The 141,792-nt window shown below is 47.0% G+C and overlaps 2 protein-coding genes across 3 annotated transcripts; both read left to right on the forward strand.

Annotated features, from left to right (window-relative positions):
- The first annotated feature begins 717 nt into the window (after nt 1-717).
- On the forward strand, nt 718-63,977 carry POC1A (POC1 centriolar protein A). Of its 2 annotated transcripts, XM_082487838.1 has the most exons (12): nt 718-734; nt 1,874-1,941; nt 2,297-2,381; nt 7,582-7,753; nt 11,211-11,390; nt 12,527-12,634; nt 14,005-14,120; nt 19,424-19,557; nt 30,487-30,555; nt 33,641-33,739; nt 51,692-51,832; nt 63,692-63,977. In XM_082487838.1, exons 4-12 carry the CDS (start codon nt 7,593-7,595, stop codon nt 63,788-63,790), a joined length of 1,107 nt encoding a protein of 368 aa, XP_082343964.1. In that variant the 5' UTR covers nt 718-734; nt 1,874-1,941; nt 2,297-2,381; nt 7,582-7,592; the 3' UTR covers nt 63,791-63,977. The 2 variants fall into 2 exon arrangements, with proteins under 2 accessions (XP_082343964.1, XP_082343963.1); XM_082487837.1 differs by lacking the exons at nt 718-734; nt 1,874-1,941; nt 2,297-2,381; nt 7,582-7,753 and adding exons at nt 7,808-7,904; nt 10,271-10,336.
- Nucleotides 63,978-118,460: 54,483 nt separating this feature from the next.
- Nucleotides 118,461-126,793, forward strand: DUSP7 (dual specificity phosphatase 7). The gene is made up of 3 exons (XM_082487802.1): nt 118,461-119,079; nt 121,457-121,885; nt 124,400-126,793. The coding sequence occupies exons 1-3, from the start codon at nt 118,668-118,670 to the stop codon at nt 124,705-124,707; spliced, it is 1,149 nt and encodes a 382-aa protein (XP_082343928.1). The 5' UTR covers nt 118,461-118,667; the 3' UTR covers nt 124,708-126,793.
- The last annotated feature ends 14,999 nt before the right edge of the window (nt 126,794-141,792 follow it).

Raw genomic sequence — 141,792 nt, forward strand, 5'->3', positions numbered from 1 at the left:
TCCAGCCCTCGGATCCTCCTCGTGCCTCTCCTCTGGACACACTCCAGCAGGTCCATGTCCCTCTTCTGTTGGGGACTCCAGAGCTGGATGCAGTGTGTTATAAGAATTTGCAACTGGCCTGTGCTGACTGAGGAAAGAGACCAGGACAAAAAGTCTCGAGTTACAAGGATAAATAGTTATTCAGGTGCATGAGGTGTCCCAGCCAAATCAGGGCACCCCAAATGTGGTTTTACAGCAGGATTTTACACCCCTCAAGTGTTTTGGTACAACACAACTCAACTCATCGCTTAATCATAGGAAAACTTTGCAAAGCAGTTCTATCTCTGCAGCATTCTGGCTGCTTGTCTGTTGATCCAGACCTCCCTGGAGTCGGTCTTGCTGGAGTTACTTGTGTAAGATGCTGGGAGGGTTTCAGAGCCGTGGCAGAGGGACTGGGACAACAGTGTTCTCTCGGTTGTCCCGAGGCCTCCTTTACCCCTCGCAGCCAGCTCTAAGCTTCTACACAGCACAGACCTTACGCCGCGGGCCTGGCTCTCCTTTACCTTATTTTAGGGGCCTGTAATGGCGGCCCCCTCAGCGGTCAGGCCCCGCCCACGGCCGGAAGTTGTCCCTCCCGCCCCTTCCGGTCCGGCGCAGCGGCCCCTTGAAGGGCGGAACCGTTGCTGCGGACGCGCAGGAGGCGCGGGAACTGAGTTGTGTTGCGCGCGGGGGGTGTCATGGCTGCCGGCTGCCTGGTAAGGGGGCGGCCGAGCCGGGGCTTGCGGCAGCCTGGGCGTTCGGTACCGCCGGGGCTGGGCTGAGAGGGCGAAGGCCTAGGGGGGGCGGGGTGGGTCGGGGTCTGTTGCGGCTCGGGGGTTTAGCGCCGCTGAGAGGGGGAGGGCCTGGGAGGCCGCTGAGGCCGGGTCGGGGAGAGCGCTGCAGCGGGGGCTGCGGGCTCTGGGGCTGGGGGGAGTGTTGGGGGGCCCTGGCGGTTGTGTGTGGTGGCGGTACCTGGGGGCCCTGCTCTCGGGGTTTGATGGGGGGTGGCCCTTGGAGGGGTGCCGGACGGTCACGGTGCAGGGCTAGGGAAAGTGTGTGTGGGGTGTCCCTGGTGCTTTGGGGGAGGGAGGGAAGGAGGCCTGGTACTGCTGGGGCTGGGCCCTCCAGGGAAAGGCCTGGGGGGAGCTGGGGTGATGGTAGGGCAGCTCTGGGGTCAGGGGAGGCTTAGTGTTGGGCTGTGCAGCAGGGGCTGACCTGGGCTCTGGCTGTGGGGTGGCCTCATGCAGTTGAGGTTGGGGGGGAACTGGGGGCAGAATTGGGCTTGGAGGGGCTTAATGCTGCTTCGGTGGGCAGCTCGAGGTTTTGGGGTGTTGTGACAGCTGGGACTGGATTGTGGTTTTATTGGGGGGGGGCTGGTGTAGGTGGGGAGAGGGCTGGTGCTGGGTGTTGTGGGGGGAGGTCAACTCCAGCTGGGTGCTTGTTTGAACATGTTTGGCTTGTGTTCGGGCCCTGAAGGGGAGCAGGCTGCAGCCTGGGGGGAGTGTTGTGGTCATCTGGGAGACAGAGGAGCTGGCTGATGCTTGTGGGGGGAGCAGGTAGGCTAGGCTGTGGTGGGAGTTGCCAGGAGGCAGAGACTGTGTGTGAGAGAAGGGATTGAAAGCTAATCAGCTTCTTCTGAAGTCTGGACAATTTTCAAGTGTTACAACTGCTTGTAATGGTCCTCTCAGTGTTTTGGGTTTTTTTTCTGTGTTGTGTTCCCCCCCGACTTCAGGCTTTGTTTTCCCTTTGCAGCAAGGTGCTGTGTAGGGATGTGCTGTGCTCCCCAGCTGTAGGGGAAGGGTAGTGGGTCAGTCTGTTTTGCTGCAGTTCTGATTGCACCTGTCTGTTTTAACAGGTGTGTTAGGCCTTGCAAATTTGTTCCTTCTGTGCAAACAGTGGCCTCTTGGCTACCCCTGGGCTGAGGTGAGCAGCTGTCAGCAAAAAGTTGAGCTTGATGGCCTGCTCAGGTGGTCACTGATGTGGCTGGTCTATCCCAGAGTCAGCTTTGGGAAGTCTGCACTAGCAGCATGTTGTTAAAATGCATAAATTATTTGTGCAAGCCAACTAAGATCCAGAGTGATTATCAGCCTGGATAATTTGCCTCTCAAAGTTTGTTGATACATGTGAAACTTGCATTTTGTGTTGCATGATGTCTGTATGTCTACCTAGCTTTTCTGGGATAAATATGTGGCTTGGTTCATTTGTTGTAGAAATAAAATGGCTGTATTGTGCAAAGATGGTTCTTAATCTATTGTGTCTAAACATTATTGTGTTTTAGGAAGATCCGTCCCTGGAGAGACACTTCAAAGGCCACAGAGATGCCGTCACTAGTGTGGACTTCAGTCTCAATAAGAAACAATTGGGTAAATCGTCTCTCTGTGTTTTGATGGCCAGATGATAAAGAAAGAGCTTCTCTCCTTTAGTTAAATGGAGGGAGTAGTGGAGGTACTGAGCTGTACAAGAACAAATAACTTATTTTCATGAAGACATTTTGGAGAATTTCAGGATGAACATTTCCATGTGCTTTGAAAAAAACCATCCTGTTGTTGAACCATAGGGGCATTAGATTGTGTGCGTCCTGCTAGAGCCTTAGGGATATCTACTGTCATGTGCTTTGGTTTACTATGCAGTCAACTTAGGGTAAAACCTTACTTTTTCTTCATCTTCCATTTCTCCCCTTTAGACAGTTGCATGTGTTTATGCCAAGGCACGTATCGTAGTTGCTATTCAGTAATCCACTGTGTGTGCATTGAGTAGGAAACAGGAGAGTTTTTGGCTCTTAGTGAAGTTGCTGTTCAGTCTGTGTAGCATGGTCGACGTTGCTTTGGCTTGCAGAAATGATAGTTTGGGGGAATGTTCCTGGAGGCAGTGGATGCAGTAGGCATGAATAAATAGAAATGCAGCAGTCTATAGAAATGCATCCTGTTCTGGATTTTGCAGTCTACATGGTGCTTTGGAAGCTGCAAGGAAATAAAAATGAATCAAACTGTCTTGGACCCACTCCCTCTGTTGTGAATGTTAATTTAGGATCCTACACAACTTTCGGGTAGCAGCAATTTAAGATTTAACACAGGATTAGGTTCTATGATTTTTAACAATCATCAGCCAGTTATCAGAGCGATTTAACAGAATTTGCTATGATCAACACAGCGACTTAGTTAAAGATTTGAAAATGGCAGGGTTCACCTGAGACTTGTGACAGTTTCCTCAATCAAATAACACACACACACAAACCTGAGACTTGTGACAGTTTCCTCAATCAAATAACACACACACACAAACCTGAGACTTGTGACAGTTTCCTCAATCAAATAACACACACACACAAACCTGAGACTTGTGACAGTTTCCTCAATCAAATAACACACACACACAAACCTGAGACTTGTGACAGTTTCCTCAATCAAATAACACACACACACAAACCTGAGACTTGTGACAGTTTCCTCAATCAAATAACACACACACACACACACAAACCTGAGACTTGTGACAGTTTCCTCAATCAAATAACACACACACACACACACAAACCTGAGACTTGTGACAGTTTACTCAATCAAATAACACACACACACACACACACAAACCTGAGACTTGTGACAGTTTACTCAATCAAATAACACACACACACACACACAAACCTGAGACTTGTGACAGTTTACTCAATCAAATAACACACACACACACACAAACCTGAGACTTGTGACAGTTTACTCAATCAAATAACACACACACACACACACAAACCTGAGACTTGTGACAGTTTCCTCAATCAAATAACACACACACACACACACACACAAACCTGAGACTTGTGACAGTTTCCTCAATCAAATAACACACACACACACACACAAACCTGAGACTTGTGACAGTTTACTCAATCAAATAACACACACACACACACAAACCTGAGACTTGTGACAGTTTCCTCAATCAAATAACACACACACACACACACAAACCTGAGACTTGTGACAGTTTCCTCAATCAAATAACACACACACACACACACAAACCTGAGACTTGTGACAGTTTCCTCAATCAAATAACACACACACACAAACCTGAGACTTGTGACAGTTTCCTCAATCAAATAACACACACACACAAACCTGAGACTTGTGACAGTTTCCTCAATCAAATAACACACACACAAACCTGAGACTTGTGACAGTTTCCTCAATCAAATAACACACACACACACACAAACCTGAGACTTGTGACAGTTTCCTCAATCAAATAACACACACACACACACAAACCTGAGACTTGTGACAGTTTCCTCAATCAAATAACACACACACACACACACAAACCTGAGACTTGTGACAGTTTCCTCAATCAAATAACACACACACACACACACACAAACCTGAGACTTGTGACAGTTTCCTCAATCAAATAACACACACACACACACACACAAACCTGAGACTTGTGACAGTTTCCTCAATCAAATAACACACACACACACACACAAACCTGAGACTTGTGACAGTTTCCTCAATCAAATAACACACACACACACACACAAACCTGAGACTTGTGACAGTTTCCTCAATCAAATAACACACACACACACACAGACAGATATAGAGGTTAACCTATGGTTAAGATGTTTCCTCTTCTGCAGATTATAGTAAATTTTGCTACCCAATGATGGAAATCGAACTATACTCACTCTCTTCCCTTTGTTGGCTTCTGTCAGTAGATGGTTTGAAACTCCTAACCCTTTGTCTGCATTTGTCAGTGGACAGTCTGAATCATGTTGTGAAATACGGGGTAGCAGCCTGCTGCTCCAAAGGGCCTCGCTTTAGGATCCATATTTATAGGGTCACAAGATGTTTGACTTGGTCAGTACTTTTCCATTGTGGCCTCAGTTCTTATCTGGTCCTCATGTTGCCACACTTTCAGAGCGTGCTTGTGCTGTGGGCAGGAGTTGTCTCGGGTACGTTTTGCAGGCAACAGGAGTTCCAGGTGCGGTTAGGGAGGGCCTCATTGCCCCAACCCATGTTACTTGCACCAGGACAAGAAGATACCGGGTTGTCTCCAGTCGCCCCAGTAGGCAAAGACAGAAAGTGCTGGATTGTCCCAGCTCGCTGCACTTGAAATTGAAACAAAAACAGCACTGTGCCCACTGCCCTTGTAACTAAAGCAAGAACATGTTGGCTGGTGTTGACATAGCAATGCGGGCTGGGGGTCTGCACCACCAACTGCTCCCTGCTGCTGTTTTTATTGCTGTCTGGTATCTTTTCTTTTCCAATTTTTACATCTTTGATCGCAGAGAAAGCGTTCACTCTGCTCTGTGTTGGTAATTCTGATTGTGTATCCCTAAAACTTTATCCAGTCAGTGCAGATCTCTGTTTGGCAAGGGTGCTCTGAATGTAATTTAGCGTTGCTTTTGATTAGTCTTTCAGAAGTAGTACGGGGGCCTTTACTGCCTCCATCTAGATCATGAAATAGTTGCTCTTGATATTTTTACTACATAAGATCAGGTCGGAAAGGGAATGACTTCTAAGAATTTTTTCTTTTTTACATACTGTTGAGTCAGTCATGTGTATTTGACTGTTATGAGATTTTTTAAAGTTCTTTTTTCCCATTTGTGCTCCAAAAATAAAACAACAAAACCTAGAGAACTTGGTCTTTTTTTTCCCCCATTAGATTGCTTGCTTGATCCAGTAAGGATAATAATTATTGCCAACAAGTCGCATATAAGTACTGTCATTCTGAAGTGCTTTACTGAGATGTCAGAGCATTATTTTCCTTAATTTTTTTAACATCAGTCCTGGGTAAGCTGTGATATGGCAATTTCTTTGCCAGGCAATGACTTACTGTAGTTATGACTGACGTTCAAATATCTTTATGCTAGGCTGTTTGCTCAATCTATTTTACACAGTTATCTCCCTTTAAATTTTAATATCCCTAAGGAAAATTGTTGCCTGTATGAAGTACAAAACCAACAATTCAAATAGTAAATATGTAAGGTTTTTTGTTTCCCCTTAGGGGACATGCATAACGAATGATCCTGTTTGAAATAGGCATATATTAATCCCAAATCAATAGCAGGAAAAGAGATGACTATTATTTTTTGTGTTAAAATGACTGTGTAGTAGTAGAACACTTTCAGTAAAATCTATTTAGTATTTTGCCTAATAATTATATTGTCATGTCAGAACCTACCATCAAACAGATCTCTTCCCCCCCAGGAACATCTTAAGATCTCCCTGGAGATATGTCCCACTTGGCACTCGGGTAGAGAGATACAGATGCAGCTTGGGTTTGTTGGCAGGCTAAGATGTGTATCTTCTGTATTTTCCTGTGGAAAATCTACAAAGTTTTCTGTTATTTAGGCATTAAAGTTGATTTGAAGGGGTATTTTTACTGTCATTGTTTGAGACTAAGTTGCCACGGACATATGTTTGCTTTTTTGCAAATCCGTAGGGTCCCACTGCTACAGACTTCACGCAGTATGCCTGGCTATAGGGGATGAGTGTTCACTTCAGCGTTCACTGCGCAGAGGCTGTGATGGGACCCAAGCAGGGGAGTTTTAGACTGATGTGGAATTTACCCTTGCATTTGGGAAACCTGTTGCCTGGTATTCTTGGCAGGGACTGATATGGCTTCTTTGAGATAGAGGGATGTAGCTTGTATGAAATTCAGTGTCATGGTGATGAGCTGTCAGTTGTGCTTGCGATGGACGTAGCATGTGCACCTGAATTCTGCCTTCTACCAAAGTGACTCTTTCTTCTTGCTGCTGAGGGAGATCTTGAAAAAGCAGCATCTGTCCTGGGGGATAGCTGCCTTCCTGTTAGTAGAGTCTTTGTCCTCTGGGGTCTCCCTCCAGCCCTTTCTCTTCTTTCTTGTCTTTAGAGCATGTCTTTGCCCTCTTCCACACCTTTCTTAGAAGCTAAAGAGTAAAGGCAAGTTGTGGTGGGTGGTTGTTTTTCATTCCTGCAGGACAGGATAGAAGTAGGCATGAGTGAAAGAGTGGGGGTGAGTAGATGGAGGTGACCCCATCTCCATCCGTATTTCCTTAAATCTCTGACTACCATCAAGTCCTGCTGATGACACTTACTAATAGCAAATTGAACACTGCTCTAATTGTATTGCAAACTTGGATTTTTTGTGTATTGGTCTTAAAACTGCTAAGCTGGCTTTGATGAACATTTTGTAACAAGGGATAGGTGTTGGAGGGAGATGTAGGTGGGTTGTCTTTAAGTGTTTTTGTCTTTTATGCGTTTCTTAGTGTGTATTTATTTGGAAGAAGTTTTGCAACATGTGTGGCTTTAGCCTCTGTAGCTGTTTCATGAACTGACCCTTGGAAGTGGAATTGTCAGTCCAAACCAATGCATGACTTTGATTTGTTTGAATTACTAATGAAATACAAGTATGCAATACATTGGTGAAGTTTAAATGACAATGTGCTTGAGACTGCTGGAAGCTGTGATGGTGACTTGGGTGTGAAATGTGGTTTCAATGTAACTGGAGGAGAATCAATGCAAGTTTGTTCTTGTTTTGGGTTTTTTTTTTTTTTGTTTTTTTTTTTTTTTATTTCAGCAAGTGGCTCGATGGATTCATGCCTGATGATCTGGAGTATGAGACCTCAGATGAGAGCCTATCGCTTTGTGGGCCACAAAGATGCGGTGATGTGTGTTCAGTTTTCACCTTCTGGTCACCTGGTGGCTTCAGGCTCTAGAGACAAAACGGTCCGTTTATGGGTTCCCAGTGTGTAAGTATCTATTCCCTCCTGTCTCTCTTCTTGTTTTAACTATGGATTGGGATTTCCTTTTGCTTCTTGATAGCAGTTCTCCAGCTACAGAACTAGGATCTGTTTGAAGGAAAGAAGAACCATTTTATTTGTCAGCCCTGAGAGAGGAGAGGTAATTTGCTTTTGAAATTGCATTGGAAACAAAACTAAAATCCTTTGCAAAGCTTATAGTCAGAATTAACTTCCTATGCTAATATAACAAGTCACTAATGTAACTCATCAGTGGTGCGTTGCTGGATTTTTCTCCCGCTTCCTCCTCTACTTTCCTCCTAGAAAACTGATCCTTTGCTTCTCTGCAAGTGTTAAACAAGATGCTGAAACAGAAGTTGGGGTTTAGTGATGGAGATATCTGTTCTGTGAGCAGGGTGGAGGTTACTAGCTTGCACGCTTGCTGTAGTTCACAAAACCATTAGGTGCTTTTAATCTTTATTTCTTGGTCTAAACCTAGTAACTCTGTGTTACACTGATAGTAAACGATGACATATTACTAAGACAAGACTAGTCTGGAATGTGTATTGACTTTTTTGTGAGCTTGCAAATAATTAACAAGAATTTACTTCTGCCCTTTCAGTACCTTAGCCATCTTAATGTATAATTATGAAGTTTCCATTTTTGAGTAGAAGGTTTAATTGCCTTAACTCATTAATGCTTGTTAACTCCTTGGCAATCATTGGCCGACAGACTTCATAACTTCTATTGTTTCACTCTGCGATGCATTGTTTTAAGTGGTATGCCTTCAGCAAGGAACACTCAGTTGAAATACAACACAAACGGGAGAGAGCTGCAGAACTGTTTGAAAACTTGCTGCAAGTAATGAGAAGCTTTTTGCAGCCGAGATGCAGAAAAGCAGCGGTCAGCATTTCCTCTGGTTTCTTAGTTCCCATGCTAAACAGTGGGATTGTTTTTTCCCAATGGGCAGGCATATGTAAAGGTATTTGAGGTTCCTTTCCTTGTGAGGTTGTAAATTGCTTCTGTCAAAGACTAAAGGATTGTGTCCAGAAGCAGACCTGATGATTGTGGTGGCAAATGAAAGGGATTTAAAAAAACAACCAAACAAACCCAACCAGACAAAACTGTACAAAAAACCATACCCAACTCAAGATAAACATGTCACTTCAGGAACCTGGGAAGGCATTTCTAGTTGTTTATTTTTGAGTTATTCTGTTTATGATTACATATTGGAGGCTTTATTTGATCTATTAAACCACAGGTAATCTCTGCCATGGAACTGATAGGTTCTGAAAGTGACTTTTAAGTATCTATGATAATATTTGCTGGAGTAATACCCTGCTCCAAGTTAAACTAGATTGGTGTCCCCATTTTCCCCTAGCTATTAATCGTCATGACACTCACCTGACACTATGAGAATGCCTGAACTTCTGTCGATGTAAATTCCTAGCACTCATTTTGTATTCAGTTCAAGTTATGCATCTGGGGCAGATATGCTGTTAGTCATATGTGACAACAGTATAGGACCTGCTTTTTGAGCAAATTCCAATTTATCCTTTAGCTACAGAACTGTCTCAGTGTTTTCATAACAGTGGTGTGACTAAACAGTAAATATGGTAGAAATCGCATGAAGTTAAAACTTAATTTATGGTGAAATAAAACTAAAATATGCAGCTTGTAACTTCAATTATAGTTAATTTCAGTTTAGTTAAACTTTCCTGGAAGAAATTATCACAGTGACGTGTCAGCGTATATATTATTAAAAGGCATAAGGTGGGTTATGATTAAAACTTAACCTTGCTGCTCATTAATCTCCTGTAAAGAGACTGTGTCATTTTGCTATCTCCAGAGCTGCACTACTAACACAGGATGTTGAAAATAAATTACAGTGTAAACTTGTTAGATTTCTCAGAAGCTAAAGTATACATTTTAAGAAAGGACCGGGACGTGATGGGAAAATTGAACTTAGAATTACCTAACACACCATTTATCTTGGTTGCTTAGGGGTGGGAGCTCCGTGGTCTAAACTACAGTTACTCTTGTCATGTCAGGAAAGGGTGAGCGTGGAAAGGGTGTTATTGTTATGCTGGTTGAGAATACCTGGCTGCATGGCATTTTTAATCTGTGTTTGGTTATTATTCTTTGTCAATTTACCTTCTCTAGATAGAACAAAATAAAAGCACTGGGATTAAATCAGGTTTGAGACCTTTAGCTTGCTAGTTTTGCACTGTCATTAAAAGGGAAGGGAGAAGCTGCCCCATAGTCTATTTGTGGGCCAGGACTTTATTTCCAAAGAAAACTTGCAGTCCCTTTCAAGAGTGAGATGTTACTGAAGAAGTTAATGCTATACTGGTGTATGGATTTTTGTCTTTGGGATTTGTTTTTTATAAGTCATGCTGACAGAATTTTGTAGTTTCATGTTTCTGTGTGAGTTTTTATCAGACTTGAGGATGTTCTGTGATTTTGGACAGAAAGAAAACTCCTGAGAAGTAACCTTTACTGTTTTTACTGTTCCTTGCCTTCTGGCAGCTAAAGGATTAAACAAAACTGGGCAGCTCTGACCTTTTCTGAGGAGGGAGGGAATATTGCTGGAAGGTATATATTATTTTGGTTTTTTTGGCCTTTACAGTTGTAGTAGTCCTTAGCCTTAGTATAAAGCCTGTTAAATCCAAATGGAGAAGGGAGTAAACCACGGTGTCTTCCTGTTGTTCTCTTCTGTCTGTGAATATGGAGCTCCTGGTAGTACAGTATATGCTGGAGATGTATTTTGTTGGATTTCTAAATATGTTGTGCTTCGGATCTCTAAATACACCTTGTGTTTATTTGCCAGAAGACTGCCTTTTGCATTTATTTGGAAATGATGGGTAAAGAAGAATAGTAATACCTTGTCTTTTGTCTTGCCTGGCTAAGTTAATGGTAGCTTGCTCAAAGTTGTGCAACATCAGGCATGCGGAATTCAGTTGTTGTTTCTTGTGTGATAGCGCATTGAAAGCATTCAGCTGGAGTATGGGCCATTACAGGAATAGCTGGGAGGTAGTTGCTGCCTTGGCTCTGTCTAGATGAACAGTGAAAACACTTACCTCCCTCCTCACCTGCCTTGCAGCAAAGGACCTGGTAACACTACAGAATCTCTGCATCTTCTTTTATATTGATGTTTCCATAAGCGTTGTTTTTAAATGGTTGCACTAATTTAACAATAGCATTTTTGCCCTTTTATAGGAAAAATGGGTTGTTTCCTGTAGGATTGGGCTCTGGTATTGAACTGGAACAACTGGATTTAGCTATGTATTCTGTATAGCTCATGAAGAATGAGTTTGTTTAGGGATGATCAACGGTTTCTTCCTAATGTAAGCACATGCAGGTCCCATAGAAATGCTGGTTAATAGCACTGCTCAGCATACAAGAGCTTTGTGTTTTCAGGTGCGTAATGTCTTTGTGCAGTTCTAAAGTATTCTTTCCTTCTGTATAGCAAAGGAGAATCTATGGTCTTCAAGGCTCATACAGGAACTGTGAGAAGCGTTCATTTCTCCAGCGATGGGCAGTCCTTAGTTACGGCTTCTGATGACAAAACAGTCAAAGTGTGGACGGTTCACAGGCAGAAGTTTCTGTTCTCACTTAGTCAACACATAAACTGGGTTCGCTGTGCCAGGTAAGTACGGCTTTCTGATATGTAGAGATGGGGATTTAGCCCTCAAAGCAGAGACTGAGTATCATGGTCTTGTGTAATACATTTCTAATCAGGATGATTCAAATGTGTCTAGTGACTGAAACGTATTGCTAACCTGTGGAGAGATCCCTTCAGGATAACAGTTGTGCACCCACTGTGTGTTTCTTCAGTGATCTTTGTCAAGCAGAGACTTTCCTGCTTAGTGACTTGTTGTGTTTTGCTTCTACCTGGTGTGGAGACTTCCTCATCTTGAGGTTGCTAACAGAAGTAAAATGAGAGATTTATATGATAATTGTTATTTCAGCTTAGTTACTTTTAGACTTGTCATGTTTCCAGTTATAAATGATCAACTGTGCTCCTTTGAAAATGCTGGAAGTGCTGCCATAATAAAAACAGTATTTCCTGATAAGTGTCTCAGATTTCGTTTTCAGTTGTCCTGAGGAGTTTTTATTTATATAACTATCTAGGATAAAGCCACAGTTTCTCTGTAGGTGAAAAGCTGAATCGTTATAGTTCGTGAATATGGTGGTGGCAGTGGCTATATATACTATAGATGTCCACAGTAGAGTAGAAAGAATTTTTCCAGTATGTGTGGTGATGTTCTCTAGTTAGGGACTCAAGTCCTGATCCTGTGAAATGTATGCCTCTGGAGAGCGATATTGATCTGTCTTGTATATGAAATTTTGAGATAGGAGCTTAATACATTCTTCTAAGGCACTCAAATGATGAAGTTTCTCCTGCTGCTGCTGGTATCTTGGGAGTAATTATGTTACTCTGAATGCTTGTGGCAAAGGTAGGAATTGTTTAGAATTGGGGTCTAGAAACAACTTGAGATACACTTAAATTGAAACAAGTAGGACAGGAGTCTTAAGTCAGACTCAAGACTTCCTTGAGGGTTATTTTATGAACTTTTGGAATCGGGAATAGTTTGAGGGCTTATGGCTTGCTTTTTCCCCCCCCTTCAACTTATAGCATTTGGATTTTTAGGCTCGCTGATGGCAGTGTGCCTTCTTGAAGAGCGAGGCGTGTTTACCAACATACTTTGACAGCTGGCCAAATCCAGTTGACCCTGTACGCCTTTTGGGGGCATTTCTTAATTGGTATAACTCTTGTCTTAGATTCTCTCCTGATGGACGATTGATAGTGTCAGCCAGTGATGATAAAACTGTCAAACTGTGGGATAAAACCAGCAGAGAATGCATACACTCCTTCTGTGAGCATGGTGGGTAAGTACCTGGCAGTGCAGGAGGACGAGCCTTCTTGTGATTTCTGAAATGGGGATGCCTGGTGAATGTACGCCTGGCTTTGTGACTGCAGTCAGAGGTTCTTGTCCTGGCAATTGTTTCTACCTCCTAGAAAATCATTAGCACCTATTACAAAAGCAGCCAGCAGAGGATGAGATGCAAAAAGAGCTTCCAGAATGGCTTTGAGCTTTTTATGACTTTTTCAGATTGGAACCTTGAGAATTATATTTTATTACCTGTCCAATGCATCAAGCCTTAGTTTCTTTATGTTTATTCGTTTTTGGAGATGCCTAAGTTCTTTTCCTTCTTCTAGCTATGTTAAGCTTTTTTATTTTGCTGAGTTGAAGTAAATTAGAAGAGCAAAAGTGTACTGGCAGATTGGTACTTGGATGCTTTATTTCATCCTCAAATTTTTAAATAACAAAGTTATTCCAAAATCCACTTTGTATTTGGAAAAACAGCTGTTGAGTTGGGATTTTTTTCATGAAGAATATTGAGTCACAGCAAAAGTTAATCTGTCCAGAAACACAAAACAAATCTTTGGAGAACTGAGAGTGCAGCCTTCCTAGTTTCTTGCTGCATTGAATTTTTAAACACAAAGTTGTGTTCTTATCAGGTAATATACAATGATATTAAGACAAATTCGGACAGTGTTACTTTTTCCAGTGCTTTTAAGAATACAGCTTCTCCAAACACCCAATTGAAATATCTCAACTTCCTCAGCATTTGTTACAAGAATTCTCAAAGGATAATTTTATCCAATTTCTTGTGTAGTTTGGGTGAGGAGTTACAAGATGCTCTTCAGTAAAGCCTTCAGAAACTTCAGTGTACTTGTGTGTTCAAAATAAAAATTGCTTGCATACAGGTCCAGAAAGCCACTTGGTCTCAGACTCGCTACCTTCCAAGTGGCAACATATGATTTCAGGCACAAATTCAGTTAAGTTCTATCCTAAAATTAGTTAAGCGTAATAGAAGAAAAATATCTGTTTAGTCTTCTACACACCAGTCTAGAAATCGTGTTAATTTAATAGAAGACATATATTATGCAAACATTAAATGAACACTTGAAAATGTTGTTGTGACAGTCGGATCCATCAGATTTCAGCAGGCTTGTATCTACAGCTTCTACAGCTGTAATGCAAAGCGTTGGCGATGGTATGCTTAGATATAATCCTGCAGTCTGTGTGGGGTTGTAAGCAAGATTTTAAGAGAAATTTGGCAATATAAATTTTCATGTTTTTTCCTTTCCATAATTATCAATACATCATGATGTAGCTTCCCTTCTTGAAGAGACCTTTTTGATCTTTAGCAAGAGTTAAATGTAAACAGTTGGATTTAACTGCAATTTACAGGTTTGTGAATCATGTGGATTTTCATCCCAGTGGTACATGCATTGCTGCGGCTGGTACAGATAACACAGTGAAGGTGTGGGACGTTAGGATGAATAGACTTCTGCAACATTATCAAGGCAAGTTAAGATATCAGAAAAATCAGACCTTTCCACGTTTTGATATGAATTGCTCTGAAGTCCGAGGACTTGTTTCTCCATCTGTTGCTTTTCCAGAAAGGCACTGGATTAGATCTGCTGATGGAAGCCTTTTCTGCACCAAACATCATGCTTTGCTTTGTGTTAGCTCCAAGACTGATTCTCGCATATTGGTGAAAAACACCTCTGTTTTGATTTCTCCTCCTCTGCCCACCATCAAAAAGCAAAAAATGCTGGAACTGTGCCATGTTGCAGGGTGTGCACAGCTGTTATCTGCGATGCTGCTTGGCTCGTTTTCACTGTTATTGAGGAAATTATATGCAGTAAAAAGGATGTGGCCTCTGCCTCCAAGTAAGCCTATAGAAGGAATCAGATGCTTTCCAGCAAAGCAAGAGGTCAAGTTCTTCGTGGGAAAACTAGGAAGAGTTAACAAAAGAGGAAAACTAAAATCAACCAATTGCAATTCTGTACTGTGATCCATGTTTACAGCTCTTTTTCCAGTATCTCCTTTGGTTTTCAGCTTCCAGAATTAGCTTTGACCTTGTTACGACATGTCCAGGTTGGCTTGTCCTTGGAGTTGCTAGCTTTTATATTTAGAAGTCTACATCTTTCCCCCCCTCCTCTTACCTTCAAAATGGCATATCCTCTCATTACCTGTTCTTGTCAAACTGATTAGTGCTGTCATTTGGTAGAACTGGAGAGAAAAGGGTCCTTTCCCATCCTTGCAAGCCGCTTTCAGTTTTATTGTCCTGTTTTGTGCATATTAGTTGCTTGAGCCTAAATCTGGCTTTTCTTTCCTTTGCTATTAACAATTTTTAGGGCTGCTGTAGTATTTTGTAAATCCATACATTCTCAAGCCCTGTTTCCAGTACAGATAGCTTATTAAACTTGATTTTGTTAGCTTTTCATGAAGACTGCTTCCGGAGTGCTGTTAAAGCAGATCAGAGATAATGGGGCTGGAGGCCGGTGTAACGTTCTTTCTGCTATTGGCATCAGATGCTTTTAGTTCCTGCTGTGACAGCCTCACAGCTGAATGCCAGGCAGAAAAGGCAGAGTGGTAAAACAGCTTGCAGCTGGTTCCTGCTAATTTTGCAAGCTAACAGACAAAAATTGAGTTCCAAATTAAAGCTGTTGGTCCTCCTGGCTTTATGTAACTACAGTTGTTTTTTAAAGTGCTTTTGACTGTGTATCCTTTTACTCACAAGACAATGAAAGAATTTGCAGGCTGTCAGTAGAGGTTCTCTAGTTTCCTACAGAAAGGCAGAGAAAGTGTAGTGATGTTTAAGGAGCAGAGTTCTTCTGTTTGTCTGCCTTCACAGCAACCAGTGAAAGACTAGACCTCTTCTGATAGATAAGAGCTATGGGACTTGCTCATCTCAAAGCAAATGCAGATTGTCTGCAGAGAACCTAATAAGATGATAAAAGTCCTTTGGGTTCCATAAAAAAGTAAGTAAAAGCTCACCAGAAGGAGGTTGCTGTGGAGCAGAAACAGACTGTAAACTTCAGAATGCTGTTCTAATTCTGCTGTATATAAACTGCTGTTCTTTTGCTCTTTGCATATAGATGGATACACCGTTATGATAATCTGATCTGACTGTTAAGCATTGATAGTGACACCACCATCGCTGGAACAGGGCTTTTTCTTGGATAGAAAAAACCCTATTTTCGTTATTTTTAGCATCAGTTTCCTGCTCCTGGATTGTGTTTTATTCCTGGCTTCTACATGTGGGGTCCTCCTCAAGTGTATTCTCGCTGTGTAGTCAAGTCGAGCACTCATTGAACTCTTTTTCAACTGTAAACCTGCCTGAGCGCCTTGAACTCTCATGTAATATGACTTTTTTTTTTTTTCTTCAGTTATTCTTATGGACTCTCAATTGCTCCCAGTTCTCTGATAGTTAACAAAAAAATCTAACGCAAATCAAACCATTTGAGGACTTGTTCCAATTCATCTGTATGGAGCTGGTACAATTGCAACGATGAATACTGATGTGTGATTCTTTTTAATAAGTATTGTTAATTTGTGGTCCATATCAAAACTTGGAAATGTGTTTCTGAAGTCTTGTTGCTAAAATAGGTAGCATATTTAAATACTTCATCACTTTCAGATTGTCCTTTAACCTACTTTATCAACTTTTCAACAGTGGCAAGATCTGCAGTGTATGTTTCCAGCCACAGTGTAACTTGGCTCAAACATAATCTTCCCGCTTTCCGCTTACTGCTATTAAATTGTCTGAATCTGACGTCATTTAGCTTGGCTGCCACATTTATTTTTTTGTCTTGGAGTTATATATTTTCCTTGTATCCCACCCTTACTGAATGGCATTTAGTCTGGTACCCTTGCTGTTGATGTGATCTTTTGCTCTTATGAGTGTTATTTTTAACAGCTACTGTGTAAATCCTAATTGTGTATTTAACTTTGGACTAGAAAGAGTCATAAAAGCCAAAGAAACCTAAAATTGCAGCGGTAGCTGTATGCAGTCACTTCATGCACCTGTGGCTGCAAACTGATGCGTTTGTAACCTGTGTCTGGAGATGTGTTTGTACATCTTGCTTTTCCGAGGGTTTATACAGAACTTTTGGCTAAATTGGGTTTAGTTTTCTCTCCCCCATGTGAAGCTGCCATCTCAGTCCCACTAGAGGGCACCTCCTCCCTCAGTACGTGCTTATGCTGCCTGATTTCGAGAGAATCCATTTTAAAGATTGGGTTGTATTGAGGAGTTAATAGATAAGTAGCCCAGCCGCAGACTCCTGCATGTTAAAGTTGGGTTGCTTTCAAAAACTGGGAAGTCTTTTAGCAGTTCTTGTTCCCAGGATTTGTTCCAGCTGTGACTTTTATAAATGAAAGTTGGAAGTAGAGAGCAAACTGCAAAACCTTTTGTATGATGTGGTGTGATTTTTTTTTTTTTTTATTTTATTTTTTTTTTTTTTAAGCTGAGTAAAGCATCCTCTGGTCACGTTTACTGTACAGGAGAGCAGACAGGTGCTTTATTCACTCCTCTGCTTGGCACTAACTCTTCTTGTACAGCAGATCAGCCCCTTACAAAAAAGGGCAATGTTTATTGTATGACATTTTTTCCCTGTGCAGAGGTGGGGAGGGGACTTCTATTGCAGGTCTATGGAAACAGCTCTAACCTTTTTTTCTTTAATTGATGTTTAAAAAGAGCAATTGGTATTTTTATACAGTTCAGACAGATGGATAGTGGTTATCTGTTCACTGAGGACTATGGCTGTGCCGAGTCCATCCTAATTTATCTTTTCACTGGTGGTTACTATGTTATTGCATTCACTGATTACATAAAATTAGTATTGTCAGACTTGGGACAGTTATGTTCAGTCACTGTAGGCTGGCATGATTCCAATTTAGTCATTAACTGCCCAGTTTAAGTCCTTCAACTGGGTGTTTTTCTGGGGCTTGGCTGGCAGAAGGGTAGGCTTGTGGCAACAAGTCACTGGGAGATGCCACTTTGTGCTGCACCAGTTTTATTGTTTACAACGTGAAATCAAGTGAGGTTGCAGGATGTGTTGGCAAGTCCTTGGAGAGGACTTGTTGTAAATGGTCCTGTGGGAGGTATTGAGCTGGTTTGGCAGAAGAGGGATGAAGTTTTCTCTGAGCTTATGACAGCCAAGAAGTCCTTGGGCACAGAAGCTGTGACTCCTTACATGGCCACAGTCTGTGTGATTTCTTTCCATTATGAAAAGGTTTTTTGGCGAAGCTGGAAATACATTATTTGCTATCTGGAATTTGAAGGATGTATCATTAACTTCATCTGTTTCTGGTGTGATTCTTTTCAGGACCAGCCTTAGTTGACAAAATAACATTTGCGATCTGAATGTAGACACTAATGGGGTGAAGAATATTACAAATCACTCGGAATAAAATTTTCAAAAAAGAAATCTGTTTAGCACTCTTTCAGGAGGAAAAACTCCACATAGGCTTTTTCTCCTTTAATATGTAGTGTAATACAGGGCTGGGGGGTAGAGGAAGATCTAGCCTCTAGATAGAGGCGGTATTCACTAACAAGAATACCTGTTTAGAAGTTATCTGTGTTGAGTTAAGGTTTTCCTCTGTGTTTTTCAGTAGTCCCGGTCAAGAGGTGAGGCATCTAGTGTTTCTGAGAGTTTAAAATGTAGATGCGTTCTGTTTTACAATTGAGCAAGGTTATTTCAGATTTCTGCTTCAAATTTGCAAAAAATATTTGGTTTTAGTGTATTTAAAAATTTGGTTCTAGTGTCTTTAAAATTGTATTTTGAGGGTCTTTTAACATGCAGTTTGGATTTGGAATGCACAGTAGACTCTCAAGGGAATATAAATTTAGTTGGGGATGGGATGTGTTAGTAGTAGTAGACTTGAGATACCAGAACATTTGGAGGGCACATAGTATAATTAAAAGTAATTGGATGGTTAAAACCCTCTTCAAGCATAGTCTTAATATTCTGTAATGTCACATATGCTCAGAAAGCTGTGCATATGTAAAGTACTGCGTGTTCTCATAAATAAATATGTTCAGTAGCCTGTTTTGTAAAAGTTTGGGGAGGGGAAAAAAGCCCTACATTAGGTAGATGTTTAATGTTACAGTGAACTTAAAAGTGTAGTTTGACTTTTTTCCTAGAGCATTTTCTTCAACTCTTTTCAAAATAACTCTTAGACTTCATTGTGATACAAGAAGGATTGCTTTATTGCAGTTTGATAGTTTGCCTGTTCATACTTAAATTTCTTGGGGTCAGTTGGATAGCTGAAGGAATAATGCTTATACTGGATCATTTTCAAGTTGGTGTCTTTTTTCCTAGTTTTATCTGAAATCCAGTTTTGGTTGGAGTTGGGTAGTAAACCAAAAGAACCTGTGCAATGCCAGCTTCGAGTATGTCTTTCATCATAGTGTACCAGCACATAGATTTTATTCTTGAATCACTTGGGAGTGAGAACAGGAGCTCCACAGTAGTAAAATATGTCACTGTCTAACTCTCTCCCAGACTCATATAGCTCACTTGTGCATATAGTTACTTTTTGGGGGCTACTCTAGAAGCTTAAGTCAATCTCCCAGAATAATTGGCAAAGCTTCCTTTTTTCCTTTCAATAAAGTAGAGCCTCTCTTTACAAGAATTGAATACTGCCCTTGTTCTCCAATGCTTTGAAGAGTTTTTGTGGAATGTTTCCCCCATGATAATTTTCCTGTTAAACTTTATAACAGAAAATTGGAATGTGCTTGTACTTTATTTTATTCTTTTGCCTTGAGCTTATGTAAACTGGTTTCAGTGACTATTCTGTACATTTTTTCCATCTTTAGTGCACAGTGCTGTGGTAAACAGTCTTTCCTTTCACCCCTCTGGAAACTATCTGGTTACTGCTTCCAATGATTCAACTCTTAAAATTCTGGACTTGCTAGAAGGAAGACTTCTGTATACTCTTCATGGTCACCAGGTGAGACAAAGCCTTTTATACAGTAACGTATAAACCCATAACAGACTACACAACTTTGCACTCAAGCTTTTCATTCTTCATGGCCAAAAAAATATTTTTAAAACTAAACTTCCTTGTATAAAGCAGTGATGACAATACTACTAATAATCTTTGAGATCATGACTCCCTTGAAGGGAGGGCCGACGGAGAGGGAAGGAGATGAGGCAGGAACGGAGAGGATGAGAAAACAAGGCAGAAAGGGAGCTCCAGTATTGAGGATGGAAGTCAGAGCGGCACCTCAGACTCTAATCCTGAATCTGTTGTGGACTCGCTGTAGCACAGCTCTGAATTCCCTCTTCAGAGTGGTACAAATAACACTTGGCCCCCTGACTTTATGAAGATAAATGCTGTTCACCTGACAGGAGACTTGGGGACAGTAGTGGTGAAATGGAGGAAATATATTTTGGGATGCGATTTGGGAACATGTTTCCATTTTGTTAATAGCCTGAATTAAATAATTGAAGGTGATAAATGCTGTTGGTTGGTTAAGTTTAACTGATTGGCCTATTAGTATTATGCTGCTGGATGTGTTGCTTGTAAGGTTAATGATATGAATGCTTGGAGCTCTCTCTTTAAATGTTAAATGAAAATAAATAGACTAATTTCATTGTCCATGGTGAGTGGGGCTTAAAGGCATGAAAAAGCAGACCTGCTTTAAAGGTTCTCTTTCCAAAGGGACAAAGAGAAGAGAAATTCTTAACCCACTTGTCTCTGTTAAAATGGACTCTGAGTCTTAAAGCATCAAAACTAGCTGGCGAAAAATCACAACCTGAAACTGTTGGGGTGGTGGGGGTGGTTCTGAGCAATAATGGTGACTGCATAAGTTGCAAAACTGAGAATTCTGGCTTCTTGTGGCTTTATGTTTAGTGACTAGCTTGTCTGATGTTGAAAAAGATTTTGTTCTGTAACTTCTCTTATACTATGTGTTGTTAAACCGTTCTCCTTTTTTGTAATATTGATGGAAAAATAGGACAGCCTCATACTTAAAGATTTTCATGGGAAGATCTGATTAAAATTGACCAAAGGGTTCAAATTCTTAAGACTGAGGGAAGTATAATAAATGCTGGCTATCCTAACACATAAACCTTGACTGCATAAAACTTTTTTTCTTACTTTGAAAACTGGACTAGGTGGATATACTGCTATCAGCTGCAAAGCTTTTAACTGCTGTCCTAATCTCATTTTCATATTTGTATTTTGTGTTAATTGGCCAAGTGAGCGTTTAGGAAGTAGTGTTCTGGAAAAGGGTAAGTGTGGAGGGACAGTGGGTCTTTGCGCCCCTCATCCTTGCCTCGGGAAGGGATGTGCCTGTTATTGTTCAGCAGGAGGCTGAACCTGCTTTCCTTTTTCCTCCCTTCTGAGCTGTAGGCTTCTCCTTGGGGAGTGCGGTGGCACAAAAAAAAAAGTTTTGCTTTGAATGAGAGTCCAAAACTGATTATGGTGATGGAGGTCTTGAGAATTAGACAACAGAAAGTCCCTTTAGGCTGATGCTGTACTTAACTCAGGGCTTCTATAAAACAGTTTGGAAACAAGTAGAAGTATAAAAGTGGCTGGTAGTGCTTTCTGATCTTCCTTAAGGGTATTGCACTGAGATGGCTGTGGAACCAGACCTGGCGTAGCCCTAGACAGGCATTCCCTCTGCTGGCATGTGCTATATTGCTGTGGGTTGGTGCTACTTAATAGTGAGGGCTGCTTTTTTTTTTTTTTTTTTCTCTTCCTCTCCAGCCTCACTGATTTCTACCAGTATCTTCAAGTGGCTAAAAATGAAGTAGGTGTGGATTTTTGGGTCATTAAGTAGATTTGCCTTTTTAAGTGAGGGCTATAGGCTAGTCACCAAATGAACAGCCTGTTCTGAAGACATTCTTGAGTTGTGACTTTGCGTGCGTGATGAATATGCTGGTTGAGACTTTGTTCTTACTCTAACAGCTGACTGCCGTTATGTTGTTCTGGGAAGGCTGTATGCAAGTGGACACTTGAAGGAAAAAAACGTAAGGTCCTTTAAACATACTTTGACGCAACTGCTGGAGTGCCAGGAATTTGTTAGCAGCTGATTAGCTGTAGTTTACGTAAGGGAGGATTGCCAAGTTTACATTGCTGTCTTTAATTGTGATGTAGCTGGCCTCCTTGTAGCAGAAGGATCGTTAGAGATGGGAGTTTGCAACTTGGAGCTGACATCTTGCAGCTGTGAAATATCATTCTGTATTGTGCTGCATATTTTAGTTCTGGAGTGCTTCAAGCTGTGAAGTACTCTTGCTTAATTCCATACGGATGAGACACTGTGTTGGTATGTAGGCCCACCTCTGGTAGGGAGTCTTCGTTGAGGAACAGAATGTTTTGGGTCCTGTAAGTCGCCTCCGCAGTTGCTAGAGGAGAGCAGGTATGTACACAGTGCCTGTCCGCCCTTTGGGGCGATTTGATTAGAGCGTTTCCAGACTGACTTCCTTTGTGGAATGGAAGTTCTCAGTAAATATTTAGAAAACATCTGTATGGTTATGTTTATAAATAGGAAGACAGAAAATGCGAAGTTGTATTTCTCCAAGCAGCCTTGACTTGAACCATGAAGTAGGTGCCTTCCACCTACCTGGGTGGCATAAGTGCTCTGTGCTTTGCTGGCTGGCTGGTGAGCAAGATCTAGGCAGGTGCACAAGAAACAAATGTGCTCCTTTACTGTTCTCTGCCAGCTCTACCTAGGTGGCATTAAACATCTGTGTAGACCTGGTCATCTTTGAAGGATGTGGGGACATTTCATGCTGCACAGAACTGGACCAGCAAAGGGAGGGAAAGGGTGTGTTGCAAACAACAAGCAATTCATTTTAGAGTAGCATTTCTGAGTATTAAAAGGAAATATGGGTGCTTTATTCTTCCTTTTATTTTTTTTAAACTGAAGCTTTGAGGAGTTAAAGCTACTGAAGATTCAATTATAAGGTGCCAGTATAAATCTCCCTGTTAGCTGTAGCCCTTACTGCCTGCTGAAGGAAAGTGCAGGCATGACAGTCTTGCTCTGCATAGTGATATGGGAGTTTTTCAACGCTCAGTGGACTGAGAATCCTCATGACTTTTTGTCAGAGGTATTGTGCATGAAAACATCCCTTGTTGCCATTGCCGTCTCTGTCCCCTGTTCTTTTCTCCTTGGTATCACAGAACCACAGAATAGTCAGGGTTGGAAGGGACCTCTGGAGATCATCTAGTCCAACCCCCCTGCCACAGCAGGGTCACCTACAACAGGTTGCACAGGACAGTGTCCAGGTGGGTTTTGAACGTCTCCAGAGTGGGAGACTCCACAACCTCTCTGGGCAGCCTGTTCCAGTGCTCCACTACCCTCAAAGTGAAGAAGTTCCTCCTCATGTTAAGATGGAACTTCCTATGTTCAAGCTTGTGCCCATTACTCCTTGTCCTATCAATGGGCACCACTGAAAAAAGACTCCTCCCATCCCTCTGGCATCCTCCCTTTAAGTATTTGAAAGCATTAATAAGATCCCCCCTCAGTCTTCTTTTCTCTAAAGAGACCCAAGTTCCTCAGCCTTTCCTCATATGAAAGATGTTTTAATCCCCTAATCATCACCCTCTCCAGCAGATCCCTGTCTTTCTTGAACTGGGGAGCCCAGAACTGGACGCAGTACTCCAGATGCGGCCTCACCAGGGCAGAGTAGAGGGGGAGGATGACCTCCCTCGACCTGCTGGCCACACTCTTTTTGATGCACCCCAGGATGCGATTGGCCCTCTTGGCCACCAGGGCACATTGCTGGCTCATGGTCATCCTGTTGTCCACCAGGACTCCCAGGTCCCTTTCCACAGAGCTGCTCTCCAGGAGGTCAACCCCCAACCTGTACTGATGCGTGGGGATATTCCTCCCCAGATGCAGTACCCTACATTTACCCTTGTTGAATTTCATTAGGTTCCTCCCTGCCCAACTCTCCAGCCTGCCCAGGTCATGCTGTAAAGCAGCACAGCTTTCTGGTGTGTCAGCCACTCCTCCCAGTTTAGTGTCATCAGCAAACTTGCTGATGGTACACTCTATCCCTTCATCCAGATCATCGATGAATATATTGAACAAGACTGGACCCAGTACTGACCCTTGAGGGACGCCACTTGTTACTGACCTCCAACTAGACTCTGCACCACACACTGGTTTTCTTCTACTCTCCCTCTTTCCTTTGTGTTATCACTCCCATTGTGTAGTTTCTAGGTATCTGCTCTTTTTATCTAAACACTTTTCTTGTCATTACCTTTAGAGATGTAGATTCTTTCCACAGCCCCTACTCCATCCCCACTTGAGGACAATACTCAGCTCTGTCCTGCACCTCTTGATTTGCCAGTGTACAACGCCTGTGCTGATACCTTTTCCCCTCTCCACATCGTCTTTAGAGTATGTGTTTTGTGTAAAAAAGACAACAAACATCCATGGCTTTCATAGCTCTCTTTTCTTTCCAGCTCTTGCCTCTTTTGAAGCCTTGGATTTTCCTGTCTGATGCTTCTTCTGCTGATTACGTGCTGTATCTTGTACCTGATTGTGAAACAAGTGTGTGTAACCGTCACCTGTCTTGCCCCTTGTATTTCTTCCTGCCTCTATCTTCTCTGAATTCAGATTTCTTCTCCTATTATGTATCCTGCTATTATCTTTCACCTTTTCTGAGGAGACTGAATAGATCTTCATAGCTGTGGGTTTCCTTGCTGCAAGGTTGTCATTGATCCCGAGTTACAGGCTCAGTGCTCCCGCCTTACCAGAAGGTCTGTTAATTTGAATTGCTCTTCACTGAACTCTTTGATGCATTATTTGTTGCTGAAACTGAGTGACAGGTGAAAGACATGTGACATCAGCATTTTATCTCTGGTCCTCTCTGTTCTTCAGCACTCAAATGCATTTACCAAGTTCCTTACCTGCTCTTGATGTTTATGTAATTGTCTTGATCACTTACTCTTTGTATCTTTTGCTTCTCTGCCCTCTGTCATTTCAATGTCCATCTGTCCAAGTGTGACTTGCCCTCCTCTCCATGAAGCAGTTGAAAGCACTGTGAACAGTGGCAATGACTGCTCTGTTTATTATTTCTTTTATGCCTTGGACTGATGATCCCATGCCTAGGATCCCAGCGTGTTTGTTGCTGCCTCTGATTTGCTTCTCAGACTGCATCACCACTTGTATCTCCTTTTTCTCTTTGCACTAGTTTATCTGTTCCAGGAGAGTGACTGAGTGTACTGACTCATATCTTCCCATTTCTACATCCACTTTTGCGGGCAGAGGATGCTCTCCTTTAATTCAAGTATTTGCATCCTCTAGATATGCCTTGTTCCAGCTCTTGGCACCTCCCTTACTCTCTTACCTGTCTTTGCTGCATGTTAATTTCTCCCGGGATAAAAAAAAAGGGGGGGGAGGAGGAGAAAATTCTACTGGCATCTTTGACCTCACTTGTCTCTCCAGCTACCTTCCTCTTTGTCTCTCCTTTCATTGTGCAGACTGTGCATCATTAAACTGCTCTCCTCTGGTTTATTCCTGGACCTTCTCCAGCCTGGCTCTTATTTCTTCTGTTATGCTGAAGCCAAAAATGTTAGCTCTTTTCCTAGCTGAAGCTCACAAGTCTGGCCTCTCTTGACTTGAATTGACTGTTGCTGTTGGCCCGGCTGTTACTGAAATCGTGTGCCTTCTGTCCTCCAGCAGTTCTATGGTGTTCAAGAAGGCTTTCTCTGTCATTTCCCGCTTATTATTTATAGATGGTACACATTCATCTGCTGTCTTCATGCAGGTAAGACTGTGTGCTCCAGGCATGTTTCCACTTCTCCAAACTAAACTCTTGGCCTTTCTCTTAAGTATTTATTTCAGACGTATCTATCTTTAGCTCCTCATTTGAAAGCTTTCTGTTCAGGGATGCTATTCCTGTTGTCTCTTGTCATCCCTGCTATTAGCGTCCTGCCAGTCGCTCATTCAGTGTCGTAATCTGTGTTCTGGCTTCGGATCTCATCTCTCTAGGCGATGAATGCATTCAAGCCATTCAGAATACTTCTGAACATCTTTTTCTAAAGATACACTTAGTGTTTTGTGTAAGCTGATCAACCTATGAATTGCTAGGGCAGTAAAGGCCTTGTGATCGTTAGCTTCGATCTATAGGAAGTGGGGAAAAAAGGAGAAGGTATAATCTCACTCTCTCAGGGGTAGTCTGCATATAAATTAGATTGTGACATGCTGTGCCTTGTCCTTCTTACCTACGCGTGCAGCTAGAAGTGGGATGTCGCCTGTTGTTTCAACTACCATGGCATGGTATGTGAACTTCCCCAGATCTTGTTCATTGGGAATGCTACTGCAAAGGAATGGGTTTGATCCTGTTATCACTCTTCTTCTGTATGGCTTCTTTTTTTTTTTGGTTCCATGTTCTTTGCTGCTTCCAGTGCATGAGCTATTTTTCCTTTTCCGAGGCTCTCTGGGGTTTCTTCCCACCCTGCATGGTACTCTTTCATGAGGAGAGATGAGTTGAATATTGATTAGTGGCAACATTCTTCCCACTCAGCATTTCCAGTGGATGACTTTTTAAGCTTTTCTGTACTTTCCCTCAAACTTTCTGCAGCTCTGTCCTGGTATTACCAAAACTATTATTATGATGTCAAACTTTGACATGCACAAGAGCTCAACAGTCCTCATGTTGGCCTACTGAGGACTAAACAGGAACATTCCGTACCACTTACCTGATTTATCTCATTGTCCAATCCCTTTTTGCAGCTTGCTGTTTAATCCAAGACAAGAAGCTCTAGGGAATTGGGGACTGGTGCTAGTAGCTTGTGTGTAGCACCTAGCACAATGAGGATGTAGAACTGGCACTTCTGAACCCTCAGGAAGTACTAATAGACAGAAATTTGTATCTTGCTACAGAAAGAGGAATGAAATGGTCCTTCAGAAGGTGGCTGCATCACACATGTTCTAGTTGCATGGGAACTAAGCTTAAAATTCTCCCTGCAGCTTGTATAGAAGAATATGCAACTGCTGCTTTTTAACACTTTTAATGCAAACAGTAAGTTTAAAGGGAAAAAAAATCTGAAGGAAGACTTGAATTTTTCAGTCTCCAACCATGTACCTATTGTCCAGGACTGCATCAGAAACCTGCTGAATCTCTGCGATGCTTACCTGGAACAAATGGGAGTTAGGCTGTATCTAATCACTGGCATGTGTAGCTCTTTGTGTTTTGTGTGTTTATATTAAATTGTGAACCTATTTGGGAAACTATTATTTGTATGTTGCTATAGCAAACTTGTTATATCCTGGAAGAGTGCTGTAAGTGTATGTAGCAGAAATACTCTTCTCTTCATTTATGGCAACAAATCTGTAGAGGATGTTGTGTCTATAGGCTTGTCTGTTCCCCTTCTTTCAGTTTATAAAGGCACACAGTCTTTGATATCAGTTTCTATTTTGGGAGGAATATGTTCTGTTAAACTTCTTCCTCCATCCCCCTCCCTCCAGAATGCCATGACTTTGGAGTCAGTTCACTGCCTGTCTTGATATGATTTGTATTGTGCTAAGCTTTGTCTAAATACACTGAAATATTTAGACTGATTAAAACCAGTTTTGTGAAACATTACTCCTCTCCAGTATTCCTCACTTGTGCTTGTTCCTGAACATTTTGTCTTAAGCAATGTCTTGAACTTTTGTTTTTGGACTTCCAAACCTGACTGGTTTATTACAGTCAGAGTGCAGCTTCTGTATCCTCAGCTCTGTTATCTTTGAGCAATATTCACCACTGTGCAGTTTTCTGGCTGTGTACTTGTTTCTGCTGTTTCTTACTGCTTATTTGTCTTCTACTTATGCATTTTTTTTAGAGTGTCTGTTCCCGACAGTGTGGTCAGAGAGCTGAACTGCTGAGGAAGGTGGGTGGGAGTAGAAGGCAGAAGCACACTTTGTCTTGGCTGGTTGATAGCAGTGTCTTTGGTTTGAAATATCTGCACTATTTAATGCTGTGTTAGTTGAACAAGCTTAGTCACGCTAATGACTGTGCATGCATTTTGAAATTGCTGCTACTAGATCTATTCTGGCAAGCTCTCTGGAGTGACATCTTGTTATTAGAAGGCCTCAAAACCTTTTGAAATCACTGCAGGTGAAATGATAATATGTACATACCGTAATGTGTTTTAAGGAAGCTCAAACTCTTCACACTGGGAGTGACCACATCAAGGCTCTAGTTTTGCTGGCATAATCTTGTGCCAGCGTATTTGAAACCACGCAGGAGTGGAACACAGGTTGCAGCGCGAGCTGGGTGTTTATCCCAAATGGAATCTTTGGGTATTTGTCTACCTTCAGGATTTATAACGGAGTTCACTTTTACACAGGAGAGAAAGAAGGGAAACCAGAAACAAACTGGATGTGAGATTTCCATGCAGTGCCATTGGGAAGATGTGAACTCTTAATAAAATAGTCTGTCCTTGCAACTTGATACAGGGCGAGGAGAAGCTTCTTACTTGGCTTCTGAGATACATGATCTTACTTGAAAGAGGATAACTCTACTTCTGTTGGGAGGTGTATGTTTGTGTGGTGGAGTTTTCTGGTGGTTGTGTTTTTTTCTGGTTGTGGCTTTTGGTTTTTCTTTTATTTTTTTAACCAGGCACTGGTTCAGCTTGCTTCCCTAGCAAACTTGGCCATAGGCAGCCTCTGCAAATGCTCGTTCCTGCCTCTGCCTGTTCCAGCATGGGCAGAAGCTCAGGCTTACTGCAGTCTGCAAAGTAACGCGTTCAGCAGCTGACATAAAACTTCACTACCTGGGTCCTCGGCTGTTTATTCTAAGTAGGACGGTTTGTCTGTGCCTTTGCTCGAACACACGTAATGATTTCCCAGCTCTGTTGAACTGCATCTCAGAGCGCCTGCCTCATCCTTCCCATGTGCGTCCCCCTGTGTGCTTTCTGAAAGGTTGAAAGCTTATTAAAATAGATGCATGGTGTGAAATGTGTGCTTTTACTCAAGCAGTGCTTTAGCATTTAAAGTCTCTCGGACCTGACTGTTTTGAGAGCAAAGCTTCTTCAAAATGCCAGTGCCTGTGCTGTATGAAGGTGATCCTGGGTGCATTAACTCTGGCATCTCCTCTTTAAGACTAAGAGAAAAGCAGTTTAAGCCAGCCTTCTATTCTTCCGTTAAAAACTTGGCAACACAAACTTTTATAGAAATTAGGCTGTAGCTTAAATGTCAGATGATGTTGCTTGCGTTCTCCTGTGCTGCTGCAGGTGCCTGTTTGGTTTGAAGCCTCTTTCATTGCTTGGCCATGTGCTCCACACATAACAGAATCACTGCTCTATATTCCCCTTTTGTTTCTGATGCCTTTGGATGTCCCACCTGTCACTTTGTCCTGCTAGTTGGTATCCAAAGAGAATAGCTGCCTCCTGCAAACCTCTAGATAGTACTACAGAATATTGTAAATAGAAGCTAATGTACAAATACAATATATTCTGCTGATGCTGCTCTGTCTGCCATTCAGTGACTGGTTCTTTTTACCAGTGCTCCTCAGATATCCTTGGATGCTTCTTCCTCCTGTGCTGAAAACGTTGTGGGTTTCTTGACTGCAAAGTCTTAAATAAAATGACTAATTGGATTCTGCTCTGAATACTGGATCTTACGCATTTGGTTATTCTGCTTCTACAGATTTCTTGACTTAAAATGCTTCTAACCTTGGCCAAATTAATTGATACAAATTGATTGCTGTGGTTGATAGCTGGTAAAGCATGTTCTGAAGTTATGTCATGGTGGAGTAAGCAAGAACTTTGTCTTGGGTCTTTTTGTGGTGAGCAGTTTTTATGGGATAGCCTAGAAATATATTGGAGACTGTTTAAAGAAAAGAAAACAACCCACAAACAAAACCCAAACAAAAACAACTCAACCAAAATGAGCCAACCCCCTCCCCCCAAAAAAAAAACAACCCAAGAAACAAACTCCAAACTTGTTCCCCCCTACCTCTTACTTAGCAGTGAAACTGATTCTTTCATTTCTTGCCTGTAGACCTACCTGTAGGCTATTTTTATCATGTTGTGTGTTTTATGCTGTCCTTTAGTGACAGTTATGTATTTTTCAATGAAAGGCTGTTGGGAAAGCACATGGAGGGAACGTACTATTTTCCATGGTGAATCTGGTGCACACTGTGGTCCGTGAAATTTGCTGTTTTGTGGTGTCAGTGTTGTGAAGATTCTGGGTAATGTTTGAAAATCTGTCCCCTGGAGTTCCATAACTCTGAAAATCTTGGCGTAGTGCATTTTCCTTTCATGGTTCTAGTATTGATGGTGTGAGGAGGAGCTTGGAAAATGTAGATTTTCAGGGCTTGGCAATTGAAGCCTGAAAGGTGGATTCATCACTCCTCAAATTTATTTTAAAAAACTCATATTTTATGGTACACGGTTTATGATTTGTGAATGCTTGGGATTGTCAGTAGTGGGGCTATTTTACATTTAAAAATCATCTTAATGTCTTTTGATTCCGCTTTGTGTGTATCTGTGTGCTAAACCTCCTTTTCTGCTTTAAACCTTTCCAACAGGCGGCTAACTGAAGGCTGCATTTAACAAAACTCAAGTTTCACTGCTTTTGATAAATGAACAGGAGTTTTAGAAATTTCTAATTCTAAAGGGTAGAGAGAATGATGGAGAAGGAGCAACGAAAATCCTGAGGCTGTAAAACTTAGTTTGTTCCTGTCTCTGTCTTAATGTCATGGATATGGTGTCTTAAACTGGGACCAAAAATGTGGGAAGTAGTAAGTGCCAGTGAGCTTAGCATGTTAAGTGTGGCCCACTTACCTGACAGGTAAGAGCTTTTCAAATTTTGCATTTAGATTGCTGATGTCAAATGAGAAATGCCTTGTAAAGCTGTAATGAATGGAGCTTTGTAACACTTTTGTTTTCTTTCACACTTTTTTTAAACCTGTCTTTTAAATCTGTTTGCAGGGGCCAGCTACCTGTGTAGCATTTTCAAGAGCTGGAGACTTATTTGCCTCTGGAGGTTCTGATGAACAGGTATCTGGCTAATTTAACTTGATAGTTTTGTGCCTCGTTGTTGCTGTTTTCTTGGCATCTTACCGCTTTCGAAGTGAAAACAAATATTAAAAATAGCAGAAGATATTAAACGTAGACTTTTCTCACCAAGGAAGCACTTCAGCTGGGTTATCTGGGATTGGGTATGTACAACAGAAGAAATATTACCCTATAAACAGCCCTTGTTATATGCCTTTCTGAGGCATCTGCTGCTGAGGAATAAGTTAGATGGGTGTACAAATGGCTGTGTTGAGAAACTTTGAATATCACAGGCTATGCTGATGGATCGACTCCTGATCTGCCACTGGCTAGTTGTGAGACACAAGCATAAGGACAAGGCAAGCAGGCAGGGATACTTCCCCTGAATACTCTTCCAGGCTCCACTGGTCTACAGTGCTCTGTGTTTCATATTCCTCAGCGCTCTCCTCCTCCCACAGATTTCTCCTCTCAGTCTTATTTGAGATGTTGTGGCTTGGCCATCTCTGGTGATTGAGACCCCGATGGTTTTGGGTCTGATTGGACATGAATATCGGCTGCAGGTCTCTTTATTAATGGGAGTCTGGTGCAAAGCTGTGCTAACACTGCGGTTGCTCAGCTTTTTGGGTCGGAGCTGGACTCTTCTCTGCCCACCTCGATGTGTGCACTAGGATTGAGAGCCTGGGTGTCCTGTACTGCTGCTCCGAGTGCTTCATCCACAAAACTCTTTTACCAGAAGGGGAAATATCTTCCTTTTATTTCTGGTTCTGAGTTACAGCCCAGATTCACATTTCTTTAAAAGCTGCTGGGTTGTGTTTTCTGTTGTCAATGGAGGAAGGCAAAAATGTATGCCGTATGCCTGGACCATGCTGAAATGACTTGCTGGATTCTCTACCAAATGTATGTTTTCAGTTGTATACTATTGAGGAGGAAACTGACCTTAGGGTTGTAGCTCATGACAGTTTCATGAGCTGCTGCATTTTAACTCTGTTCTATAGATTTACCTAAATATGTGGCATAGCTTGTCAGCCTGTCCCTTTAAGACCACTTTAAGGCTTTAAACAAACTGTTTTAAAGTGATCCCTCCTGCTTTTTGTCTTGCAAAATTATATTTGGGTCGCTATATTAAGGTTTACTCTTGAAATGCTTATCGTAACATATGAAATAAATATGCCTTTTTGCTGCTGTTTCTCTCTTGGGTAAAAGCCCTGATGTAGCTGAAAGTTACAATTATCTAGCAATTTATTATTACTTATTTTCAATAGAAAGCTTTAGAAATTTTATTTGTTGTCAGCTTCTTGGCTATGCCTAGGAACTGAAGTTTTATTTATTTCATTTTTAGCTTAAGAGGATGTGTTGCCTACATTTGTCCATTCTGTAAAGCACTTGAAAAGGCTTTTGTTCTATTACCTTCTGTCTTTCCTATGGTTGGGATTTCTTTAAAATAATGCTTATTGCAAAGTGTCACCTGGTATTGTTAAAGTGAAACACTGAATGGTAATGCCTCCCCAGAAAGGTGCTTTGATGTTTATGACATGGTCATATACTGACAGCTTTGGCAGCCCTTTCCGTCATAGCTGAAGGTTGCGTGTTTCTGACTTGTGTGTATTGGGAAGAGTGGTTCTTGGCTTTCCTGTTTTTAGCTCCCATGAAGGAATTGCCTGCCTCTCTCTTACGGTTGTATCTGGAAATGCCAGCAGTGCTTCCTTCTGTGCATGGAGAAAGAACTTTAACATACAATATATGTATGTATTAAAAACAGTGTTAGTCTTAGACTTCCAGTTGTGTATATACAAGAAGCTTTTTCAGTGGAATGGACTTTGAACGCTAGCTTTCTGGATCCAAGAGAAATAACAATTTTTATTTTTGTGGAGTAATTTAGACATGTAGCCTGTCAAAAAAAAAAAAAAAAAAAACAAACACAAAACAACAAAAAAACCCAACCAAAAAAAAAAAAAACCAAAAAACAAACCAAAAAAACCCATGTTTAATTACTGAACTGCAAGCAGGGCTGTTGTATGAGCCTGCCAGAATCAGGTGGTGTCATTTGCACCCTGTGCTGCTAATATATGCTGGTTTTAACATAGTGTGAGTTGCCCCACTGAAGATACGGACAGACTTCAGCCCAAAGTAGTGGTCTGAGTGAGTAGCCATTTTTCTGGCTTCGGTCTTCGCTGGGCTGTGTTGCATTGCTCTTAATCCCCAGGTTAGACTAGGTGGCAATGCCTGGCTTTGTTGTAACAGCGCCCTTGCTAGCTGTGAAGAGACAATCTGTACAATAACAGCATCATTTTTTGTCTGTTACATAATGGAATGGCCTCATTGGTTAACTGTGCAGCTACAGAAGAAAAATCCTTTTACTCAGGTGAAGCAGGGATAAGACTTTTTAAGTAAGGAATAAACATTGATGTTTCTGATAACCAAGATGAGCTGCCTGGATTCATAGATGTCTGTCAGACTTCTGAAATAGTTGATTGATTGCTCTTAAACTTTTTCAGACTTTTAGAGCCACTGCTAAGGATTTTGCTCTGTGGACCTGCTCTTGGTGTGTTGAAGTGGTTTATGTGTTAGAGACATCTTTTCTCTTCTAAAGTAAATACTGCATTATGGAGAGAAGCAGCCTATAAGTGGGGTTTAAGTTTGGTATTTAGCTGACAAACTAGCACAAGACTTCTAATGCTAGTCTTGAAGTAGAAACTTTCCTTTTCCTGTGAATGAATCTGACGATAAACCAGTGACTATTTGTTTGGGGTGGACTGCTATAATGCTAAGCATGGTATTTTAACATATTTGTGGTTTTAGTGGTATATTCTGCATGTTGCTTTGAAGTTCTCTTGGTAGCTCTAGTTTTATGATGTGCCTGACACAAAGAATGTTGGAAGACCTAGGTCACTTACTCATTGAGAACTCAGTTATGCTATGTGTGTATTCAGTAGCGTAGGTACAAATAACATCCTTAATTTAATTCATGCCAAAACCTTCTTAAGTAAGCTTTGGTGTGCATCTGCTGACTCTGTGTTGACAAAATTGACCTTAAAGCAAATGTAGATGGAAAATAGAGATAACTTAGTCACTTGCCTTTCTTCTGCAGGTGATGGTGTGGAAGACTAACTTTGACGCAGCAGATTATGGCGATGTACTGAAAACACAGAAGTCTGGTGCTAGTGTGGATGGGACCCATCACACTCTGGTAGGTCAGCATACAGAAATCACATAGAGTTCCTTTTCAGTACACTTTCTGCATCTTGAAAGCATGTTGCTCTTTCAGGCAGTTGAACTATAGAGCTATCTTTCCTTGGTATTTATTGGAACTGCAGGATATCTGTTTTAACTGACCTTGTATTGTTTGTTTTGTTTAACTGTACTTTATAAGAAAATTATATATAATGATTTTAAAAGGGAAATAAAATCGGTGAATGTATATAGGCATATTTTTTTATTAACAGCCTGTGTTTAAGAATGTGTGGTAGGTTTGGATGACAGTCCACAAAAAAAGCGCAGACATGAGTAACAGCTGAAGTCAGATTTGCTAGCTGATATGAATCCTTTTGGCAGGTGTCAGTCCTGAAAATAGATATTGTTCATGATATCTTTTCACTGACAGTCAGCAAAGACAAAAGAAATCTGTGCAGACTTCATATTTGAGAAATAGGTGACGTATTGCACTGGAGCTTCTTTCCTGAATACTTGGAGACATCAGTTTGTATCTGTTGCCTGAACCACGTGTTAAGAGACATCTGAGTTCTGACTGCATCTAACGGATAAATCCACCAACTGAGTAATTTGGTTTGCACTGATGTAAGTGTAGTACTAGTGTTGGATGTCATGGCTATTACGACAGTAACACTTTAAAGTTACTGCCCATATGAGTTATAATTTTTCACATGGTGATTCTTTGCTTAAAAATGATTTTGTCTTTGGATATTTTTGATAAACTTGAGTATACCTACAGGATTCTGAAATATGTTGTACCAAAACCAGTCATGGTAATATCTTGTTCAACACAAGCTGTAAGCTAAAAAGCAGTTTGTGAACCAGGGGGTTTATCCATATATGGCACTGCCTCAGTTGAAAGGTAAGCTTCTAGCCAACCTCTGTTGCTCTGTGGCACTGTCTTTAATATATTAGACTTAGATCAGGCTACTAAACTTATGCTCTCTTAAACATAGTAGTGTTTTTATTTAATAAAACTTCAGTCCATTGCTGGAGGTGTTGGAATAGCTGTAGTATTTTCCGATACAAAATTTGAGTCTGCAGCTCTAAACCTGAGGAGTGCTCTGTAAAGAAAGCAAACAAAACCAGAGGATGTTAGTGCTAGGTGGTTGGGAGAGGATGGTAGGAAGCAAACACAGAAGGAAGGAGGTGAAAGTGTTTATTGATCCTCGGCTGCTTTTGGCTAAAATTGACTTCTTCCTTTTCCTCCTGTGTTCTAACTCTGAAGTTATGCAGGCTATGAAACTAACAGTCCAATGACCTCTTTGTTAGCCTGTTGAACTGGACTGACTTTGAACTCTATCTGCTTTAACTTAAAATATTGTGTAGTATAATTCTGGGCTGAAGTACAGCAGAGACAGAGAAAGCCTTTGTGGGAAGAAATACCATTTTCAGTTTGTAACATTCCAAGGAATGGATTAAATAGTGTAGACAAGGTGTCTGCTAATAGGAGATCATGGTAAGTTTACCCCTGTCTGTACTGCTGTTATTACCAGGGTGTATTACCCAGTAGTAATTTAAGGAAAAGAAGGAAATGCCAGACCTTCTCTAAAACTTAGCTCTTCGTTATGGAACCTCTGTCAGCAGCTGGCCAGGTGTGCATTGAAGGTAGGTGCTGAACAAAACCCTTGAACAATGACTAACCACCCTGAACATCTGTCCCTCCAAAATTGCCCCTGTGTAAGAGTTTACCTGGCAACACCACTAACAGACGCTGCTGGGGCCAGTTGTTCGTGTACTACTGACAGTCAAATCCATGTCATGCAATGTTGTCTGACAAGGGGTTGCTCTGCTCTGAGCCTATGGGAAACGGTGCTGCAAATTCTTTGAGGTGCAATATATTGGTTTGGACCAGGTGCTGTGTTTTTACAGAGGGCAAACTGAATCCATGCGGAGTCATGTATAAGAGACATACACTTTGGTTTGGGGACCTAAATTACTTCAAAGGAGCGAGTCTTTTGAACTGCCACCCAAATGCAACCTTTGGCTTGGGTGTGCAGAATGGGAGCTGCTCATCCCAGCAGTACCGCCTGAATATAAGAAGTGTTATGTGCAACTTACTGAAGATCAAACTGAATGACAGTCAGTGGGATTCTTCCTTCCTATTTATTCCTTGGCCAAATATGGTGTTATCTTTTGGCCTGAATAGCACAAATGGTGCTTCCAGATTCTGCCAGATTAGCTATGAGCATGAATAGAAACTTGTAAATTAAACCTTTGACTGCCTTCAACAGTAAAATTATCCCTGGTTAAAAAGCAGGAGTGAAGGTAGTTGCAATGGAGAGCTTGGGTGCTAGCTGGCACAACTAAGACCAGTGTCTCAGTTGACTTAAGTCTGCAGTTCAACCATGCGGTGTCTCTTATGCAGTTAAGAACATAGTTCTGCCTTGAAAGTGTGATGCAGCTCTGTCCTGCTGTAAAGGATTGCAGTTTCAATTTTTGTCTCATGTCACACAGTCTGATTGGTGCTGCCAAAGCCAGTGTAGTCTAATTGTGGGGGGGTATCAGCTGTATCATAGCTGCCTGTTATGAGAACAATCATGTGGCATGCTAGACCTGGTCTCTACTAACAGCTCACTACACTTCATGAGATTGGAAATGCAAAATATAACTAGTACTCAATATCCTGGTGTATTAGGTTATTAGGAATGCAAAGCTTTAATATTAAAGGCAGTTGTAAATTCTAAAGTTAGAAGGGGAGGAATAAACAATGTGGTCTGAGAGCTTGTTTTGAATGCTATAGGTTAAATTTAAACGTTGAATTGATGTGAAATGTTCTTTGCTGTTAAAAAGAAGCTGATATCTTTGAAAATTGATTGGTTTGTTATTTTAAGGAGTAAGTACAACCTCAGCATGGAAATCTTGGCTCCATTAACTTGTCCATTCATGGCAATCCACTTTTTTTAAGTTAATTTCATGACTTTAAGCCCCCAGCATAATACATTTCTAAAAGATAGAGTACTGTCACTTCCACAACTTATTGCAAGACTTAAATTTCACTATATATTCAGTTCCTTCTTGTTTTGAGCAAAAAGTTTGCTTTTTATTAATGAAGTACTTATTTTGGTGGATTTTGTGTAGTTGAGATCAGTTATTTTTCCCATCAAAATCAGACATGAAACTGCCACCTGTGGCTCTTGATTTCATGCCAAGATCACCTTTGCCTGCAATAAAAAATGAAGCTGCTTTGTCTTTGCTATGTTAGTGTGCCAGGATTCTGCTTCTTGAATAATACCGAGGTTTTACAGACATTTTGGGATGTAACTACATTTGAAACAGGCGTATAGATGGTTATTTGGGTTCGGTGACACATGAGCACTATTCTTGACACATCTTGAATCTGGTTTTGCCCTTTACTTAAGTCAGAGAATGTTTTTCCAGGGAGAGCTTATGCTTATGTGTGTAGCTATGTAATTTTTTTCTTAAGAATTGTGAAAGCACAAATACTAATCAAAACAGTGGCTGTATAAAAACATTCAGTTTGGTATCTGGTTTCTCATGGGGAGAGTCAGACTAACATGCAAGTGCTAAGAAAGAATAACTGAACACAGACTTCAAAACTAGTTTGTCATCAAGATGAACAGGAAGAAAAAAGAATCCTAAATAGCCTGTGGGATAAGAAGCATTGAAACACTGTCAGGGTTGGTGAGCTTGAAAACAACCTTGTTTAAAACAATTTTCATTTCCATAGGCAGAGGGAGACTGGAGCCTTTAGAAGATGCTGGTTTCTCAGGCAGTTGGTTAAAGTTCATCGTGAATCAGGGTATTGGGCTTGTTTGCAGCAATAGGCATGAACTTCAAAGTTGCTCTGCCCACCTGCTTGTGTTTTCTGTAAATAGATGAGGTTTGGGAGATGCAGCTTGCTTTGAAAGTAAAACTGCTCCCTGCAAGGACTAATGCGAATGATAGAGAAGCTCATGATGAGCAGGAATTGCAGCCATGACTGTGGTGTAAGAGCATAGATGCAAAAGTGTGATAAAGAAAACACTAAAGCTGTCAGAATTGAATTATAAATATCTGTTAACGTAGATGTAAGGCTATAAATGTTAGATCAGAATTACAGTAGCTCTGAAATAAATGCTTACTCTTAAATTAAAGCTAACGATTGTTGCTATTAAGTGTTGCATAATTGCCTTGAAAACTGAAATTAAGGGCAAGCACTTGAGATGCATGCTGTATGAAGCTGGGAGAAATGAAGTCTTAGTCTTGTGTCTTGATCCTATAAGCATTTGTGTGTGTTTTAATCTAGAATCTAAAGGGTAAGAGTAAATTCGCGTGTTAAGCTGTAATATTGAGTGGTGAGGTCTAAAGGAAAGTTAGAATAAGAGGTATAGATTTTGCATGTGAGAGTCGTAGATGTCATCTACCTTGACTTTAGCAAGGCTTTTGACACTGTCTCCCATAACATCCTCGTTAGGAAGCTGAGGAAGTATGGGCTAGATGAGGTGACAGTAAGGTGAGTTGAGAGTTGGCTGCGGGACAGAACTCAGAGGGTTGTGATCAGTGGCACAGAGTCTAGTTGGAGGCCTGTAACCAGTGGTGTCCCCCAGGGGTCAATACTTGGTCCAATTTTGTTTAATATACTCATTAATGACCTGGATGAGGGGGCAGAGTGTATCCTCAGCAAGTTTGCTGATGATACCAAACTGGGTGGGGTGGCTGACACCCCAGAGGGCCGTGCTGCCATCCAGAGTGACCTGGACAGGCTGGAGAGCTGGGCAGAGAAGAACCTAATGAGGTTCAACAAAAGCAAGTGCAAGGTCCTGCACCTGGGGAGGAGGAATGCTAGGCACCAGTATAGGTTAGGGGTGGACCTGCTGGGAAGTATCTCGGAGGAGAAGGATCTGGGGGTTGTGGTAGACAGTAAATTATCCATGGCCCAGCAATGTGCCCTTGTTGCCAAAAAGGCCAATGGAATCCTGGGCTGCATAGGGAAGAGTGTGGCCAGTAGGTCGAAGGAGGTCATTCTCCCCCTCTACTCTGCACTGGTGAGGCCACAACTGGAATACTGTGTCCAGTTTTGGGCTCCCCAGTTCAAGAGGGACAGGGAACTGCTGGAGCAAGTCCAGCAAAGGGCAACTAAGATGATTAAGGGATTGGAGCATCTCCCTTATGAGGAAAGGCTGAGAGAGCTGGGACTCTTTAGCCTGGAGAAGAGAAGGCTGAGGGGAGACCTTATTATGGCATACAAGTATCTAAAGGGTGGGTTGAAGGAGGATGGAGCCAGGCTCTTTTCAATGGTTCCAAGTGACAGGACGAGGGGTAATGGGCACAAGTTAGAACACAGGAAGTTCCGTTCAAATACACGGAAAAACTTCTTTACGGTGAAGGTGACAGAGCACTGGAACAGGCTGCCCAGGGAGGATGTGGAGTCCCCTTCCCTGGAAATTTTCAAGACCCGCCTGGATGCAGTCCTGAGTAATGTGCTCTAGGCAATCCTGCTTTAGCAGGGGAGTTGGACTAGATGATCTCTAGAGGTCCCTTCCAACTCCGAAAATTCCATGCTTCCGTGACTTCATAAATATGGGCTCTTATGCTTGTCCTGGGGTCAGTAACCGTCAGCATGCATCTTCGGTATGAAGGGTTATGTAGACCAGATCAAAGGATATATTCATGGATCCAATATGTTGTGAAAACATTCATCATACAATTTGTTCTTTCCAGAGAAGGCAGATAACGTGTTTTATCTGGGGTGTTGGGGATTGTTTGTGTGGGTTTTTTTTCGTTTGTTTTTTTGTTTTTTTTCCAAATACAAGGAAAGCCTCATACATGAGTTACAGCTGGTGTGAGTGTACATGAACACTTGTTTCATTATGTGGTAAACTTGCTGCTAATCTTGACTAATTTCAAGAAGACTATGTATGGTCAAGTGTAGTGAGCAGATGATGTCACATGGACAATTAGAAAGTGCTTGGCTGTTTAGTTAGATAAACTTGTACACTGAAAGTAATGAATAAAAACATTGTAGTACAAGTTAAGTTTTTCATCCAATATTATGGAAAACGGGCTATATTGATACAGAGATTCTTTACTCAAGTTTAAACATAAACCTTCTCTAGACATATGTTGTAACTCTGTGCAGAATACTACTTTGCAAAGGAGGAGGCTGATGAGGAAACTTTAGTCGAAGCCGCTACGTACAGCTTTGTAAAGAAAAATACTTTAAAACGTGTTAGTGTTGCAGTACCTCAGAGACAAAGCTGTCTTGAAGAGGGGGAGTGGGAGCTTCAGGTGCCCAAAAGGCAGGGAAATGCACAGTCTGCAAGGGTTGCCTGTAGTCTGTTTATCTCAAACTAAGGGTATCCTGGTGAGAGAAGCAATAGGTACAGGAAACATAAGCTTACAGGTGATGGGGAAGTGTTTCTTGTGCCACTTCAGTTGTGAGTTCTGTAACTGTGTAACTTAAATATATGCAGCTCAGTTTTCAGCTCCTGGTAGGACTCCGAGAGACCTGCTCGTGGGTGTGCGGACAGACTCAAAAGCTGGGAATCCCTTGGTAGGGCAATTTGGGAGATATGGGCAGATGTGCAGTGTTGTCCTCTGTCACTCTCTTGCCAAGAAGTCTTTCTGCTCTTCTGAAATTCAGGAGCACAAATGTTTTAAATATCTTTAGCTCCTTTGAAGTCAAATGGTACTCAATTGTGGAGCTGCCAAACGTGAAAACTAAGTAGCAGACTTCACAAAGCAGCACTTCAGCGGAAAGGACTTTTAAACAACTAAGTAGCCTGTAACTCTTCACATGCATCTCTTGGTTAAGACAGGCCTCTTCCTGCACTACTGAGTTCAAAATTTTCTCCAGGCATTGGACTAGGCTTATGTCTTCAATGGCAATTTTTTCCAAAAACTTCTGTTGGATAGGAGAGTAATTCCAAAAAATGTGATCTGATCATAAAGTTGTCTGAGGCCTATAACTGAATGTCCAAAGCTGACTCCACCTCTCCTTTGCTGGTTCTGTTTTGTGACCTTGGGTGCTGCCTGTGCTCAGCCCGTGGTCTCCGTGCTGACTGCAGCAGTTCATTCTGTCAGCCATTTGTTCCTTGTGTAAATAAATTCCTCCTGAGTTACTCATAGGCCAGATGTGCCTTTTCTTTTTTTGACCTATTGGCTTCCAAATTGGTAACTATATCTAATTTTGGCATCCATTAATGCTTATGAATACTTTTGTACATTTTTTTTTTTTTTTTCTTGCTGTGAAATCCCCTCCTGGGAGGCAGTTTCATTGCACGGAGCTGCAACTCGTTGCAGTTGGATGTGAATGTATGTTGTCGTTTGCACTTCCTCCACCCCTTTCTATTTATTTATTTTTAAGAGTTGTAAGGGAGGAATCCTGTATTCAACAGCAGGGGATCCAACCTTCAGCCTTCAGGATAAATGTGGTCTGCAAAATGAGTATTTTTCCTGACCTGCTTGTCACCTTGTTTTTCTGAGAATGCATTCCCACTCCAAGAACCTTTAGTCTGGTACACGATTGTCTTCCTCTTGGAGTAAGTAGGTAGATTACTTGCTTAAAAGAACAAGTGTGGTGAGTGTTCAAGATGTTTCCACTGTTCCCTACCCAGCTTGGCTGTCTGAGCAGAAGCTTCATAGGGATGGGCAGGAGTCTTCCTATGACTGATCACAGGATACTCAGGAGCTCTTTCCCACATCCTTCACAAGCAGCACAGTTGCAGATGGTTACTTGTAGCTGCGTAACCTTTGCTCTTCTTCCATTGAAGTAAGCCCACTCATGTAAGCCTATTGCAAGGTGTGACCTTGTATTTTTTTTTTTTTTTTTTTTCCAAGGAGACAGAGGTTCAACAGGAGCAGAGGAGAAGGCTGCTTTCCTCTCTCTCCTTTGTGGTGTGGACAAAGCTGGGACTCTATCTTGGCCTGTCCCTGAAGAGGCTGTGCTTGTAAAGCTTGTGAGAGCCAGATGGATGTAATTTTCTTTCATTGATCATGTCCTTTTAGCAAGAACAGCTAATAGAATCGTAGAATGGTTTAGGTTGGAAAGGACCTTGAAGATCATAGAGTTCCAACCCCCCTGCCATAGACAGGGACACCTCCCACTAGACCAGGTTGCCCAAGGCCACGTCCAGCCTGGCCTTGGACACCTCCAGGGATGGGGCCTCAACAGCCTCGCTGGACAACAGTTCTTTCTGAGCAAGAAGTGTGCTCCCGTGGTGTCTTCCACTCATCTTGCTGGAAACCAGAGATTTAGAGTGGAATGAACTCTAATCCGCAAGAGGTACTGGACACTGAGTTGACTAAGGGAGCTGTCATGGTGAGCAAGCCTGTCTAGTTGAGAATGTTTGCTTGATCTCTTCCTGCCTGGTTCAGCATCCTCAGATTCTGGGAAAATAATCATTCTTCCCACAGTGGTAGTATGGTTAGTAGGAAGGATGGCTAACGTGAGTCAGAAAGAGCACGCTCCCCGTTCATTTATAAACACGCATTCTTGTTAACAAAAGAGGTACATAATGTAAGACTAAGTTTTTGTTTACAGGTCTGTCCGATCTCCTTCACCCTAGTACAGATAACCTGGTTCCAGCCCAGAACACCAGACAGGAAGGCATCAGTGTTGCATCATGTGTTTTGTAGGTAGCCCCTGAGGGAGTAACCCTTGGTTTCATCATTGAAAAGGCTGGATCCAACTGAGCGCTAGAGTCCAGCGCTCATTCACTGGAGAATAAAGTCTAGCAACAGCTCCACGTGTCTTCATATCAGGAAGCCTGAGTTTACCTGAGCAGAACTGGATAGCTGTATTGGTCGACTGTGCTCTTCGTGAAGCCTCACTGCAGTTCTCACCAATTTTCTGCATCTTAATTTGACCGTGAGCCTGCATCAGAGCGAAATAAATGGTTTTCTCTCACCCCACTAAATGACCGTCTACTTCACAAACATCTAACATCAGAGCTTCTTTCTGGAAGATATTCCAGAAAGCCTCTGTTAATGGCTAGCTTTCCAATACTCTATTCTGGCTTTTTTTGTTGTTGCTCTGTGAAATTGAATTTTCCAGAAGCTAGTGGGTTTTGCCCCTAAGTCGTTGCCCTTTCCCCTGAAACTTGGGTTTGCTTTTCTCTTGATCTGGTCAATGTAAGGAGTGAAGGGTGTGCATGACAAATGAAAGCTTATGTCATCTTTGATTTTGTGTGTTAACATTCCCCCCCCCCCCCCCCCCCCATTGTTACAGGCTGTTTATCAGAGTTTTCATATCTTATCTTGATGAGGGGCTTGGCAGAGGAAAAGGCAGGGTACAGGCACCTTCAGCTTGGCTTCCCAAGAGGCCCTGAATGACTGCAACACCTTTGCCTGTTGGTGGATGGGAGCAGCCAGGCTGCCACAGCTGTTTTCCCTTGTGTTCTGGTTTGACAAGATTTTTTTTTTTTTTTTTGTCAGAAATAAGAGATCAGCTTTTAATTTGTCATCTCACAGCAAACAGATTTGTTCTTTAAGGCTCTGGAACAATAAGGCAAGTCCTGACAAGTCATTATTGGTCAGAATAAAAATTGCCTTTTAAGTTCAGCATCTCAGGCTAATTAATGTAAATTCACCCACTTAGGTTGCAGCTGTATGTGGCTTGTTTTAATGCTTGAGTCATAATTCAAAGAGATGAGACAGAGGCAAGATTTATGTGTTTTTTTTCCCAAGCTGCTATTCTGTGTCAGCTTTGAGATGGATGAAAATGGCTCAAGCTTTAAAAGTTTCTAAGGTCTCAAACTTGTCTGCTAAAGTCCAAACTTCAAGCAAGAGTGATAACAAACAGGCATGTTATGTGTGTTTCTGCATATGCTTACATATGCGTGTATATGCATAACAGGCATTATTTATACATAAGTAACACATAGGCATGCACATGATATGTATGTTACACATCATATGCATATTTCATTAGAAAGAAGCAAATGATTCTGATTAAGAAAATGAGCTGGAAGCTGTTGTTCACACTTCAGGAGCTCGCTGTGTGTGTTTTGCTTCTTGCCTTGGAGACTGTTGCTTTTAGTATAAAAGAACCTGTAGCAGGATATCCCAAGGCTGAAGACAAACATTTTGTTTCGGTGTTTGGCTGCCTTTTCTTGGGAGTTTGTCCTAAGAGTGATCTTAAAAGGGGCCAGAAAACAGTAGCTCAATTATTGGTGAAACTTCAAACCGATGTTTCTCATATTTACGTTTCTGTTCCTATAATGGCGTGTTTCCACACAGGACTGCTCTGAGATTTTTTTGTAACCAAAATCTCCAGGAGCAGTGTTAGGGTAGCCCATTGAGTATCACCTGTACAGCAAAGCTTAATAATTCCATCCTAAATTCTGTAAGACTTCTTCATATCTCCTAACGAAACACTAGGACTGATGGGTGGGGAGAATTGGTTAAGGGCAGTAAAATGCCTAGAAAAGTATGAAAAAACAATGTTAAATGTTAAGAGTGTCTAAAATGTTGAAGGCTACCCGTAGCTTTTTCTTCTCATTAAGTACAGACCTGCTTTATTTTTTTTTTAAACAGCTGATAGTCATTTAAGTTTTACCTGTCCATGTACTGTTTCACTGGGCTCTCAATGTTTCGCATCACTTTCCCATTTTCACTCATCACAGAAATGCCGTTTGTGCTTTTGGAAATGTAATCCATGCAAAACTTTCCTATTGTTTTCAATGTTTGTAGAGGGGATTTTAGCTATTTAAAAAGTAATTCAAATGGGAAAGGAGCTGACTATGGAAAATTAGTTCCTATTATTTTAGTATTTTTCCTTAATAAGACTGTGAATTAATGGTGAATTGTACTAATTACTGGTCACTTGGAAACTCCAGCTTCTAGAGGTGTGTTCCTTGTGGGGTTTGGATTGTGGCAGTCCCTCTTTGTCAGAGTTTATCAGGAACTGTTAACTTCCATTTCTTCCAGTACCAGGTACACTCCTCCTTGGAAATCAGTGTGGGGATCTATTTTCTTTCAACTTTTTATAAGGATCTGATAGTAAAAAACCTCATGAGCCTGATCTCAGCTGGCATGCAACCAGTTGATGCCATGGTGTGTATATAGTGGTGCTCAGTACAAACCAACTATGAAGCATGGACAGCGTGTAGCTTGGATGCTTTTAGGAGTCTGCATAGATGCTTATTACCTGAAGTTACCTTGAAAACATGGTACTAATGTCTGTCTTGGTTTAAAAGTGACACTTAACATAGAGGTAAATTAAGTGTCCCAACAGACAGTGAACCAGAAGAGCAAGGTCACTGAAGACAAGGGAGGGGAACAGTTCTTCCCTTCTGGCAGGCAGGAGCAGGGTGAGGACCTGCTCTTGGCTGGAGATTGTCAAACAGCATCGCTTGCAGAGATAGGATCTGTAAGAGATATTTCTGTAGGCAGATACAAATTTCCGTCTGTGTGCAGTCTCCTATGTGTGGACGGGCCGTTTTCATGCATGTTTGAGCACTGTAGCTGGCCATTAGTTGTTACCCCTATTTCTTTTCTTCCTGGTCAGCAGGGCTGGATGGTATGGTGCTGCTTCACTTAAAATACACAAACCTCACTCCATCCGCCTGCCTCTGCCAGTGATTCACTTAGGCTTTGGCACAAGAGTGCTTTGGGATTTAAAGAGGTTTGAGATGTACCTATTAACGGTATTTCTTCTTGGGGTTATCACAAACTTAATATTTATTGGCCTATGGCAAAACATGGCCATTACTGTAGAGGTGCCAAGTCTTAATGTTGGTATTTTTAGTGGCACCAATTGGGAGAAGGGTTCTGTCTAAATCATTTATGGCTTCTTGCATATCTAACCCAACTTACTTTTTGGTGTGAAGCAGAAATGCAAACAAAAATAAAAGGCAAGTAATATTCTTTTCACTTCCCTTCCTCTTTTTTTTTTTTTTTTTTTTTTTTTCTTGCCCTCCCTCCCAAATCCCCTTCCACTATCAAAACTCAAATCCTGGAATAAGAGATAAGCAGGAATTGAATGGTCCTTTGAATTGTTTCACAAAAAACTAATTTCACTTGTATCCTATTTCTAGTTGTTACCCTATGCTGCTCTGGATAGTAAACGTGGAGTAATGCAAGTCTTGGAAGAATGTGATTGCTCCAGAAATTTCAGTGCTGCCTTGAAGAGGGGGATGCTTTTCCAGTCCAGAGAGATGTGTTTGTGCTTGGAGAGCTGTGTTCAGTCAATCACGTTTTGTATGTAGCAGGGAAAAATGAGGTTACCTCTCAGTTCTTAATGAGTTGTCCCATCTAGCATGGTGTACTACTCCATCTGACCTTCCTGTGAAGCTTACCTTTAAGCTAATGTGCTTCCACTGGATGTCACTGTTGCTCTCTGGGAACACATTTAAAATACCGCTTTACCTGTGGTGAGAATGACTCCTCGAAATAGAAGACTTTTAATGGTATTTCTCTGTCATTTCCATAAGTAGAATTTGGGTCTGAATAAACAGTGTACATAATTTCTGGGAGTTTTCTCCTCTCTCTCTGTTGTTCCTAGGGAATTTTTTTTTTCAGCTGAGATGGCAAATTTAATTGCATTTAGTGAATTTTAATAAATTGGATGTCTGTATTGAATACACCAGATGTATGTGTTGCTTAAAGGGAATGCCATCTTTCTAGATACTTGAAAATTAATTCTTATTAACATCATATTCTCTTTTAAAAAAAACAAACCAACCAACCCAAAACAGTAAATACACTGTGGACATTGATTTGAAGGGACTGAAAGGTAGAGCAGAACCTACCCTCTATGCACCACTCGGTTCTTCCCCTCTAATAAGGGGTGGTGAAGGGAAACGAAATATTTCCTCTGGACTGAATTATAAGGATCTTACTTTTTATTAGTAGATGTAAAATTCAGATAGGTGATTATCCTGTTAAGATATCTTCTAAATATCACCATTTAGAAAGCAAAATGGCATTTTCTTAATTGTCCCTTGCAGTTTTACTATGGGTATATATGTGCCTGTGTGGTTAACGCTTGCCCCCCACCCCAGATGAGCACTGTAATAGTTGGTCAGAATGCTGTTTAGCCAGAAGAATTTTCATAAGAGGCTCAGTAAGAGACCTCTGGAATGAATGCTGATTAATTTTCCCCTTCCCCCAAGTAGTTGCACTGTGCTGTCTTTAAGTGGTTGCTATAAATAAATCACTTCTGTTTTCCCTTTGTCACAGAGATGTATTGTATTCTGAAACTGCTCATCTATTCTTCCTTTAATGTTCAGCTGCTGCTTGCTATACTCCCAGTGCTTAATAAGCAGATGTTGTAATAAGATATTTAATGGCAAATACATTTGTTTGGTTGTGCAGAGTAAATTGTGCACTTGAACTCTGACTAAAATAAATTAAACCTCTGCAGCAGCGTCACTGTTTCTGGTGCCTGTCCCCAGGATTCAGCTGGCACTTTACCTTGCAGGTGAGTCAGATGGGAGCACAGGTGTCTGTCTCTGTACTCGTGATGCTCATCAGTACTGAGACTGTCACAAAGCCAATGCATACATCAGAGCTCTTTCTATAGTTTTGCAAAAATCTGTTAGAATTTAAATCACTAGTGGCTGGATCACCACATGATATAGATTGTGATTGTGAGAAGGGTGGCTTTAGTTCAGTTTGTGAGTTTTCTTCTTCATTCTTATGGACAGTAGCAGGGATGAATTTTAATCCTCTTTTATGAAATCTGGGGGCAATTAATTTCTCCCTCGCTTGGGTGCACATTTCATTTTAAATGTCCTGGCCATTAATTTAGTAGGAAGTACAAGTTGTAGTCTGTAGGGGAAGTTTTCAAACATTTCCCTCTTTTTAAAAATGTAAAGGGCAAAGTTTCCCCTGATGGACCCCGCAGTGATGCTTACCACTGTCAAATTTGGAAGCTGTCCTAACGATTCAGTAGAGGCGGCCTTATTGCCTTTGTAATGCATCTTCAACTGATGTCACTGCTGTATTTCAACTATAACAGAAGTGCAGGTGAGTGCTTATGGCAGACAACCTGTCCCTTTGAGCATTGCACTCTTTCCAGTTTTTTAAAAGAGGAATGTGTTTGAGCTCATTAAAAGTTTTGGCAGCTTTCTAAAATTAACGTCCCCTGGATTGGGAAATTCTGGATGTCCATTCGGATTCAGGATACTTGTAAAACACCCCAGCATCTGCCCTGTGAAGTCCCAGTTGTGCTTTCTTAGTAGCCAAAGCTTTCCTTGACTGTAGTTGAGTCTTTGGCATGAAGGATTAAAAAAAAACAAAACAAAAAAAAAACCCCACCCACCCAAAACCCAACAACAAAAAAAAAACGAAACAAAACCCCCTGGTTTTTTTTCTTGAGGCCATGGTATCACTTTTCCCCTCTGTTTGCAAGGCTTCTGTTAGCTGGGAGCAGAGGGACATGCTTTGCACAATGTCAGTACAAATATCCCTACTTGGGCTCCTCAGCCTCTTCAAAAAAAAAAAAAAAAAAAAAAAAGTGAGTTGAAATTAGTGAATCTGATCCAGATGGAAGCAAATGCTCTGCTTTAACCCGTGCAAAGGAAAGTGCTCTGCCTTGGTGAGATGCAGAAGCGTGCGTGTCCACCTTGTCTGGGTTGGCCATCAGCCAGTCCTTTGCTTTTGTCCTTCTGCTGTTCTGCACATCATGGGCTGCATTTACAGCTTGTGGTGTTTCTGCGTGTGCCTAGCTGAGTGTTTGCAGGCACTTTCCGTGAGCTCCACCTTGTGCTGGACATGCATACACTGGGCAAATCCAGGCTTAACCCTTCTTGAATGCTCTATGTAGGGCCCTTCTGAGAAGCCTACTTGGACGGGTCTCAGACTTCAGCTTGCAGCTTGACGCCATCAAGGCGGGTGGGATGAGTAAGAAGCTAGAGCGAACTGACTTCAGCTTCTCTGCCTGCCTGTTTGTGGGCAGCGATTCAGAGTGCTGTCTGTAGGTGTGGGTGGTAGATACCTGCTTTTTGCACCTGCTGTGGCAGGGTAGGCTAGGTAGGATGTGTGGGTGCCCAGAACTGAATATTCAAAGACCCTGGCCAGTTGAGAGCCTCCCTTTTTTGGAAGTAGCTCTCCATGACACATTGACATAGTTTTGTTGTTTTTTATTTGCTGGCTGGATGCGTCCCTAGTTTAGGTAGATGAACTCAAACTTCATTGCTGAAGGCACTAGTTACAACTTATCTTCTTGATGATGATGATGGGCTATAAGCAACCTTTCAAGCAGCTGTGGTTGAAATGGAGCAGTATGCCCCATTGGCATGTTTCTATTTTTAAATGTAGGTATACTTCTATTCTTGGGGGTGTTGCCACCATTCAGAGTGCCTTGAGGAATCCCCACGGGCTTCGTGGAGGTGATTTACCTGGTTTTTCACAGGGGTCATACATAGCCTGTGAGCTAATCAACAGAATGTAGTGATAAACAGCTGCTGCCACCTTTGGCTTCAACTTGATGTGATAAGGGACTACTGGACCTCTAAAGCATCAGGTGTGGGAACATCTATGCAATATTACCCTTGCAAATATGCCAAACTCTTAAACTTTGTGGACTGTAGCAAAGAGAATATCGGCTCTGAGTTCAACCCAGCAGCCTTTTGTGAAAAGCTGTCTGACATATGCTATAAAGATAGAGGGAGAAAATATGTTGGTACAGTCATTTTTCTGCTTCTGTGAGTCAGCTTGTTCTAATGGGTTTTGAAGTGGATAGCTCATCATCATTTGGGGTTTTTAAGTGCAGGTTGTGTGCGGAGTTAGCTCACTCAAAATTTCTGCTGTGCCGTGATTGACTGGCCTACAGTTACATCATCAAAATATGATAGTCAGCCTTAAAATAAGAAAACATGCTTTTTAATGCTAATTACCTATTGAAAAGCAGTGTTTTGGTTTTTTGTTTTTACTTTTAAAAAGCAAACAGCAGCTTTGTAAGGCTGGCTTTATTTTGTCTCTGCAAGAGCATATTTTAGTTGATTAAATCAATGCATCGGTGAGCACATGAGGCTCTTGGGCTACTTGCAGCACAGGAGCAGTTTGAGTGTGGCTTCCACGTGGGGCTGCACAGTGTGACCCGGGATGTGGGCTGTGTTGGCCAAGGGCCTGTAGATAATCCAAATTATCCAAGCAAGTGGGAGGACACAAATTAGCTGAGGCTGACGTGGCTGGTACCGCTGCTACCCGTCTGCATCCCAAGCCTGTGGTGTAACACAGTGATCCCTGTGGAGCAGTTGTTGTGTGTATCCTTTAAAACCCTTCCCTTCCTTCCCTGCTCCTTATGCAAAACTGGTCTCGTGATGCTTGGCTGGATGAAGGTAGTTTGGTTGGCAGGGGCTGGGAGAATGGTTGGCCTTTACTAGCAGTTAGTAGAGAGCAGCAAGCCATTCTTCTGTCAAAGCTGACTATTGCTGTGGCCTCTTTTTTTTTTTTTTTTTTTTTTTTTTTTTTTTTTCCCCTCTCTTCTCCTTTCCCCCCCCATCTTCAGCTTCCCTGTGGAGTCACGTTTCTGTTCTTTGCACTGCTTATTTCTTATTTTGCCTAACTGTTGGGCTGGACCTCAGCCTTGGGAGCCTTTCTGTGGCCTAAATCAGTGACTCCCAGCAGCACAAGTTTTTTTTTTTAATATATATTTATTTTTTAAATATATAATTTTTTTTGTATGTGTGTATATGTATCTTCATAATGCACTAAACAGTTTAGGGTTTAAAGTTGTGAGCTGTTCTGAGGTCTTGTTGCAGCTTAGTTGCACATCTGCAAACACCTGGAATCAAATATAGAGTTGAGCAGGTAAATCAGTGCAGCGCTGATGAGAAATGCATTCACGATAGTGTGTATGAGAGAAGAGATGGAGGCAACTCTTAACTTCTTGCTTAGAAAAAGTACATGTGGGAGAACTTTGAGACCATTTTTCATTCTGTCAGAATTCCTTGCTGCCTTGTTGATTTGCGAACTTGAGTCGTTTATGTGAGTAATAAGTGCATGGGATGGAGCTGCACTGGGCATCGGGCCATGGAGAACTACGTTTTGAGTGCTGTGATCTTGGCTGTAGATTCAAATCTTGTCTGTTAGTGTAAACGGAGAAACTTAAGTCTGCAATTGCTTAATCAGTTGGCTACCTTGGTTAGTTAGATAAACTTCTCTGAACATCTACTGGTGGTAATGCAGATAAATAATGCAAATAGTGTTTGTTCTAGAAGAAAAGTACCATTTTGAAAGACAAGGGAAGAAGAATAAGTTCTCTAGTAGTTTCATTTGTGCTCTTAAAACTTAATTTATTCTGAATGAAATATTCAAGCTTGCATAACTAAACCAGTTGAAATTGAAACTTCAAAGTAAGCTTGTTCTTAACCTCATTGAGGAGGGAAAACCAGTTCAAGATATAAACAAAATTAAAATGACTAAATCAAACCTGCCTGTTATAATGCATATTAGAACATCCTGCTTCTGCTGAACTTAACTGTGGTACGGCATCCTTGCCTTCTTACAACTGCCAAACATGGAGAGAAGCTTTTACTTTACTGTTGGAGTGAAATAATTGGACTTCTCTCAGGGTAGCTTACTTAATTCTTTTAATTTGGATGTAGTGCTTCCATGTGGCTCCAGTAAGTCTTCGTTTACCTGTGCAGTCTATGCCTGTGTACCACATGAGCATGCCAAAGCTCTTTGCACATACAAAAGTTGAACCTTGCAGGATTGCTTCAAGGTTGTTATCTAAGGTTTGCCTTTCCTGAGGAAGGTTTAAAAGCAAACAAATAAAGCTCCCCAACAAACCCTTGCCCTGAAAACAACAAAAAAAACCCCACTCCACCTGGGAGGGGGTAAAGACAGGCAAGTCTGCAGCAGTTTTTCCTTTTTAAACTGTGGCAAGAACAAACAATTCCTGTTCTTTTTTTGCCTGTTTTAATAGCATAGACTGTCCCAACATAAACTGTTCTCTACTGTTTACCCTCATGAAACAGTAATCCTTCTCCAGTTGTTTGCATCGCAATAGCAGGTTGTGTGTTTATTTTTCTAGCAATCAGAAATGAATTGTGGTGTTCATCTTAAGAAAACAAAAACTCAGGATCCTGGTAGGAACCAGGAGCAGCAAGAGGAGGAGACCAGTCTCGCAAATACCTTGGAGCACATCATGGGACAGCTGGATGTTCTGACTCAGGTACGGTTTGCTATTTGATTTTGCACTGAAAAAGGTACCTCTGATTGGAAGAACGGAATATTTTGCAATAGTTTCATAGAAAAAAAGTATGGCTAATTCAGAACCTCTGCTTTTTAGTAGTTTTTTTGATAAATCTATCTTCATCTGCTTGTCAGCTTATCTCTATCGGTTCCCTCCCATCGACTTCCAACGCAGGCCCTGCTCTTCCCCCGATTCCTTTGTACTGCAGTATAGCAGAGCGCTACTTGAGCTAGCTCTGGTACCCGCTGGTATTAGCCACAGTTTATCTAAGGTGATGCCTAAAAGAGTGGTTGGCAGTAGGACTGTTTTGGTGAATAATCTGTCTCTCTTCCCTCCTCCATTATACTGCAGTCTATAGGTAAACTCTGTTCAGATCCCGCTCCGTTCCCCCACCCAACAGTCACCCACACAGTCCAATTTCTGCGGTGTTCTCCTCCCATCAACAAGTCTGGGCCCTTCTGTGCCTCATCTCTGAAACATGCCTTTCACCCACAGCTTGTGAACAACTGATCCTTTGCTAAAGTATTAACACACAGTTCTTCGTCAGAGTCACTAAGCAATGCTTGAACAGTACCAACTGTTAATGGTGATCATCACAGTATGCGTTCACTTAAGAATTTGGGGATAGAGCTTTTTTTTTTGTTTAACTAAATAGCTGCTCATTGCTTCTGTGAAAAAATACCATTTCTGATCATTGTCTGGGGCTGAATTTCATCGTGTATTTTTGAAGTCTGTGAGAAGCAGGGGGAAAGCGTGGGATAGTAAGCATTGGTGATCTCCTGTAGATGGGACCATGGTCATAGGATGCGAAAATCCATGTGGGAGGGTTTTTCTGTGAGTTTGAATGTTGTTTCTGAGGAAGAAGCAGGTCTTGAACGTTTGGTATTGAACATACTGATTACTAGTCTGAGTTAGCGCTCTGCTCTTGAAGAAGTACATGTCAAAGAGTGTAAGATGAGGGGTTGGAGGGCCCATCAGGGGATTGAAGTGGGGCAGATTTAGGGACTAAAAAGCATTCCAGGACTACAGACAGTCTAAAATAGTGTAGCGTGAAAACCAAAAGGTATTTAAGTTCATTTGGCAGAAATGCAAGAAAGCACTTATCCTGTGATCTCTGAAATGCTGAACACTGGAGGGGGACAAAAAATCTTGTATGACATCGGGCCCTCATGCTTGTAAGTAAAATGCAACCCAGTGCATACACAAAATATTTTATTACTGTTTTCACGTCTCCCTGGTAAGTTTGGAATGTGATTGTTATCTCTCATTACATAAATCAGATCCACACTTCTGATGATGGATGTGTAATGGCTCCTTTTCAACTTCATAGGTGTTTAGAGGAGGCAAATATTGCAGTAAACAGTATGTGTGGGATTTAAACTAGATATAAGCAATGCAAACATCTCTCTCGAAGATATTGTGTAACCGTAGAAAATTCCAAATGTTGTTTTAAACCTAGCAGAAAAAGAAACTGAGATCAGTGGGGGAGGAATAAATTAGTAGGTTATAGGATAAAATTGGAAATAGGCCTGAAATTATAGTAAAAAAACCCAGAAACCTGCCTTGAGTAACTCTGCATTCAGCAACCTTTTACCTTTTTTGTAGCTTTTTTTGCCATCCTTGAAGTACTTAATTTCCCATTGGTTCTAATCTTTGTATGTTGTGTTTTGTATTAACACCATTTTAATGCATTTGTACAAGTAGCTGTTCCTGACACAGTGTTGAAATGGTTTCATAATTCTTCATTTTCATGCCAAGATTTTGATATTTAGCAGTGAAACAAACCAACACCAAATAGTCAAGCTAATGCAAATAAGCATGGAAGAAGTCCTTATTCCTAGAGTAAGGGAGCAGGTTCCTCAAAGAGGAGGGATGCAGGCAAGTAGCAAGGCAGAGTTGTGGAAAGTGACTCTGGAGGGCATCTGCTTATGTAGCTAAACTTTTTTTTTTTTTTTTTTTTTTTCCCCAATGGTGATGGCCTATAACAGAGAGAGGAATGCAGCTCTGATAGAGCCAGGTTTAACCCCTCTGTCGTGCCATTAGATGTTGACCAGGAGCAGCCATGGCTTGCTGATGGCGAACAGAGATCCAGGTGAAATAGAAAGAGCCGGGGGTGGTTGTCTTCCCCTAGCCACTTCTGCCAAGGCACAACTGGGTGCTGCTCCCTTGCGCGTTGCAGATACAAACCAATGGTGTGTTTTTTTACGTGGCAACTTTGGGCTTGCTGACTCCTTTTGGTGGAAGGAGAGAGCACTGCTACTTCAAAAACATAACAAAAAGCTTTCATAAATAATGCATACAGCTGTCAGTATTTTTTCCCATCTTGAAGAAGGGCTGAGGACGTACTGGTAGTCTCCTGGCACTCTGCTCTAAATAATCCCTTCGTAATTCCTGAGTGGCGCTTGTTTAAAGAGAACACTAATGGCTTAGGCAGGGCCGTACAGTGGAAGAGAAAGGACAGAGTCCCTGTGGTATTTCCAGAAACCCTCTATTGACATAGCCATCCACAGGTTTTCCTGGAATGTATAATTTGTGAGCTCTGTGGGAGACGGTATATTTCTGATGTGTTACCTTGAGTTCCTGCGCTCTTTGTGCTTGTAGTTTCCAACACTGTATTAACATGATGTAATGTACCAGTGAGGGAAAACTTAAAGTTGTGCTAAACTACTTTGGAAAATTATGCAACTATAAAAGTAATCTATTTTCCTAATTTTTTTCTTTAGCTATCATTTCAAAATTTATCATGCTAAACTCGGTATCATGTAAAAGTGGGAAGGAAAGAAAATACTTTCAACTTTTGCTGAAAGAGGTAATAGTAAGACATCAGCTGAAGGCTGTCATCTCTTGCCGGTGCACAGCTTTGTTCTGAGCTGCACACTCGAAGCTGCATCGTCTGCTGCTCACCAATTATCAGCACCTTCCCTCTGTTGACAGTAGACTTCCAGATGAAGTGAGGTATCCTGTACTTGGAGCCAGCGGGATTGTTTTTATTCCATTGAGAGTCCTCTTCCTGCCAGACACCAACAGCGAGTAGAAGCGCTGAGGCCGTAGAGGTGCTGTGCCCCGCGCAGCAGCAGGCACTTGAATGGGGTTGCTCCTTCAGTTAGGCACGTCAGTTCTTGTTAGAGAAAGATGGATCAGAAGAAACTAGTGGCTGTTGTATACCACATCTGACAGTAACCACTGTAGCGAGTAGATATGCCCCCCTCGGGTTTTACGAAGCTTCATTTTATTTCGTTGTTGACTTTGTGCTATGATTTTATTCTTTAATGCTTTGGCAACTTTCTTTAAACTGGTTTTTGATTCAATGAAACCTTCTCCCCCTTCCTCCTCACCAGAACTGTCAGCACATCTTTTCTTTTACTTGTAAGAAGGTGGTCTAATGTCACCTGACAGGAACTTTATGTATTTTCTAAGCATGGTTTGTGGTTGTCCATACTTCCCATTCAAATAAAGAAGTTAATGTTTGGACTGCCTTTTTTCAAGAGTAGCACTTGCTTAATAATTCTGCTGCCTTGAAGGGTGGATGAAGTTAGACATAAGATGGTTGTTTCCAGTAGTTTTGGATTACTTAAAGATACTCTGGTGTCCCTCTGTAGGAAAGCAGGCGATTCAAATCTGGCAAAGGAATGAGGAAGGTGAGAGTAACGAATGTGTGATATAGACGCTTTGCTCCTCCCTTTCCTGCAGCTTAGTATCTTGTCAGTGTCTCAGTGTTTAAAAATCCTGTTCTTTACTGGCATTGCAGAGATGTGAAAAGGAGGAAAATGCAAAATGTTTTTTAATTTTTTTTTTTATTGAAGGCTGGATCTCGGTGCCTATATAAAGAGGTGGGCTGAATATTAAAGTTTAAGGCAAAACCAAGGTGATTTTTATCTGTTGGATAACTTCCTGGAACAGAAAGGTGGTTTTTGGCTGAAACAGAAAGCCGAAACAGCTATTAAGAGTTTACTTGGTTCAAATATATTTTCTGCACTTGCAGCTGAACTGCACTTATGAAAAGATATCTGTGAGTAACCATCTTGGCTGCAGTGGAATACTTGCGTTTGCAGTGATCATCATCAAAGGGTTTGTATACTCTTGCCCTCACTCCAAACACCTGCAGCTGCCACATGTGTAGTGTTAATCCATAGCACTGGTGGGCAACAGGCACTGAGGCAAAAGCTGTTGGTTTTATGTGGGAAGGAAGATGTCTGCTCCAAACGAAGAGTTCAGAATCAGGTTAGCGTAAAAATTCATAAATAGCTGCGATAATCCACCCACAGGAAACAGCTTTATATACTTCCCCAAACTAATCTTGCATTGGAGCTGGGAGAAAACAACACAGCGAAATGGAGAAGACTTGTTAAATCTGTAAAATAATCCAAGCTTGAAGTGAAGGACAATCTAGCTCATGTGAGATTAAAGGATTATCTCACTCCAGAAAAGACTGCAGAGGGAGGAGAATTTTTTTTTTTAATGAAATCCTTCAGCATAAAAAAAAGACTTGGACAAGTATATTGCTTGTTAATTATAATCATAACATTTTCAGTTTTAATGAAAACGAGTAAAATCAAATTTGGTACTCTTCTTTTTTTTTTTTTTTTTTTTTTTTTTTTTTTTTTGAGATGTGCTCTCCAAAGCCTGTGTTGGTGAGGAATGAATGGCTCCTTCTCAGAGGTATTGAATGTAGATTAAGCAACTGGTTTAGTAAAATAAATGTTTTTGACTTCAAGTAGTTACAAGTCAAGAATAAAGATAGATATATCTATTTCTTTCATTTGGTCATAAGTGCTGCTACCTCTACCTTGCACAAATGTCTGAGTTTAAATGTTGTTCTTCTCAATACCTGAACACTCACTGGCTACGGGTGGACCCAACGCATGGGAGAAGAACTACAAGCAGTCTTTATTCCAAAAGAAATAGTTTGAAATCCAAAACACTAATAAAAAAAAAAATCTCACATCTGAAAAATCTGTGAAATGCCAGATGAGCTTGGTTTTTAAATCCTAATTTAAAGGACATAGAGGCTATTTCTCATTAGTCGGAACTGTCTCTTAGAGATTCAGTACCTTTGCTCTTTCACTTGAAGTGAAGTACCCTGGTTGTTGTCAGTCCTCTGTATGGTGTCATCAGAGCTACTTTTTTGAAATTCACTTTCAAAATACTCTTGTTACAAAGAGTAAGTCTCTGCAAATAGATTTTTCTTCTTTCTAAGACTGCCTAAATTAAATGCACTCCTGGGGATATTGCTGTATTAGCAGGACACTGTCCAAAGGCTGGCTTATCAAAAGTGCTGATCATCTCCGTGAAGGTCCATAGGACCATAACCTTCTGTAATCCTTCAATGGGGAGGAATACTGAACATGTACCACAATTTATTTTCATAAGCAGACTTTGAAGATTAATATAAATTGTTATTCAGTCATTGGGTACCAGCAGCTGGGTTAGTTTAGCTGAGTGATTTGCATCCTTTCAAGAGGTAGATTGATTGGCAGGGGATGGATATGGGAAGTCTTTGAAGTCCTGGTGGTTGGGGGAGAGCTCTAGTCTTTTTGGGGTTGCTAAACTCTGTGCAGTTACTGTCATGGTACGTGCTTGGATATTTTGTCATAACTTTTAACTTGCTGTGTTTTCATACTGTGTGGTGAAACTTGAAGTCTCCTGACTCCCTTGAGCTGTGCTGGTCTAGCCCTAGAAGTCTACGAGCTCTGCACCAGGGAGTCTTGTCCGTACCTGTGCAGAAGGATGCAGCCAGTCCCTTCCAGAAACTTGCAGGATCAGAAACAAGTGCCATCAGTTTAGCTTTGGATGATCAACTGTCAAAACTGAAGCATCAGCAATGTGTGCTGAAACATTTTTAGTAAGAGGGCTGTAAATGGAAATGCTGGGTTACAGGTGGCTTGTGTGCCTTGTGTCCCCCACACTGTACAGAGGAAACTGGCAGAGCCTGTGGCTCATCATCTTTGTGGCTGGGATTGATTTCATACCAAGGAGATCATTTGGTGTCCTCCGAGGTCCCTTTCTTCACTATGATACTGGTTCTGACCATGCTGCTTGATCTGGCAAAGTGGATGATACTAGCATTTTCAGGTATTTTTTTTTATGGTTTTCCTACTGTAGAAAGCACAATGATCACTCTGAATGATAACTTGTTGCCATACCGAGTCTTCTGCATGAGCAGACTCATGCAGTAGACCAAACCTGCTCCTATAATTTAGTTAAAAGGTTGGTTAACTGTGATTCAAGGATCTGTAGAAAGTGGAGAGTACTATGAGGTGGAGGGGTGGCAGCTGATAATCATAGTCATGTGGTTGGAAGGGACCTTGAAGATCATCTAGTTCCAACCCCCCGGCCATGGTGGCCCTATCTAGCCTGGTCTTGAACACCTCTAGGGATGGGGCATCCACAACTTCTCTGGGCAACCTGTTCCAGTGCCTCACCACCCTCAGTAATAAGGAGAAGGGGACAGCTGTGCAATAGTGGTTTTGAATTTTATAACTACCCAGTTCCTTCTTGCAGTGCTCTGGGCTGCTAAATATAAAAAAAAATTATTTTTTTTTTTTCCTCAAGTATTATGAGTAGCACATGGACTGGATGAAGAGAGCTGGTGGGACTATGAGCTCTTGTGCCCTGTGCTGGAGAACAGACATGAGGTTTTTTAGCCACACAACTTCTTGAGCAGATCTGGAGCTCTGCATAGGGATCCTGATGAAGTATTTGCACAGCTGCAGGCATAGTCACATTCTCCTAATCCACCTAAGACAACAGTGATATTGGATGAATGTGCAAAACGTGTTGAGGGGGCTTGTGGGACTTCCTAACGCACAGCTGTACAGCAGCACTAACCAGTATGTTCCTGTGTAGCCACACTGGAGCAAAGTGCTTTGTAGTAACAAATGTAAAAGTTTGAGGAGTTTGAAGCATGTTACAAAGTAAACCCAGGAAAATTTGTGAACAAACATCGAGGGGAAGACTAAAGCAGGATATGAACTATCTTCTTAATTCTGCAATCATCAATACCCTATCTGTAAATCAGCCTGGTGTGAAATATTCTATGCAAATAGGCTTTGTGAGAATTCACCTTAGAGTTTGCATTCAAAGCAACTGAGATGGTGAGGAGCTACAGAACTTGTTTAAAATGTCTCTGGGGTAGCAGATCTTGTTTTAGTCTGAGCGGATGAGGAGCTATCATTTCTTTAGAAATCATTTCACATAAAAAAAAAAAGCCTTAATTGTGTATTTGATGTCTGAGATTAAGGCTTCGACCACTAGCGTAAGGCTAGTCCCAGCACGCAGAGAGCCTGGCATGCATTTGTTTGCTACATAAAGTGTTAATAACTGCGAAGGCTTCATGCCGCCTTATACTCTCAGACTTCTTCAGTTAGTCCAAACTGCCAACTTCTGCTGAAAATGCTTCAGAGCATATTGAATGGCAGTAGCTGGTTTGGGTCCCATCTCAAAACTGCATGAAGATAGAACTTGGGCATGAGGAGGGCAGCCCGGCTTTCTTAAGGCGTGCTTACTAATAGCAGGGGTCTGCTTTCAGTTGCACTATGTGCAGCTGCTGAGATTGAAGGGAAGCCAACAGCAGTCGGGGCAAAACTTAGTACGATAGGAGGAAAGGCTGCTTCTTACCAGACAGCTTCATGCTTGAACCTCAGAGTGACTTTTGCCCAAGTTCTCCCATGGGCCTTTTAATCTTGCAGCAGAAACATGTTATTTTAAACTATAGTCGGTGGAAGGAGTTAATTTTATTTTATTTTTTTCTGTAAAAGGTAGGTAGGGCTACCCTGGCGCAAACCCTGCCTCTGATAGTTTATTTCACTTGTTCCATTAGTTTAGAGAAAGGGCTCCTATGCTTAATTTACCTGGATATTTGCTAATTCCTGTCTCTGCATAGGGCTTCATGTATGCTCCGGACTGTGTTCAGCAGGTGTTGGAGGTACCATTTTAGTGATCCACATGCAATAACTGGGGTCTAGTAAACTACTTCTACCTACTTTGAGATCAATGGAGAGATGGATTTTATGTTATGAAATGATCACAGGAGTAGAAGTGCAAGTCTAATACTTTGCATGTAGCCAAGAGCACATCTCCTTTGCAGTCAGTGTGCAGGATCATATCCCTTGTAGGCTCAGCCAAGCTGTTGTCACCTGATCTGAGTAACTGTTGTATCAATACATGTTTTTTGGGGGTCCTGCAATTAGTGGTGGTCAACTGGAGCAGTGTTATGTCCCCCATGCTATTACATATGCTAACTCAATCAAAGCTGGTGTGAGTGGCATACTGAGAAACCCATGTGCTGCTTGTAGGGCAGGAGCTGCATGGTTTTGCCTGCAGAACAGTTGTCCCTTATCGCTGTGTGACCATAACGTTATTCCACCCTTCCTGTGCTCTTGCCTGCTTTGCCTCAGCTCCGGGGCAAGTACCGCTTTAGTTAAGGAGCAGCCGTCTGTCTAGGTGGATCTCTCTCCTGGCAGGGACTCCCACCGCTGCTGGAGAGGGCTGCTGATGGCCTCTGGACTTTGCTTTTCAGGTTTCCTTTGGCAGTTGTAGAACAGGTTTCTGTTGGCATTGGGTTAGCACCTCGTTCCCCTTATCTGTAGTCCTCAAAAGAAGCAGGACTGATTGCGTTGCCCCTGCAGGGCTGCTGCAAAAGCCTCGACCCTGAGGGCAGCGGTTCTTAAATTCTCTGCTGTGTAATCAGACAGAGGAATGTTTAGCAGGGACTAAGGAAAAGATACTGATGAAAGCATCTTGGAACAGCATCACAAATCACTACTATTTGGGTTAAGGGAGTAAAAATAACTTGGAGGAATAGCACAGGGGGCTTGTTGCCATGTAAGCAAGCGTGCCTGCTGGGTACTTCAGTTTAGGTGTCCTTGGGGAGGATGGAGCTGAATATTCCCCAGAACTTAAAAAGTAAACAGGAGGCAACTTTTTTTTTTTTCTACATAGTTTCTCATTAATGTTTCCAAGGAGAAGAGTATGGTGTTTTTCTAGATGAGGACCGAGAAGATGAATGAAGGGAAATGTTGCAGGAAGTGCTGGTAAAAGTGATTTAAGTGCGTTTTCTTTTGTGTGAAAAATTCCATATTCAGTTATGGTGTCCATAGTAATGCTCAGTATATTACTGTAGTGTCAAAAATATTCCTTAAAAAAAAAAATAGGTTGATCTTTCTTCTTGTTAAGCCTAAGTTGTTATTCTTCTGCCAATTTGAGCCAGGACTTTAATAAATTATCTAGCATTTACTCCCTGGTGCTTAATGGAGATGTGTACTGTGCTCCTGACGCAACAGGAGGCTCCAGTGAATCCTCACTGAAGCTGGCTAACGGTATTTTCCTCCTCGGCTTAATTGTTGGTTCGTTGTCTTCTGAAAAGCAATAGCAAAAACTTGCAGGAGTTGAATGAGTGCAGTTTAATTTGCCTGCCAGCAAGGACTTACTTTATAAACGACAACATGGAAATACTGTAAAACTGTCAGCTGCTAATAAAGGAACTTTTCTTTTATGTGTAAGTTACAATAGAGCACTAACAGCAGCTGGCCAGTACTTGTGCTTTCCCTTACCTTTCTAGGATGTCAGATGCCCTGGGTATTTTGGGCATCATATATTCAAGTCTAAATGGACTGTAGTCATCAGTTCCTACTTTGGACTTCCTGGATTTCATTTGACTGCTACTTTTCCACTTTTAGTTTCCAAAAAATACTCACTACAAGTTTTCTGCTTATACTTACGTGCAATTTCCATTCCAATAAACATTTTCCTTACAGCTTTTTCACAAATTCAACACTTTCTGAAATCCGCTTTACTTGCGCTTAGTCTCATGGTAGCAGCACTTAACTTGTATCGACGGGATCGTGGTGGCAGTAAATCATGCGATATAGGAACAACAAGTAATCTGGGGCTTTGCTTCTAGTGGGGCAGTGTGACCAGGACGTGAATTCAGTTGATTATCTTTCTAAAGGAAATTTGATGCAACGATTTACACACGTACCCCTCTTTAACCGAGTCTTAAGTTACTAGTTCTTTTTTAAATGGAAAAAACCAGGATCCCTACTGCTTTTCACTCTCTGTCTGGTTGCTTGCAGGGTAAGATCTTTGCTGTAAACCCCTGGTAGACATTCAGCCTGCTGTGTTCTCTCCTGAGCAGCTTTATTCCTGACCTCTGTAAGACAGCCACTAGGCAATAGCATGGCTGGATACAGGAAAAAGATAAAATCCTCCCTCCTTTGGATAGATGGGAGGGCTCCTGCTGGCTCTGGGGCACCTGGGATGTTACCTGCTGGCTCCACAAGTTTTCTTCTGGCTGTCTGTGTACTTAGTTCTTGTGCCTCAAAAGGGTGGCAATAGAGGAGGAAAAAGCTTAAATGAAGCTATTGCCGTAGCCATGGGGAATATTTAAGCAACACAGGGTTTGTTCTTTCAGGTGAAGCTTTCTCCCGTTGCAGCAGTGCTGCATTAGGCAGCAGGATTTAGCTCTTCTGCCTCCTCACAGGTCAGCGGTGCATGTGTGGTAGAAGTAAGCTTTGAACTATGTTTGAGGAGGGAAAAAAGTGCATTATGGTAAATGCCACGATGCATGGCACTTTCTGACTTTGATACATGATCTTGTGAGATGGCAGAGGGAGAGGGCTTTGCCGTAGTGCTTGGTGTTGTGTTTTTACTGTGTCTGTTTTCTCTACCTTCTCCCTGTTCGTCTCGTTCCCCAAATCACTTTACGGGAGGCTTTTCCCCAGTCACTAGAGTGGCCTTAGCCAGGCTATTTCCTCTCTTTGTGCTTTAGTTTCCCCAGCTGTAAAATGGGGATAATGAGACCTGCTTTCTTTTGTCAGGCACTTAGAGATGTGCTTATGAAACGTGCTATTAAAAGGTTTTCTATGTATAACTTCTATACAAACAGTGGTTGTCCAAGTTTATTTGAATTACTTTACTAAAGTCCAAGGTTCTGAACATCCTTTGTTTTTAACAGAGGATGTTATTTATGTAGTAAAAATGCTCAAAATGTGAAGCTATTGATTGTTGCTGATAAGTTTATGGATATTAAAGTATTAAATCATCACCGCCTATTATCAGCTGTTCCGGTGCCTTTGGAAGCTGAAAGCGGTTTTGCATAGCTTGGTCCCTTGATTACCTCGGAGTGATCAATAAAAGGTTTTCAGCAGAGGCTTTTATTGCCACGTGGTTAAAATGTTCTTCCTGTGCATCCTGTACATGACGACTTCAGCTCGAGGAGAAAGATACATCAATCCTTCGTGGGGTAACTGCATTAGGCAAAAATATTTAAGCATTATGTTGAGGTTGATGTTGCCACTTTGGGTTTCAATTCCCCTCTGTTGCCTGTTCCACTGCCTTACGCTGGGAGGGTTTTCTTGCTTGTCATTGTGTTTGTCCAGTGAGTTTTGCATGTTTTAATTGCAGCAAACTGACAGTGTTCAGGGAAGGGAGGAAAGAATCGGAAGCAAAGAGGCAAAATCAAAGCTAGAACTGGGCAAAACTGTTCAAAACCTCTGTGTCTCATCAGCAGAAGAGTGTCTGGTGGTTTTCCAGTGTCTGGTGGCTCTGGTGCATGAGCATGGAAGGACAGGACCTGTCCATGAAGGGAGATGCAGAGCCAAATTTGAAAGCACTGAGTGCTGAAATGAGTGCTTGGTGGTGCCTCCAAGGAGAGCTTCATGCCTGCCAGCCTCTGTTGGGTCTTGGGGGGCTCTGCCCTGCTAAAATGCTGATACTGGAGTCACAGCCCTGAAATACCTCAAAATACTCCTGTGAATTTGGCATTTTATTACCCACTGAGAGTACAATACGTAGCTTGTCTTTGAGTGGCTCAACAGCAGCTTTCGTTTTGTTTTGCAGACAGTTTCCATCCTGGAGCAGAGGCTGACGCTCACTGAAGACAAGCTGAAGGAATGTCTTGAGAATCAGCAGAAAATCATTCAGAACAAAATGAGCTGATTTCCTGAGAGAAGACAGGAGCTGAAGGCGTTGGGAGGTTTGAAGTTGTTTGTGTTCCTAACAGACGGTGTGTGACTTGCTTTAATGATTTTAAGCGCTATCAGTTTTTCAATTGGAATGTACAGTTATTGTATCTGTAAATAAGCTTTGTTACTTTGCTAAAATAAAAGCAATATTTTATTCATAAGTGTGGATAACAATTGTGATCTCCTGTGTTTTCCAGAGATATCGCAGCCAGCGTGTGGTCTGAGTACTAACTAGGAAGGCTGCATCTCTCCTGCCTTTGGTGCTGCTGAGTTTTAAAACGTTTAAGCATCTTGGAGTTGCCAAATGTCTGGCATGGGCTCTATTAGGCTTGTTGCTGAGGTGCGTGCTGACTCTAGGTGACAAGCGAAGTGCTCCCAGTATATTTTGGGCAGTGGGAGTTCACCTCTGTTCTCGGACCGTAGCGAGCAGGTGAGGTCCCAGCGCAAACGGGACCTGGAGAAGGGTCTGTCTTGCCCGAGTCGCAGCTGGTGCCTGGCAAATCTGGCAAAGAGCAGTTCAGACCCTGGATGGTATTTGTGCAGAGGTGATTAAATCCAGTGATAGGATTTAACCCGCTCCCTTGTGGAATGTGTGGAAAACAACTGCTTGAGGCTGGAAGAGAGGCCATGGTGGGTCAGATGCAGGGTGGATTCCAAGCGGATTTTGCTTTGTCTCTGTCTGCTTCTCAAATTAAAGGCAGGGTAGATGGAGAGAGAAGGCAACCAAATAGCAGAACGATTGCTCCATCATGGAACTTCCCTCTTCTTGCACTGGACTGCCTTTAATTTGCAGTCATTTTGCAGATGTTTTCACAGTTGGATAGCTCATTACTCACACCTACGCTCTCACCCTGCTCCCCCCATTGCTCCTCCTGACTTTGTCAGGGCTTTAGCAGGTGTTCGATGTGTAGCTGCACAAAAATTTGGCCTTCTGGGAGATCCTGTTCTCCAACACCTCTTCTGCTAACACACACCAGAGGTCTTTCTTGCAATAAACTGTTACCCGCATTGCTGGAGAAATGAGCTGCAGGAACTTGAGCACCTCAGGGTTAATGAAACCTTCCTCACCACTGTCCATCTGACCTCTTCAAACGGGGGCGGGCAGCCTCAGTCCTTTCCCTTGGTGGTCCCTCCTGCTGCCATGGGCCTGCCAGCCTCGCACATCTCCAGATGTGCTGCGGGCATTCTGGATACTTGCCCGAGGACTGGCTGGCAGCCTTAGTTCACATGGGGCTTAGCAGATCTTAAGGTCAGACCATGTGGTTTTGTTTTTTTTTTTTGTTTTTTTTTTTTGCACCTGTTTCTGTTGCAGGCTGTGTCTGCTGGTACAGTGTCTTGATAGCGTTAATATTCATCCCATCTGGGTGAAGCTGTTCGCATTCCCATCATCACCTGGAAGCTTCTGGTCTCCTTCTCTCCTGGTACTTTCTACGTCTCTGAGAACCCCTTTAGGCATTATCACAATATTTCACACTTTCATTTGAAGGAGGCCGAGAGCTTTCTCATTTCCATGCTTGTTGGGTTGATTATAAATCTGAGTTTCTCTCTGCTCTGCCACAGACTGTTTTCTCTTTCCAAGCCCCGAGTCTGATAAATCATTATTTTCTCTTAGATTACACTAATGGAATCAATTCCGTGATATTCTTCTGTGCTCTTGCTATAGGCTTTCAGTGGCTTTCTGCTGAGAGACTGACATCATTTTCATTGAAATGAGCTTATGTTGGGATGCGGGTGGGTGGGGAGGAGGGGACTCATAGGTATGTGCGGCCAATTTGCTGCTAGGAGAAGGCTGTTCCTGCCCTGATCTGCTGCTGCTGAAGCGATGACAAAAATTATTTGCAAGAGCCTAATTTATCAACTTGATCCTCAATGTTGTGGACTGGCCTTTGGAGTAGGGGTGTGGAGGGGAGAAGAAAATGAAAGCTATTCCAACATTCATCAGTTTTAAGCTTTGCTTTTAAAATAGCCTTTGCTTCCTTGTAATGTGTAGTTTCTAATGTCTTAGAGACCGCGGAAGCAATTTGTGTATAGTATTTTAGGAAGAATGGTAATACAAATGACTTGGGCACATTTGATGTAGACACTTTTTCAGATGTTCTGAGTGAATCCATTTGAAAGATTTAATTGTGTCTCTAAAACAGCTGAGATGCTCAGGTGCTGAAGGGCAAGCCAGTGGGATGTAGGGAAAGTTGCTTTTCTGGACTCAACTTCTTAAAAGTACTCATTTGATCAATACAAGGTATTGTTGTACCCACCAGGGTGGGTGTGGTGACTTAGGAGGAGAGGGAACCTAACACCCTCTGTATGATTTAGATGGCAAGAAAGGTAAGCTGAAAGGAATTTCTTCTGACAGTACGCTCCATCACAATCATTTCCTTGTCCCAAATCTCAGCAACTCGGATATGAAGACTTAAAATGTACCAGCACTTATAAAAGGGTGACTATTGCTTGAGAGGCAGGCAAGGTGTGGAAAATACAAGATCTAAATTAAAATCCTTGTTCTTAAACATTGCGCAATAACCTCAGAAACACATCCTATTGCTCTGTCTTGTCCCTGGGCTCCCTGCTTAGCTCTATCCGCTAAGCATTGTGGCTTTCGAGCGCTGAGGAGAGAGCAACCTCCAGAGTCAGTTAAATCCAATTTTCCTTTCACACTCACAGTCTTTCTTTTTTTGACTTGGGAACATCTACGGTGATGGATTTGTGAAGCTGTTAACTCAGGGAGCAGTGGAACAGCCGAGTGAGGAGCAGTGCGTTGTTTGTACTTGGGCTGACATCGCTTCTACACCACGTGAGGACTTACCCTACCTTCAGATCAGCTTGCAGTAAGCTCTGTGCGTGGGGAGGCCACAAAGGGTTAAGGATTTTATTTTGGATCTCCAAGGCAGCTTGAAGCCAAGTTCTTAAAAAAGTAGTTTAAATTGTTGCCATTACATTTGCCAGATGTATGACCTCACTAAACTTTTAGCAACAGTTCTTTGTGCTGAGATTGGCCCCTGGGGAGCCCGGCGCTGCTGCAAATGGCTTTTTGGCTGCTATGAGTATGGAGCATGTTAAACATAACCGTGATCTGTGAAAAAGTAAGAATCTTCAAGCACTGCCCACTTTCCTTCCTGTCTGGGAGCTGGAATTGGACAGATACCACAGCTGAGCTCATAACTGAATAGGCAAAACCACCAGAGCGCTGTGGTATTGACTCTTCTGGCTGGGAAGCGAGGTGGCCAGGAGCATCCTCTGCCCGCAGGGTTGTCACTGGCCATGAGTCCGCCCGCTAACGAGAAAATGAAATCCAACTATGATTTAAGTAGCTGGGCTAAAACTAGCCGGCCTCGTGGTACAAATCACTTATTATATAACCTCTTTAAAGAGCTGCTTTTGAGCAAAATGTTTTTTTTTGAAACGCAAGTGAGTAGGAGGGGAGGGAAGAGAATCGTTTTGCGAAGGTTTGTCACTTGTGACGTGAGAGCGGGGCTGTGTTTCTTCTCTGGCTTTTAGAAATGGTCGGTCTCCAAGTGCTTCTCAAGTGGCATGACCTGATCAGCTGTAGCTTTGGGAAGGAAATGTGATGGGAGAGGAGATTCTTACTGATGCTCATCAGCATACTTAACCTGGATTTATCCTGCTGTAGGAAGCTTTATGTGCGTCTCCGGGAAAGCTGGGATTTATTTCCAGCTCTGCAACAGAACTGTCATCATGGGCAAACATCAGTCCTCAATCCCCCGTTCTCCTTGTCAGGGGAGATGCGTATAAATTACTTCCTTTTTCAAGGTACGGGTTCTGTGGATGAAGAACTCGTTAGAGATTTGACTGTAGAGAGAGGTGGGCTCGCTTCCAGAGCGCAGGTCTTGAACATCCTTTACTTTGTCCCCATCTCCTCGTAGCACAGCTGCTGGGGGATGTGTGCCCAGCGCCTTTCTGCAAGTCAGCGCCAGTGGTGGCTGTCACCTTGGGCTTCAGGTGGAGTTTGAAGTTAACTGCCATCACTTCCGAGCAAAGACTGGGGGTCTGTGCTTACATCAGTGTGTTGGGAGAAGGTGCTGCGGGGTGGTTTCTGGTGGGGGATGAGCACTGGGAACCACTGGGAATGTTCTGGCAGAGAGTAACTCATTGTCTGCTTAGCTGCAGCTGGGACATGCCAGGTGACCACTGCTTGAGGCTGTGAATTTGCCATCTGCAAGGAAGTCTTTCCCCAGTGGCCACCCTTAAACGTCTTTATGCTCCCTCCAGCCCTTCCTCCCTGATAATGCAATACAGCTGGAAGTGCACCATTTTGTTGTCGCAAAACAGTTAGGCTGAATCAGCGCTGTGACCCAGTGCCAAAAACCTGTCACCTCGGATTGCCTTTGCTGTTTTCGCTCCCTGCAGGCATCTTCCATGCAGCTAATAGCTCACTGCCGCCTTCCGGACACCGGTCAAGCTGAGGATACGGTGATGCTCTGTGTGGCACGATAATTTTTCTGCAAATGTCTCATGAGGAGTGCTGCAGAGGCCGATGCTGCTTACTCCAAGAGCTTGTGGCCATGTGGAGTGTGTGCCGTTGGTAGCAGCTGCTCTTTCAGCTGGTGACTGAAAGGGTTAAGGCAATGAGCTGTCTGGATGGATGTCCTGCATGGCCTGGCTTCCTTCTTGGGCAGCTGCTCTCAGCAACATTTCCATCCTCATGTCTGCACATCCCTGCTGAAGGCCAGAGCTGACCTTTAGGGCACAGATCTCGCAACTGGAGGGAGAACTTCACTGCTCAGCTGAAACGGGCAGACCTTATGGGCCCTCCCAGCTTGGGAGTGTGCCGGGCACCATGAGATCCTCACAGGAGGAGAACCTCCTTGCAGCCTTATGTGGGCTGGGGTGTGAGGGCATTGCTTTTCCCTTTCTGTGAATCCACTCTGCCACGTGTAGATGCCATAACAGCATGAAAGGCCCTGCCTGCTGCTACACTTGTGTCATATGATGCGGCAGGTGCCTTGTGCTAACCAGAGGTAACCAAGATGGTTTTCAACCTGTGAAAGCCTCCCCGCCCTCGCAGTTGCTCAGCTACTCTGAAAGGCTGTGGTTGCTTCAGAGGATGTTGTTCCTCTTATCCTGGGGGCAGTAGATGTTGCTTTCTATGTCAGTGTCTTCTGACACAGGCCTGTTGCTGGAGAAGCTTCTTGTGTGTTGGGCTCAAGGAGTTAGGGGTGAAGGTTTTGGCTTTTGGTGCTTGTCCCTTGTGAGCATCTGTCAGTACAACCAAGACGGAGGTAGTTGTGCTATTGCAGAAGTTGCTGAGTGCTCCATTTTCCTGTACTAAATGTGGTCGGAGCAGAAACGCATTACATGTCACTACTGAGAGCTGGTGGCCCACAAGCCAGTATGCTTGAAAGTTTTGTCTGGCTTAATGGCAGATCCTTGGAGAGACTCTGGCAGTGGGAGGGCAGGTTTTTGGTTTTGCAGCTTTGCCTCTGTGGTGTTTCATCCCATCTTGTGTCCACCGGTGGTGGTGGTGGTAGAGTTTAAGGAACCCTTCCCTAAAGCAGCTTCAAACATGGTCAATGCAGTGAGGTCGAGATGGTGTTCGGGTTCTGCTTTTGAGGTTGTAGGGAAAGATGTCGCTTACCGTGGAGAAGCTTTGCAAGGCAAGGCTGTTGTGAGCTCCTCCTCCACTTGCTGTGTCTTCATTTCTGGCACTGTCCGCGTTGGGCTACAGGTGCAGTCCCTGCTAACAGAGTGGTGCTTTCTTAAGTGGAGGTGGAGCGAGGCGATGGGCTGGAGCGGAAATGGCAGCATTCAGCTGGGAAGTGACTGACCTCGGGCTTCAGGTCTGAGAGCGCAGGTGGGGAATGGCAGATTGACTCTGTTCTCAGCTCTGATGCTGCCCAGAAAAGGTGCTCTCAAACCCTCCTGCTCACTGGGTATCTCCCCTGTCGTGCTCCACAGCAGCAGTGGCACAGCTGGAAAGCAGCTGGCTAAAACAAAACCGTAGGATGGGGGGATGTACCACAACAAAAGCTCTTGAGACGATGCCCTAGCAGCAGGGACTAAAATCCTGCATGTGTGATGGAGAGGAGTGATTTGGGAGAGGTACAACTGCCGTGCCACGGAGCTGTTCTCTCCTTCAAGGGCTTGGTCTTCAGTACGACAATGTGACAAAATACTACAGATGCTTCTGGAGTGATAAAGGTGGGCTTCAAGCTGCAGGTTTGTGGCGCAAGACCCCTCAAGGTGACCTGTTTGAATATGGCCATACCTGTGTGCTGTTAAGTCGATTAAGAAATAGCTTTAATGCCACTTGATCTTTTGCTTAAAGATCAATGTGTGCCTGCTGGGTTATTTTATTTTTTTTGTAGCTCCTGTTTGTTTCCTAAGGGAGAGATTACTTGACCTGTGTATTTGTGTGATGCTTCTTTCCTGTACTGTATTATTTATGAAATCAATAGATCTTAAAAAGGAACATTTGCGCAGTGTCTGGATGAAGGTGTGTTGGAAGAGAATATGAAAACCTGCCTACTAGCATGACCTTTCCCATCAGCTGAGCGTCTTTGCCAGAGAGGGGGAGAGGAGCTCACCTGAGCACAAAGGGGTGGTTTGTCCATGAAAATGCCTCGACAAGGGCCCAGGTGATGAGGGGCAAAAGCAGAAATTCTCGCCTGCGTACCTGCAGGTCGTGCAGTGAAGCAGGGACAGGGGTAAGGGTGGGCCATGGGATCAGCCTTCTAAATTAGGCAGCCCAGGTGGGAGAGGGGAGGCATGATCCAGGCTACGCGCTGCGGAGAACACTGAAAATTCTTTAGATACCTTTAACCGGGGCTCTTCTGGTGGCGTTGAGCAGGCTCCCTTTGCTCTGGAGGCTTCACAGCAGTCCGTGGGGCTGCTTCGTCTCCTTTTTAGGGGGCAGATCTGATGCTGCTGTGCAGCACCCTGCACAAGATGGTACAAACCTTGCCTGTGCCAAGACTGTCTAGGCTGTGGGTTACTAGTACACCTGCATCAGCCCGGGTTGTTGCCTGGCAAGGTGCCACGTGTTCCTTTGCCTCTGGGGTCCCCCACCCCGAGCTGGCCTGCTGCTTTCCAAGCTGTGGCTTTGCCAGCCTCTCCGTGCAGACAGGAAAAGTCAAATTCTGCGTGTAAGGAGGCAGCGGGCAGCAGTCTCAGCTGACCTGGCCAGCGGGGTGCAACCTAGGAGCATCCTGCCTTTGCCTTCTCTCCCTGCACCCGTGTGAGCTGGAGAAGGGCCCTCAACCTCCAGCCTGGCTCGGGTATGGTCATGAGCTGGTGTGAGCAAAGAGCCAGCTGCTACTAATGCTCCAGGTATTAGTAGCCCAGCACTGACATGGCTTTTTTGGAGGAACCAAAGCCACTACAAGAACCAGTTTCTGAGCTGGCTGGTGTAGCACCTGCCTTTGATATCGGCTGGGGATGTGGGCAGAGGCATCTTCTGCAAACCGTGGAGCTGAATAAGAGAAAATGGTTATTCCCCCTGTCACTGCTGCTGTGTTTTTCCTGTTGCAAGTGAGCGTCTGCGCCCTTCAAGTCAAAGGGCAGCTGCTGGTCTGGGTCCGAGAGGCTGGAACAGCAGATGCCTGCGGAATAAGTCCTTGGAGGATGCCCCAGAGCTGGAGCAGGGACTGGAGGGCTGCAGGGGTGACCTTGGGAGGGGAGAAGAGTTGTGGAAAAAACAGGCGGTAGGACCAGGGGAGTTAAACTGCCCCTTGCTGCTACCAGGTAATAAATCCAGTAACCTGAGCACCAGCAATAAACCACTCTGTCTCCACGCGCAGGGTGGGAAGGAGGGTGGGATGGGGAGCGCAGCTCTGCAGGGCAGGGGCTGCCCTGCACGTGTAGGTCCCACTCCCAGAGGACAGAGAATTCCCCTGCGCTGCCATACCCGCTGTGGGGTCAGGAGCGAGCACGGGGGCGAAGCCCTGGCCCCTTGCTGCTCCCCTCTGTGGGATTTCTCTGTGACAGCATCTCTGGGTGGAGCGCGAGATCAGTGCCAACAGTCCCTCCGGCACCTGCGCTCCCCAGCAGCCATTCCTGCTTGGAGATGACTCCATCACCTCCCCGGTGCTACAAAAAGGAGGAGCTGGCAGGGATGCTCGATGTCTAACTCGGCGATGGCTTTGCTGTTCCCAAGCTGTGGGTCAGGGCATGGCCACAGCAACCAGCTCTGGTTTGGCCCCAGTGTGCCACACACCTGGGGTGATTTTGCCACCTTTGGCAATTTGCTGCCTCAAGCCACTGCCCGTGTTGGCTGTGCCCAGAGGCAGCCTTGCTGCCCGCTTAAGAAGCGACATTTGAATATAGCCAGACTTGCCTGAGCGAGATCTAGAGCTTGGCATTGGTGCTGAGTTGTTCCCTGCACCGCAAATCAGTCGCTTGCTTTGCTTCGAGAAACAAAGTTGAACAAGTCTCTGGCTCTGCTCCCCTTTCCCACCCCCCGATGGCGATGGGTCTGTCCCTTTCCCTGCGGCCGGCGCGTCTCCCTGCGCTCCCTGCCCTGCAGCTCAGCAATGTGTTTCGGAGGTTAAATTCTTTGCTGCAATTACCCGGCTCTCCGGCCTCTCCTCGCTGCGTGCTGCCTTTCTTGCCAGCTCTCGGAGGAGAAGCAGAGATGAAAGAGCAGAGATGATTATATTTAATAGCAATGAAAGTCGGCACGGTGATCGGGGGCCGCTTTCCTTCCCTCTCTCCCACCTATTGAAGTTGAGAGGCAGCTTTAAAACCATACGTGGTCATCTCGCCAGGATCGTGCTGGGCTCCACCGCAGCACCAGAGTGGGGGGGAAAGCTGGGGGCATGCTTTACCTGCATCTTTCCAGCCTGGCCCCGGTAGACAGGAAAGTAGCGCTCCCCCCCCCCCCCCCCCATCTTTTCAATGAAAAGCCCCTTTGCCCCCTTCTGCAAGCGCATGCTGCTCCGGCCCCTCCTGGATTGGCTCGCCTGCCCTCTTGGATGCAGACACCTCGCTAATTCGCAGCGATGGGGAAGGAGCAGCAGCAAGCTAAGCGAAGGTCAGCTAAAGCTGCTTTTCCCTAATTCCTGCCAGCACCGCGCAGGCTCGCTCGCTGAGCGGTGGGATCGGCTGCCCCTCATCCTGCACCCATCTTTGGGTCCGAGGCTTTGGGAGGGGTGTTGCGTCTTAGCGTTGCCACTGCTGCTCCTGGGTTATGCTGGGAGAAGGTTGCTGGAGGTGGAGCAGTGCCGAAATGCTGTTCGGTAGATCCCCGGCAGACACTGCAAAAGGTTCTCCCCGTCTGAAAGGCTGATGAGAAATGGACCCCGTGGCACATAGGGTGTTCGGAGAGCTCCACGACTGAACGAGCGACAAAGGGACTGTGACTGTGGTGCCACCGGTGGAGGCAGCGTGTCTGTCTCTGTTCTCCGTGGAGTGGCAAGGCCACCAGTGCAGTGCGACCGCAGAGCCCAGAAGTCAGTGCATGTTGTGGCCTTGGCAGGAACACCTTTAAAAGCGTGAATGTGGTTCTTAGCCCGGTGTTAATTGAATGTCCCCTTCCTTCCTCCCTCAAGCTAAGCTGTGATTTACCCATGGGGAAAGCTGTGAGGCTCAGTCCCCTCCTTTTCTTTCATCCAAGGATGTTGCTTGCCTCCCTCTCCTCTTGCCGGGCAGGGCCTCTGCCAGCGAGGAGAGGATGGAGCTCAGGTGTGTCCCAAGAGCTCCATTGCTGCTGAAGGACCCTAAACAGGCAGGAGGGAGTGAGACAGCCCATGGCAAGGTGCTTGTTGACTGGTAGATTTCCATCATCAAGGTTTCCCGGGTGGCTGCTTCAGGCCGGAGAGATGGGAGGCTTTCCCTTCCTTTCCCTGGGGGGTCGATGCCTTGGGCAGTACGGAAATGTGTCATGTCCCCTTGGAGGTCTGTGATGGGATGGAAGGGGACAAATAACCAGGGCATGGGCAGGAGAGCCTGTTTGTCCCTGCCATGAGCCAGCTGTGGTTACGGGCTACACTGGCTATGAAGCTCATCCTCATCTGTGTGCTGGGGGCTGTGCTAATCTGACATGGAAGTTGGTAGGGACCCCAGCAAGGCCACCATCTGCCTTGAGACAGGAGACTAAGATTTGCCCGGTGCGGCAGGGACGATGGCGGTGGGTGAGCCTGTTGCAAGGGTCACCCCTGGGGGCAGCAGCTCCCTTGGGGAGCAGCAGGTTCGTAGTCCCCAGGGGGAAGCGGTAGCTCAGTCACAGCGTGCTGGACGCTGTATCAAACATTCCACTGCTCTGGACCAAACGCTGCTCACGGCAAGTGGCTTCCCCCAGCCGCTGCAGCCAGTGCGCAGGATTTGACAGTACACCAGAGAGGTAAATACGCCACATGCCAGGAATACCTCTCTGGTGTGGCAGCCCAGAACCTGCCTTCATCCTCCTGAAACCCTGTGCGAGACTGTCCCTTCCTGCCAGAGGGGGAGATGCTGGATCCGAGCTCCACCTCCTCCTTAACGTATGTCTGCTTTCCCCAAGGTGTGAACTGCCCCAGGGCTTTCCGTGAACTGTGGCTACGGGGTGGTGGAGAGCTGTAGCCTCTGTTGGCCACTCCTTTTCTTAGGATCTCTTTGCCTTTTTCCCCACTCTTTCCCCCTTTTCCCACTTTTTTCCCCTTTTCCTACTAAGCACTCCTTGGTTTTATTCAGAGAGAAACTTTATGCAGTTTAACTACTCAATTAAGGTTTTTTTTCCTTCTTCTTGCTCTAGCTCGCTCTCGGGCTGCATGGAAATTGTTCTTAAAAAGCTTTACATCAATTTATCTGAAGTTGGTTCCTTGGCAAGCTAAGCAAGATGGCTGTAATCCATCCGCATCTATCTGCACCAGTTTAACTCATAACCCAGCTGAAATCCCTGAGGTTAGTTAAAACCAGCCTCTGCAGCAAAATGAAAGGGGTTTTGGAAGGGACTTAACCCTTTGCTTTCCCTTCCCAGTGGCACTGAGCGAGCAGTGACGTCCCAGATGGCCGCCCGGGAGCTCTCCCTCGCCAGAGGGGAGATCAGGTACCAGTATGGAAATTGTTCAGAGCTGGAGTTGGGGCCAGATGCCTCGGGAGGCCCATTCCGAGGTTATCGGCATTGATGAGTTGTCTGAATGCAAAACATGTGTTGTGCACGTGCAAGACGGCCGTGAAATCGCTGTTGACTCAACATCTTTGCTGTCCACTTACAGGACTGTTGCGCTGGAGAGACTTTAATGCCTCCTTTCCTCTGGGCCACAACACTGATTTTCCTTTTTCCTGCGCCTTTTCTTTCCTTGAGTTTGCATCCTGGCTGGACATAGAGATGCTTTGGGGCCTTGCAGGATGAGTTGCACGTTGTACCTGCAGCTGGTGGTGTTTGAACGGGTCCCATCGCATCTAAGTAGCAGATGGGCTGGTGCTTCCAGGAGGTTTTGTTCAACATTGTGGTCTTCGTTCTCAGGCTGTGCAGGGATGAAGTCCATCGGCTGGTATAGCCCATTGACAGGCCACCATGTCTCAGAGCGATGGCATGCGCTCGGAGACCTCTCATCACCCTCTGGCATGACAACCAGGTAAAGCCAGAAAACCGATATCAGGAGTGCTAAGGAAGACAAGAGCTGGGAAACCTTAAAAGAGGAAATGTGGTTGCAGCCCACCAAACAGCAGCTCAGCGGGATCTCTCTGAGTTTGCCTGATGGGCCAACTCTGGTTTTTCTGTGCTCCTACTTACCTCTGGCCTCTGCTGAGAAGTCTGGCCTGGCTAAACAACGTTACCAGAACTGTGTGTGTGGTGTTTCTCATCGCACCTTGGCAGTCATGGGCTTCTGCGTGCCCTGCAGCTGAAGTCCTTGCACGCAGACTGAAGCCTGGTTGATGGATTCAGGACGTTTGGTGCATAGAGCAAGGGGACCCCTTCCAAAGACACATGGGAGGCCTATATTTCCAGATCCCCTCACTGTCATCAGAGCCATCCTTGTCTCATCTGCAGATGTGAAGGGTAAATCTCTCTTCCTTTACTTTATTGCGCTGACAAATCAAGACTTGTTATCCTTTCTAGGTGGGCTTTGTCTGCTTGAGTTCCTCTGTGGAGGAAGGAGCTGTTCATGGGATGGGAATGGAGAGGCTTTTGCAAAGCCCCTTTGCAAAAGGCTTTCAGGGCCAGTTGTGTGAGCTGGACCTGACAAAGTAGGGTTGGAAGGACCAACACCTACCACTTTTGCGTGCTGGTATGTAGGTCTCACCAGTAAGTCTACCTGAAAAAGTCTTGGATAGCGCTGGAAACGGTCCTTTTCTCCAGTGAGGAATGCTTCACAGAGCCCCACTACATCCCTGCTGGTGGGTTTCTCAGCCCTCCTGTCTGATGAAAACCATCATTCAGATGGTGTGTCACGTAAGCGCAGCATTGTGCAACCATCCTTGAGATCTTTGCCGGAGCCCTGTGAGATGGGAGAGGTCATACTCAAACCACCCCTCATGGACAGGGACCCTGACTCACTGGAAGGTGGACTGACTTTCTTAAGACCATGTAACTTGTCTGCGCGTGGTCACGCTGCGATCTCCGGCTTGGACACGGCGATGCAGGTTTGGTTTGAGCTGCCTGGCCATGGCAGTGCAGTATGGCTGGACCCTCCAGTTGTTTTGCCACTGTCTCAGCTGACTTTTGCAGCCCGTGTGGAGCTCAGCTTCTGCAGCTGCAGTGTCGGAGCCAGCGAGAGGCTGAGCCAAGATCAGCACCTGTCGTCTCATTTTTTTGGCTGGGATGTCCCATAGGACGCTTGTGGCTTTGCCTTCTGGAAGGCGCCCCGGCGTTTGGGCACTGGATGGAGACGCAGCACTGCAGGGAGAGTTTGGTTTGGCTCTGGATTCCCTGTCCTGAGCTCGAGCTGGCCAGCTGAGTCCCAAAGGCCTTTTCCTCCCATAGATAGGGATATTTCTATTAATGGGGTGGTGTAAAAGTCAAAGCCAAGTGAGCAGAGGTAATGCTGAAAGACCTGCAGGTGTTGGAAAGCTACAAGAAGTCCATGCTGTGGTGGTGTTCTCTCCACTAATATACTCCAGGAGGTAGAAATGTTGGTCAAAACAGGGGTTGCTGAGGGTGAGCCAGTCTCTTTGGAGACTGCAGAACGGCATCCTGAAGATGGGTCCTTGCAATTGCCTGCATCCCTCACCCGTGCCTATGCCTGGCTGAGGAAACGGCTTGTGGCCCTGTTGAAATTAGGTTGGGTCACAGCCCAGGTGCGGAGCTGCAGGCGCTGTTTGATTTCCTGTGCATCTTATGGCTCATCTCTTGAGCGCTTTCCCAAGAGGCTTTCTTGTCTCCTACACCAAACCTCCTCCCTTGTGGACTCTCCACAAGCTGGTTTCTACACTTGGATTTTGTAATGTACACCCTTCCTCTTTGTCTTCTAAGGGTTTGATGCTGCCTGGTGGGTTCCCTGGAGACCTCTGAGAAGGCAGGGATCCATCTCTACTTTTTTCTTCCCTGCAGACTGCTTCCCTTGACACAAAGCCTTTCTCCCCATTGTGTTGTGCTGAGTGACCAGATGTATCTTCTTACTTCAGGTCCATTTTCTTCGCTCACCCTGAAGATGCTCAGAATTTGCTAATAGGGTTTGCAGTTCCTGACAACCACCCCTTTCCTCAAGCATCGGTTGTGGAACAGGCTGCTGCTACCACTTTGAGACCTCTTTCCTTGGTGGCAGACTTCAGGCACAAATCCCAAGCTTAAATTTCCCTTCCCAGCCTCGTACCACTCTCCCATCGCTGTGTTCAGCCAAGGCTGGTGGGAGGCTGGGAGAGGAGCAGCCAGCGAGGTCCTCTCTGCAGGCAGCGACATGTGGCTCGGTGACTTGGCTTGTCCGGTGGAGGAGAAGCAGCGTCTCCCGTTGCCCAACAAGAGCTGCCGCATGGTATGTTCCTGATATCGTGCGGTGGGAAATCACCTCTCAAACCTGCCCCACAGAACTTGAGCTAATGAGATAAGCCTGTGCTGGATGGGATCTGCCCTGGTTGGTTGTGTTACACCCGTGTTGCACAAAGTGGATTGCTCAGGCGGTGCTATTTCCTTCTCCAATGCGTTTGGGGTGACACCCGCACTTTCACCATTTCTTGTGGTGGCTCGGGGCACGAGGAGGGGACGGGGCAACAGGCGGGAGGAGGAGCCAGGAGGTGGTGAGGCTCCTGCTGCTCAGGCTGGCTGCTGTGGAGTAGGAAGACTTCAGAGGTGCTTTTAATGGGGACTCCACACAAATTGGGCGGGCTCAAGGCTTTCCCTGAGTTGTGAGCTTGACCTGCCCATGGGGCAAACCGGCAGCTCAGTTCCCTCCTGAGCCCTATCGGTGTGTGGGGCAGCACAGCTGGAGGGAAGCCCGGCGGGTTGGTGTGTCCACTCCCCAGCCGTGGGGAGGAATTCAGTCACTAAACCATCCCCAAAACAATAAGCTGCAAATCAAAGGCAGAGGATGTTGGTTAAGGAGCGCACAGGTGTATCTGCCCTTCATCGTGCAGCGCTCCTTTGGTTCCTGCCTTGAGCACGGTGCCCCGGCGTCCTCGGGCAACCAGTGCGGAGTGGGAACAGCGCTCTGGTGGTCTCCGCGTGCGGATTGAGGGGGCAGATTAGGCAGCGAGGGAGACATAATCAGGAGGTGATTATACCTTCTCATATCTTAAATGCCGTCTCTTATCTAAAAGTACTCAATCGTGTCTTCTGCAACAAAACTTTCCGGGTTTGAGTAGAAACGAGTTTACCAGGAGGCTGCTGTGGTGTGCATGGGTGAGCAGCAGGCGCCTGGCTATGAAGAGAAGCGTGCAGTAACTTGTCTTTGCTGCGTGACGCTTGTGGAAAGCCTCTGGGCCGGCTGATTTCAACCATTTGCTTCCCCCAAACGCTGCGCTTCAGGTCTGTGTACTGCCCTGGAGCGTGTGGTTTCACGCCGGGGAGCAGGAAACGGCAGTGAGAATATGATGAATGAAGGGAAAGGAGCACGGCTCTCCGGCTTCACCCCGGTTTTCCGGAAGATATCCTCTGCAGCGTTAGGAAACACTTACTCAACTGGTGTAAGCTCTTGGTGAAAGAGTCTGGTTTCACTGCAGCAAGTACATCCTCTCCAACTGCCTTGGTCCGGGGCAGAGGTCTGCTTTGCTCAAAACCCGCGCGATGTTTCTGTATAAACTTATTTTGGGAGGGATGTTTCAGAGCTCTAACGGTTTCTGTTATTGAATGTGGCAACTCGGCTCAATAAAACTGTTTCTCGGCTCCCAGGCTGAAGGAGCTGGGACCGCGTCGTACCCATTGCAGGCGTTAAACGTTCAAAGTTCAGGTTACACGTGAGACTTTTCCCCCTGCCCCGAACCCAGGCGGGTCGTGAGCAGTTGCAGGATGCGCAGCCCGCTGGGCAAGGGCGAGCAAGTATCCTGGTGGGAACACTGACTCCATTGTAGTCCCTGGTTAGTCGTCTTTCCTCACTTCCCCCAAATTTTGACATGCGCGGACAGAAGAGCACTGCGGATCTTTTGCCATAAGAATTGCCTTCATTTTCCAGCTGACTCTAGACCCGATATTTTGGGGCAGGGGGTAACCAGTCACCCCTAGTGCAAACTAATTTTGAAATGCAAGTATAAGGTGTAATACGCGCGATTGGGTGTTAGAAACTTTGAGCCGTTACCGCTCTTGTGGAGGTAATTCTGATGTCTCTCCTTTATGTTACATAGATGTTATATATGTTTTCATACACTCGGAGTCATGTTGTGGAGGAGGCACAATGCAGCAATTTTCTGTTTTTTCTCACTCCACCTTTAGAGACCTCTGGGGGTCTTTAGGAGAAAAAACAATTACTATTTTTTACGACGGAGAAAATGTGTTGTCTTTTCTTGAAATTGCTTGCTTCCTTATCTTGCTTTCTACTTGTTCTTGGCCTTCCATAAGGCCAAATGTTTTTGTTGTTGTTGAAATCTAATAGGAGACTTCCCGTTGGACAGCATTGGGGGAAAATTTTCATTTCTAAAGGTGGATATTTGAGGAGTCTGCTCAGTGCTTCAGCAGGAGTTGTTCTGCAATGTCATCAAGGTGGCACCTGCTGCCAGCCAGCATCTACTGGGTTGCTCGGGGTAGAGCGAAGTTGGGTGAAAGACTGCTGTGAATAGCAAATTTGCAGAAAAAGGTCCCTTCCTATTTCCTGAAACCATTAGAGGTTCAGCCTGGCTCTGGTAAGGGCAGTGCTGGTGGTGTTGCTGCTGCCCCGTGCTCGGAGCACTCCCCTGGGGTCGCATCCAGGTGCAACTCCCTCTTGCTTCTGACAAGATCTGAATCCATTTTGCCCAGTTCCTAAATCATACTCATCTTCCCCCCTCCCCCCAGCACTTTTTCTGTCAAGCGGGAAGCTGCTCAGTTTGTACTGTGGTGAAGCCCATGGAGATGGGGGAAGATAAAGCCTGAATGATCAAGGTGTTAGACACCAGAGGTAATTTCTAAAATGTCAGGAAGGAAAAGGATCTTTAAGCCACGCACCCTGGCTTGGCGAAGCCGTTGCTGTGACGTTGCCTACTTGGGTAACTACATCTGCGCGCTTCCCCTCCGAGCTCGGATGATGAAACGACTCATTGATGTTAGTGGTGTCCCCTTCCAAGTGATGTGGCCCTTCACCCCGAGCGTTGGAAGGCTGCTGTGACCCTTGGGTTGGCAAGGAAATCAAAGGGAATTCGGGCAGGGACTTTCTTGTCCCTGGAAAATTCTTGCGAATTCTTACCTGGGACTGGACCACAAGGGAAAAGAGACCAAATAAATGAGAGACCTCCAGTGCAGAGATGTCTCAGGTGCAGCAACTGACCAGAGCAACAGGCCACTTGAACTAGACTCCCTTCCTCCACGCACAGACCTCCTGTTTAGACTCTCCAAGGAATAGTGGAAAACATCACTGGGTGTTTTTCTACATGAGTTTTGGTTTGGTCTGTCTGAAGTTTGGGACCTTCAGTTCCCTCAGTCAGTGGCCCAATGAAAAGCAGATCCTTCAGGGTCACATAAAGCTGTTCAGTTTAATGCTGCTGCTGCTGGGACCTTTGGTAGCCCCTTCCAAGGGAAGTGCCTTTCTTTTGAAGGGATGGGGTGGTTGGGTGATGCTTCCCCTGGGTGCATCTCCAGGGAAGGAGAAAGGGCTCTGACCTGGAGTCTAATTCCAGAGACCTGGGCAGGAGGACCTGGCACTGGGGATAAGTGCAGCGAGGATGTTGTCTCACCTTCTGGGTGCTGAGATGTGACAATGCGCCCTTGTGTAGGTGTGAAATGTCAGCAGTGAACATTTACCAACAGCGCCTGGCATGATGTGCAAGGACCTGCCTGTCATTTTGGACCACCTGTTTCTTGTTGTAGAAATGTCTCTTGCCTTTCCTGGTGTCTTCCTCAGCCTGGTTCTTCTCTTCCCACTCATGGTCCCCGCTGCAGGTGCTGCTCTCTCCCTCTCCACAGTTTTCTTACCCTGAGCCTGTTCTGTAGCCTTCCTCCTGCCAACAAACCGGTATCTTGGGTTTGGGTTTGATTTTTTCGTGGTGGATTTGATCCCTGAATCAGTACCCCTCTTGTGAACTTGTTTTCCCTCATTCAAATGGTTTCTCCTGTCTCTCCATCCCCTTTGGGTGGAAGAGACACACTCAGGCTATGCCTCTCTGACTTCCACTTGCTCAGGCCCCACGGACTGAAGAGCTGCTCCTGATGTGATCCTGTAACACGTGGAGCATCCCCCGAACACAGGGGTGAAAGCATTTGTTGCCAAAATAGCCAGGGAAATGGAAAATGCCTGCCTGACCGTATTTAAGCCCTTGTGGTGGCTCTTCAAAGGACTCTGCTCAGGGAAGGAACTCCCCTGGTCTTTTCTTCCTCCCCCCATTCGAGGCTGGGCAGTGCTGGGGGAGTGCGCTCTTGTGCTTCTGTGGGTAGTCCTTGCCCCGACCCCATAGCATCGGGTCCCCGGTGCAGCGAGAAGGGACCATGAGCCCATCATGGCCTGATATAGGTGGGAAAGGCAGCCCAGCACATGGTGCGAGGACATGTCAAGCGGGAAGTAATTGTAGTCGGTTTTGCCTGGCTTTTGGTGCTGGAGGGGGGATCGTCCATTGCTCTCCCACCTCCGAGACAGATGTTGTATTCTGCTTTGGGGCCGTCTTTCTCTGCCGGAAAGGGTGAAGACCCAGGAGGAGCAGTCCCAGCAAAAGCTGATGTTCTGCTCCCAGCCCTGCTGGGTGTCGGGCGCCGTCTGCCTCCACAGGGATAACCCCGGCCACCGCCATGGGGTTTGGGTAGGCACAGGGCGTCTCACGCCTTGGCACTTCTCCTCTGGCCACGGCTGGTTCTTGCTTTGTGCTTTCTCCTCCCCGGGCAGATGATAAACGAAGGAGAGCATTTCCCAGGAAATCTCTTCTGGGTAAGCCTCTATGGTGCAGTATTTATTTTGCAGGATTGATGTGTTGTGCACTTTTTCTCTCTGGTTAATTCAAGCAAATGCACACAAATAACACTGCTTTTATCTGCCCAGGTCCAGACCGTGCTCAAAGCCTCCTCTTGACATGACTCACTCCTGGGCAAGCCCTGGAGAAAATAGATGTGGTAATTCAGTTGCAGATCCCATCCTTTTCTCACGGCCCTGTGGTCAACCAGCTTTGTCAGACGTGCTCTGGGTGGCTGACAGAGGACCAAGGTCCTCCAAGCAGGAGCTTTGCATCAGCCAAGCACCTGCTCCTGCCCCGCTCCAGCCCTGCCAGAGGGATCCTCTTGGTTTGCAGGGGCACTCATTTCCACAGTCGGTTTGGGACACCGTTTTCTATCAGCCGTGTGGGTTCGGTTCCGGTGGAGGAGTTCATGTAAACTGGGTTCTCGATCCATTGAGTAGTTTGTAAAAAGTAGTTCATAAAAAATGTGCATTGTGCCATTTGTTGGTGTCCTCTCCTCTGCAGGATTCTGAGAGGGATAAATTTTGTTAGCTGAATTTTTTTTTTGTTTTTATGAAACGACTTTTTTTTTGTTATCCTTTGTTCCCTTTCCTCCTGTTTTCCCTTTCTGTGTCCTCCTTTTTAATCCTTAAGTAAAACCTCAACATAAAGAGAAATTCATATATTAGGGGGGAAAAAAAACCCACATAAGTTTAAAGGGGGAAGGTGGAATCCAATTTGATGAATAATAAATAATCTCAGGCTCAGAAAAGCCTCAGCTATTTTTCTCAAAGCAGCCGGTGCGCTACTAGCTTGATTTGCTGCTATAAATATTGGCCAGGTTCTTTCAACTCTTCTGAAGGTAAATGAGAAGCAGTTGCCAGGTTTGCTTGGTGTTGCGTGTCTGGGATGATGAAAGGGCCAAAGAGACTGGAAGACCTGTAATTGCGCGTGGGGGTGCTGAGCCGCGCGGTCTGGGAGCCCAAGCGCCAAGGTGCAGCAGGGAGGCACACGCTTGATGTGGGATCTTTCTTCGCCAACGGTTTCTACCTGCCAAACACCGGCCTGGAAGATAACTCGTGCTGGCTCCAGGATGGGAGGATGCTAAAAGCATTCCTGCCCAGGCGAGGAGACGAACCTCGGTGACGTGGCGCCGGGTGCACCCCCGGGCGTTTGTATCGCTGCTCAAGGGTGAGGGAGTTTGGGGCGCTGACGCTCCCCGCAGTGATGGAGTGGTTGGACATCAGTGGGCAGGTTGGTGCTGTGATGCCTTTCCTTCCTTCCTTGTGCCTTAGAGGAGCATTTTTGCTTCCTCAAGTCCCACGTATGACAGTCGACGCTCTGTCGTCTCTCTGTTTTCAGCGAATCAAATTTTTATTCTGCTTTCCTTCACAATCTGCTTCGGATGCTGCAGAGCCCCTTCTGCTTGACACCCTGGTAACTCTTAAACTCGCAGGAGTTGTCTGTCTCTGCATCTTTCCATGCTTACAAAGCCCTTGCTGCTGTGCAGATCCAGGGCTGCCATCCTCCATCCTGCCCCTGGGGCAGGCTGGTGCAGGATTGTGCCTGGTCCCTTTCGGCACGGCCCAAACCTTGGATTTGGGCTCCAGCCCTGCCCAGTGCAGGGCTTGAGCACAGGCCTGAGGGAGGAGGTAAGTACAGCCTTCGTGGGTCTGACTGGAAACATCTCCTGTTTCCAACAGCAACTGTGAGGGATGCCGTGGGGTTAAAAGAAGAATTAGTGTTGTGTGTAGACCTGTCCTTCCCTGGCGGGCAGCCCTTGACAAGCCCTGGTTTAAACTCTGCTTCCCCAGTGTAGATTGTTTCCAATCCATCATGCTTACGAGAGGATGGCTGCTTCTCCAGGAGTTGATATTCTCCTTTTTTTAATCACAATTTAAGCTTGTCCTCCAGGCTCTGGGGAAATGCCCCCGTCACCGAGGCTGCTGTTACTTTCCTGAGGGGTTGCTCTGCACCCTGTGGATCAGGATTCGGGCAGTGTCTGCTCCACTGAGGTGAGGAGGGCAGTGAGACCTTCTCATTTCCTCTGGCTGTCTCAGCTTACAGGTTCAAGACCGAGGAGGAGGATGTGTTGATCTGGGAGATGACCTGCTCTTCACCGGAAAGGACTTTTCTCTGATTCCCTATGGTGGCTGATGTCACACCCTCACGGGGCTGACCTGACTGGCCAAACTGTTGAAGAGACCAAGTCCTTGAGAACAGTTAGATGAAGAACAAGAAACATTTGGGGATGTTTGTCCCTTAGCTTACCTAAGGTTTATTAATGACTTTTCAGTGGAGTCAAGTAAGCAGGTGTGTTGATAACCACATAGCAAGAGCTGCATTGCTACCAAGTTAAATGTCAAGTGATCCCCAATGGTCTCCGGGTGTATGTGCCGTTGGTGCTACCCTGAGGGCTCGAGCAGCTGTGAAACCCTTTTTTCCCCCCAGTCTGAGAGGGTTTTACTGTCGCTGGTGGGTTGGTTGGTTGGGGTTTTTTTTAAGCGACTTGGCCAAGAGGGGTTCTCCAGCAGCACTGCCTCGGGGAGCCTGGCTGCGGTCCCTGCCTGTGCCCGGCTGTGCCGCAGTCGGCCCCAGTAGCATCGCCACCATTTCCATGGCAACGACACGTGCGCGGCCGTAATAAAGTCAGATTACAGCTGCTTCCCTGTGTGTGCAGGCAGGAAAGGAGTTTTTTGAGGTAAGAGCTCAAATGACTTGCAGAGGAGCGCTTTGGCTGGGGAAAGGCAGACTTTCCAGCTGCTAGGGAGGCTGTGCGTACCGCGCTAGAAGTGCTAACGAAGAGTGAGTGAGTTTTCTGGGATGTTCTTTTGCTCTGCCAAGTAGATTTCATGCACGCTCGCAGTAGGAGCTGAATTTAAAGGGTGTTTGTCCAGAAAGGGCTGCAGAGCAGGTCTCTGGAGTCTCTACCTGTCCCACAGGGCAATAACATGGGCTGTGTACTTTCTTGGAAGTGTCTTTAAAGGTTGTTGTGGGATCCAGTCTGAGTTCGGAGTCTGCTGCTGGGATGGCTGTCTGTCACAGGCCCAATGCCAACAGCCAGGCTGTGGGGAGAGCTCATGCACAGCCCTCGAATCTGATCTCCGAAGAGCAAGAGCTGGGCAGGACTGTGTTTCGGCTTGGCCAGTGGTGAAGATGAGACCACGCTTGCCCTCTTGCCATGGCCAGCCTGGAGGACAAGGCTGCTTTGTTAGCTCTCAGCAGAATTACCAGCGTCCTTCGAGCTGACCTGGGAGGAAAAGGGAAAGGTTCGTTTGTTCTGCAAACCCTGGTCCATTCTCCTCTCCTTCCGTCATCCTCCTTTTGCCTCCGCTGGGCTAATCAGGGTGCCACCCTCTTTCATGGTAGGTGACCTAAGGATTCTTGGGCCAAAGGACTCTCACGGTTCCTGTTCCTTCTGCAGCACACCTGCTAACCTCCTATGGGGTCAGGTGAGAGTGGCAAAGCCCGTGGCACGTGTTATACTGGTCGGGCAAGGGCTGCAGCCGTTGCCGGGGGCTACATGGCTTGGCAGACGATGCCTTCACAACATCCTGACGTCGTCTCCTCCTCTGGAGCATGTGTTGTAGTACAAGAGTGTTTGTTTGGTACCTCTGGAAGCCTCTTCCAAATGAGGCCAAATGATGGGACTGTTGGTTGGTTGCTCTCCAGCACTGTCAGCTGAGTTTGTAGGCATCCAAAATGACGAGTGCTTCGACCCCGGCACGGCAGTTCCAGCACTTTGGTTGAACGCAGGAACCCTTTTCATGTGGTCAGACCTGGCTTTCCCTGTCCAGTTCAATTACAACCAGTAAAGTGAGATTCCTGGAGGGGCTTAGGAGTGCAACTTCTGCTTAAGTATCTAAACTGTACACGAGACCAACGGGATTTAGGCACTATGTGAGTTTTGGAGGAGCGGGCGCTGAGCTGTGCTGAAGTGGGAGCGGGGATGCCGGGGTGGGAATGACACTGAGGGAACTTTCTGCTTTCCGAGAACACCAGACGTATCCCACTGAGGTTTCTTTAGTCTCTCCCCGCTCAGTCTCGTGGGGTAACATCAAAGGAGGCTGCTTGTGGAAACAAATAGAGACCGAGGTAACACCTCGTCGTGGGAGAGCCTCGGCAGCCCTGGCTGAGGGAAACCCGCCTGCCTGGCTCCGCCGGGGCCGGCCAAGCCGGCTCTTCCCAGCGCCAAGCGTGCGGCCGTGCTAACCCTTCCCGGGGCTCCCTCACTACTGTGTGCGGACGGGACTGTTGGCCACTGCCCGGGGCGGCTGCTCACAGCAGAAATTAGGGCAAGCGCCAGCGGGGTATTGCGGCCCAAGGAAGCTTCCCAGAAGGTTTTCGGGAAGGATTTGGGTGTGGGTTAAAAGAAGTCAGGCCCCAGGGACTGTCAAATGTCGCGGAGGTTCAGGGCCACAAACACCCTGTGGCTTTACTGTCTTCCCCCGCCCTGTCCCTGCCACCACCTCTCCTGTGTCCCCCATGACGTGGCTATGAGCTGCGCGTGTGTTTCGGAGGTGTCACCTGGGTAGCACCCACCAACTCACCCAGCGGGGGTGGAAAGCAGGGGTGAGCTTCAGCACCAGCCCTGCCACAGGGATCTCAGCAGTTTCAAAGCATCTTCTCCGCTCAACTGAGCTTGGCTCGCGTTCAGCAGTCTTTCGCTCGAGCACCAAATTCCTCCTCGGAAAGTGTAATATTCATGAAGGAGACACGTTAATTAGCAAGCCGTCTGCTCCCTGCTTTGGCATGTGAGTAGGTGGTGTTACCCCTGGAATTAGGTTTAAATCCGTTTGGTATTTAGGTGCATTTGATTTGCAAGAGCTTTGGAAGCCCCTTAAAGAACACCTCTAAAGCACATTGAGCTACATGCAACCTTCACGTTATGTGTTTTCTCTCTGCAGGTCTGGGACATGCAAGGCAACCTCATTCCCAAGCTGGTATCCCTCAGCCATCTGAATGAACTGTGGACAGCCCACCACCAGCGGTGGGAATGGATCCTGTTGCTCAGGAGTGCATCCTCTGTTGCTGGCAGAGCATCTGCAAACAGATCCATGATTGTCTTGGACTTCATCATGGAAGCTGCTCAGGGGAAGCTTATTCTCAAATTGCACTTTATCTTTGGTTGGAAGTCAAATGAGCAAGTCCTAGTTCTGCAGCTTTTCTGCAGCAGACCATGTGGCTTTGTTGCTGTCCCCAGCCCCGGGAATGTCACTGCCTCCATTAGAGAAGTGTAAGCCCAAGGGTTACGCTTCAGCCTGTTATCGAACTCTGACAGCAAGAAAGTGAACACAAAAAGGTACAAGCACCATCAAACCCCTTTATATCAAATCAATTCTTTCCACCACCAACATGGCTCCAGTGCTAATATATAGTCCTCAAGTATCAGTGAGTTTTGGCAACTTCTCTAGACCATGAAGACCCAGGATCTCTGGAATCCAGGGTTTTTTTTCACAAATCTTTTCAAGAAGTCTCCTCATTCTGCTAAATTCTAGGAGTAAGAAGGTATAGAGTGAAGATGCTAAAAAAGACTACAAATCTTGCTTGTATTGGAGTTGAGAAACGAAAGTTTCTTCCCTTCTGTAAATGATTTCCAATGGTTGTAACATATTCTTTTTTTCTACTTTCATTTTGTCACAGGAAAAAAAAAAAATGAAACAAAAAAGGAGAATAAGTAATGAAAAGGCCAAATATTTAATTTTCTGGTTAATGTCTTAAGAACTTTAAAGAGTAAAGAAGTGGCTCATGCTAATTTCTGGAAAAAAGAAGAGAAATTCCACTTTCTGCATGTGATTATTTATTTTTTCCCCCTCTACTTGAAATAATTCATCCTGCCTTAAATTAAAACGTTTGATTTGGAAACTGGGGCAGAAGGTGAGTGTTTGTGGGAGTGTTGGCAGGGGCATCTTGAGTGGATAAAAGCTTTTGGAAGGGCAGCATGCAGCCCCAGCGCTGCAGGATGAGCTATACTGGGACTCTTTTTGGGTAAAACCATGGCGGGTGCTGCTGGGGTGGACGAGGAGGTGAAGACGCCAGCCCAGAAAAATCTTTAAATACTCCCAATGCAGGAGCTCAGCCCCAATTCCTGTTAAATTGGGAGCTACTCCCAGCTGGTCCCTCTGGGTCCAGGGGATGCCCCACTCCTCGGGTCAGGAGCTGGGGCACCCAATGTCCCCCAGGACAGCTCCTGGCTCTCTCCACCTGGGTGTTTTGATGGGCATCAAAGGGACTGGAGGAAAAACCCCAGCTGCAGTGCGGGGCATGTGCCCTCCTTTCCCATCAGAGCCCCTCTGGAAAACATTCACCACTAATGCCATGTTTCTCTCATTTAAAGGAAGGTTTCTGCATCCACGTGCATCCCTGCCCTGGACCACGTGGAGCTCCACCGCAGGACTTTGACCTCGGGGTAGACGGAGGCTTTGCTGGGCCTGTGAACTCCAGGTTATCTGCGGCATGAGGGTGCTCCCAAGCCAGATTCAGTGAGAGGGACTGAGCTGGGTGAGTCGTTTCCTTCCTGCCTTTTCTGAGCCTTTTCCGAGCCTTTTCCCACCAGTGTCACCACAGTTCATCAAACACCAGCCCTCTGGGGCTGCTTCTCCACGGCATTTTACTCAGAGCAAAGGTGTCGGGCGCACCCGGCCGCGTTCCCTGGGGTGCCGGCCACCTCTCTGTGAGCAGCGAGCCATCGTTGGCCGGCTCCTTCGGAAGCAAATCCTGCAGCAGGGGACCGCTGTTGTGCCTGCTTTTCCCCAGCTGATGATGCCGGGGAGGAGACACATCGGGAGAGAATGACTTCACGGATCCGCTCCGGGAATCGGTCACCCCCTCCTCGCGGCGAGGGTTGTTGGAAGGGAGCCCGGGCGAAGCGTTGCCAATGATGTCTTCATCCTCATACCCCGTTACAGGCAGTGTTTGCAAACGCTGAGGCGATGCTGCTCAGTGAGGAGCCGGCCAGTTCGGCCGATAATGTAGCTTTTGGTGGCTCTGCTCAAAACCCCGAGAGCCTCACAGTGGGTTTTGGCTCCTGGGTCACAGCGGTGGGTTTAGATGGCTCTGTGGGAGTGGGAGAGGTGAAAGGAGAAAGCTGGCTATTTGGCTGCTTTTCTCAAACTAAACGAGCTCCGCCTGAACAATCAACATGGTGCGGCTGTTTCTGGACCTGCGAGATGGGGGTTTTACGGATTTACAGATGTAGTGATGCTCTCCAGCTGCACCTGAAGCACAAGGAGGGGATCTCCGAACACAGCTTGGCTCCCCCTTGGGCTGAATCGATTGCTGGTGAAACAAAGCCAGGCCTCAGCATGCTGAGAGATATCCCTGCAACCCATGGTCGCCACAGAAGAGCATTACAGAAACACTCCAGTCCTGGTGTAAGGGCTGCGCATGGCCAGACCCCATCTGCTGTGTGTTGTGCAGGGAAGACCCCCCTGTCCCATCCCCTCTCCCCACGTGGGGCTGCTTTTGCAAGAGTGGGTCCATCAAAGGCATCTCCACTGGAGATGCCAAAAATGCTTTAAAGTTATGTTTTGCATTGGGAAGGGGGAGAAATGCAGAACGGATGGTTCTTGTAAGCTGCCTCACGTGAAACACTGAAGGATGGAGGCAACTAATCAATTAATTTCACCAGCCCCGTAGGAAGTGTGCTGGCCACGGCCCTGGTAAGTGGTTGATGGGGCTGTGGAAGGTGGCTGCCTCCCTTGCTTTGATCCAAACCAGCATGAACATCCATGCTGGCTGTCCAGAAACCTGGGGTCACGCTGACATCCTGCAGTGCCAGGGCCTGAGATGAGAGACGGCTTCTCTTTGAACTCAGGGTCAATAATCTGTGCAAATAATAAGATAAAAAAAGCAGCACCTACTCCTCTCTGCTCCCCGATGGGGAAGACGTGGCAAAGCCTTTCCTGTGTTCAGGTTAGTTCTCTAAGAACAGGGAAGATTTCTAGCATCCTATCTTCTGGGTAACAAACCCGTTTCAATCGTGTGGTTAATTATATTAAATAATTATGGGATTTAGCTCACCTACCCTGTGCTTTTTCACACCCAAGGTGACCACGTGATGTCAAGTACCAGAGGAAGCAATTAGGGGAGGTGGACTCCATGCCCAGCTCCACCGCTGCTGCGGGACGTGGCCGTGCCTCGGACCTGTGCAGGCTTCTCCGCCCGCTGACGTAGAGCTCAGAGGTATCATGGCTTACGTCAGCCACGGGCTGAGCATCCCGAGCCAGAGATAATGCAGCGGTAGCGTCCGGAGCGCTCTGGAAGCCCTGTGAAGCTCCAGTGCGTGGCTGGGAGCTGTTGCATCTTGCTGGGTAATGAAACACTGCCACACCTGTGCAAATTTCCCCGTAGCCTGGGGCTTGGGTGGAAACGTGTTGGATCATTAAATCAAGCTACCGAAGAGCTGCTTGAAGATGGGAGATGTGAAATCAGGCATGCGAAATGGTGATCGTGTCTAGACGATCCCCTGAGCACCCGCCTGCCTCGAACAGAGCTGCTGTTTGCAGCGACTCTGGTTCTGGGCTCGTGCCCCTGGAGGGACAGGCAGAGCTTGCTCGTGCAGAAGGCCCGGTGAAGCTTCCCCTCCATCTTGGCAGAGCGGTTGGGGCTCGCCTGAAAAGGGCAGGATGTCACCTCGCACCCAGGAGCCAGCCGGCGAGCCCAGGCTGGTGGTGCCTCAGGAGAAAGAGGTGTGCGAACCTGGGGCGCAGACCCCGCGTGCCGGTCTCGAGGCAGTGTGGGTCCTGCTTTGTGGAAATGTTCACGCCGCTTTTAGAAAGGCTCTGCTTAACTCCTCTGCCTTTGTGCCTTCTCCTGGCCTCCTCCTTCCCCTGGACTGAGATCCCAAGGAACTGGGTGAGAGTAGTAGTTGTAGCCTTGTAGTTTGAAAGGAGCCACAGGGTGAGTTGACACGTGCCCCGGTCTCATGCATTTTGGATCTTCCTCAGCTCATGGCAACACAGCCCAGAAGGCTGCTCTGAGCACGTCTCTGCCTCTGGGCATCCCTTGGGGTTTCTGTGTTGCTTCCTTACCTTCCCTTCCCAGGACATGAGATAACTCCTGAGAGCCAGGACTGTGCACTGGGGTCTGATAATGCAACACCTTTTCCTTTGGTAGTCAAGACTGCAGGGTGGCAAGCTAATTTTGTGTCACATGTTCATCCTACAGCTCCTCAATGGAGAATGACATCTCTTGCTGCGGGGCAAGGGGGTGGATCAGATCATGGGAGCCACAGTTTTCCCCTGAAGACTTGTGCAGAGCTGGACCAGCTCCAAGCAGAGCTACCAGGCTTGGTGCCTGCTCCATGCCAGGGTGCATTGGTACAGGGGCTGATGGAGCATCCAGGTTTTGGCTGGCAGAAGAAGCCAACCAGGCCACTGGTGCTATGAAAGCTGCAGGATCCTGGTGCAAGACTAGCTCAGCTGCTTCTTCTGGAGTAGCCATCTGCTCTGGTGCAGAGCAGAGCCAGAGACTATTTACTGCTGAGGAAGAGCAGAATGGGTTCAAAAGTAGATGTTTTGAGAGTGATTTTGGCTTGGAGCATCTGTTTGGGGTAGCTGTGGGGCACAAGCCATAGTACCTTGATGGGTAAAATATGCCCAGCCCATGAGCGTGTCTCATAAGGCTGTTTCCTTCAGTGGTGCCTGCTCCCTTCCTGCAGCTTGTTGCTAATGAATCTCTGCAGCCTACCTAGGAGACAAACCCATGCTGGTGCGGCATCAGCCAGGCTTCGGCCAGTACCCAGGGTGCCCGGTGGAAGGGCTGTCATGCTGCGGCTGAAACCCAAACGCAGTTACGCTGTGTCTGCTCAGCCGTGAGGAGCTCGCCTGGATCGGGAGGCGGACTGCTCCACTGCCTGCAGAAGGTACCGGCAGCAGCCAGTAACTGGTTGCTGTTTATTGCTGAAGCATCACTGATTTTCACCAGCAGCTTCTCCTCTCTGTAACCACAGCTCCCAGGCACTGGCCGGGCTGGGGCGGAGGGAGGGGGATCTGGCGGGGTGAGGCTGGAAGGAGGAGAAGCGGTTTTCGGTATGAATAAATGAGATGCAGGCAACTTGTTTTCCTCCTGTTTTGCTGCTGGTTGCCTTCCATGCCTGTCAGGCCGGCATGTTCCCCGCGTGTCTGCATGGCACCGGGTTGGTCTGTAAATCCCTGTCCCCTGCATGGGGACAAATGCAAACTTTTGGTCACCCACTGCTTCTCCAGGCAACGTTCGGCACGCGCTTCCCTGCGCTCCTGCCGCCTCCTTGCAGTCGTAGCTCAGAAGTACCTCTCAGGCTGTAGCAGCTGCTATCTTTAGCTCTACAGCTCTGAGACGCACGTTGGCTTCATCACATGTTTAGCGCTGCTGACTGTGGGATGTGCCCAAATACTAAGTCACTTCCCAAACTGGGTCTGGCTCAGACCGATGGGATCTAGGACTGGTTCTTTCCACTTGGGTCATGGAAAGCATTTGGATAGATAGAGGAGATGCTGCCCTCCCCCAACCTGCTGGTGGGAGAGGCAATAGTCAGGAGAGCATTGGGTTGAAGGTTTGCTTAGAGAAAAATAAAGTGCAAGTCTACTGGAGATGTCTCACTGGGCATGAAGACACCTGAAGCATTTTGGGGAGAACCAATGGTAGATGGTTGTCCATCACCGACAGAGGGGATATTTGGGAACCAAAAGCCCAGCTCTAGAGCTTGATTTTTGGGTTCCTCTTTCTTAGGAACAGGGCTCAGCACATGGGACCTGCCTCTCCCCCCCCCAGAAAAGGGGCCGGGCAGCTCAACAGGGTGACTAACGCCGTGGGCTGTACCCCCCTCCCCAAAGCGGGCCTCGGGCAGCTCCCATTAGGTCACTTTAAATCCAGCCCTGCTTGGCCTCTGTGTCCGATTCAAACAGCATGACCCAATACTTGCCGATGGGGAAGCCTTGTTTGATTGTGGAGGTAATAAGATGATTCGAACACAAGAGCTGATAGTTTCAAGTAACTGAAACTTAACCTCACCGTATAAAGCGTTATTGTCCTGCTACAGAAATCCTCTGTCCGGGAGAGCACAGCTGTGGGGAAAATAAATGCTCCTCTTCTTTTTTTTTTTTTTTTTTTTTTTCTTTCTCTTCTTTCTTTCTCTTTTTGCTGTTTGTTTGTTTGAAACCCAGGGACCTCGGGCTGGTTTGCTCTTGTTGGCTGTGATGCAGCGGTGATGGGATGCGGGCGCTGAGCTCTGCCCGGGGAGCCGGGGCTCACCAGGGGACTGCGGGGCAAATTCCCTTTAATCCAGGGAATTAACCCCCAAGCAAAGCAATTGACAGTCGTGGATTCAGTTGAGATCCAGGCCAAATCCTGGCCCCATTGAAGTTAAATGGGAGCGTTAGCTGCTGGTTTCGGAGGGATCAGGGCTGGGACCTGCTGCCAGGTGTTAAGCACATCTGCCCTACTGACCTCGTCTGGACAGGCTGCCCAGCCCGGGGGTGAGCGCATGGACGGGGTCCTGCTCCCCGGGCGCTGCAATACTTGCAGAGCACTCCGAATTGCAGCGGGTGCCCCTGTTGTGCTTTCCCTCCCCTGTGCAGGTCCCGGTTCCAGACCAAGCCCACCTTGCTCTGTTTGAGCCATCTGTGAAAGCTCACCGAGCAGCAGCCGCTGATCCTTCAGTCGCCTTCTCGAAACCATCTCCTGACACAGGAACAGCTCATCGCTGCCTGTAAGCAGCAGGAACGCCAGATCCTGCCAGCACCTGTTTTGAATGTCGAGGCAAGCGGGTCTGGGATGGCTTTATCTGGGGCTGGAAAACCGTTGCCACCAACAGTGTTTCACCAGGGCTGCCTCCCACCCGCTGCCGCCGTGCCGTGGGGCCAGGAAAAGCGCTTCCAGACAGGCTGATCTTCCTATGTCTGTTATAAATGGGGTAAAAAAAAAAAAATGTATTTGATGTATTTGAATATATATATGCGTGAATGGCTGTTTTGGGCAGAAGCTGCCTGGTCCCTGGGTGCTGGGAGCTGCAGGAGCAGCCACCTCCATCAGCCCTTTGTGTCCAGCTCAGGGCTGGAGAGACCCGGCTCGGTGGCCATATTGCCCAGCCTGCACAGCCATGTTACTTTCCAGACCGTGTTTATGAAGGTAAGGAGATTTTTTTTTTTTTTTTGCTTAGTTTTATTTTTTAAAAACGTCCTATTTTCTCGAATTCCTCGCCCACACAAATCAGTGGGGTGGACAGGCAGGGTCTTAGTCCAACTGGTTTCAGGCACGCTCAGAAATCCCCGCGGGGATTTTTTTTTTTCTGGCAGGGCTGGGATACTCTCTTCCTGCTCCTAACTACCATAGAAACATTTCTTCTGATTAAGTTGCCCTTATTTATTTGTCCAAACACACAGCAGACCAAGCCTGTGTTTGTATGTGGCTCAAATGTCTTCCAAAAGCCACTCCTACCACCCCTGCAAAATAGTTGGAGGGTGATATAAGGACGATAAGTATCTGGCCAACGGGAGTGCTTTGGAGTGAATGAACGGGAGTTGTGAATGGGAACGGCTCTTTGCAAGTAGCGCTGCGGCGGTGGTGACTTCACTCGGTGTGAGACCGAAATAACCCAGGCGATGCCCTTGTATCCCGGGGGGAGGCAAAGACCTTGAGTGCCTGCCTCAGGAAAGTCTCTTGCTCAAGAAGGAGGCTTCAGTAGATGCTTCATCCAGGCTTTTCTGCTGGCATGGACCGAGGTCCGGATGCGTGCTTAATGGCTCACACTGAAATCTGTGCTTAACTCAACGTCGTCTGGCAAAGGGGAAGCTGTGATTTGTAACCTGTTGTGGGAATGAGCTGTCCTGTTCGCCAAAGCTTTCAGCTTGGTCACAGGGTATTTGTCGAAGGTGGTGTACTGCTTGGAACTGAAATAATGTCACTTTAATACCCAGGGAAAGCCTCAGAGACCGTGTCAGTATTAAACACTGGTTCACGTGCTAGTTAAATCCTGCTGGTGTAAGTACGTTTCTAGACAGACGTGATTTTTTTTCCTTTGCTCTTGGGAGCTAGAGAAGTTTTATTCTTTTTTATTATTTTTCAAGCGTCGCCTCTACAAGCTACTCAAACTTCTCCAAGGGAATATCTTTGCCATTACTACTAAGCAGGTGCTTTTTAAAAGAATTAGAAATATGAAGGCTGAAATGAAATCCAGCAATAATCAAATAATCCAGTTCTGAAACTGATTCTAAACCCAAACCTTTTTGGAGAAGTTTCTGTTTGAAGCATCGTGAGGGATGTGTATCGACTCTTCTGACTCCGAGTCCAGCCACAAATCATTTGTGGCTTGGATGAGGAACACGCGTGGGGGCTGAATTGTCAGTAGTGGAGACATCCTGGCAGGCGAAAGGATTGCCTTTCAGCTCAAAACTGGGTCCTGGGGCAGGGATCGTCCCTGCTGTCGGTATTGCTGCTGCCTCCGCCGCTCTGCACTGGTGATGCTCAGGCTGCCCCTTCCCTTCCGTGGGGACTCCGGCTTTCCCAGTTGACAAGTCCCCAGCTCTGCCAAAAGCCTTTCTGACAGTGAGACGCATCAGGTGATGGGATTGCTGAGGTGCCGTACCTCCCAGCGCACACCATCCAGCGGTGGAAGCAGGAGGGGACGCCACGTCCTGAGCCCAGGGCTCACTTTCTCCTCTCTGGGTGACGCCAGGGCAGAGGCTGCCACTCCTCCCACCAGCACATGACACCCAAACCCACGAGTGTCTTCGCATGGCCTAAGTTATTTTCTCTGGTTTATGGGCATCTTTCTCAGTCGTCTTTGGAATGCTGGGGTTTTTGCTTAAAAACATTGCAATAGTGGGAAATGGTTTTGACAGAAGATCCAGCCCTTCTTCTTGCGTGTCCTCAGCACAGAGGCAGCAATTGTTAGGGGTAAAAAAAAAAGAACAAAACCAAAATATTTTCTGGATGACACAATTCTCATCTTCCACTGTTGTGGGCACTGGGGAAATGCAAGAGCACTTGCCCAACAGCCGTTGTAAACTTTGCTCTGCCGGCAGTACCCTCAATCTGCCACTTGCTCGTCTTTTTCTCAGGGCAGTAGAAAACCAAGTCTCCAAGCTCAATATAAGTTTCACAGTCCACGACCCATATTGCAAATATCCCAGCTTGGCTCCGCATCCCCAGAGGTGCTGATGGTGGGGGGCTCCATGGACCATGGCTTTGCACCTTGCATCTCTCCTAGCCCCTGTCTGCAGCACGTTTGGTGGTGGTGTCCCAGGACCCCACCACTCCCTGACCTCAATCTCTAGGCCTTCTGTGCTTCTTTTCTTCTCTCTGCTGCCCATAATTAGGGGCAGATCTTAGACAACAGACCCGTGTAGGAGTGGGAATGGTAGTTGATGTGGTTCTGGCTGGCTAAGGAGGACCTCAATAATGGACTCAAACCACAAGAACTAGGGTAGCTGTACTCTGGGATGAGTGTGATCTCCCTGAGTCCTTGCCTTCTCGACTCAGGGTCCTTCAGTGTGTTACCAGATTTGGATCACAAGAAGCTTCAAGTCACATGTCATTTCTGCAAAGCCTTGGCTTGCCTATCTCTAGCCAGAGGTGTCTGAAGCTCCTGTTATCTTCCATAGGGGTCCGGAGCAGGGACCCTGGATCTGCTTGCATCTTCCTGAGAAGAGGGTAGCTCTGACTGCCAGTGTAGCATCACTCTTCTCCGCCACCGGAGATGCACAAGCTGGGAAACTAGGCCGAAACATGGGATTTTATCTGCCTTGGTTCTTGAGAAATCTTTTTCTCCTTTTTTTTTTTTTTTTTTGGTGACTTGTGCCTTAGCCAATCTGGGAAAGAGATGTTTTATGACATGTGGCTGGAAAAGAGAGGCTGAATCAGAGACTTTTGGCAGCGGCCAGGCTGAAGGTGGGGTTTGAGCATGGTACCGGCTGTAGGAGCTGTGAAGGCTTGAGCCAGCCCCCCAGGAACATCCTAGATGCTCCTGAGCCATCCGCACCTCTCCTAGAGGCAACCCCGCATTGGCGTCGGGATTTCTCTCCACGTGCCTTGGTCCTAGGAGAGCTATTTTCCTCATAGAATCATAGAATTGCTGAGGTTGGAAGGGACCTTTAAGATCATCAAGTCCAACCATTAACCTACCCTGACAAAAATCACTTCTAAACCATGTCCCCAAGTACCACATCTACCCTTTTTTTAAACACCTTCAGGGATGGCGAATCCACCCCCTCCCTGGACAGCCTATTCCAATGTTTAATAACCCTTTCAGTGAAAAAGTGTTTCCTAATATCCAATCTAAACCTCCCCTGACATAACTTAAACCCACTTCCTCTTGTCCTATCACTTGTCACCAGGGAGAAGAGGTCAGCCCCCACCTCCCTACAACCTCCTTTCAGGTAGTTGTAGAGGGTGATAAGGTCTCCCCTCAGCCTCCTCTTCTCCAGGCTAAACAACTTCAGTTCCCTCAGCCGCTCCTCATAAGATATGTCCTCCAGACCCCTCACCAGCTCTGTAGCCCTTCTCTGGACACGCTCCAAAACCTCAATGTCCTTCTTGTAGTGAGGGTTGCATGGAAATAGTGTGATGTGGGAATCTGCTCTTTGCACCGAAAGGGTTAAAGTCTGCTTCCTCCTTCTAGGCTGACCATGGAAAATACCGCTCATGCCAGGGACTAAAAGCTGGACAGAAACTAGGGCTCCTAGGATACAATAATACAAATAATACGACTTGTTCCACGAGCGGCGGAAACCAGCAAAGCCTGGTTTCCAACGGGGTTGCGTCGTGGGGTAAAGGGTGCGCGTGGGCTCTCGCTGGCCGGTAAAAGCTAAACATGCACTCATCAGCTTCTCATCAGCCACCAAACTTCACAAAATTTACATTCCCGTAATAACCGGGAGCCCCTGTACAGTGTGGCTGAAAGTAGCCAAAAAAAAAAAAAAAAGGAGGAGAGGTGGAGAGGAGGGGTGCATGGATGGTATGTCTACGTAAACCTTGTTTCCATAGAAAATCAGGTTGTAAAATGAAGGATGCAGGCAGAGCATCCCCTGGGAATGCTTAATGACATTCCCACCAGTTTCTGTCCCAAACTATGCATCCTGCTTTGTGATGGTGCTCATTTTGCTGGAGGCAAAGGCACCTCAAAAGGCAGAAGTGCCTCACGACAATGTGTTGGGCTGAGGTACTTTGGGTCCACAGGTGAGTGGAGGTGTTGTTCTGTTTACCAGTCTGGGGTTTGGCCTTCAAACTGGAGAAACCTGTGTCCAGCTTCCCATTTCAGCCTAGACTTGGCGTTTTTGGTATTAATCACCCTGTGGCTCGGACCTCGGGCTATCTTGGGGTTGATGGATGCTAAAAGCAGAGTCCTACCACTGTCCTCTGCACCAGGTGTGGAGTAACCAACCCCCTGAGCTGTGTCCAACACAGGGAAGATGCAGCTATCGCATAACCAGCTTCTGGTGGCCACGTAAAGAAAACAGAAGCTTAGTTTTCTATGTTTTTTTCTGCTGGGATCATGTCACGCTTGTTTTCTAGAAGAGAATAAATGTGTGATGGAGATGTTCAGCAGATGCGTGCTGGAGCCCCACAGGAACCAGACCTTTGTCTGTTTGTCACAAGCACCTTCTTGGCAGAATCACCAGCCCATGCCACCCTTCAAGGGACAGAGGAGTGGTGGGGATGAGGCAGAGGTTTCTAATTAAACCCAACAACACTGCGCTTGTTGATATTTCCCCCCCTATTAGGATGTGGTGGAGGCTCCTTTGTGACGCACTGGAGGGGAGAAGGAGGAGGAGGGAGCTGCTGCGTCATCTTCATGAGGGTGGCAGTGGGGCCACGGGTGTCCCCTCACTCTGAGCACCCACCAGTGGAGAGAAGCACTGGCAGAAATTGGTGTCCTATGAATGAGTGGGGGAGATAGGGGAGCCCTGTTCTTGTCCCCACTCGCCCGGGTAGGAAGCAGCATGGTCTGTAGCCCCCTCCCCAACCTCCTGAGCCAACTGGGGGAGTTGTGGCTCTGGTGTGTTCCTTGGCATGTTGTCCCTTGTTTTGCGGGAAGAGCATAAATGCTGTCCCCAGCTAGCTGGGGTGGCCAGGAGGCTGCTTCGCGTTACTGGGAGGCCAGACCTGAGCTGTGTGGTTTGCAGGAGGATGACACAGGCTGAGATGACTCGTCACTGCGAATGCACTAGACGTTACCGGGGTGCTCTGTAAGATTAATGGCAAGCGAGGAGAGGGTCTTAAGGTAAACAGAGCAAAGCTGGCAGATGACTGCGCCATCTATGCGCAACCTTGTCTAAGCCTATTTATATAAATCATGTGAAACCCAAATTAGAATTTCATCCATCTGCTGCAATGTAAGTTGCTCTTCCACTGGCACAGCAAGCCGACAAAACGTTCTTAACTCCGTAAGATCTGCCTCAAGCACGAGAAAGGTTCGTATACAAGCCCCGGAGCTGGTGGGAGGGCTGAGATGCTGCATGTTGCAGTGTCCTGCAAGGCTGCAGGACATGTTGTCACCAGATCCTCCAGTCGACAGCAGCATCTTGACATCAAGGGCAAGCCAGGAAGAGATGTAGATGTTGAATGAGAAGCCTCCAAGACTCCCCACCATTTGTGGGAGGACAAGGGCTCACCTCTGCCTTGTGTGTGACATAACCGTGGGTGAAAGCATTAAGCAAGACCATCTCTGCCTGGCTCCTGGTCTCAAAGCCAGTGCCCAAACACTGGGGTGAGTTGGTAGTGGTTTAGGACAATGAAGCAGGTAGTGAAATGCCCTCTGTCCTTTCCTATGTTTTCTACTTGTGACAAAGCTGAACTTTTCAGCCTTTCCCTCAAGGAGGCTGTTACCCATTTGCTTTGCAGATGCGCAGCACTCTGCTTGGGGCGGCTCCCTGGGGGAGTTACACCACTGGTAAACATGACCGCAGGTCTTTGTCTGCCTTCACGTGTGGTTGCTAAACTTGCGGCTCATCTGGGAGCACGCTTGCTGTGGGAGCATCCCGCGGGCTGATGACTCGGCCAGCCGGCCACTGCCCTGGCCATCGCCACAGGGCTGACCCCGCTGCCGCAGCAGAGCGATTTCTAGGAAGCACGACTGCCTGCACACACGGGAGGTCCCTGATGAAGACGGTGACTCACCAAGGGATCTTTTGACCTCTCTACCCGGCAGTGTTGCGATCTGGCTTTCTTGGCATTTAGCGCTTTTCCTGTCATTAAAAATAAAAGCCTACTTTTTTTATTTTTTCCCCTCTCGCTGAATTGAGGATTTCAGTGAACAGTTTGGGGGTAAACAAGCTAAGATGACACTGTGGAGGAACAGTTGGTCAAGTTTGCGAGAGATGGAGCCAGATCTAAATATGGCACAGCCTCGCTGGTACAGAGCAGAAGGAAGGCGGCATATGTGTCTGAGCAGTTGGATTGCTGCATGCTCTGTTAGATTTCCTTAACATCAAGTGCGTCTCTTCCTTTTTTCTTTCCTTTTTAGCAAAAAGAGGAGCAGAAGCTTATCAACAATGTCTTTGGGCAGAAATAGGGAAAGGCTACAAGGAGGTGATGGGCCCCCCGTGCCCCCCCGGCTCAGCTGGCAGGTGAAGGCAGATGCATCTCGATGAGATGCTCCTCTGCAAGGATGAAACCAGGTGGCAGTGGCCACCTCCAGCAGATCTCCTCACTGCTGGTGCCCACACCAAAATTTGGCCTGGCAAAAGCTTTTTCCCAAGTGACCTCCATGATGCTGACAAGTCTTTGGTGATGATGGAGGAGGCTGCTCCGGGCCAAATATCCCACATAGTCCAAGACCTGCAAGAAGGAGGAGGTCACTGGTGCTCATCTGGAGATGCTGCACACCATCACCAGGAGCAAGATGCCTTTCCCAGGTGCTCTGGACTGCATACTCAAACTGAGAGTCTCCTCCAAAGTCCCAGGCCACTTTGTTGGCACAGAAACTGCTTACTGCTAGCAGTTCCTCCTGGGAGGTGTATCCTCACACCCCACTGGTTGCATCAAGTTTTTGAGCCCCTTTGCCCACTGACAAAAAGGGTGCAGAGAAATCAGAATGTCTTTGGACTGTGTTCACCGCTGGAAAGAACTGAAGAAGGATTTCACTCTCCCTCTGTGGCTGACTATGGAGACAGCCGGAGGCCAGGCTGTGCTGGGTGCGCGCTGCCAGCTCCTCAGGTGGCTCCTGCCTGTCCTGGAGGGTGACCCGCAACGCCTGTGCTGGGGAGAGTTGAAGCTTTCTTGCCTGTGGGATGCTCTTGCTGGGTTTTCACAGGCACAGGGAGCTGGGGAGGGGAAGCCAAGGGCGAGACCGTTGCAAGCAGCTTCAGTCAGGACTTGATTCCTGAACCACCCAGTTACAGGGTTAGTTGTGGAGCCCTCTCCATCCCCGCAGAAGATACACTGATTTGACTGTGAAGCCACGTGTCGGAGTCTCGTGTCACTACGTTTGGCCATTGGCTTCCTCATTGCTTCCCGGCAAGAAAGACTGATGTGGCTGAGCGGGGAAGAGTCCAGCAGATACAGTGGGCAGGTGACTCGTCCGACCATCACCAGCAAGGGCAGGGCCATGCGCATGAAGGAACAGGCGCTGTGCCCCGGACCTGAAGAAGACAGGAGCTGAGGGTGAAACACCTTGGGGTGGGAACCCACTCCATGGCTGCTGGTGCTGAGCATCTCCCCCTGCAAACGCTTCACCCCAACTCAGCGCTAAGGCAAGGAGCAACCAGCGTGACCATGGGCAAAGTCTAGCCTGGACCTTTCAGTAGCTGTTTCAGCGTTTGTTGGCCCAGGGTCCGGCCCAGGAGCTGGGGAGGATCTCCCCAGCCTGCTGCAAGCACCACTGCACCGCTCCTGCTCTCCCAGGCTGGAGGGATGGGTATCCAGACCAGCGCGTTATGCAGAAACTCAGTGAAATGACACTAAAAAGTCAGTATTTGCCAGCAAATAACATATGGTTTTTCTTTTGGTTTAATTGCCCTCAGAGTCAGTCTCCTAATCTGTGTTTTAGATCAGAGACCCCAAAATCCTCAGCACAGGAGAAAGAGCTACAGAGAAAGAATGAAACAAGGGCAGGTCCCGGAGCACCGGTTCTGCTGCCTGGTGTGTTGCGGTGATGTCGGCTGCCTCGGAGTAGTGCCCCGGTTTGCTCTCAGCTGCTGCTTCTGCCCTTTGAAGACTTGTGTGGAAATGACCAAGAAACAAAGCACCCAGCCTGCTACTGGAAGAGTAAAAGGCTGTTGGTAGAGCGTCACTTGAATGAAGAGGCTGAGGACAGTGCCTGACTTTCTGCGCACACATCCTGGGAGAGCAGGGGGAAAACGAGCCTGGTTTGGTCGTCCACTGCTGAGCTAGTTCTTAACGTTGAGTGTGTGAGTAAATAAAAAAAAAAAAGAAAAAAAGGATTAAACAGAAGTTTAAGAGCTTTAATCTCATAAAATGGAGGTGGGCAAAGTATTTCTGTAAGGAGATGTTTCAAATGCCCTTTTGAGAGTGCTGAGATTCATCTTATTTCAAGGGGTAGAGACAGAGGAATGTAAAAGCAGAATCTTCTGTGATGCAAAACTACCTCTTGTTTCACGGTTTTGCTTAATTCATTTTTATGAACAGGCTTTTAATTCAGTTTAACTCAGTCTCTTTTCTCCCCCTGCCCCCCCCCCCCCCCCCATGCAACGCAAGCCCATTTGTGTCTAGGTTACTGGCAACCAGTATATCGAGCTCTAGCCAAGCATGTATTAAAATAAAGCTGCAATCTGCTGAAAAACAGGTTTTAAGATGGAAACAAATAATTAGAAGCACACAAATTAGTGTATGTCTGACAACAGGTTGAGCTCTGCACGGATTTAAACAAAGCTGTAATGGCAGGATGCGAGGGATTCCGACCGGAGGCAGCGGCTGAGTGTTGGATTTAATGGGTCAGCTGGAAAAGATGTGGGGAAGGAGCGAACCTGGGGGGGGGGGGGGGGTTGGCCAGGGCTGAGCACCCAGAGCTGTGAGGTGAAAGAGCAACACCTGGGCGCTCTGCGTAACTCACGGCATTTCAAGGACCGAGGTGAAGCATCCAGCTCTGGAGCCCCCAACATAAGAAGGACATTGACCTGTTGGAGCAGGTCCAAAGAAAGGCAACGAAGATGCTTTGAGGGCTGGAGCACCTCTGCTGTGAGGCGAGGCTGAGAGAACTGGGGCTGTTCAGCCTGGAGAAGAGAAGGCTCCGGGGAGATCTTATTGCGGCCTTCCAGTACCTAAAGGGGGCCTACAGGAGAGCTGGGGAAGGACTTTCTACTAGGGCATGTAGCGATACGACGAGGGGGAAGGGCTTAAACTGGAAGAAGGCAGGTTCAGATTAAACATTAGGAAGAAGTTTCTCACTGTGAGGGTGGTGAGGCACTGGAACAGGTTGCCCGGAGAAGGTGTGGATGCCCCATCCCTGGAGGTGTTCAAGGCCAGGCTGGATGGGGCTTGGAGCAACCTGGTCTAGTGGGAGGTGTCCCTGCCCGTGGCAGCTGGTTAGAACTAGGTTATCTTCAAGGTGCCTTCCAACTGAAACCATTCTATGATTCTGTGAAGCGTGAGCTGTTGGCTGGTGTTAGGAGTTGCTGGTCCTTCTCCTCTGCTGCCTGCCTGCACTGGTACCTGTGTACTGGGCAGCAGCAGGGCACCAGTAAGCCCCTTCGGTGGGGAAGGGGTGGAAGCAGTTTCTGTCACTTTGTACCCTTGGCGTTGGGTGTTTTTATGCTGACAGTCTCTAGTGGTCTAGCAATGACCTGGGGACTGGCTGTCTCCCCAGGGCAAGGCAGGGGGGAGCCCTGCCTGTGCCCCTTGGCTGGGCAATGGCCAGTGGGTCCCCTGGGGACCTTTCTAGCAGCTATCAAGAGCAAACTGGTTAAATACTCTTTTTTTTTTTTATCTCATTCACATGGGCACCTCACCGCTGACGTTGCAGCGTGCCTATTCTGTGGCATACGTGTGAGCGAGCAAGGCACGCCAACAGCACGGATTGTTCTTCTGCACCCATTGTTATGGAAATTGCCTTAGAGACAGTTGCTCCAGCGTTCTTTTTTAGAAGCGTGAGTGAGCTGCACAGCAGGAAAACCGTTCTGAGGGGAGGAAAACCCCCCGCCAGGCTCCCAGCGCTGCCCCTTCCTCCAGTGGCGTGGCGGAGCCTTGCCGGCTCTCTTGGTAGGGATGTGATTTAGGGTGTTTCTTGGCCTGGTGAGGCCGGGAGAAAGAGCCTCTGGAGGAGCAGCCCCTTCTGCGTCAGTCTCCAAGGAAACCCTTGGGGCTTCATGGCTCAGCCTGGAGTTTGGGCAGTGGCTCACGTGTCCCAGAATTGTGCCTGAATCGTACATCCATGCTTGCATCTGTCAGTGGCATAGTGCAAATGGTGCTATTTTAGGCAAATTGTGGGGTTTTCCTACCCCTACCTGGATGCCACCTTATCTCAAAGATTCTCGCAGTTGGATAGGTGTGCAGGAGAAGTGATGTCCTCCCGTGAAATGGAGAGAAACTAGCCTTATTTCCATTTAGAATGCACATTCCTCCCCGTTGAGTCTGAAAGAAGCCTTTTTAATGCTTGCACACCTCCCAGCTCCTTGAGAGCAAGCCTGGGAGCTATGGTGGTTGCGGAGAAGCTTGGACGGCAGGTGCTTCCAGGTCTGCTGCCACAAGCCAGTGGTGCCTGAGCCAGAGTGAGTGACGCCGAGCTGCCGGGGCAGAGGGGCTGCCTCTGCCCGCTGGCTGGGGGCAGGCAGGAGGAGCAGAGGAGAACAAGCAAGTCGCTACTCCAGAGGTTTCCGAAACACCCCGGGTTCGGGCTGGCGAGCCGCACAGGCACTCTCACCGCTCACCCCCCCCTTGCACTGGAACAACCAGCCCTCTCATCTCAGTTTTGACTGAAAAAATCAGCAATTCCAGTCTCGATTTGTTAAAAAGATGGGCAAGGTTTGCTTCTCTCAGGCTTTGCCTGCACTCGTCATCGCTGCCTGCCGTGGAGCGGGACCAGATCTCCAGCCTCTGCCCAGGAGCGTGTGCGGATCCAGTGACCTTTGTTTGCATAACTGCTGCCCACAGTCCCTGCCTGACATTTGAGGAGTGACCATAAGTGCCGGGGGGGTGCACGGTGGTGGGGGTGCTGGGCAAAGCAGACAAGCCCCATCCTCGCTGGCGGAGCACCAGGCTGAGCTGTGGCTCGTCCTTTCTCTCTCTGGAAGACCCGGTTGACTTGCACGGTGGTGTCTCGCCAGGAACCAAGGATGAAAAACCTGCCTCCAGTTCCTCCCTGGCCAGGCAGGGAGTTTGGCCACAGTCTATCTATTCCCAAGACCGTTCTGCTGCCCACAGCAGCAATGGAGCCGGAGCAGCGTGGAGAGCATTTGGCTCTGTGGGATGGTGTGTTGTTCACTGCTGGTGCCGTAGGGTGGGGGGAGAGGGAGCTTGCAGGCTGGAGCTGGGAGGGGACCTTGTCATCAGAATGGGGTTGCTGGAAGTCACAAGGTGATGGCAAGATGCCACTGAGCAGCCTGGCCTGCTGGGTCCCCAACTTCAGCCCTGGCTGCTCCTCAGCATCCCCCAGGCACTGCCTGGGGCTGCCCATGCCCGCGGTGGGATGGGGAAGGACAACGTCATCCCACACTTGTCTCCTTTGGTTTTTGCAAGCAGACTGGTCTTAAAACCTTCAAGCTCTTTGGGCAGAGTGGTGCTTCATGAAGGACCACCGTGTCAGGTGGAGTGGATCCGTTTGAAGCTGCTGAGCATCCTGACCTTTGCGCTGGCACATCATCCGGCTTTGCAGCCAGTGCAGCCCAAAGGGTATTTCTCCCAGAACTTGGAAGGCTCTTTATCCCAAGGATCCCTCTACTGTTAACCCCAAAAGCTCAACCCTCAACAGTCAGAAGCACGAGATTAGCACAAGCCCCCAACTGAGTTTCTTTCGATAAAGAAAATTTTGGGGGAGGATGAGGAAGGGTAATTCTTTATATTTAACATTCTGAACCATTTAAACTTATTTTCCTTCCTTTGCTACTATATCTGCTGCACTTGCAATGGCTGGAAGCTCCCTTTTGTATAGTTTTGTTTGCTTTTAATATGAAAACAGAGATTTTGGGGGCAGGTTGATGAAGTTTGGCCACAGGAACAGACAGCCCTGGGCCATGCCTGACCATGAAAGTCAGATGCCTTCGCTGGACATCTGGCTGCTTTAGCAGATAGCAGGGAAGCTCACTGTAATATTTACCCTGAGCTAAAAAAACATGTAGAATGTAGAAAAATATACAAAGTAGGCCAAGAAAACAGGGTTTGTGAACATCTGAGATCCGCTCCTAATTAATAGCAGTTCCCATCCCAGAAATCATACCATTCAGCAGAAGTTAATCATCTTCGCTCATACATACAATACACTTCAAGAGCGAATGAGTCACCCTCATTGAAATGTCTAATGTTATGAAATCCAGTGTGACTGATGTAACAGACCCGGCTAAGCTCTCCAAATTGGCCGGGAGCACCAACAGCGAAGCGTGGCCCGTGTGTAAGTTGACTTCATTGAGTTTTACTTGCTCGTACCCGGGCTGGGTTTCGCCTTTAGTAACTGAACAGGCTCACGGGGAAGGGGCCACGGAGGGTGCGGGTGGGCAGGGGAGCGGGGAAGGTGCTGCAGAGAGGGGCAGGAGGGGCCTGGTGGTCCTCAGCTCCCACCATGGAGCTTCCCATCCCCAGCTTTGGAAGGCCACATAGCAACTCTGCACAGAGGCCCCGATCCTGCAAATATTTTGGCACTCACATAGTTCACGGCTCTGTTGGGGTGCCCGGAACCCTAAACACAAACCCACTTCAAACACATCCCTCTGCATGTTTAACTCTTCTCAGGCCCAGGGATTTATTCTTCATTTCTTGGTTCAGAGAGGAATGTAGGTTGAATTCAGCATTAAGATTCTGCCTAGATATCAGCTGTTCCCTCTTAAATTAAATATTATTACCTGCAAACATTTCCTTTTAGCACTGGGAGCCATTTGCTTGGCGTACTTTGTTTAAATGTCACTATATGAATTACTGAAAGTAATTTAAATATTTAAAGACATATACTGCAAGTCTAATTTTATTTTGAAATACTGAGCCAGACTCACAGCTGATGCAGCAGATAACAGCTCAGCCTGGCACCCCCGATTCCTGTCCCAGTTCTTTAAATTAATAATTTGCATTTCCAACACCTTTCACCCAACAAGTCTGGACTTCGAGATTATTTTTTTTTTTCCAAACAGATTTTCTCTCTTTGAGGCCTTGCAGCCCCTCTAGGATGGGTGTGAGTCCCTCGGTGGGTTCCTCTCCCATCCATCCATCCACTCATCCATCCACCTCGGCTGCCCTTCTGCAGCATCTGCCCCATAGGGCAAACCCTGGGAGAGATAACATCAGAAATGCCAGGGCCCCAGCAGAAAAGACAGCAGTGCTCTTGTATTTCTTGTATTCCAACTAGAGAAGATCTCCCTCCCAACACAACCTTTTCATCTCTCATTATCTTTATGAATAGCTTGAAAAAAGTACTGTTTCTGGCATGCTGGCCACGCTGCTGAAGAGCTGTTCCTCTTCCACCTCCTTCTTCACCCACTCAGATGAAAAGCTACAGGTAATGTTGGGGAGTAAATGAAAGGCTTTCCATGGGGAAATAAGCTAAAATAGTAAACAAAAGGCTGATTCTAAAAAGCAAAACAGCTGAAGATATCACCAGGAAAACATGGTTATGAAACACTCTTGGTCCTCGGAAATTACCTTACATGCTGTTGGAAATTACCTTCTGACTCAACCGACTCAATGTGTCTGATGCCGCTTTGCTAATAGCTTTTGCTTGACCTGAATACCCATGGTTTTCAAGGAAATAATTTTCCCCGTGAGAAATGCCCCCACCCAGCCCTAAGCCTTCCCCAGCTTTCCCGAGAAAAGCTTGGGTTACGTGGATGCTATGATTTCTCCACCTCCTGGGAGCAGCCTGCCCCGATGAGCTGTGCTCCCACCGCCGCGTCCTCATGGCCAGCCGGTTTGCGGGGCTGGGACCGGCTCCCCGTGTGCCAAACTGCGTGGGCGCACCCAGAACCTGCTTGGCTTTGATCTCGCACCTCCACCTGCCATCTCAGCTGGGTTTCCTAACACAAGGTCCAAGGTGCCTTTTAATCATGCTGCAGGCATCTCCCCAGAGCGTTCATCTTGGCCGATGCCCTGCCGGTCCCTCTCCCTCCAGAGAAGATTCTGGCTTCTTACGAAAAGCCAGTGACTCATTCCCCAGGATGTGTTTGCTTAAAAGTTGCCTGGTCGCCTCTTTCTCCGATCACTGCTTCCTCGCTTTTCAAATTGGGAGTGAAGAAATGTTGACACACGGGCACAACGCACGTGAGTGCTGAAATGGCGCGTGCTGCTTGCAGGATTCCCCTTTCCTTGTTCCCTGTGTGTCCCCAGGCCATGTGTCCCCCCCTCTTGTTGTCAGCGGTCAGATGTGGAGAAGCATATGTCTCTCAATGATGTGAGCTCTCCTAGCCCCCCCCGGCTTTGCACGTGTCCCCGGGGCCATCCCAGCTATAGCAGCTGCCTGTGAAAGCTGGGCTGTTACTGCACCTGGGAAGGTTTCCCTCAAGTCCCCTTTGGCCACCAAAGCTGACCGCTCCAAGCCACGCTCAGGCAAGATCCAGACCCTTGAGAACCCTTCAGAGATGAAGCTGTCAGCGGGCACAGCAATGCACGTGGTGTCTCAGGTGGGACCTAGCAAGTGCCTTTGTTGATGACCACTTATGCATTGCTTCCTCATGCTGATACCACACAGTGTCTTGTCCGCTCTCTTTGCTGGGGTGATAGACTGGGATGAGGGTCCAGCAAAGCTTCCAGGGCTTGGCTGTTGTGACAGCTAAATTGCTTGATGCTGCACCAAGGGGCTTGGAGGACATCTGGGGAAATTGGGGCATCTTCCTCCCTGACCTACAGCACAGCAAGGAACTGAAGGATCCATGGGACAGGAGGAGCGGAAGCTGCAGCTAGAACACCTTTGCCATGGCTCAGCAGCCAGGCAGGCACAGCGAGACCGGCCCACAGCACTCAGAGGGCAGGTCTCCTTCTCCAGACAGTGCTGGTGTGTCCTTTCTGGCGCACAGGGAGATGTACTACCACCAGGCTGAATGGCCGCACTCAGAGGGTTGTGATTAGCAGCTTAAAGTCCAGCTGGAGGCCAGTGGTGTGCCCCAAGAGTCAGCACTGGGCCCAATATTGTTTAACTTTGTTATTAATGACCTGGATGATGGGACCGAGTGCACCAGCATTTAGAAGATGCAAAACTGGGAGGAGTGGCTGATCCATCAGAGGGTCGTGCTGCCATTCAGAGGGACCTCGATGGTCAGAGACTTCGTGAAGTCCAACAAAGGGAAGTATTAACTCCTGCCCCTGGGGAGGAATAACCCCATGCACCACTACACACTGGGGCCCAACCACCTGCAAGGCAACTTCGCAGGTAAAGACCGGGAGGTGCCTTGGTGGACAACAAGTTGACCATGAGCCAACAATGCACTGTCACAGACAACAACATCATGGGCTGTGTTAGGGAGAGCGTTGCCAGCAAGCCAAGGGAGAAGAAGGAAGAAGGTTTTGATTCCTCCTTCATCACCAAGAACGGCTGCCACTGGTGGAAACTGGACTTGCAACTTGTAGATGCTTCAGATATTTCTTGCCAACTCGTAGGTCCAGTGAAGTGCTGCATGAAGGGGTTTTAACCCCATTTCAAGGATGGGGTAACGGAACACAGACAGGGGGAAGGGACCTTCCCAGCATCACCCAATTAGGCCAGTGGTGAGTTGGTCTCTTCCCTGAGTTCTGGTCCAGTTCCCTCTGGGCTGGGTCATGTTCTTGCAGGTCATATATGTGTACCTGAGAGCTGTGACTGTACCCAAGAGTGTCAAACAGGCTGGACAAGTGAGTGGCAGGGATTGCTGAACAAGTTCACAGAAAATTGGAATTTTGTTAAATACATTAATTTAAAAAAAAAAAAAAAAGAAGAAGAAGCAAAAAAGAGATTGTCCCAAGAGATGCTTTGTGTTCAAAATAAAGCTTTGTTTCCTGGAAACTAAACTTCTGGGGCAAAAAGAGCGGGGTTCAGCTGAACATGACTAACATGGGGAGGAAAACAGAAGTCATTTTCCAAGGGTCTGAAAGGGGAACCAGTGCCTTGTTCCCAAAATGCTTCACGGAAATGGCTTCTTGGGTTTTGTTCAGTTTTAGTTTAATCACAATGAGGGGTTGCAAAACCAGAGGACTTGGTGCAAGAAAAAAAAACACCTCAGGAACTGGGGCATTTTCACAGATGGATGGCAAAACCTCTCAATGAAGAAGGGGTGTTGCCACAGCAGATGTGGTGAGACCTCGAAGCGGGGCAGGAGCCTGGGTTGCCCATCCAAATACATCCAAACCAGAACAACTACATGAATAACGAGCAGCGTGGTGAGGGGACATGCCCTGGCTGGGAGATCTGCCCTGCTCGTTGGCATAAAAGGACGCGAACATTAATTGACTTTAAAGCCAGGCACGGAGAAGCGGCGGCACGGTGCAACCTCCTTCCCTGGTATCTCTGCATCAGCTAAGGGCTTAATTGGTGCAGTTTGGGGTTTTGTTGATAGGCAGGGATGCGGTGCACCACCACGGTGCTGAGGACCGCCTCTGATCTTGTCATGGTGTAAATCCCAGGCAGCGCTCCCAAAGCCACCGGGACTGCCTCGCATCTGCCGCAGCGGAGCGGAGCTGGGCTGCCTCACCCCTTCTGCAGCAGGGAGAAGTCCTGGCAGGGTTTGCATCTTGGAGGAGCACCCAGAAGCCCAGGCCCCTCGCAGGACCAGGCTGAGGAGCGGTGACTGCCCAGCTGAGGCCGGAGAGAGAAGGCTGTCCTGGTATTTGGTGGCCCTGCTTGAAATCAGACCCAGCGACAAAGGCTGGTGAGCCAAAGCCTGGCAAAGTCATGTCTTCTCTCAGCTTCTCTCGCCTTCTCCCACCGGAGGGACAGGCTGGGAGCTGGAGGGGCTACACAGCACCTTCCCCAGGGGACTCTGCACTGCTCAGCTCAGGTATTCCCTGCGTGTCTGCTCCAAGCCAGCATCCTAGCAGCAGCTTGGGAGAGGTGGGTGAGGGGCACAAAATTCGCCCCCCCACCCTGGGGCACGTATGGGGTTGGGGGGGGGGGGGAGCTGGGTTAGGGACACAGAGCTGGGTGCAGCCTGCCCCTGCCCTGCTCGTTTACAGCCCTTCCTGGTGGGTGGTGAAGCTGCTTTCGCAATGGTTTCCCGGGAAAAGCCTGCACCAGGAAGCTGGCCACTTAGCCTCCTCGAAAAAGAAATATTTCTCTGCAGGAAATTGCTTCTTGAAAACAGCCTGGCCGCCTGGGAGAAGCTGCCGAGGAACTGACGTGTGTGCCGGGCGGCTGGCCGAGGACATCGAAACCGCCGAGCCGGGGAGGCGATGGAGATGTGAGCGGATCAGAGGGGAGGTGCTCAGATAGCACCAACAGGTCCCACGCTCGCCCTCTTGGGCCATTCCTCTCTTGCCTGCCTGTTTTCTTAGGAGGAAGGGCTTTTTTTTGGCATACAAAAGGAGCCATGATTATAAATGGGGTACATAGGTACATATTCAACTACACACTGTGCTGTTTGTGTCCAATACATGCGTGAGACAGGCTTAAGGGTAGATATTATTGGCTTTTTAAATCCCGTAAATACCCTGTCCTGCTCCATCATTGTGGTGATAGCCTCTGGAGGGTCTAATGCCAAAGGGAGCATTGGAGCTGCCCCCTCCTCTAATCCTCTGCGAGGGAGGATTTCGTGAGGGTGGTGACACACCGCTTCCATACCTGCTCATCTAAAATCCATTGCTAAAAGGGTAAATAATCTTAAATATTCTCTAGTTCTTCCTCTGGAAGGAGCCTGGAGCTCAGGAAGTGGTGGCAGGGAAGGAGGGAAGCGGTCATTGCTCAACGATGTTCCCCCAGTTTAATTAGATTGGAGCCACCCTCCCTTGCTGGCGCAGCCCATGGGGGCTCTTGGCCCCTGCTTAAGCACAAGCTCCCTTTCTCTCCTGGGTTCTACAGAAAGTATGGGGGCCTCGGAACTTCTTGTTTAACCAGCTACCCCAGCCAAAGCACTGTGAGAAGAGTTAGGCCAATATTTCCCAGGTAAATTAGGTTTTGGCTTTGCAGATCAGATTTTTTTTTTGCACCCAGGTGAAAGCATGTCCTATTCTGTAAAAATGCAGAGGTTTCCTCAAACCCTGAAGATGGAGACAGACTCTTATTGGGTGCCCAGTGAAAGGATAAAAGGCAATGGGGACAAATTGAAGCACGGGATGTGACAGTTAAGCATAAGAAAACACTTTTTCACTGGGAGGGTGGGCAAACACTGCATCAGATTGCCCAGAGAGGTTGTGGAGTCTCCATCCTTGGAGATATTGGGATACCCAACTGGGATGCAGTACCGGCCTTAGCAGATGCTGCTGTGAGATGTGGGTTGGACCAGACGATCCTCAGAGGGACTTTCAGCCTCAGACCACTAAGAGATGATCACAGAAATCAGAAAAATAGGGTTCTCGGAGCCTCAATTTTTGCTGTGGAGATGTTTAAAGGGGAGCAAATGTCCACATTCCCCAAGGAAACACACAGCTTTGCTCCTCCATGGTTGCCACAGAGCTTCTAGATCTATCTGGAGACCTGCACAGTGGAAAGGAGAGAGCCAGACTGAGGCGAAGGCTCCTACATCAGGCCGCGTTGTGCAGATGCAAAGTGGGGACAACTGCCCTGAGCTGGCCAGCCACTGCACACGCCTTCTGGCTTTTGCACAGGAGGGGTTAGTTTACTTCTGCAGGAACATGCCAGAGAATAATTTTGTAGTCTTTGGACCAGAATTCATTGACCTGTTGACTTGAAAGTCTCCAAGCTCTGCAGCAAAAGTGCCTCCTGGAGAGGCAAAGGATGCTGTGCCCATTTAATAGAGGAGAAATGGCAGCACCCGAGGACCTGGTCACGCAGCTCTCGTGTGCTCGTGGCTGCCTCATGCTTCACAAGATGCTCCACAGAGGTTTCTCCCCATGGTGGTTCTTCCCCAGCCTACATCTACCTGCCTTTTCTGGGGCAGCAGAGGGGAAGATGCTTGCCAGGGCTCCGCATCCTCGCAGGATGGAGCCCACTGGAGACTTTGCCCTGAAGCGGGGCTGTGTTAGGAAGGGGAATCTGTTCCCGCCACTGAGTGTTCCCCCCTGCAGTGTCAGTGCTGATGCTCCACAGGGAGGGCTCGCTGCAGAAAGGAGAGCACCGCACTTCGATCCTCCTGCTAAGCTTCTGTGGGTGAAGCGCTTCACCAGGCCAAAGTCATCTGACATTTTTCTCGGGGGCGGGTGAAGCTAATGAATCCAGATTAGGCAGTGCGGAGGCTGGGGAGCTCGATTTCTGCTGAATATATATGAAGACAAATGTAAATTCTAAACTTTCTAGGGAGTATTTTTACCCTGGCTCAGTGTTAACGTTGATAAAAATAGTCACAAATTAGTGCAGGAGTAGAAAGCAAATTTGGGCTTTTTTTTTTTTTTTTTTTTTCTGTGAAAACCATGCATCTATTTCTCTACCAGGAGTTAACCTCTTAGATGCATTAATGAAACATGGGGTAAACCATCAACAAGTGCCCTTCCCTGACAAAATAACTCCTACCTCAATCAAGTAATTAGGAAGGAAAGCTGAAGTTAAATAAAAAGATGCTTTTTTTTTTTTTTTAAGATAGAAAAAAGTGATTCAAGCCAAGAAACTCAGCACCGCAAGAGGATGTTAACGTCACACCAGCCCACCTGCCCGGTTCCCTAGCACCCAAATGCTTGCAAAGGTGCTGGGGAGGCACCAGCCCTGTTCTACAGATGGGAAGAGTGCAGAATAGAAAATTGTGATTTCTCTCAACGTGACAGAGCAAACCAGAAGCTACCAGGGAACCCAGGTCACCTGAGCGAATTCCCAGCTGAAATACTGCTCGCAAAATACTGCTTTGAGCTGCCAGTCCATCATTAAACCGCCAGGAAGGAGCATCCTCTCGTGGTACTGATGGATATTTGACCACCCGCACCTGAGACAGGTGAAGACTCCTGCTAGAAGGAGCTTAATAGCTTTATGGATTGATATCTGGGCCATGAATCATACCTGATACTTGTTATTAGATGTTGCAAACAGCTGACTGAGCAATGAGACGATAAGCCCCAGGAAGGTTTAGCTGCTACAAGCCAGAGTAGGGCTGCGGGCTGCTTTGACAGCTGAGACTGGAAAGAAAATCATTTTGGGGTGTAATATCGCTGAGAAAGTGCATGTTAAAAGGAAAGAAAAAAAAAAAAAAGCAAAGACATGCTTTTCAAACGTTCATTTTTAAGAAGAAACTGGGGTTTAACTTATGACCAGTTTCTGATTGCAAACACCTTTGCTTTACTCTCAAAATCCTTGGGAACATTGGCCCCCACCTAAGCTGTGTTTAGTATAATGAGTCTTCTCATGGTGTGACACCTTCTTCCTTCTCCTAAGACTTTGGCTGCTTCTTCAGCTCCCAGTAGCAGCTGTCACATCCTTGGGAGCAGCGCCCACCACAGGGCTAAGCCAGGACCTGGAGTAAGTTTGGGGTAGACATCTGCTAACAATGCATTTACCTCATGTTCTGCCATGACTCACGGTTATGGTCTATGTTTCTAAAACACAAGATGAAGACCCAGGTGGAAAAGAGACATCAAAACCCAGTCTGCAGGCTCCGCAGTTGGGGAACCTGGGAGAAGAGAGATGGCAGCGATGGAAATGAGGATCCTGAGATAGTGGCTGCATTGGCATCACGGGAGATCAGGATGGATGAGGACAAAAACATTGTGAAACCAAGCCAGCAAGACATGGCTGTGGGCATGGGGAAGTTGCTGGTCACTGTGTTGGGCATCAAGTAGAAAGGTTGATAGGGGAGAGAGTCTTTCCACAGCAGGATAACAACCAGAAAGACGCACACAGCCCTGTGTATTAGAAACCCGAGGTCAGCTGTGGTGGTATGACATGGAGATGACGGCAGTCCATGTGTAGAGTGGTTATCACTTTCTGCTGTCCTTGTCACAGCACTTGGACCCCTTTTGAGTTGAGCCGAAAGCTGCTCATTTCTGGACATGTGCTGATCTAGCTGTCAGCAAAGCCACGTACATGGTGAGATAAACACCACCGAGACCCCTGAGCCCCGGCCAGCCCCACTGTGCTGGAGGAGGTGCTGGTGCTGGCACTGAGCATAGAATCATAGAATGGTTTGGGTTGGAAGGGACCTTGTAGATCATCGAGTTCCAACCCCCCTGCCACGGACAGGCACACCTCCCACTAGACCAGGTTGCCCGAAGCCCCGTCCAAGCCTGGCCCTTCCTTCCCAGCATCCTGGCCCCAGCCTACGTGCTTCTGATCTTCCACGTTTGGGGAAGCCTGGTGGGTGTGAGGTGCCTTCTCCTTGGGTGGGGATTTGAGGCGGGGGGGGGGGGGGGAGGGGGGGGGAGGATGCCCAGGGCTCATTGCAGAGCCGAGATTTCTTCTTTGGCGGCAGAAATCCCCCCGGAGGGTGAGGATGCAGGGCCTGGCATAGGCAGCCTGGCGCCGGAGGGAGGATGGTTGGTCCCGGCTGCGGGCTGCGGTGCGTTTCGGAGCGGCTGACTCCAGAGGGCAGCACGCCGACGGGATGGCACCGGCCGCTGCCCGCCGCGCTGCCTGCCCGCCCGCCGGCTGCCGGTCCTGCCCGCCCCTGCCTGCCGCTGCCTGCCGGGCTGCAGGGGGAATCCGCCGGGATGGGCCCGACTCCTGAGGGCCCGGAGACGGGAGAAGCGAGGGGAATCTCTCTTGCTGCCCTCCCACCCTCCTTCGGCTCCTGGCTGGGCAGGCGGAGGATGCCACAGCGGTGTTTTAGGTGACATATTGTTTTGCTTTCGCCCTCGTCGGGGCAAAATCTGGTCTTGCCTCTGCAGGTGATGCGCCTGGAGCCTGTCCCGAAACTGATGCGGTTGCTAATGTGACCGCAAAATGGAGGTGAAACATTTCTCTTCTGGTTTCACAGCACCGCATGCCGGCGGTTACCCTTGCACCACCCCAGGGGAGCCAAGGAGTCCCCGTAAGGTTTCTGGGCGCCGTTTCCAGTACACTGAGGGCTTTAGACCCAGATGTAAGTGCCTTGCACAAGCCGCTGCTGTTCCCCTTATGAATTGAAGGTGCTCTGATAAACATACTGAAAGGTCAGCTATTTTCACCGTGGCTTGCATAAGAACCTCAACATCCTCTGCTGCAAGAGCAGCGTTAGTAACTTCCTACTGCAACACTGAATCACAATAGCTTCCCACAGCAACCGGCGGTAAAAATAAACTGGGCAAGGGGAAGTGGACGGCTTCTGCTGTTCCGCTTTCTCGGGCACACTTGAGTCACAAAAAAAAAAAGCCATGTAGAACGAGACGTTTATTTTGCTGATGCCAACAAAATCCACAAAAGGGTTGGGAGCATGGTCCCACTGAAATCTGGAGGGTTTTGCAACGGGATGCTCAGTGTGCTCAAAGTTAAGCATGTGCTCAAGTGCAGTGTTGAGTCTGTGTTTTTCATTGGGATCCAGACTTACGAATTAGACTCAAAGGAGACAGGGACCCTAGCGCAGCCGAGTGCTCCTTTTGTACTAAAGACAGAGGAAAACGGCCTCCTTGGGATATTTGATGTGTTGAGGGTATATAAAAGACCACTGGGGAGGCAGTGGCTCTGTTATGGTTTTGGTAGCAGACCTTGGCTTTGAGAAAAGCAGATCTTGACTGGATGAGAAGCATCCTCAAATACAAGCTGATTTGTATTTTTTGCCTTGGGACAACATCACTTGAACAGCACAGTTTTAAACACTATTGCCATTAAGGCTGTGCGTGTGTGTGTGTGCGCACACGTGTTTGTTTGCATGGGGGGGGGGTTGTTTTAAAGAACAATATCTTTCCTGTTACACAAAATAGAGCCCAGGTCTTGAAATTCAGCCAGCTGGGAAAAAACCCTGTTGAGACCTCGTCAGGTCGCCGAGCCTGGGAATCTGCTGGTGAAACAGAGCCTGGCTCTTCCCTTTCTAACAGCATTTGCTGAGGAAGTTTAGAGTAAGAGGCTAAAGTGAACAGAAGTTAGAGCCAAAAAGGAATGGCTCATCTGTCCCAGACTTTGGAGGAGGAGCTGTTCCCCTCCCCACCGATGCCCACGTTGATTCCAAGCGCACGTAGGATAACCCAGGTGAGACGGGCTCGCAGGAGGGCTGTAGTCAAACCTCCTGCTCAAAGCTGGGTCAGGCCTGAGGTCAGCCCAGGTTACACGGGGCTGTGCTGAGGCGCATCTTGAAAACTAACAAGGATGGAGATTGCACAACCTCTGTGAGCAACCCATCAACGTCTGCCTGCCTGCGTGGTGAAAACAGACTGCAATAGAGGCACTTCACACAAAACCACGTTTTTTTAATGTCATCTTGCTCATTAAAAAGAGAAAGATCAAATCTATTTTGTAACAAGAAACAGTTTATATGAGGCACAGAAAAATTCTGGTATCAGAGGACTGATTCACATGAAAAGGCACGTAAAAGATGGAAAAGAAGGAAAACAGAAGGATGCCTCCAGTTACATTCCTGTCTCGAAATTTCAGTATTGCAGCACAAAAGGTTTGTATTTATAGTAGTGGATACCAATGGGGAAGAGACTCTAAAAATAAGTGAGGATGCACAGACAAAATCGTCTATTTTGAGGCTCATTCTGAGAATGAAAGGGAATCCGGAGGCTTAATGAGTCTCAGCCAATTTTATTTTGGAGCAGCACATTGCTGTCGAGGACCGAGGCGGGGTTGCCCGTGACCCACGCAAAACCCACGCAGGCCTCCGCCCCCCACGGCCCCTTTCACTTCGCTCCCGTAACTTTTCTTAAGCTTTTGGCCGAAAACTGACGGGGGGGGCGGGGGGGGGCGGTACGGGGGCGGTGCCCATACCCGGCAGCAGCGCTGCCCCCCGCCCGCCTGGGCCGGGCTCCACCCCCCGCCATTCCCCGCGCGCGCCTTCCCGCGCTCTGCCCCCTCCGCCGGCCCCGCCCCCTGCCCACATTGGGCTCGCCCGCTTTGGCGCGGGGGGCGTGGCGGGAGGCGGTGACGCGCGGCGGGGGGGCGGGGTCTCGGGCGCGGGTGCGTGAGCGGGGCGGGGCCTGGCGGGGCGTGCTGCCGCTTGTCCGGCCCCGCCGCCCGCTCCGCCTCCCGAGGCATGACACGCCGAGCCGCCGGCGAAGCCCCGCTTTAATTGAGGCCGCCGGGATGGGGCGCACCGCGTAGGGCAGAGCAGGGGCCGCCGCGCTCCGGGCCGCAGGCAAAAGCGCTTGCACCTACGGCCGTGCGGAGCGGAGCCGCGTCCGGCTAGAGCGCAAGCCCGGCCTGGTGCGGGGCGGGAGCGGAGAGCGGGGCCGCGTCCGGCCGCCGCGTGGGTGGCCGGTGGGCCGGGCGCTGGCGGCCGCCGCTGCCGAGCCCCATGAAAACGCAGGTCTGGGGGAGCTCCCCGCGGGCGCCCATGGCTGCGGCGATGCCGTGCAAGAGCGCGGAGTGGCTGCAGGAGGAGCTGGAGTCGGGCGGCGGCCGCTCGCTGCTGCTGCTCGACTGCCGCCCCCACGAGCTCTTCGAGAGCTCGCACATCGAGACGGCCATCAACCTGGCCATCCCCGGGCTCATGCTCCGCCGCCTCAAGAAGGGCAACCTGCCCATCCGCTCCATCATCCCCAACCACGAGGACAAGGAGCGCTTCGTCAAGCGCTGCAAGGCCGACACCGTGCTGCTCTACGACGAGGCCACCGCCGACTGGCAGGACGGCGGCGCCGCCACCTCCGTCCTGGGGCTGCTGCTCCAGAAGCTGCGCGATGACGGCTGCAAAGCCTATTACCTGAAAGGTGAGGTGCCCGCAGCCCTTGTCCGTCCGTTCTCCCCCTCAATCCCTCCCCCCTCCCCGCAGCCCCCGGCCGGCGCCTGCATCGCCGGGCGCCCATCCCCTGGCTGGCCGGAGGTGGCTGCGTTGTTTTCCTTCGTTCCCACCACCTCCCTCTGCCTGACTTATTTTTATTTTTATATATTTTTTTTTTCTTCTCTGCATCCCGTTTTAATCCCCCGCACAAAATGGTCGCAGGCTGGAAGCGGCCGGGAGCGCCCCTATTCCTCCTGCGTCGCCTCCCCGGCAGCGGCAGGAGGGACCCCCCCCCCCCCCCCAACCCCGCCACTGCGGGAGGGAGGTGGTAGTGGTGGTGTCCCCTGCAGCGCTGCCCTGTCCCAAGCCGACCCCGGCCGGGCACCCCCGGGGCGCCCCTCGCCTCCGCTCCCCGGAGGGGGCCTTTCGGGGGCTCCCTGCCCCGGCGCCAGGCTCCCCGCCAGCCCCTCCGGAAGGGATGGCCAGATTTTTTTGGAGGGGGGACAAGAGAGCCCACCCCTTATTTTTGTTTTCTCCCCCCTATCCATCTCCGAAAAGCGAGCGCTGGGGGTTTATCCCCCTTTCCCTGGAAATGCCGGCGGAGCTGGGAGGGGGGGGAGGTCCCTGCTGCTCCCCCGGGGAGGGCGATGGAGGAGCGGGGAGCCGAGCCCCGCACATGCCCCTTCGTGAGGGCTGCCGCTGTTTGGTTTTTTTGGGGGGGGTTGGTGATTGGGTTTTGGGTTTGTTTGGTGGTTTGTGTTTTTTTTTTTTTTGGCCATTTTGAAAGATTCCAGCAGGCCTCCGCAGCGGGCTGAGCAGAGCCCACAGCTGGGCTGATGGGACCCTTCCCATCCTCCCAGTCCGGTCGCTGGGTGGCGGGTTTGAGGCAGAAATAACAGGAGAGCGGAGGAGTGGTGGTGGTGGTGGGAGGGGGGGAGAGTGGTGAAGAAAGTTGCCGCTTACAGCCCTTTAATAAAAACCACTGCTGCTTCTTGATAAACCCTTTTTCGGGGAGCCGGGGGAGCCCCTGGGTGAGGGTTTGCGGTGGCGGGGGGACAGGTGGGTATTTGGGGACCTTCAGGGCTGCGCTGCCCGCACAAGCCTCCTTCAAAGCTTACGGGACGGGGGGACACGATGGGACGACACAAGAACGGGGGTTGATCCAATTTCCCCCCGTGCCGGTGGGCGAGTATCCCATCCCATCCCGGTTTGGGGTCTCCCGATGGGCTCCGTCGCTCCTTGGCTTTGTTTTCCCGTTTCTCTCCTCATCCCTAGCTGGAAGGAGCCGCTTTGAAGTTGCTCCTAAGCTCTCCCTGATGGGCAGGGGAGGAGCTGAGCCCCATTCTCTGCCTTTTTCCGGGAGCCTCAGTGGGAAATGTTTCCAATTAAAATTCCAAAATGGCTCCTCGGCGCTGTCTGGCGGCGCGGGGGGGAGGGGGAGAGAGGAGGAGGAGGAGGGAGGACGAGCCTTTTTCATGAATGGATGTGGCAGGAGCTGTCTGTCCTGCTCAGTGACCCTGCCACAACCGCCGAACCCACTAACAAAGTTTCCAGGAGGCCTTTCTAATTAAACCATTTGTCAGTGTCAGATACCGATGGTTAAACTCCGGTTTAATATTGCCTGGAAAGGAGGTAGATCGGTGGGGTTTTTTTTTTTTTTGCTTCCCTGCCTCTGCCTTCCTTCCTAAACTTTTGAGCCAAGGAGCTGGAGAAAAGGACTTTAGGAGCAGATGTGAGGGGTCCTGTCCCTCCTCAAGCCTGCTGGGGTTTGGGTGAAGAGCAAACCTGTGGCGCTGCTCTGTCGCAAAAGGTGTTTGTAGTGATCAAATAGGTGTGAGGATCGCTCTCTGGAAAAACTCATGGCCTTTTTTTCCTGCTTGAATTATTTTATTGTGGTTTAGTGCTGGGGCTGGGTACGTGGTGGTTGTTTTTGCTTTATCTTTTCAGACACAGATACTTCTGTGCTTTTCTGCCTAGGTGGCATAATAGCTCTCGCCTAAACTGCCCCAGGCCCGTAGTTCAGAGAAGCTAAATGAGGCACAATTGTCTCTCGCCATGGATTTTATTCTTGGATGATTGTTTCTTTTGCGATTGAGATTTGGCCCCCATTTATCACAGCAATATCAAACTTTTTAAGAAACACTCTTTGGGTTTTGGGGACCTGTGTGCTCAGTAACAGTCCACCCAGGGAAGATGAGGGAGCAGGGAGATGCCTTGGGGTGAAGTTGAAGGTATACTAACTTTTTGCAGGCAAAGACATATGCTAAATAACATGCACATGTGTTGAGGTAGAAGGATGTCCTATTCTGAAGAATAAACCATCTTTTTCTTTCTGCCTCTCCCCTCTCTACTTTCCCCCTTCCCAGGTGGCTTTAACAAGTTTCAAACTGAATATTCGGAGCACTGCGAGACGAACCTTGACAGCTCCTCGCCCAGCAACTCTCCCCCGGCATCGGTCCTTGGCCTGGGAGGGCTGCGGATAAGCTCCGACTGCTCGGATGGTGAATCCGACAGGGAACCCAGCAGTGCCACGGAGTCGGATGGGAGCCCCCTCCCTAACAATCAGCCTGCCTTTCCGGTCCAGATCCTACCTTACCTGTACCTGGGCTGTGCCAAAGATTCGACCAACTTGGATGTCCTGGGCAAATACGGCATTAAATACATCCTGAATGTGACTCCCAACCTGCCAAACATGTTTGAGCACGACGGAGAGTTCAAGTACAAGCAGATCCCCATCTCAGATCACTGGAGCCAGAACCTCTCGCAGTTCTTTCCCGAGGCCATTGCTTTCATTGGTAGGTACTTGGCAGAACATCTCTTTTCATACTCACCGCTTGGGAATGTGGCAAGCTGCTTCCCAGGGCTGTCGCTCGCCCCTGGCCTCACCTCTCTGGGGTGCAGCATCGGTGCTAGTTTAGCAGCCGAGTGTCACGCTGCTGAGGTGACTCTTCTGGTGTGTGTCACCCTGGCTGGGTTCGGGTGACACACAATTCAGCCCTCTTAGAGCACCCCAGTTGGGTTACCTGCAAGCGGTAGGACTGGCCCTGCTGCCTCTTGCCCTTGTATGGGGATTTGCACTAGGGTGAAATGGCTGAACGGTGGTGGGGAGCTCCTTTGCCTGCTTTGCTCGGAGGAATGAGTGTCGATGGGAGTTGCGTTAACGCGGCTGGTGCCAGCAATTCCTCAGCCCCAAGTGGGGTTGAAATCTGGGGGTGGGAGGGATGTTGTCTTTTCCCGAGAGGATTTGCTAGTCTTGTTGCGATCCCACTGTAAGTTGCCCTAGTATAGCTAACTCCTTGTATGGATACTTCTCCTAAGGTAAGTGTCAACACCATGAGTTAGTGATTATAATTACAGTGCAGAGCTCAGCTGGAAAAACAGCTGTGCAGACAGCCCCTGAGAGAGCTTTGGCGGGTGGTGGGGAGGGGCGTGGGGGCAGAGCTCTTCTCCCAGGCTGGTGGTGACTTTGAAAATTGCTTCTTTTTCTGTGAGAAGTGTCTGTCAGACTGGATAGGGATGTACACTTCCAGCGTGACCCATGCCGTCTGCTGGTGATGGTCGTTAGCCTAATCAGTTCTGGTTTATGGGAGGTGAATGGCGCAGGTAGTCGTTACCACTATTAAAAGCCTCATGGCTTCCCATCTGGTTTAAAAACATTGGTGTAGGTAAAGGCGAGGGGGACCTTTGCCTTCAGAGTGAAATCTGCGCAGCCCGTTTCGACGCTGCCTTGTTGTCCTCTCCATTTTAGACCCTGCTGCATGCTGTGCTGTAAGGCCTGAAAGGGAGCAGAGCGGTGGAAGGTCCTCCTCTGCTTTTCAGCTGTCGGAAACCCTGGTTCCCACGCGCTCTCCTTTGCCCCCAGCTTCTGTCCTCTAGTAACACGGCTGTGGTCAGAAGCGGCTGCTCCAGCAGCCTGTCTGATGTCCCCATCTGCACTTTCCGCACGGAGCGTGGTATTAAACATCGGGGGTGAGGTACAGGGTCCCTGCTGGCATGTGGCATTTGGGATCTGTCCGCTCCAGTCAGGCGATGTCTCTGAACGCTGCACTTGTGCTTTCCAGTTAATGACAGGAAATGGAGGATTACCTCACTCTCAAACCAAACACCAAGAAATGCGGCGCAGGTCAGATGAAAGGCAAAAATGTCTCAGAAGAACGTTGAATGGAGAGAGACTGGGGGGAGGGCTAGGTACGCTGGGGGGTGATTGCCCACTGTACTGGAAATTCTTGCCTGGTTTTGCAAGCTGGGGCAGAAAACCTGTTGTGGCTTGGGTCTGGGTTTTGTTTTGCCTGCATCTTCTTTGCCTTCCCCACTCTCGTGGTGCCGGTGTCTCTCACCTCTGGCTTTGCCTGAGGATCCTCTTTTTCCTGCCACCTTCTCCCTCCCCATCAAGCTCTCAGTCAAATGACTGACTTCAAATAGGGCTGCCCAGAAGTAAGCGGCGCTGGGTACTTGCGTGCATTCAGCGCTCGCAGCAGCGTGTCCCTCTTTCAGCACTAAGATGTCAATTCATAAAGGGATCACGCTGTTCCGGCTGTGCAAGAGACAATGAGTGTGTGTGTGCTTTTCAATCGGTGGCAAGGGAGGGGAAATTTCGTTGCTGTTCTCTCGCCATTTTTTGGTCCAGGCTGCATTCCTGCTCCCTGCTACCATTCATCCTGAGAGTCTCCTCCAATACAAGTGTTTGTTTGTAGTGAAGTGTGGTTCTGTCGATCCTAAAGAACGATTTCGCAATAAGGGAAGTTCCTGCACTTCAGACTCCGCTTAAATTGGCTTTGACTGCATTCAGATAACTTTCTAGTGGAAGGAGGACAAGAACAGTGGAAGAGAATAGCTTGCGTGGTGCTGGGCTGTAGCCTCGCATCAAGTGCGTCGCCTTCCCCTGTTAGTTGGTGTTCAGGTGGGTGTGCTATGCCCGACCACCAGCATCTCCCTGGAGCTGTTGTCTCCAGCTCCACCTGCTTTTTGTGGGTTACTCCATTTCTTTGTTTGAATAGAGGGGTACCGATGGTCCCCAGGCAAGCGTTGTGTTGCCAGGCTTGATATACTTCTCGAGCACGTGAGATTCTTGGCCTTGCTGTGTGAGACGGGGATGTGTAGCTTCACCCTGCGGTGGGAATATCTCAGGAGCCCTTTGGGGAGAGATGTGGGTGTCAAAGGGACACAAGATGGTGTCGCTAGGAGCAGGGGATCCAGTTCTGGCAGTCATCCTGGTCCTGGGAGCTTGCAGCTGCCACCTGGCCCTGCTCCAAAGCCATGCGTTTTTGGTGCGGAATAATAGACTCCCCCTTCCCCTTGTCTTGTTTCAGATGAGGCCCGTTCCAAGAAGTGTGGGATCCTTGTTCACTGCCTCGCTGGCATCAGCCGGTCCGTAACAGTCACTGTCGCCTACTTGATGCAAAAACTCAACTTGTCCCTGAACGATGCCTATGACTTTGTGAAAAGGAAAAAATCCAACATTTCTCCAAACTTTAACTTCATGGGCCAGCTCCTGGACTTTGAGAGGACTCTGGGACTCAACAGCCCTTGCGACAACCGCTCGCCCAGCGAACAGCTCTACTTCACCACCCCCACCAACCACAACTTGTTTCAGCTGAACACTCTGGAGTCCACATGAAGGGGATGCCGCCTGGTTGGGAACTCGAGCATCGAATCGCTTCTCTTGAGCATTTCAACTCTTACAAAAAAATATCTGTCTTGCCAGGCAGCTCTGAAAGGACTAGCTTCTCTGGGCAGAGGTGCCTGATCGCTGCTTTACGAAGGCTAATGCCGTTCATTAGTATCCTGATCAAAGTGGTTTGAAGAGGTAGTCTTTTTACAGGGGGTTATTTAATACGGGCGATGTTACAGCGTTTTGAACGCAGCTGTTACCGGCAATAACCGCTTTCCTGGGTGCATTGGGACTGTCAGAGCACGCACACATGTGAAGAGCTACCGGGGGTTAGCTTGCTGAGGAAAGTGAGGAGATTTATGCACTTGGAAACCTTGAACAAAAGGTGTTGGGCCAAGACTGTTTTAAAACCCAAGTTTACTTTTTTTTTTGATTTAAAAAAAAAAAAAAGGTAGATCTTACTCGAGCTTTGGGTTCAAACTCTTTTTAAATATGTAAGTTCCTGACTGTTTGTACAGACGAGGTTGCAAAACCAGTATTTTATTCTGTTTCTTGTTTGATCATTTATTATTTTTTTTAATCAAATGTTTATATTGACCAAATGCATTTTGCACACTTTGTGAAGCCTTGGTATGTCCTGGCATATTACTGGGTACTCCAGAGAGAGATACATGCTGCTGCTGTTGTTGTTAGCATCTGGTAGGAAGCTTTGTTATGTGTGAAGGCCAGTTGGGCTTAAACGCAACCCCTTCACCACTCCTGCACTCACAATCACAAACTCTGCACTGATTCAGCCAAGGTGACTAAGCCGCAAGCTTTTTTTTTTTTTTTTTTTTAATGCCACCTCTGCCAAAAACACTGTTTGCTATTGCCAGAGGTAAAACTCTTGTAGCCTCCAGAGTTGGTAGAAGCATGTCTGAGCCCAGCTTCGTTCTCTGCTGCCTGTTGACTGACTTAACGTCATCCAGCTGGCCTGAAACCATTCCAGCTTCCAGAGTACAGAAGGTAGTTGTGATGTTGGCGTTTCTTGTGCACACTCAATTCTTTCCCACGTGTGCGGGGCAGAGGGGGGGAATGCGGCGAGCGCCTGGAGCAGAGCAAGCTTAGCGGGACGGGACTGAATCGTCACGCACGGAGCGTGTGAAGGGAGTGACGAGATGTGGAAATGATGACAACAGTGTTGTAACAGATTTTTTTATATATATATATGAATATATATATTAACTGGCAAATTCTGAGATGATTGGAGCTTTCAACAGAGGTTCTGATTTTGTTTTTTCTTCCTCTTTCAAATAACTTTATGCCGTGCCTTCTATTCTGAGAAGACTTGTTTATATTTCTGGCTAGTGTTTGGCAAACACCTTATACCAAGCCGGGAGGGGGAGGAAGTGGTAATTTCTGGGAGGAGGGCAGAATGGATTTGGAGATTTCTTTATTGGCTGCAATGTAGTCCCTCCTTTCTCCCCCCTCCCTGTCCACTTTAACTCTCATGTAACTGAAAAAAAAAAAAAAGCCACGGATTTTTTTCTAAATATCCAGTTTTTTGTACTTTTTTCAAGAAAAAGAAAAAATAATAAAAAAAAATCTCCATCTGGAGGAATGTTTGACGCTGTCACATCCTGAAACTGTTCTTTTTGTTAAAGATGTTACCAGAATGTTGGAATGAGCTTCTCCTTCTTGTTTTCTGGTTGTTTTTTGTTTGTTTGTTGGGTTTTGTTTGAAGCAATGTTGGGATCGTGGGTCATTGGAAGGGAGAATGAGGTGTAAGTACGGTTGTGAGTGAGAAAATTGAGAATATCCTAATTGCATCTTACCTCATGGAGGAATTATTTTTTCAGGGATTTTTTGACAGTGCATCTGTATTGCATTACAGCTAAGCTGGTTTGTAAAGGCTTCCTGTGCTGTTAGTGGTCTTTCTTCTTTAAAGGAAAAAAAAAAAAAAAGATGCATCTTCTGATTAGTACAAATGAGAGCTTGTTAGTGAGGAATGGTTTTGCTTTCTGAGTTATGAAGGAAAATTAGTGACCCTATATATACTGATCCAATATTGGGACTTTGTTTGTATTGCAAATAAATATTATTTTTTCTTTAAAAATGATGTTTGTGTCAGATGCTTGTCTAGCCTCTGCCCATATAAGGGCATGCTGCTCTTATCCATTTTTTTTTTTTTATGGCTGATTAGTATTCTTCTGTGACCATGAAGAGCATTTGCTGGGCAGTGTTCAAGTATGGTGTTTGGTTTCATGCACAGCTTAATTTTTAAGACCTGTGGTAAAACAGAGAGGGGGAGGTGGGAGGGCAAGGAGAGGGGATATGGGGTATTGGATAAACTGGAGAACAAAGAACAGCTTGAGAATGGGACTGGCTTTGACCCCAGCCATTCCTCTGTGCCAAAAATAAATAGATAAACTAAAGACACTTTTGTTCGCTGTTTAAGCGTGGCCTACAAAGGCATGGCAAGGCCTTGACCACAACTGTTGTGATAGCGGACTTTATTTTGGTAGGAAAGCAAGAAGTCATGGCCTTGCGGGCAGCCAACTGATGACTTCTGGGTTTCATGGAGAGCAGGAGCTCCCTCCTGCATCCTTGAGTCGGGGGCCCAAGCCTGTGGCCACAGTGTCCCACATGGGCTGTGCTGTCCCCTTGTGCTCCCCGGCTGCGGGTGCAAACAATTTGTGGGGAAACCAGGAGGGGCTGCAGGGGCTGCAGAGGCTGCTTTAGGGTGAAATGAGGCTTCAAGCGCTGAAGAGCAGCTCAGCTAAGGGAGCTGTGGCTCCCCACGCCTCTGCTCATAGCTGGGCAGGACTGAGCAGCAGCGGGGTGTGTGTCCCCCCAGTCCTTGTTTTAATCGAAATGGCAAGAAATTAAATTACTGTCTATTCAATTGTGCAGTTCCTCAAAGTGTGTGCGTGTCTCCGTTCTAATCCTAGGGCCTGAGTACCGAGGATATAGCTAGTTTTATTCCAGGAGGAGCTCAGGCTGACGGGCGCAGAGTCCATTGCAGAGCAGGGTGGGTGGTCAGAGGCTGAAGCAGGAGCCAAGGGAGCGTGTGTGTGCGTGAGAATTTTTTTTGTTTACTCCTTGACTGTGTGATGGTAATCTATATATTGATTTAGAGGCCTATTTGTGGCTCAACAAATGAAAATTCACTCAGTATGCATGGAAAAGAAGGCCTTTAGGTTTTTCCCCTGTAATTGCATGGTAGAGTTTCTTGAGGCAGATATGAAACCATGCTGGAGGCTGGCTGCGCACTGAAGGAGTGCAGAACGGCTTGTCAGGTGTATGGCTATATTTGCTTCCATCTAATTTCATCTTATGATTTTCTGCTAAGGTGTGGAATAGGATATTAGCCGTTAGCATTAGCTCTGTAAGCGCGTTTGCGCGCTAGCTGCGTTGTGGCTGGCTGGAACAGCACAGCCGCTATTGGCGAGGGTCTGGGTGGAAGAGCTGGTGCGCAGGCAGCTGCCAGGCTGCTCCTCAGCAGGCAGCTCCCTCGGGGTACCCCATCCTGGGAGATGCAAGCCTGTTTGTTATGAGTATCTCGCCACTGCTGCACTCGAAAGCCCCGTTGCCGAAGGAAGGAGATGGCTTATCTGAAAACCATCCTGCCACCTGCAAGTGTTCTTTCCTTCAGAACCCAAAGGAGCCTTTTCCAAGCTTCCTGGCCTTGACAGCAGGGAGCAGCCAGCCTAGCTGGTCCTCAGCCATCAGTGTTTTACAAATGTCTTGCATGGTGCTTCTTGGCTCGGATGGGGTTTCCTTGGAGACCTGATGTCCTGTAATTTAGTGAGGAGACAAGAACTGACATCAGAGAAGGGGCAATGCTGGAGCAATAGTTACAGAGAGAAAAAAAGAGCGTGGGGTCTGTCTATACTCCCTTGCAGAGGCGGGCACGAGCACTAGCTGAGCGTAGGAGCGTGGACTGAGTGAGAAAGCTGGTTATGTTCAGATCGGTGGAATTTGGCAAGGAGATGCTGCTTCCCACACGCAGCAGGGAGAAGCTCCTCGGTTAACTCATTGATTCCAGACAAGCTGCTTGTACAGTGCTCTGCTTTACAAAACCAGGTAATCCCCTGCACAAGCAGAGAGATCTGCTCTCCCTGGGTTTTCACGTGTGATGCCACAAGCCCTCAGGCAATGTAATTGGGATTTTTTTTGTTTTGTTTTGTTCTTAATGGATGACGTTGTATTATTTCTTTGATTTGAACAGTTAGAGGGACAACAGGTCCCAGGTGCTTTCAAAAAGTTTCTCCCTCTGATTCAAGTCATGGCAAAAGCATAAAGCTCTGAACACAGGTAGAGCTAAACTTCTGCAGTTCCCCACCAGGAAGCCCACGTAGCTGATTTTGAATGCTCCCAGCAGCCCTCTGCACAGCATAGCATATATTCCCTTTGTGCTGTCGGCATGGCAGCCAGCAGAGCCTGGTGGCTCACCCCATCCAGAGAGGGAAGGGTGAGGACAGCAGGTATGTCCTGAGCACGAGGGTGTGTGTTTGGCATCTTACGAAGTGGGAGAGCAAAGAGCAGGTTCCTAGGGCAGTGCAGTGGGGATTACTTGTGGTCATTGACAGAGAGACAGTGCAAAGGCCGGGGAGATGTCTCCCAAACAACCGCAGGAGGGGGATGTGAAAGAGTAGTGGAGGCAGCATCAGGACCCCAATGAGCAGAACATGAGCTCAGCAAAGGGGCTTTGGGGTTACTTCTAGCTTTCTTTCCCTCGCTTGTGTCTACCCTTACCCCTCTCCTAAGCTCTTATTTCTTGGTGTGGTGTCAAACAGGCTCTGAACGTGATGCAAGTCAACCTCTGCAGCTCTGAACTTGCCGGCTGTTGCGTCACCCAGAGACACACGTGGGAAAGCAGACTCTTCCTGCCACCACCTGAATTTGTGTGCTCACATTTCCCAGGTAACCAGGTTATTTCTGGGCTGTTCTTTTCTTTTTTTTTTTTTTTTTTTTATCCTTTACGTGAGCAAATCAGACTATTATTTGCAGTGTTCTGAAGGCATGTAAATAGTTCAGCTAATCAACACATCCCTATATTTACAGCCGACTAGCACAGGTTGTGATAGTCATGCTCTGGGCTGCTCGGAAAGTGTGTGAAAGTGGGCTTTCTTCTGGATTTTGTGCCATTTGCTGCTTTGCTTCCTCAAATCTTTTTCTTAACCGTGCTTGAGGTCAGAGCGCTGGGCTGGCTATATGTAATGTGGGATGAGAGGGCGGGTGAGGAAATGTTCAGCAGGTAGGGAGAGCAGCTCGTGGAAGTCCCCATCCAGCCTCCACGTCCCATTCCTGCAGGTTCCTCTGTTCAAGCTGCGAAGTTCCCCTTCTGATGGCTTTGTCTTTTGACTGTCTTGCTGTGTTGCCCGGCCACACTGGCCCGAAGGACTGGCTGCAGGGAGGCTGCCCAGAGCTGCCACAAGGTCGCTGCTGGATCCCCAGCCCAGGCAGCGCCTGGGATTTGGGTGCGATAGACCGCCACAGGAGTGTGGCATGAGGGACATGGCTGTGCTGTGTGCTGGCGGTTGTATTGTGATGGGGAGGGTCGCCATGCCAGGAAGGGGCAAGCGGGTGCTAAGGGCTGACATGTCTAGACGGGTGGTGTGGGGTCTGGGCTGCTACACATAGTTCAGCTAGTGACACAACGATAAAGCAGTGAATGTGGCTGTTTCCCGGGGCTGTGCTCAAGTTTAAATGGCTTTGTGTGTGGTATCAGCCTTAAATTGGTGGGAAATTGTGGGGTGTTGGACCTTGGGGTGGCGCTCTCCTCAGGGTGGGCAGTGGCAGCCATTTTGTGCCCCTCCTCTCCACAGCACACCCCTTCCCCATGGGTGCCGCTGCCCTGAGGAGGGTGCACCAGCCCCTCTTCCTGGGCCAGCAGGGCTTGTGGTGGTGGTGGAAAAATTACCTCAGTGAGCACCATCTCCTATTTCCAGCCTGGCTATGTCTCTGTTCTTACCTTTTACCTCTCCAAAACACATGAGGAGCTGCTGTGACACCTCGGGTGGCACCTGAGGGGACCCTGACTGGTGGCCTGGGAAGGCCTGAAAGACTCGTGTCCATCGTGATGGTACAGAAACGTGGCTGAGTCCTGCGAAGGAGGTGTGGGAGGGCAAACAGCCAGGGGAAGAAGGCTCTGTGCAGCTGGCGGCAGCTGAACCCCTCAGCCTGTGATGGCGGTGGCAGTCCTTGGCAGCCATGATGGCGCCAGCACCAGTGGTCAGAGGCGATGAGCTGCTTGCAATGGAACTGTAAGTTTCTGGTGCCTCCGGGCTCCTCCCTGACACCTCCATGCTGCCCTGCTCAGCCCTGTCACCATCGTGTTTTTAGGTTGTGAGTTGGGTCAGGGCGGAAGCTGTGGTTCGGCTTTGATGGCTCAGTCAAGGGTTGGGGACTAATTATGGGTTTGGAATTAATCATGCGGCAGGCACAGACACCCGGGCTGGCTGTACAGCCCCAGACTGCTGGTGCCCAGCCTCTGTGGGCCATGTGGACCCCTCAGTGCTGGGTCAATATGGACCTCCCTCCCCCTTCCTGGTGCATGGAGAGACCACCAGTGCTCTCTGGCCTTCCTTTCTCCCTTTTGGTTGTTTGTACTCATAGCTGAACTTGCGCTTGTTCTGCATTATCCTTATGTGCTTTCCCTGGTTTCTCCACTGCTTTCTGTTTCTTCAGATTTTTGGGACTTACCCGCTAGCTGCTCATGTGAAGCCGTGGTCCTTCTGCAGGAGACTGGAGCTCTGAGTTTCTCTGAGACATTGGGGCATGTTGGAAATGGAAACCAGCTGTGCTGTGGGAGGTTTGGGGGGGAAGTGTGTTACTTCCGTGCTGCTCAGTGGTGCAAGTGATCCAAGAGCACGTAGGGCCTTAAGAAGTATCTGGTGAGGGAACCAAGTATGAGTGGAGGAAGGGGAATCCAGACAGATTTATTTATTTTCCTACTTTCTTTCCCTGGGGAAACATCTGGCTTATGTAAAGCCATTTGCTGGGTTTCTCCCTGCTTTATTTTGAAAGTCTCTGCATTCAGGCGCTCTGCTCTTCTCATCTCCCATCACTGCCTCAAGGGCAGATTCTTCATGATTTGGGGTTTTGCTTTTATGAAGTCTACTCTTTGTTTCTGGTCTGTGTTGCCTTTTTCTTTTCTTTTCTTTCCTTTTCTTGTAAGGACTGCTCTAGTTTGGCTTGTGGTTTTGCCTTGTTTTCTTCTGAGAGGTGAATTGTTGTGATAAACCCTGCAGAAAGAGGGAGGGAGGAGACTGGTGCCTTGGCTAGACCCTGGTCACTGATAGGGCATTAGTGAAAGCGAGCGAGAAGCTGACCTCTGAGGTTTGGTTGCAGATGTGACACCCCAGAAGCACAGCATTTTTCTGTGTGGAAGATTTTGAATTGAAATGTGTATGAGGGGGTGCGGCTAGAGGGTTTGTGACTTTGGTTTTGGGGTAAGCACGCCTCTTCCTTTCACCAGTGTGGGTCTGAATTGGACCCGTCATTTTACCATGCAATCCTGGCAGTTAAGGGCTAAGTCCCTGGTGGAAGATTTACAGCTCTGCTCCAGTGGTGCAGTTTGGTTCTTACTCTAAATCTGCCACTTCCTCTCCCTGGATGGCTGATTCCCCGCTGCTTGGAGCAGGCAGCGCCCCAGGCAGGACCGCATCCCCGGGAGCCAAGCAGGATTCTCTCGGAGCTGTGCAAAGTGGGATGCTGAATGTGAGTTTGAGGGAATTCAGGGTGCTGACCCCACAGAAAGCTGTCCTCTCCTCTGACAGAACAAGGATCAGCTCTGTGGTGAGCTCCATCTCTGTGTCCTCTCTGCTATTCATCACCTTCCCTCTGTCCCCATTCAGGCGGCTGTTGCCTTTGAATGATCCTGTGCTAGAGGTTCAAGCAGGCTCCTGCATGTCTTGGCCTTGCATCCACTTGGCAGAAAGCTGAGAGAGAGAGAGATGTTTGGAAAAGTGTTGTGGGCTTTTTTTTTTTGTTTGTTTGGGTTTTTTTAATTTTTTTTTTTTTTTAACAAGAAGCTTCACTATTCATTCATTCCCCAAATAGCTTTCCCTCTCATTGGACAACATCTTCCTGCTAGGACAGTCCAAGCCTGTTCTGACAGGCAGCTTATCTGCCTTGCAGCTCTGACTGCTTCCTCTGTCTCTCCTTTGTGTGGGAGGTGTTTTGTCTTTCCAAACTTCTGCTGACTTCAGTGGGCGCTAGCTTGTGCCCAAACATGCACTGATAGTGCAGTTCAGTGCTGAAATTCGCTGCTGATCTTTATTTATTGTCCCTGCAGCATGTTTTTCTTTGCAAGGGGAAGGACAAGGGGTTTGGGGATGGGCAGGAGGGTTATTACTGAAAGCTGGTGAAGCAGAGATTTTCTGCTGACCCTGTCTGCCTCTGTCCAGTGAGTCCTGCAGCAGAACATGGTGAAGGCACTAGTGTTGAGGGGTGTCACGCCGATGGCAGTCCAAATAAGGGGCTGAACCGCACAAATCTGTGTCTGAAAAAGCCCGGAGCAGCCAGCTTGCTGCTTTCCTGCGTTGCCAGCTGCTCAGGCAGTTTTAGAGAATTTCCTAGTCTAGTTTTAAATGTGGTAAAAGGAGAGAGAAATGCATGTGTGTGCATGAAGCAAGACTTACAAATGTCAGTATTTTTAATAAAACAAATCCAGTCACGTTTGAAGCTGATGTCTGCCAATGTGCTTTCCTGATACAGAATCTCTGCTTCCACTGAGATACAGTTTCCAGTCAACATGATGGGACTGACACTTCCTGTCTGTAGCTCAAACCAGCAGTAGCCAAGAAAGCCCCGTCTTGTCCCCTGTCCATGCACCACTTAGAGTGTTTGTATCAGTCTGGTGCCTGCAGCCTCATCCTCCGGACTGGGCTAGCCAAGCCCCTCTCAGATGGAAAGGGAGAGGACAGATCCTCTCAGGAGAGGGATGTCCATCTTGTGAAGAGCACTTCTGGGTCATATGCGCTGACTCCCCTGGAAAATGGTGGGCCCTTGCAGCTTGTGCTGATTTGCCACCAAGAGATGAAGCACTTGACCTTGGAGATGGGACCAGTGGTGAGTTACACGCAGGAGCTTTTCCCCTGCTTCAGTGTTAAAATCAAACTCTGATCTCTGGCAGTCCAGAATAACTCCCAGATGTCACTGTCCTGAAATAACTATGAATGAAACTCTGGATGATGGTTAGTTTTCTTGACTCTCCAAAACTTCTGAGAGCCTGTTCCCTGTGGAGTTATGTTTGGTTTTATCTATGGAGTTCTCCACTTTTCTTCCTGAGCTGTGGGATACTTCCTACTGGACATGTGATGCCACCACGTGTCCCGTGCTACTGCATGTGCAGCAGAGGCTCAGGGATGTTTGTAGGTCAGGGATGACAGATACTCAGCAAGACTCACAGGTGCTATTATTTAATTGCATTCCAACAGCAGCGAAAGCAGTAGCAAGAGTAATAAACAAATTATAACCTACATTATGAAGCTGACAAATGCCACCCACTCATTACCTGTCTTTAACCACTCTCATTACTACCCAGTCTTTGTGGGAACTAATCTTGCTGCTCAGTGTCCGACCTGTTCACGTAACACCATTATCTGAAGCAGTCGGCCGCTCCTTGTGAAAGAAGAGGAAGATGCTTTTCCTGAGGCTTGTTCTCTGGGCGCTGAAATGTGGGTAGCTCTGGGGTGGAGGAGGCTGAAGGGAGCACTTTGCAAAAACATGGTGTGACAGGGAGGTGAAGACTGAAGTCCACAGAGACAATTAGGAGCTGGGGGTGGGTGGCAGGATGTAAGATGGTCACTAGGAGGAAAAGGCTGCGCTCTCTTTGTCTCCCTAGGATGGAGGAATAGCATCCAGCAAGGGATGTTAGGGAGAGCCGTGTTTTTTTTCTCTCCAGATGTTTTACAGGGTTTGAGAGCAAGGTGAGTTGCTGAGTAATGACAGTTCTCTTTGTGGCTGCTCTAAGCCCATGGCATTGCAGGAGGAAGTCCTGGTAGTGTTTCTGTGGGCACCTGTTCAGGCTCCCCCCAGGAAAAAAAGTGATCTCCAGGAATTTCTTGCCGTGGTCTGGCATAGCTTGAGTTCAGCACAGTCAAGGATGCTCAGCCTCCTTGATGCCTGCCTGCTGCCATTACATTGTGTCAGTCTGTACTAAATATTAATGACTGCGCTGTGCCTGGGGTGCAGCTATTCTCCTTTCCTCGCTGACACAACTGGGAGCCTTCCTGGGGGAGGTTATTGAGGCTTGCAAGCTGAGGAGTTGGGCTGAGAGAGCAAATGGGAAAATAGGTCTTTTTCAAGGTACTCCATGTGTGGCTGGACCTTGGCCAGCCAGAGGTCCTGTTGTGCTCTCAAGGTTTTGAGATATCTCATGGGGGTCTCTAATGAGTAAATAATAAGCTGAAAGATGGGAAACAAAGACTGAGAGGTGAAGGGCCGTATTTCCTAGTGGAGAACTGACATAAGTCAAATGTGACAAGCGCCTGTCAAAGGCCAGAGCTTTTGAATGTGTCTGGTAATAATAGAGAGGAGTAAGTGGCAGATGAAGTTTGCTGCTATTTGGAATAGCAAAAACCAAAAGCTGCACTGAATAGCTGCAGAAAGTCCCTGCAATGTGGAATGGTGGGGTTGCAGCCTATGATGCTGAGAAAAACAAAGCAATCCAGGGGGAAGAGGGAGCCATCTTAATCTAAAATGCAGTGAAATGGGCTCAAAATGGGATAATGTCACTTGGGAGAGAAATCTCAGAAGTGCAATGAACTGGGCTATAGGAGCAATGCTTGATTCTGAGTATGGTCACAAAACCTGACTTGACTTCTAGGAAAAGAGCTGAGAACAAACTGTATAAATGCAGTGTATGAATCTGTAGCGAACAAAAGCATTTATGTAGGTTTGAGGGAGACTGGAATAACTAATGCAAGGAAAATCCATTGCGTGCTCTTAAATATCAATAGATAGTCTCTAGTTGAGAAAGTCCTGCAGCTTCAAATAGCTGGAGCCTGGGAAAGCATTTGTAATGAAAAATAGCTACAAGCATGGCCTGTTCTTATACTCTTCCACAGGTGCCACTTCAAGTACCACTGAAGACAGGACACAGGGCAGGATGAAGCTTGATCCAACCACTTGATCCAACCAGTTAGTGGCTCTGATTCCTCTGCTCCTCCAAGAACATGCTGTCCTGGGATAAGCCATGTGTCGCACACTGTGATTATGTGTGTATGAAGAGCTTTTATGGAGGTTGGAGACACCACACTCTCTTTCTCTCTGTTCAGTGAAGGAAGCTGCCGAAGTGCATGGTTGGAGGAAAAAAATTCCTGAGGTTATTGTACATCTGTTATCAAAGGGACATTCCAATGTAGTGTAGGACAGCCAAAGCAGGGAGAGGGGATTTGTGTCAACAGATGCCTCTGTTTTTTCACCAGCACCAGTCACTCTGAAATGAACAGTTTCCTTAGGTGATGGAAAGCTATCTCCTGGGTCAACAAAGCTGCCTCTTGTCTCCTCTGAGGAACATTTGGGCAAGAAACCAACTCCAAAAGGATTTGCTTTCTTTGACCTGTCCTCTCCCATCACTTCTTTAGTACTGTGCCTCTGGTTAGGAAGAACTGGATGACATGGAAGTAGCTGGATGGGCCAGGGCAAACTCATCCTGCCCTCAAAGCCCTTGTTTGCTACTTTAACTCACACCACAGTGGGGTGAGACACCGTGTGGGGGCGTGAGACAAGTTCTTAATATTCCTGTTGATCAAATGGCCCACTGAGTCTCCTGATCTGCTGTGGTGATAAGTCATAACAAGGACTCTCTCTTAATCCTCATTATCCTCTGTTGGCGCTTCCTGCCCACATACACTAGATATTTCCTATCAACAGGGAGTAACCTCTGTGGAAGATAGGATCAGATTCCCAAGAACCAGGCTGTAGTAAGAGTGAAGGAAGAATGAGGAAACTGTCCTAATTTGAGGCTAATCTTATAAATACAGGGCTGGATACAGGCAACAGGAAGAGAAATGCCAGGAGAGCTTTAGCATTTAGTTAGGGAAGGATCATCTTTTGCCAGGAGTAGCATTAATTGTAACTTATGATGTGGTAAACTTGCTGTTTGATCTCAGCTTCAGCAGAGGGGAAGAGAGACTGCTTTGTGTCTCCAGAGGAGGAGTAGCCTGAGAAAAGTGTCTTTAAAGGCAATTTTTTGTCACTTGTGTACCGACTCAAGCTGCAGTGCATGGATGGACTGCTTTATTCCTCAGTTTTGATTTGGATAAAACAGTAAAGGAGGAGAAAAGGGTTGTGTGATTTTTATTTTTTTTTTTTTCTGAAGCAGATGTGCTAATACACCCATCAGGGATTTAATGTTGCATGGCATTTCTGAAAAAGCAGAAAACCACAAATCTTTTCGTCTAGCCTAAGTGCATTGGTGGGGTGATGTGTTTCTTTCCCCTGCCTAAACCCATAGCTGGAGCCTGTACCAATCAGAGATTTGGCCTGTCCCTCATGCTCACCTTTCATGTGGGCTGGGTGGAGTGTGCTGAAGCTGTTTGTGGTGGGGAGTTCTCTACAGACAGTTGCTTTTATGAACCTTTTTAGACAACCTGTTAAAATGAAGAGTTGCCTCCTACCTGTCCCTGTCCTATCCACATCACAGCACCACGCACAGAGCCCGTGATGCCTCTGTGTGTTTCATTTGCCAGCAGGGTGAGAGCCAGGTGCATGTTTGTGAAAAATTAATTACCTTTACAGGGGGGTGTGAGGGTCCTTAACCACATATTCATGTACAGGTGGTATTCTAGCATAATCCCATAACCATACAAATGACTACAATGCAACAAGGTGTGGACACTTGTTGCTCATCCCCACCCTGAAGGCGGTGTTGCAAGTTCCTGGAAAATGCCATCATGTCCTTGCGGGTTTGGACTTGTTTGGCTTTTTACCATCCATCCAGCTCATAGGTGCTTGTTGTTGGTGTTTTATTTATTGCCCAGCTGTGGGCTGATCACTGCTTCTTCCATTGGAAGCTTTATGGGTTTTGTCTTGGAGCCAGTTTGTGAAGCTATGGTGACATACAAAACCCCTGCTGCTTCCTAGAAACTTTCTGTCCCTTTTAGATACTCCAGCTTGGACAGGAGATCTCACCAGGCTTGGCCTAAGATGAGTGATACAGTAGTTCCCTGTCCCAGGCTTCCTGTATAAATTAGGACAAGGCCTTTCAGCCATCCGTATCTTAGTTTCCCACTTCCTATTGTTTCTGGCCCTTCCCAGATAGTTGATTTTTGCCTGAAAGTCAGGAGAAGAGTCATGCCATCTGGATTTCCATTCCTTCCCCAGGTGGTTTTCTTTGTTGTTTTCTCTTCACTGTAGCAGGTTATGTGATCTAAGGGTTCTACTTTATTATAATAAACAGTGCACAGTTTGGCTCTGATGGTTGGGGTTTTTTTGTTTGGTGGTTTTTGGGTTTGTTTTTTAAATCTTAAAATGATTGATGCATTTGGGCTCTGTTTAAGATGAACTCTGTCAGGGAGCAGGGCTGGCTCAGAGGACGTACACAGTGGTGTGGGCACACCAGATCCTCCTTTGTGCTAAGTTTACTTTGATAAAGGGTTGCTAAGTAGTGCCTACGGGTGGTTGATGCAGCTGGATAGTGAACAGAGTGCTTGTAATTGCTTTTGCTATCTTCAGGGATGTGCTTCCAGCAAGTCACGACACCTGGTAACGTGCTTGTAACATCTATTAACCTTGTAATTTTATAAGTGGAGCTTTAATCCTGCCTGGTTGCCAGTCAGGTCTGGAAACATCGACTGTGGCGATCCGTGGTCTCTGCTAAAATGCTGTGCGTGGTCGCTGAGCTCAGTGGATTTCACTCCCTTTGCTGTCTTCTCCTCCTTGCCAGATGCTCCACTTTTTTTGCATAGGTCAAAGCCAGCCCTTGTCTATTAGTTTTCTCCTCAAGACTTTCTGTAGCATGGATGTTTGAATGTTGATCCTTTGCTAGCCAGGTGCTGCTGTGTGATATTTCTCCCTTTACAGACTGCAGGTACCCTGCAGTGAAGGAGCTGTGAGGCTGAAGATGCCAGCAGTCCTTCAAAGCCCTGGGTGGCCTGGTGAGGCACTGGAGTTTGGGAAGGTGGAAGGACTGGAGGGAGAGTTTAGGCTTGCTACAGAAAGAAGACAGATTGTTAACTCTTGTTTTGTGTGTGCTGTTGCGATCTGGTCAGCTGCAGGAAGGGGAGTCGCTGTGCTGCAGGCTGGCTGCGGAAAGCACATACCAGGCAGGAAGTGAAGGGAAAGGAGTGTCCTATGCAGGCTGTGAGGAGACCCTGGACAGAGCCACCAACAGAAAGTTGGTGGCAGAGCAGGGATTGAGCCCTGAGCTTTTGACAAACCAGCTTTCACCAGAAGCTCATGGCCCACCCGCCTTCTCCAAGGCCTGCTCTAGGCATAGGCATAAGGTGTCATACTGGAGTACCCAACTGCTGGAGTCCTGATCTGTAGCCACCCCCACCTGGGAAGGTCTCTCCTGGAGAAATACAGGCAGCAGCATCCTGCCGTGTGGGAAGCCCTGAGGAAGAGAAGGCTTGGCCAGGAGGAGGTGCAGAGCACACAGGAGGATCTTGGGGTGGGGTTTCAGGCTGGCTTCCAGGTCCAGCTCTGGGGCAGCCCTGGTAAATGCTCTTCACAGCACTGGGAGGGACTGGTGTTCAGTGAGCAGGGCGGGGTGGATGCTCTGCGCCAAACTCTCGCTTGTCTCCTTTCTCCTTAGGGCATTCTTCATTCATTATACTTGCTACCAAGGCAGCTTTGGTGGAAGTAACCAGTTTCCTGAAAGTGGAGGCCTTTTCTGAGTGAGCGCCCAGTCTTGGGGTTTGAGTGAACTGCAATGTTTGGAAGAGCAGGGTGGGGAAAGCAGGGAGTTTTGTTGTGTGCTCCATTACAAGTGACTGCGGACAAGAATACGAAGCAATAAGCACCACCAAAGGGCAGAGAGCCAGTTTTAATTGCCTGCAGTCAGAAACTCCTGGTGAGCAAAGAGCAAAGCATTGAATGAAGAGCACAGCCTACCTCTAGTCTATATGTCTTCCTCCTTCGTGGCTCTAAACATGACTTCAGGTGTATGGCTCCAAAATAAGCAGTGAGAGCCAGTTTAGGGTGGGTAGCGTCTTTTGCCTTCCACTTTCTTCAGTACCCCAGTCAGGAGGGATGTGATCCCAGGCAGCACCCCTGTGGCATGGGTGTCGTGCGAAAGAAAAAGCTGGCAAGTCCTGACTCCTTATTTATATTTTGGTGAAGGTTTTTATCATGTTTCCTGCAGACACAGACTGAGAGGAATGGGTGGTTCTGCTGTTGGCATGCCTTTCTGATAAAAGCCAATGGTTTTTAGCAAGCCTCATGGCTCTTGAATTGCTGTTGGGTCTCAGTATATCCCCTTTTGCCACTTCACATGACAATTTCTGCTGCGCCTGCTGGAAGACAGGTGTCTTCTGTGCAAGGCATTTTAAGAAGTTGCTTAGCCTGTTTACTTTTCAGTTTTATAACCCTTATTCTGTTTTGCTGTTTTTTTTTTTTTTATTTTATTTTTCCTCTGCCTCAGAAATCTCTCCTTTTCCTTTACCCTCCCCAAGTAGGAATATATACAGGAATCCATAATTTGTTAATTGAAACTGCTTCTTGCTTTGCACGGGGGAAAAAAAAAAGCAAACTATTACTGCAGCACAATGTAAGTTTAAACAGGAAAACATAGAAAAAAGGCTTAATTTTGGAGACACATTCCCTTAAGAATGCAAAACCTTCTAGGCCTGGAAAGTCTGTGAGTCAAGTATCAATTAGTGTGATGTACCAGAAAAGGAAATGTTTAACTTTTTATTTATGTCCAGTAGAGCTCAATGAAGCCTTTGGAGAAAAAAGCAACTGAGAAGGATTCAAAGGGAAGCAGCACACAGGGCTTCCGACTGTATGTAGCACTGTTAAGAATGTTAATAGTTTATTCTCAGCAGTGTCCAAGGAATGCGAGTCTGTAATTTGGAAACTTTTTGCATGACTTTCATATTTAAAATAAAACAGAAATCTGGCCTAGATTTTAAAAAGTGACTATGGAAGTTCCCCCCAAACCAGTGGTGAGATAGCCCATAAACAGTGTCTAGAAATATCAGGTCTCCTCTCAGAATCCAAATTTAGTAGGTGATCTTATGTTTGAAAGTCACCATGTGATTTGGGAAACCAAAGGAATAATTTGTGAATTATCTATTAGCTGAAATATGTTCACATAAACCATACACTGAGTGATTGAACATAAAGCTTAAAGCCATCAAAACTGAAGTCTGTTCATGGCTAAGTTGTGAACTGACAAAGGAGCTAAATCATTTGATGAGCATCTGGGTCCAAGTTGTACACCTAGTTCTAGTGTCCAGCTTTAAAAGAGCAAAATCATAGAATTAATCATAGAATGGTTTAGGTTGGAAAGGACCTCGAAGATCATTGAGTTCCAACCCCCCTGCCACGGGCAGGGACACCTCTCACTAGACCTTGCAAGTGCAAGGTCCTGCACCTGGGGAGGAAGAACGTAAAGCACCAGTATAGGTTAGGGGCAGACCTGCTGGGAAGTAGCTCTGAGGAGAAGGATCTGGGGGTCCTAGTAGACAGTAAATTATCCATGACCCAGCAATGTGCCCTTGTTGCCAAAAAGGCCAATGGAATCCTGGGCTGCATAGGGAAGAGTGTGGCCAGTAGGTCGAAGGAGGTCATTCTCCCCCTCTACTCTGCACTGGTGAGGCCACAACTGGAATACTGTGTCCAGTTTTGGGCTCCCCAGTTCAAGAGGGACAGGGAACTGCTGGAGCGAGACCAGTGAAGGGCAACTAAGATGATTAAGGGATTGGAGCATCTCCCTTAGGAAAGGCTGAGAGAGCTGGGACTCTTTAGCCTGGAGAAGAGAAGGCTGAGGGGAGACCTTATTATGGCATACAAGTATCTAAAGGGTGGGTTGAAGGAGGATGGAGCCAGGCTCTTTTCAATGGTTCCCAGTGACAGGACGAGGGGTAATGGGCACAAGTTAGAACATAGGAAGTTCCGTTCAAATACACAGAAAAACTTCTTTACGGTGAGGAT

This window comes from Vanellus vanellus (assembly GCF_965231255.1).
Source record: "Vanellus vanellus genome assembly, chromosome: 9".
NCBI classification, from domain to species: Eukaryota; Metazoa; Chordata; class Aves; order Charadriiformes; family Charadriidae; genus Vanellus; species Vanellus vanellus.

Coding starts and splice junctions, on each gene's coding strand:
- POC1A (XM_082487838.1), top strand. CDS start 7,593: ATGGATTCATGCCTGATGATCTGGAGTATGAGACCTCAGATGAGAGCC. Junction 7,754..11,210: donor CGTTTATGGGTTCCCAGTGT/GTAAGTATCTAT, acceptor CCTTCTGTATAG/CAAAGGAGAATCTATGGTCT. Junction 14,121..19,423: donor ACTTCTGCAACATTATCAAG/GCAAGTTAAGAT, acceptor TTCCATCTTTAG/TGCACAGTGCTGTGGTAAAC.
- DUSP7 (XM_082487802.1), top strand. CDS start 118,668: ATGAAAACGCAGGTCTGGGGGAGCTCCCCGCGGGCGCCCATGGCTGCG. Junction 119,080..121,456: donor CAAAGCCTATTACCTGAAAG/GTGAGGTGCCCG, acceptor CCCCCTTCCCAG/GTGGCTTTAACAAGTTTCAA. Junction 121,886..124,399: donor CGAGGCCATTGCTTTCATTG/GTAGGTACTTGG, acceptor GTCTTGTTTCAG/ATGAGGCCCGTTCCAAGAAG.